At 43.0% G+C, this 135,501-nt stretch overlaps 5 protein-coding genes and 1 long non-coding RNA gene across 12 annotated transcripts; 3 read left to right on the top strand and 3 right to left on the bottom strand.

The window, feature by feature from the left end:
* Nucleotides 1-43,997: 43,997 nt before the first annotated feature.
* Cd320 (CD320 molecule) lies at nucleotides 43,998-60,002 on the bottom strand. Of its 4 annotated transcripts, XM_042267477.2 has the most exons (6): nucleotides 59,868-60,002; nucleotides 57,539-57,664; nucleotides 55,938-56,171; nucleotides 55,496-55,657; nucleotides 45,611-45,692; nucleotides 43,998-44,134 (listed from the first exon to the last, which is right to left on the bottom strand). In XM_042267477.2, exons 1-5 carry the CDS (start codon nucleotides 59,992-59,994, stop codon nucleotides 45,619-45,621), a joined length of 723 nt encoding a protein of 240 aa, XP_042123411.1. In that variant the 5' UTR covers nucleotides 59,995-60,002; the 3' UTR covers nucleotides 43,998-44,134; nucleotides 45,611-45,618. The 4 variants fall into 4 exon arrangements, with proteins under 4 accessions (XP_042123411.1, XP_076415158.1, XP_076415157.1 ...); XM_076559043.1 differs by lacking the exon at nucleotides 45,611-45,692; XM_076559042.1 differs by lacking the exons at nucleotides 43,998-44,134; nucleotides 45,611-45,692 and adding an exon at nucleotides 52,331-52,557.
* On the top strand, nucleotides 47,082-59,870 carry LOC121825169 (uncharacterized). Of its 2 annotated transcripts, none has more exons than XR_013047146.1 (3): nucleotides 47,082-47,548; nucleotides 54,306-54,520; nucleotides 59,419-59,870. It is a non-coding gene; the product is annotated as an uncharacterized LOC121825169 (long non-coding RNA). The 2 variants fall into 2 exon arrangements; XR_006067308.2 differs by lacking the exon at nucleotides 59,419-59,870 and adding an exon at nucleotides 55,912-57,132.
* A 2,911-nt stretch (nucleotides 60,003-62,913) lies between the features above and the next one.
* Nucleotides 62,914-74,196, bottom strand: Ndufa7 (NADH:ubiquinone oxidoreductase subunit A7). Its single transcript, XM_006990852.4, has 4 exons — nucleotides 74,103-74,196; nucleotides 73,253-73,302; nucleotides 68,990-69,139; nucleotides 62,914-63,122 (listed from the first exon to the last, which is right to left on the bottom strand). The coding sequence occupies exons 1-4, from the start codon at nucleotides 74,151-74,153 to the stop codon at nucleotides 63,035-63,037; spliced, it is 339 nt and encodes a 112-aa protein (XP_006990914.1). The 5' UTR covers nucleotides 74,154-74,196; the 3' UTR covers nucleotides 62,914-63,034.
* Nucleotides 74,197-74,212: 16 nt separating this feature from the next.
* On the top strand, nucleotides 74,213-76,200 carry Rps28 (ribosomal protein S28). The gene is made up of 4 exons (XM_016009104.3): nucleotides 74,213-74,351; nucleotides 74,441-74,488; nucleotides 75,918-76,051; nucleotides 76,135-76,200. Exons 1-3 carry the CDS (start codon nucleotides 74,313-74,315, stop codon nucleotides 76,038-76,040), a joined length of 210 nt encoding a protein of 69 aa, XP_015864590.1. The 5' UTR covers nucleotides 74,213-74,312; the 3' UTR covers nucleotides 76,041-76,051; nucleotides 76,135-76,200.
* A 191-nt stretch (nucleotides 76,201-76,391) lies between these two features.
* Kank3 (KN motif and ankyrin repeat domains 3) lies at nucleotides 76,392-96,287 on the bottom strand. Of its 3 annotated transcripts, none has more exons than XM_016009096.3 (11): nucleotides 96,139-96,287; nucleotides 83,540-83,599; nucleotides 81,492-82,754; nucleotides 81,310-81,409; nucleotides 80,925-81,125; nucleotides 80,749-80,833; nucleotides 80,077-80,293; nucleotides 77,602-77,747; nucleotides 77,319-77,519; nucleotides 77,137-77,235; nucleotides 76,392-76,601 (listed from the first exon to the last, which is right to left on the bottom strand). In XM_016009096.3, the coding sequence occupies exons 1-11, from the start codon at nucleotides 96,161-96,163 to the stop codon at nucleotides 76,548-76,550; spliced, it is 2,451 nt and encodes an 816-aa protein (XP_015864582.2). In that variant the 5' UTR covers nucleotides 96,164-96,287; the 3' UTR covers nucleotides 76,392-76,547. The 3 variants fall into 3 exon arrangements, 2 of the variants coding, with proteins under 2 accessions (XP_015864582.2, XP_006990917.2); XM_006990855.4 differs by lacking the exon at nucleotides 96,139-96,287 and adding an exon at nucleotides 90,473-90,571; XR_006067309.2 differs by lacking the exons at nucleotides 77,319-77,519; nucleotides 77,602-77,747 and having other exon boundaries at nucleotides 96,139-96,284.
* A 29,333-nt stretch (nucleotides 96,288-125,620) lies between these two features.
* Angptl4 (angiopoietin like 4) lies at nucleotides 125,621-132,080 on the top strand. Its single transcript, XM_006990856.4, has 7 exons — nucleotides 125,621-126,112; nucleotides 126,306-126,416; nucleotides 126,546-126,663; nucleotides 128,740-128,853; nucleotides 129,879-129,974; nucleotides 130,064-130,345; nucleotides 131,407-132,080. The coding sequence occupies exons 1-7, from the start codon at nucleotides 125,780-125,782 to the stop codon at nucleotides 131,586-131,588; spliced, it is 1,236 nt and encodes a 411-aa protein (XP_006990918.1). The 5' UTR covers nucleotides 125,621-125,779; the 3' UTR covers nucleotides 131,589-132,080.
* Nucleotides 132,081-135,501: the final 3,421 nt, after the last annotated feature.

The raw sequence follows: 135,501 nt of genomic DNA, 5'->3' as shown, positions 1-135,501 counted from the left end.
TCTCTGACAATTAGGGATTTGCAAATCAAAACAATTTTTAGAGTTCACCTTTCCCCAGTCAGAAAGGCAAAAAATGAGGGAGGGGTGTTAGAGAAAGGTAACCCTAATTGACTATTGGTTGGATTGCATAAGTGGTGTAACCACTATGGAATCGGTGTGCAGAACTCTCAAAAAGAATCTACCGTATGATCCCGCTTTATAACTTCTTGGCATATTCCCAAAGGACTCCATGAACCACTCCACAGATACTTGTTTAGCTGTGCTCATTGTTATATTACTCATAATACAAGAAACAGAAACAACATAAATATCCCTCATCTGACAAATGGAAAATAAAAATATGGCATATGTATACTAGGAAATACTATTCAGATTTAAAGGAAAATGAGAACATAAACTTTTCACATAAATGGATGGAACTAGAATAGAATATATTGAGTGATGTAACCTTAACCTAGACCAAGAAAGACAAACATCTCATGTTCTCTTTTATTATAGGTAAAAATTACACATCTTCAATATGAGTAAATATTCTGGAGTAACTCAAAAAAGCACAAAGATAAAGAGATTTCATTGCCAGGTTAGGAGGGATGAAGAACAATAGATGGGGAAATAATAAGGTAAAGTGATCTGATCAGGAAAATGGCAAAAAAAAAAAAAAAAAAGGTTATACTTACTGAGGGGAGAGGGAGATAAATACTAAAGAAGGATGAACAAGGGTAAAATAACAGTAAGGTTGAATGAATTCATTAAAATTAATTATACTATTAAATACATACCTAAAATATAAAATATGTCTATACCTGTTTATGAATATAAATACACACTATAAATGAAATTGCCTCATTTGTGCCAACAATGTTTCTTCCAAGATCCAAACACCACTGTAGCTGGAGTTTTCTCCAGTCAAGGCCGGGCCTGCAGCCACTCAGACCCAAATAAACACACAGAGGCTTATATTAATTAATACTGTATGGCCTAATGGCTCAGGCTTCTTGCTAGCTAGATCTTACATCTTAAATTAACCCATTTCTATAAATCTATACCTTGCCACATAGCTTGTGGCAAGCCAGTATCTATACATCTTGCTTCGTCTGTGTCTGGCTGGTGACTCCTGACTCAGCCTTCCTGTTCCCTGAATTCTCCTCTCTCTTTGTCCTGCCTATACTTCCTGCCTGGTACTGGCCAATCAGCGCTTTATTTATTAAGCAATCAGAGCAACACATTCACAGCATACAGAGTGATATCCACAAAACACCACCTATCAAAATTCTCAAAATTAGGCATGATAAACTCTTTATTGAATTGTTGGTCACAGTTCCCCAAGAGATTCTCAGCACATTATAGGCTTTTGCTATTGCTCTTGGCTGACCCATAGAGGTGGAATGAAAGTCCCTATTTCTGAAGACACTGTATATTTAAGACACAGAATGAGGCCCCTGTCCTGGAACTGACTTCTTCCCTGAGGAGTAGTTTTCATTGAACCACACTGCTCCATGCAAGCTTCCAAAGAAAAAAAACAACCAGCATTCTTAGTTACACAAACTACCTATGAACCATAATAGAGAAGAGCATGTCAAACTAACCTTATTCAGAAAGTGTAGGCATGCATACATTGGTGAGAACCAAGAGCTATCTAGTTGGACATATGACCCACTATACACCAGGGAAATTATGCCTGGTACTGAAAAATTAGCTAACTACCCAGAGTTATTGAACCAAAGATCTTGGGATAAAACATACAACCATGACTCTAAAAAACCAGCATTATCCCCTATTCTCTTTGCAATATATACCATTATAGAAAGCTACAACCAATCAAAATGTGGGGTTGTATAGCCCAGTTTTAATGGCAACATCTACAAAATAACTCTCACCCAAGGCTAAGAAAACATTGTTGAATTGAGGCTGAAACAATGTAAGAGCCAGGGAGGTTGCTATGATGTTGTGTCACCTAGCAATGTCAAATCTATACTCATAAAGTTTCGCCTATATGACTGTCTAAACAGAGCTTAACAAGGACAACAAGTGACAAACTAAAGTGGATGGAAGCATGAACAGAAGTCCTCAATCTTATACAAGGAACAAAAGACAACTAAAGGAATGCTGACAGCTGGAGAAATAATAGTTGGCACAGAAGAGTGCATTGATTAGTTATCAAATACCAAATAGTCAGTCCTGAAAATACACATGCAAGTAACATTACATGGACTAATTAGATTGTACTTAGGAATATATATGTACATATTTATACACATATGCATGAAACAACAATATAAGAAGAGGATATTTGGAGGATAACAAGTAGAATTATATTGGGAATTTTTGAGATTGCAGAGGAAAGGGGGACTCATGCAATTTCATTATAATTTGATAAAATGAAATAAATTTTTCAGTTTAAAAGATCTGACTTCCTGATAAGATGAACTATCATGTCATTATATTAAATTGAATTATTAAAAAAGAAAAATAAAATTAGTGTGGAAATAGAAACAATAAAAGGTAAAACAAAGAAATGGTAAAAAAATAATTAGGATGTATCTCAAAACACATCTAATTTGCATTAATTCCTAAATACTATATTTATATAATATTACATTTTTATTATTACTAATAATGTGAAAAGGAAACATCACTTTTCCATTAAAATTTTACATTCCTACATACGGATTAATCTAAGAAGTCCATAAGGGTTTAGAAAAGATTCATAATCAAATATTAATCCCCAATTTTATGACCGATTAAAAATCATAACAAAAACATAGGCTGAATAAGGAATAAATGATCTAACCATCAAAACATATTTAATATAAACACATCAAGATTAAATAATTGCATAAGAAAGCACAAATAAAACACTGACAGTAATTTTCCTGAATTTATTTTGTAAAATAGAAATATTTTTTCAAATTATTTGATTTTTGTATTTCTTTGGTTGTAATGGATACTATATATTTAAGATATGTAGATACCTTAATTATGGCTACTCTCATTTTTCTAAAACTACAAAATAGATACAATAAAAATTCTGTGAAGGTTGGTTATAAATATTAATCTATAAAACATACTAGATAACAACAAGAAAACTAGTATCAAAATAACTCCTAATATCATTGCACTATACTCATAGATCAGAGCTTTGCTCAATGTTTATCAGAGAAGCTCCCTCATGTAGCAGATGGGAACAAATGTAGAGACTCACAGCCAGGCAATATGTAGAGTGAGACTTTGGAACACACAACCCTCAGCCCTAAATACAATGTGTCCAGAAAAAATGTCTGCTCAGGACCCAGGACACACTGTGTCATAGTATGCAAAAAGAGTGTGAGAGCCAGAAGGGATGATGGACACCATAAAAACAGGCTCTCTAATAAATCAACAGGAATGAAGCATATATAAACATACAGATACTGAGACAAAATTCATAGACTTGTAAAAGTCTATACCACATGGGGTCCTTGAGCTGAATGGACATATACTCTAATCCCAAACCCAGAAGCAATCTACAAATGATAACCACTTGCAAATGAAAATTTGTTTTTTCTCTAATGGATTCTTACTAGGGAAAAAACTATTCTTGAAAGTAAGGTGAATTCCTAGCCATAGACAGCTAACATAAAGCAAACTCAATATCATATTTCAAGTCCCTTTTCTAACAATATCATGTAAGGGCTTTAATTTTTTTGGTTTTCCTCATATTATTATTTTTTTAATACTTATTTTATTTATATGTTCTTATTCTTTCTTTTCACCCAACATGTCCTTCATATATATTTTATGGCTTTCAGTTAAGTACTTTTATGGAATTTCATTTTTTTTTTAAAGATTTATTTTATTTATCATGTACACAGTAATCTGTCTGCATGTATCCCTGCAGGCCAGAAGAGGGCGCCAGATCTCATTACAGATGGTTGTGAGCCACCATGTGGTTGCTGGGAGCTGAACTTAGGACCTCTGGAGGAATGAGTAGTCAGTGCTCTTAACCTCTGAGCCATCTCTCCAGCTCCGTGGAATTTCTAATTGTATAACAACTGTGTCTCTGTAAATATTTGTTTCATTTGGCTTTTCTTGATCTCTTTTCTTTCTGCATTTTTGTTTGTCTTACTAAGATATGTCAGTTTTCATCACATTATATAATATTATGTTATAATATCTTATGTCTTGTTATCCCTTAGAAGCCTGTTCATTTTATTATGAGGAACTTTAAGCAGGTGAAGTTGGATGGGAGAGGAGGTAAGGAGGTACTGAGAGTAGTAGAGAGAGTGGAAACCATAATCAGAATATAGTATGAGAAAAAAATCTGTTTTCAGTGAAAGGAAAAATAAACTATAAATCACACTATTTTGTGAATCTCCACATATAAACAACAGAGATTCTTGGGTGAAGGGGAAGGAGATTCCCCCTTCTCCAATGCAGTGGAACAAAGCAAAATAATTGGGGGAAAGTTCTTTTTCTGCATAAGATGTGATTTTTTTTATTTTTTTATTTTTTTATTTTTATTTTTGGTTTTTCGAGACAGGGTTTCTCTGTGTAGCTTTGCGCCTTTCCTGGGACTCACTTGGTAGTCCAGGCTGGCCTCAAACTCACAGAGATCCACCTGGCTCTGCCTCCCGAGTGCTGGGATTAAAGGTGTGCGCCACCACCGCCCGGCAAGATGTGATATTTTATGCACATCATTTATTCAATTCTTCAAAATAAGTATTATTGACAATAGGAATCCAACAAAACAGAGTGATTTCCAATCCACCACAGCTAGACAATGAAACAGCATATACCAAACTGGGGACAGAGAAGAGAAAATGATGTCTGTATTGGTAGCTATTGTCACAGAGCATCAAATGTAGGTAAATGAGGTCAGTGTCAATACGTTAAGATAAACTGATACACTGGCAAATCTTAACTACTGTGAAAGTGCTTGTCCATGAAAGAAACTAAGTAAACTATAATGTGGACAGATCTGTAAACACCATGAGCTTTATGCTAAGTACAAGCTACATGTATCTGTCACATTCTAGACTCTCACATGTTTATATATTTAGGTTTAGAATCCAAAAGAGTGTGTCATTTATAATTCAACAGTTTGTTGGGAATACATTCCATGTATTTGAATGTACACTTTCAGAAGCCAGTAAAGCAACAGAACCCTCAGATGGAATCCACACCATACATTTGCATTTGCTCTGTTTATATAAAGCCATAAGCTGATCTCTGTAGGAATTGGTTATCACCACATTTCTTTATTCACCTGCCAAAGTGGAAATTTCAATGTTGAACATCACCAGCCCTTTAAGAATATATGATCTGTTAAAAATAAGCTGGGAAGAACAGAATAGAGGGATGAACAGTCCACACTGTGCAGATGATATGCATTTAATGACGCAATCATGACTCTCATAAGAACAAAAGACAAGCAAAGGGCACTGGAAATAAGATCTTTACACAAGACTATAAGAAGCTAGGAAGTGAAAGCGTACAATGTAAATATATATATAACCTTAGTAGACGATTACTCATATCCTCTGAGTAGAGACATACTTACCACAGAAACAGTCATCTCTTTCCCTGACTCTTCTGTTTCTGTCTCTATCTCACTTGAAGATTTGCTTGAAAATTATCACCAAAACCCCATTCACCTGCTACCAGCACACTCACAGTCTCCACAGTTTCAAAAACATGAGACACCTCCTGTCTTCATTATATTGATGCTCAAGATCCTAAGCTTGTATACACAGATGAAAATGTTTATCTCTTCCTGAATTCAGGATGTCTCTGCATTCAAGATCTGCAGTGATAGCCTGGGCTGTTCAACTTGTTCCACCCAACCAACCCAGGCAGAGTAGAAACTGAGAAACAAAAACTGAAGTCAACTGTCAGAAGCCCTTACAGCTAGCTGATCATGATCTTCACCTTAGTTTTATTGGCAATGTTCATTAAGACATTGGGATTGCTACTTAGATAATCAGATGTAAGCTGTGGATGAAGCACAAGTGAAAGCAATTTCAGCAAATGGCACTGGTGTCATAATTGACAACCTGGGCTGAGAAATGTTTGGGAAATATATCTCAGACTGCTTTATGCATTTAAATCATTTGGTGTCAATATCAACCTACAGTAATTTGTGGTTTTGAAGTTTTCAGTAAAGCATATGGATTTTTGGATTCTTCTAATGGAAGAGGAAGAGCTTAAAGCTCAAGCCTAGACATTATTTAATAAGCATGTAGCATATGATCCCAATATGTTTTTGACACACTCTTATGGAATCTTCCTATATATTCTGATGTATCTGAGACGTAGATACCAAGCCTCAAATAATTCCCTTTTTGATTCTTATCATTGGGTACATCTTTTTATTTAAACATAACTGACATAGAAAACCTGAGAATGAAAGATTAAGGACATGGAAACTTGGGCCCAAATAACTTAGAATGAGTTTTCAATATATATTTAGGAGTTTTGCAGAATATCTACACAAGCTTGAGAGGCGCATGGAGATATTTTTATTTGTGTGTCTATTATCTGGTGATCAATTCAGAGTAGTAGCATCTATGACTCTAAGTTTTATCAGGTTTTCTTTATTTATTTCACAATTGCCTAATTATACATATGCATATATTTATATCCATGTATATGTGTGTGTTCAACATCCATTTCATTTGGAATAGAAGATTTCAGAGCATTCACCCTGCTTCTCAGCCTCATGGTTTATCTTCAACCTCTCTTCTATGAAGATATCATTTCCTTATCACATTTAATATTTAATCATCATATTTAATATCATGTAGTAGACCCATTTTTAGTTTTCTGAGGCAATTCCACACTTCTGTCATGCTGCTTTACCAGTGTACAGTCTCAACAAAAATGAATACAGTGATTCCATTTCTTCAGATACACACCAGTATTTGTTATCATTTTTGTTATTTTTTTTGTTTGTCTCACTTATTCTGATATGGGAAGAAATCTGAAAGTATTGTTAATTTACACTTCACCTATTGCTAAGAAATAATGTTAAATATAAAAAACTACTTTCCAGCCATATTTATATCTTTTGAGAATTCTGTTTATGCTAATTACTTTTCCTGACTATTGTGAGTAAACAAGAAGATCCACAGCTGAGATGATATCCTCTTTATTGTTGTTGTTATTGTTGTTGTTATTTATCTTAACCATTATGACTGGGAAAAGAAATTTTAAAATAGGTTTAATTTCTCTGATGGGTAAGAATGCTGAAAATTAAAAAGAAAAGTAATTCTCAGCTATATTTATTTCTTTTTTTTTTTTTTGAGAATTCTTTTCAGTTCCATGGCCGAGTTTTTAATGTCATTATTATCATTATTCTTCCCCAAATTACTATTATTATTATTATTATTATTTTGGTGTTCAGCTTTTTAACTTTTTGTACATTCCAGATCAGTGGCTCTCAATTTGTGAGTCATGACTGCTTTGGCAGTCAAATGATCATTTCACAGGGGTCACATGTTAGATATTCTACATATCAGATATTATATTACAATTCACAATAGTAGCATAATTACAAATATGAAGTAGCAACAACAATAATTTTATGGTTGGGGTCACCACAACTTGAGGAACTGTAATGAAGGGTCACAGCATTAGGAAGGTTGAGAACCACTGTTCTAGACCCTCTGTCAGATGTATTGCTTATATTGGTATTTTCCTAATCTTCATGCTGCCTCTTCACTTGACCTGGAGTGTTCTCTTTTGTATAGAAGGCATTTACTACCATCATGTCTCATTTGTTACTTGTTCGTTTTAAAGTGTTTGCTCTCTGGCCCTGTTCACAAAGTCTTTTCCTGTCCCTATAAGTTGAAGCATATTCTCTGTGTTCCTCTCTAACAGATTCAGTGTATTAGGTCATATGTTATAGATGCTGATATATTTGAAGTTGAGCTTTGTTCAGACATCAGATACATTTGAATCTATTTTTTATGTTTAACTATCAGGCTTGACAAGCAAATTTAATTGAAGTTGTCCTTTATTCTTCTTGCATATTAGGTCACTTTTTTATAAATTAGGTGGCTTTAGTAGTGTGGGCTTATATGTGGACTCCCTACTCTATTCCCTTGAGCCATGGATCTGATGTTTCTCCAGTACAATACAGTTTTTATTGCATATATCTCTAGTATAACCTGAAATCAGGTGTGGTAATACCTCTAGCAGTGTTGCTATCCTTTGGGACTTTTTGAGATATGGTGTCTTTTGTGTTTACTCATGAATTTTAAGATTGTTTTTCAATTTCTACGAAGAATTACATTGCAATATCAAAGGGAATTATATTGAGTCCTTGAATTGCTTTTGGTAGGATAGGTGACCTGGTTATTTTTGTCACCTGACATAAACCTAGGCATATCTAGAAAGTGGGAATTTTAATTCAGAAAAGACCTTGATAATGTTATCCTGTGGGTGAGACTGTGGTGCATATTCTTGATTAATGATTGATGGGGGAGAGCCCAGCTCAATATGGTTGAGTCCACTCTTGGAGAGTTGTTTCTGGGTTGTATCAGAAAGCAGAGTGAGCAAGCCATGAGGAACAGCTAATAAACAGTATTCTATGGCTTCCATTTCAGTTCTTGACCCAGGATTCTTCTTTGAATTCCTCTCATCTCTTATATCAGTGATAGAATCTGATCTCAGAACTGTAACATGAAATAAAGCCATTCCTCCCTAAATTGGTTCTTTTGGGGAGATTTGGTACCACAGCCATAGAAACTCAAACTATGACATTTCCATTTTCAAAATATCAATCATACCAATCCTTGAGCATGGGATGTCTTTCTATCTTCTGATGGTTCTTCAGTTTTTCTCTTCAGGTCTTAAATCTCTTGGTATACAAGTGCTTCTACTCCACATATCTACTTAGATTTATTCTAAGACTTTTTAGGTTTTTGTGAATAAGACTGTTCTGATACTTCTTTATTAGTATTTGTATTGTTAGTATACAACAAAGCTTGATTTTTCATGGTAATTCTGTGTCCTATTACTTTGTTAAATGTGTTTTTCAGGTGTGATTTTTCTCGTGGAATATTTAGGTTGTTTCATTCATAGAATCTTGTCATCTGGAAACAAGGGGATTTTGAATTCCTCCTTCACTATTTGTATCCTCGTTATTCTTCCACTTGCCTTATCACACTAGAAGACTTCAAGCACTATGGACTTCATAGCCAAAGTTAATAATACAACTTGAAGTCACTTTAGACATATGACTACTATTCTCCTATGTACTCAGTCCCTTTGTACAATCTGCCCTTATAATGTAAAAACCAACCATACTTGCCTTGGACTTTCCATGTAATCAACTTTTCTAACCTAAGTTAGTGTACAGCTGTAATATTGTTATCTACTATTCCACAATAAATGTTATATAAAACATAGAGGTATTGCTTGATAGACAAGGGCATTTGTAGTACTCTCTTTCATATAGGTCAGATGGGGTTAGTTTGAGACAATGACTTAATCCCTTGAGAAAATATGTTAAGGATTTCTGAAAAGTATCCCTCATTCCTTCCCCATGTGATGCTTTTTGTGCTGTTCAGTAAGATAAAGAGCAAAGCCCTCTTTTTTAGGGACAAACACATACACAAGACAAGAATAGATTCATAACAGTGTTCAGGGAGGCCCAGATTATATGACAGAAAAGAGAATAGAAAGACATGTGCAGAGTGAAGTAAATAATTCAAATCTGGGGTTGCTCTTGGTCAAATGACATCAAGTGGAAATGATTTGTTGATTTCTGTCCTTAATACAGCACGAATCCTAATTGGTCTTAATAAAAACACAGAGCCAGATATCAGTGTAAATGCTGAAAGATCAGAGAGACAAAGGAACAAGCCACAGCCATCTCTCACCTCACCAACTACTATAGAAGAATTTCTAAGTGGTCTTATTAAATAAAAAGCATGTAGCCAAATACAGGGGTGAAAACCTTAGAGATCAGGGAAATAGGAATAGCCACCAGCTAACCTTATCTCACCACACCATAGCTTCCAAAGTGTAAGCTACTTCCTGTCTACCCACGCCTTTATTGCCCTCCTGCTCTGCCCTCATTGACTCTTAGCCCAGCTACCTCACTTCCTTGTCACTGCCTGTCTATACAGACCTCCAGGTCTCTATGGTTGGTACTGGGATTAAAGGCAGACTTATTTGTGAAGTAGGATGCACACAATGCCTACAGCTAGACCTCACATTCCGTGCAAGTATTCCATGTACCAGATAAACCTGAATTCCATCAGTGTCCTGTCATGACTCAGGATTTTAAATTCTGGAAATTGCTGGTTTTTGGAATTTGGCTGCCCATTCTTCTCAGGTTGTGGATGGCTTCATCTCAGCATTTCATTCTTCTCTGCATCCCATTCTTCTCAGCTTGTGGGTGGCTTCATCTCTTTATTAAATGCCAGTCTACCATTGAGAGATTAGACACTGGGAGAATTCAGGTTTAACTGGTACATGGACTATTCTCACCGAATATGAGGTCGAACTGTAGGCCTTGTGTACATCCTACTTCGCAAATGAGTCTGCCAGATATGCTAAGCCTATAGGCTGAAGATGATGCCCCAACGTTGTGGAGAAACCCCAGGTGACTGTCCAGGAAGCTGGCTGTTTCTGCCAACTCACATTTTTTGGAAGTCACTTGTTTGCATTTCCTGTTTAATTAGGTAATATTATTTCCTTCTTGGTTCTCTGAGGGAGTTGAAGATTAGATGGTTATAATTAGTTAAATAGTAGATAGTTATAGTTAGTTGAAGATTAGATAGTTATAGTTTTCCTTGATAAGAATTTCAGAAAAGAAACTCACTAAAGAGGTGTAAAGTGTATAAATTTTAAAGACATTATAAAATAGTTCTCTGTTAGTAATGTAAATTAGAATAGAAAGTGATTCAAGTACATTTTGGACTTACTAACTTAGGATAGATAACAGAATATTTTCTCTGAGTTTGTCAAATGCAAATTGACTAGACACTGTTAAGGTATTTATTACTTGTATATATTGTATATAGTTATTGTACTTATTGTATATAGTTTTTTTATATTAGCTATAACCTTTTTTCTTTTTCTTTTTATTAGACAAAAAAGTGGATATGTGGTGATATTTTATTTGTGCTAAAATGTGATATTTTATTTGTTGTTAAAAAAAGTTTGCCTGGAAATCAGAAGTCAGGCAGTGGTAGCATACGCCCTTAATCTGATCACATGGCAGGCAGAGTCTCTGTGTAGTCAAGGACACAGCCAAGTGTGGTGACACATGCCTTTAATCCCAGTACCAACCATAGAGGCCTGGAGGTCTATATAGATAGGCAGTGACAGGAAGTGATGTGGCTGGGCTTAGAGCCAATGAGAAGGCAGAACAGGAAGGCAATTAAAGCGCAGGTTAGAAAGGAAGCCCTCTCTCTGGGGAAGCTATGGCATGGTGGCTAGTTGTGGCTATTTGCTATTTCTCTGATCTCTTCGGTTATTACCCCTGTATTTGGCTCTGTGTTTCTTATTTAATAAGACTGTTTAAAAATTCATCCACACAGAACAAAGAAAAAATATTAAGAGCCACAAAGGAAAAAGACCAAGTAACATATAAAGGCAAACCCATCAAAATAACACCAGACTTCTCAATAGAGACTATGAAAGCTAGAAGATCATGGACAAATCTTATGCAGACACTAAGAGACCACGGATACCAACCCAGACTATTATACCCAACAAAACTCTCAATCACCATAGGCGGAGTAAACAAAATATTCCAGGATAAAACCAGATTTAATTAATACCTGTCCACAAACCCAGCCCTACAGAAAGCACTCGAAGGGAAAATCCAACCCAAAGAAGCTAAACACATCCATGAAAAATCAAGCAATAGATAATCCCACACCAACATACACAACAGAAGGACAATACAACACAACCACAAAAAAATAACAGGAATTAACAATCACTGGTCATTAATATCCATCAATATCAATGGTCTCAACTCACCTATAAAAGGACACATGCTAACAGAATGGATAAGAAAACAGGACCCATCCATCTGCTGTTAAGAAACACACCTTAACTTCAAAGACAGACACTACCTCCGAGTAAAGGGCTGGGAAAAGACATTCTAAGCAAATGGACCTAAGAAACAAGCTGGTGTAGCTATCCTAATATCTAATAAAAGAGACTTCAAAGTAAAATCAATCAAAAGAGATCAGGATGGACATTACATATTTATCACAGGAAAAAACCACCAAGATGAAGTCTCGATTCTAAACATTTATGCTCCAAATACAAAAGCACCCACATTCATAAAAGAAACACTATTAAAGTTTAAAATGCACATCAAACCCCACACATTAGTAGTGGGAGATTTTAACACACCACTCTCACCAAAAGACAGATCTACCAGACTGAAACTTAACAAAAAAATAAAGGACCTAACAGATGTTATGACTCAAATGGACTTAATAGATATCTACAGACCATTCCATCCTAACACAAAAGAATATACCTTCTTCTCAGCACCCCATGGAACCTTCTCAAAAATTGACCACATGCTTGGACACAAAACAACTCTCAACAGATACAAAAAAATTAGAATAACCTCCTGTATCTTATCAGACCACCATGCATTAAAGTTAGACCTCAACAACAACAAAAATTATAGAAAACCCACAAACTCATGGAAACTGAATAATGCCCACCTGGAAATATCAAGGGGTCAAGGAAGAAATAAAGAAAGAAATTAAAGATTTCCTAGAATTCAATGAAAATAAAAGCACAACATACCCAAACTTATGAGACACTATAAAAGCAGTGCTAAGAAGAAAATTCATAGCTCTAAATTCACACATAAAGAAGATGGAGCAATCCCATAACAATGAATTAACAGCACAACTGAAAGCTCTAGAACAAAAAGAAACAAACTCACCCAGGAGAAATAAACGCCAGGAAATAATCAAATTGAGGGCTGAAATCAAGGAAATAGAAAACAAGAGAACAATACAAAAAAATCAATGAAACAAAGAGTTGGTTCTTTGAAAAAATCAACAAGATAGACAAACCCCTAGCCAAATTAACCAAAAGGCAAAGAGAGAGCACCCAGATTAACAAAATCAGAAATGAAAAGGGAGACATAACAACAGACAATGAGGAAATCGAGAGAATCATCAGATCATAATTCAAAAAACTGTACTCCACAAAAATGGAAAACCAGGAAGAAATGGACAATTTTCTGGATAAATATCACATACCAAAATTAAATCAAGGCCAGATAAACCATTTAAATAGACCAATAACCCCTAAAGAAATAGAAACAGTCATCAAAAGTCTCCCAACCAAAAAAAGCCCAGGACCAGATGGTTTCAGTGCAGAATTCTACCAGACTTTCAAAGAAAAACTAATACCAATACTCTTCAAAGTGTTCCACACAATAGAAACAGAAGGAACACTACCAAACTCTTTTTATGAGGCTACAATTACCCTGATACCCAAACCACACAAAGATGCAATAAAGAAAGAGAACTACAGACTGATCTCCCTCATGAACATTGATGCAAAAATACTCAACAAAATATTGGCAAACCGAATCCAAGAATACATCAAAACAATTATCCATCACGACCAAGTAGGATTCATCCCAAGGATGCAAGGATGGGTCAACATATGAAAATCAGTCAATGTAATACACCATATAAACAAACTGAAAGAAAAAAACCACATGATCATCTCATTAGATGCTGAAAAAGCCTTTGACAAAAATCCAACACCCTTTCATGATAAAGGTCTTAGAAAGATCAGGAATACAAGGAACATTTCTAAACATAATAAAGGCAATTTATAGCAAGCCAACAGCAAACATCAAATTAAACGGAGAGAAACTCAAAGTGATACCACTACATTCAGGAACAAGACAAGGCTGTCCACTCTCCCCATATTTATTCAATATAGTACTAGAAGTTCTAGCTAGAGCAATAAGACAACAAAAGGAGATCAAAGGGATACGAATTGGCAAGGAAGAAGTTAAACTTTCACTATTTGCAGATGATATGCTAGTATACATAAGTGACCCCAAAAACTCTATCAAGGAACTCCTACAGCTGATAAACTCCTTCAGTAAAGTGGCAGGATACAAGATCAACTCAAAAAAATCAGTAGCCCTCCTATACACAAAGGATAAAAGGGCTGAGAAAGAAGTCAGAGAAACATCACCTTTTACAATAGCCACAAATAATATAAAATACGTTGGGATAACACTAACTAAACAAGTGAAGGACCTTTTTGATAAGAACTTTAAATCTCTAAAGAAAGAAATTGAAGAAGATATCAGAAAATGGAAGGATCTCCCATGCTCATGGATAGGTAGGATTAACATAGGAAAAATGACAGTCTTACCAAAAGCAATCTAGAGATTCAATGCAATCCCCACCAAAATCCCAACACAATTCTTCACAGACTTAGAAAGAAAAATACTCAACTTCATATGGAAAAACAAAAGACCCAGGGTAGCTAAAAGAATCCTATATGATAAAGCAACCTCTGGAGGCATCACCATCCCTGACCTCAAACTCTACTATAGAGCTATAGTAATAAAAACAGCTTGGTACTGGTATAAAAACCAACATACGGACCAATGGAATCGAATTGAAGACCCTGAAATTAATCCATGCACATATGAACACCTGGTTGACAAAGGAGCCAAAACTATACAATGGAAAAAAGAAAGTATCTTCAACAAATGGTGCTGGCATAACTGGATCTCGATATGTAAAAGATTACAAATAGATCCATATCTGTCACCATGCACAAAACTCAAGTCCAAGTGGATCAAAGACCTGAACATAAGTCCAGTTACACTAAACTTAATAGAAAAGAAAGTAGAAAGCACTCTTGAACGCATTGGCACCGGAGACCATTTCCTAAATAAAACACCAACAGCACAGACCCTGAGCACAACAATTAATAAATGGGACCTCTCGAAATTGAGAAGCTTTTGCAGGGCAAAAGACACAGTCAATAAGACAAAAAGACAGAAAACAGAATGGGAAAAGATCTTCACCAGCCCCACATCTGACAAAGGATTGATCTCCACAGTATATAAAGAACTCAAGAAACTAGACATCAAAATACTGAGCAGTCCAATTAAAAAATGGGCTAAAGAGCTAAACAGAGAATTCACAAAACAAGAATCACAAATGGCTGAAAGACATTTAAAGAAATGCTCAACATCTTTAATCATCAGAGAAATGCAAATCAAAACAACTCTGAGATACCACCTTACTCCTGTCAGAATAGCTACGATCAAAAACACCAATGACAGTCAATGTTGGAGAGGATGTGGAGCAAAGGGAACACTCCTCCACTGTTGGTGGGAATGTAAACTTATACAACCACTGTGGAAATCAGTATGGCGGTTTCTCAGAAAATTAGGAATCGAACTACCTCAAGACCCAGCCATCCCACTCTTGGGCATATACCCAAGGAATGCTGATTCATACCATAAAGATACATGATCAGCTATGTTCATAGCAGCACTATATGTAATAGCCAGAACCTGGAAACAACCTAGATGCCCGTGAATGGAAGAATGGATGAAAAAAATGTGGTACATATACACAATGGAGTACTACTCAGCAGAGAAAAACAATGAAAGCATGAAATTTGCAGGCAAATGGATGGAACTAGAAAAAAATCATCCTGAGTGAGATAACCCAAACTCAGAAAGACAGTCATGTTCTATGTACTCACTCATAAGTGGATTCTAGATATAAAATAAAGAATGATCAGACCGCAACCCATAGAACCATGGAGGCTATATATATAGCATGGAGGTCCCTAGGACGACTGTGGCTTATAATAAATTTCGGTTTTACTGAATTATTGAAAAAAAAATAGCCAAACAAATGGAAACACATGAACTATGAACCAAAGGCTGAGGGGCCCCAAGCTGGATCAGGCCCTCTGAATAGGTGAGACAGTTGATTGGCTTGATCTGTTAGGGACACAACTAGGCAGTGGGACTGAGTCCTGTGCTCATTGCATGAGTGGGCTGTTTGAAACCTGGAGCTTATGCAGGGACACTTGGCTCAGTCTGGGAGGAGGGGACTGGACCTGCCTGGACTGAGTCTACCAGGTTGATCACAGTCCTCGGGGGAGGCTTTGCCCTGGAGGAGGTGGGAATGGGGGGTGGGCCTGGGTAAGAGGAGGAGGTGGGAGGGGGGAGAACAGGGGAACCCGTGGCTGATATGTAGAACTGAATGGTATTGTAAAATAAAATAAAAGGAAAAAAAAAAAAAAGAAGAAGCAGGACCTGAAGTACTTAGTAGTGTAGGTGATCTTTGCACTATCTGTATGGCCAGGGTCTCCCCTAAGATCCCACAACAAGGACTGGAGGTGGCTAATAGCCCACATAAATTGAACCCTAAGCTATCTATAAGATGAAGACCACACCAGATCCTCCCCCCAAAGCCCTAGAGAACACAAGTAACCTATCTATTGAACCCATCAGCATGGAAGAAGTGACATGTACTTTAGGATGAATTTTGATGCAGTTATGCCTCCTTCTGCTCATGGGATTTTTTTCTACCTGGTAACCTTTTCCAAATTGCATTGTACTTAAAATATGCCTAAAGTAAACTACCTAGTATCACATTCTAGAAGATCTGAATGTGATCTAACACAAGCTACTGAGTCATGTTGTTTAGGATTTCCTTCTTGCCTCATATGGATCATTAGTATGTCAGCCCTGGTGTTTGCAAAGACTCCCATAATATTTATATTATGATCTCAAAAGCAAAAATTTAAAAAAAAGAATGAATAGAGAGGTTCTCATTATTTGAAATCTTTATAAACTCCTCTCTAGGACTAAAATATCCACTGCATTTAGTAATAATGTATGCTTTATAAAAAGCCAAGATGTTTTAATCAATTATTCCAGGTAATAGGGAAGTGAGCAAAGTCAGGCTTCTGACTCAAAGTTGTTTTCACCTCTATTTTAAATATTAGTTGACCTGGGTTAGGGATCACAGGTCAAGGTAGGTACATCACCAGTCAGTAGAGAAATCCTCCTGGCTTGCTGAGTGCTGTGGTAATATACTGCAAGTGACAACTACTGCTTGACAAGTCGGCCCACCAGATGTATAACTTCCTGATGGGTAGCCCCACCTGGCAAAGCCGAGGAGTCACTGCCTGTGGAAACCAGTTGTTTTATGCCTATAACTTTCTCAGGTGCCACTGCTATGCCTCTCTAATAAGAACAGCTGTGGGGTGTTTTCCACACCCCTTTGGTAGTGTGCAATTCTGATGAACAGAAATATTACCAGAATATTCTTTACTAACACAGGAAAGTAACAGTATTCTCAGTCTCAAAGACAGCCTTTTACACATTTTGTAAAGACCTTAGAACAAATTCAACACAGACTAAACTGCCTCTGCAGAATATATGCAAAGACTAATTCCCAGGTGTTATTGCTAAATCAAGGCCAGACTGTTTATATCAAGACATAGTCCTTGCAGTTGCTCCCTTTCTGCACCTACCCTGACTGCTCAAGGTTCAGCCAATTGTATAATGTCTAGGACCCCTAACCAACTTAGAGCTACATGCATGGGTCAATGTGGCACTACTTGACTAACAGAAACTACATAACTTATCTTCTGTTTTGAGAATAGGGAGGGCCCTGAAAATGTAACTTACAATTGTCCAGAGTTTGGATTGTATGCGTGTGTGTGTGTGTGTGTGTGTGTGTGTTGGATGAGAGATGAAGAAGAAGAAGCATGTGAGAAAATGAGTGGGTGAAAGAGTAAGTAAAGACTGAGTAAATAGGGGCTGGAGAGATAGCTCAGAGGTTAACAGCACTGGCTGTTCTTCCAAAGGTCCTGAGTCCAATTCCCAGCAACCACATGGTGGCTCACAACCATCAATAATGAGATGGTTGACCTCTTCTGGCTTGCAGGCAGAACACTGTATACATAATAAATAAATAAATGTTTTTTTAAAAAAAAAAGTAAGTACTGAAAAAAAAGATTGAGTGAATAATCTAGAAGTATGTGTGTGAGAGAGTATAAGAGAGCTGTGTGAAAGACCTGCTGCTACATAAAGGAGCTGTGCCTAGTGCTGTGGATATCATTCTATATAAATAAAACACTGATGGCCAGTGACCAGACAGGAAGTATAGGCGGGACAAGGAGAGAGGAGAATTGGGGAAGAGACACTGCAGCCACCGCCAGGACAAGCAGCATGTAAAGACACCGGTAAGCCACCAGCCACGTGGCAAGGTATAGATTTATAAAAATGGGTTAATTTAAGATATAAGAACAGTTAGCAAGAAGCCTGCCACGGCCATACAGTTTATAAGTATTATAAGCGTCTGAGTGATTGTGGGACTGCAGGGTTTGGTGGAACCTGGAGAGAAGCATTGTGTTTTCTTATTTCACTAGTCATAGATAGATTAAAACTTGTTCCTAATTACCCTCAGATAAAAAAGTTTCCTATCCCTCACTACTCTGAGGCATTCCTTTTATTACCCTGAGCAGATTGTGGGAGCTGGTCTTTCATGGTCCATGTTACTGGCTGGTCAAGCAGACCACATCAATGAAGGAAATGGAAACTGGTATTTGGTCTGCCTCTAGTACTCCATGGTTTCCTGCATGTCTTCTCTGGCAAAAGACTTGAAGTGAGGCCATTTTGAATCCTGTCCTCTATCTCTGTGTATGGTTTCATGTACAGGGGGTTGTTGTTGCCTTTACATGTAGAATATGATCACAGAGTGAATTTTTAAAAGTTTTCTTAGAAGAGCCTTACAGAAGGAAGAAAAAGATGGCTTACAATTTGTGTTACTGGGGCTAATACTATTTTACTTTTTTAGTTAAACTGCTCTGTATTAATTTCCACCTTGATAGAGGTCATTATTTTCTCTTTAGTAGCAATATCAGCATTGAGGAAACTTAAGAAACCTGTGCAAATCCTACAGCATTTAATGCACAAAAGCACCTTTTTCTTCAGTTAGATTCTTTACTCTCTTGCTTTAGAGAAGGAAAGAAGTCTTGCTGTGGACACTTGTTTTTAGAGAAGATCCTGAAGCAACCCTGTGTTTTATGAGTTTGCATTTGTGTTGCCCACTCAAGGTACAGCATGGTGTATGTTTTTGCTTCTTTGTACATTAAGAGTGAAGGAGAGGGGTTGGGGATTTAGCTCAATGGTAGAGCACTTGCCTAGCAAGCACAAGGCCCTGGGTTCGTTCCTCAGCTGCAGAAAAAAAAAAAAACGGCCATTTTAAGAGTGAAGGAGAATACCTTTCCACTTAAAATAAGTCAAATATTAAAACAATACCACTAACATACTAAATTTTGACAAAACTAAAAAGGAAATCTGTCAGAAAAATACATATAGCCAATCCCCACTGATTTGTGTCAACTGCCAGTATCTAGAAATATTTTCTACCTGGGGCCCACAGTAGCCACACTGGGCTGAGACTCAGGTTATTTTCACTTTCTTATATTACCCCATTATGATCTCTCAAATCTCACTTCAACCCACTGACTGAGCTGCAGAAGTACTCTCTACCAAACAACCCAAAGCCACTACAGTTTTCTGTTTCAGAGAAAAAAAATAAACTAGGAATGTAACACTAACCCAACAAAGGCAAGACCAGATATCAATTCCTAGGATCATTTAATTATAACTCCAGATGCCTAGACATCAACACAAAACCACAAACATTAACACCAAAGACATTATGTCTCCAGCAGAGGGCAATAAGCTACTACAACAGATTCCAAGAAATGTAATACAACTGAAGCATAAAATATGGACTTCAAAATAGCAATTGTGCATATGTTCAAGAACCTTAAAGATAATATCAGCAAATCACTTATAACGTGTGTGAGAACACAAATATATAAGGAAATGAAATGATGGAAAGAGTCCAAGTATAAATAGAAGTAAAAATAGAATTACTAAAGAGAATCAAAACAGATAAAGTGCAAGGGACTCAAGATGATGCTGGGGAAACGTAGAGACAGCCAAACCAAACTAGTGGGAACTCATGAACTGTGGACCAATAACTGTGGAGCCTCCATGGGACTGGAATAGGCCTTCTGCATAGGTGAGACAGTTATGTAGCTTGATCTTAAGGGGTCCCCTGGCAGTGGGATAAGGATCCATCCTTAGGGTATGAGTGGGCTTTTTGGAGCCCACTGCCTATGGTGGGACACCATACACAGCCGTGGTCCATGGGGAGGGGCATGGACCTGACTCAACTGATTGTATCAGGCTCTACTGACTCCCCACGGGAGGTCTTACCTTGGAGAAGGTGGGAATGGGGGGAAAGGCTAGGGGATAGGAGGAGAGAGGGGAGAGGATCTGTGGTTAGTAATATAAAATGAATAGAAAAATTCTTAATAAAAAAGAAAAGAAATGACACTGGTGATGGGGGGGCAATGAAGGGTAGGGGATGGGGGATGAGAACATAAGGGAATAGAATGGTTGAGCTGGAACAGGGACAGAGTGGGAGAGCAATGAAAGAGATACTATGATATATGGAGACATCATGGGATAGGGAGAAACTGGGTGCTAGGGAAGTTCCCAGGAATCCATAAGGATGACCCCAGCTTAGACTACTAGCAATAGTGGAGAGGGTGCTTGAAGTGGCTTACTTCAATAATCAGATTGGTGAATACCCTAACTGTCATCAACGAGCCTTCATCTAATAACTGATGTAAGCAGATACAGAGATCCACAGCCAAGCACCAGGCCAAGCTCCAGGAGTCCAGTCAAAGAGAGAGCAGAGGGATTCTATAAGGAAGGGGCATCAAGATCATGATACGGAAACCTACAGAGACAACCAAACCAAACTAATGGGAACTTATGAACTTTAGACCAACAGCTAAACTGGAGCTTCCATGGGACTGGACTAGGCTATTTGCATGATTAAGACAGTTGTGTAGCTTGATCTGCTTAGGGACCCCCTGGCAGTGGGATCAGGATCCATCCCTGGTGCACGAGCTGGCTTTTTGGAGCTCACTACCTATGGTGAGACCTTGCAGAGCCTGGATGCAAGGGAAGGTGCTTGGACTTGCCCCTACTGAATCAGGCTCTGCTGATTCCCCATGCAAGGCCAAACCTTGTTGGAGAAGGGAATGGGGGGTGAACTGTGGGGGAAAGGCTGGAGGGGTGGAAGGAGGGAAGAGAGGGGGATCTGCGGTTGGTATGTAAAATGAATAAAAATTAGTAAAAAAAAAAAAAGACACAGCTAAAAAAAAGAAAGAAAGAAAGAAAGAAAGAAAGAAAGAAAGAAAGAAAGAAAGAAAGAAAGAAAGAAAGAAAGAAAGAAAGAAAATCAAAACTCAAAACTGAGATAAAAGTGGGAATGAAAAATTTATGAAAACAATACAAGACATGGAAAAGAAAAATTGTAGGTGTTGAAGACAATGGAGAATAAATGGATACCTCAATGAAAGAAAATGTCAGGTCTAAAATAAAATCAAGACATAAATCTTCCAGGATATATGACACATTAGGAAAAGATCAAATCTAATAATAATAGGAACTGAGAAAGGAGAAGAATCCCAGATCAAAGGCATAGAAACTAGTTTTATCAAAACGATAGAAAAAATTACCCTAATCTAAAGAAGGAGGTGCCTATTTTTCTACAGAATGTAAGAAGCATACAGAAAAATAAATGGACCAGATGAGTAATTCCATGTGACACATAGTAATCACAACAATAAATATACAGAAGAAAGAAGGAATATTAAAAGCTATATGGGAAAAGATCAAATAACACGTAACATGAAATGTATGAAAATAATACTTGGGTTGGACAGATATACAACCTATCAAAGAACATAGATGCTCTAGCCCAGAATATTATACCTAACAAAACTATCAATCACCATAGATGGAGGAAGAAAAGCATTCTACAATAAAATCAAATTTAAGTAGGACCTACCAATCCACCTCTACAGAAGGATCTAGAAAAAAAAACCTCAATCACAAGGGGTTGACCACACTGAAGAAAACACAAGGAATAAATAACCCTGTAAATCTGAGAGGGAGAAACCCACACTATAGCATAAAAATAGCAGCAATCAATGAGCACTACTCATTGATAACTCTCAATATCAAATATCTCAATTCCACAATAAAAAAATACAGAGTAACAAAATGGGTTATAAAACAGTAGCCATCTTTCTAGTTCATCTAAGAAACACACCTTACCATCATGGATAGACATCATTTCAGGACAATGGATTAAAAAGTAATTTTGAAGCAAATGCACCTAAGAAGTAAGCAGATGTTGCTATGTAATATCCAAATAAAAGTCATCAATCAAAAAAATAATGAGAAAGGGAAGGAAACTATACATTCATCAATGAAAAAGTCTACTGAGAGAATATTGGAGTTCTAAAATTTATGCAACAAAAATAAGGGCACCCATATCCATAAAAGAAACTATACTACAGTTACAATCAGACATTGTCCCTAACAAAAGAATAGTGGGTGAGTTCAATTTCCTACTCTCACCCATAAACAGGTTATCCAGTCACAAACTAACCAAAACAAAACATGAAGCTAACTGATGCCATAAACTAAATAAGTTGGTTCTTTGAAATGACAAATTCAATTGAAAAGTCTCTAGCCAAACTGTGGCTAAACTGCTCAAATAGTATCTAAAAAACTCCTTCAGGAACTGATTCCCGACCACATTCACGTCCTGAGACAAGAACTGGGCTATGGTCAAAGAATTCGTCTGACCACCCGATGAGTTTCACCCAAGTGACTGGTCGGAATAGCTTGAGCCACCTTTATTTATACTTCAAAAACAAGCATGTTTTTCCCACCTCCCAGCATTAACCTCTGGTAAAAACAAATAAGTCCAATATGTTTTTCCCCAACATTTACATCAAAATATCTTTTAAACCAAAACAATGCTTATCATTTTGCTAGCTTGGCTAGATATCAAGCCAGGCACATCCTGTCCTTCCAAGGTTAAAAGGTGACAGGCATAGGTACACATTCTTAAAAACAACAATGTCATTCAAAACTTAACGAAGCATATTTACAGAAATATGGGCTATCTGCCATAAGCTGCTTGCAATAGTTAGCTTGTATTTTCTCTAACTGTTCCTACAAAAGAGTTCTGCCTGCCCATGCTTCTCTATAAAGGGCAAACTTTGATAAGGCACTCTTTTTCCATTTTACCACACCATTCTTGATGTTCTTTCCCAGAATTGGGAGACAAATCCAATGTTCCCTGTGCCTATTAACTTTATCTGTCTCATGTATAATTGACAAAGTGAAACTAAAAGCCACCAAGAGAATCATCAATATTATGAAAAAAAAAAAAAAGAAAGCATGGAGGCTGTGCAGTCTCAGCAATATTATATGTTGTCTACCGGTTCTTGCCAAGTGAGAGGCCATGGAGACCTGTTGGACAAGCATTCATATGCTGAACCTAAACTAGGCCACACAGCTCTCAACAGTCCTCCAATCTGTCCTCTCCCTAGTGATGTGGTTCACCAGTGGCCTATCTTTCATGGCCCGAACCTCTCAATAGCTAAAGCTTTAGATGTAGATTGAAAACCTTATTGTGCATATAGACCACAGAGTTTTGGTCAGAATACAAATAAATAAACAGGACATTAAAAGAAACTCTTACAAAACTCTCATTAGAGTCCAGTGAAGGGTAGTTAGACCTTCTTCCTTTTCTTTGTTTTGGGCCCACTGCACCCCATATAGGAAGGGATTTGTACCCTATGAGATTGTTTGGAAGACCTCCCAACTGCTTCCTAGGCTCAGACACCAGCATTTGGCAGAACTCTCTAACCATTCATTTCACAAGTTACTAGGGGCAATTCACTGGACTGTCTACGAGACACTGACCACCTCCAAATCCACTACAAGTTTCCCCTGGTTTAAGGCAGTGACACATCTGAGTCAAGTGGGTAGAGGATACTACATCGTGATTGTCTTCACTCCTATGGCAGTGAACATAGCTGGCATTATACCCAGGTCAAGAGAGCAGAAGCCATGGATGAAGATTCCAAATGGACTGTCTCCAGACTATGTACTCATTAAAATTAAGGTTTCATTGGGCCCAAGGCCCTTCCACTCCCTTCTCCTCTACCTCTTCCTGAGTCTTATGTTTGGTATGAATATGGGTTTTGTGCTGAGATTCTTCTTCTATTCCTATTATTCTTAGGTTTGATCTTTTCATGGTGTCCCAGATTTCATGGCTGTTTCGTGTAGGATATTTTTAGATTTAACATTTTCTTTGACCAATGAATCTTTCTTCTATTATATCTTCAATGGCTGAGATTCTCTCTTCCATCTCTTGTATTCTGTTGGTGATACTTGCATCTATAGTTCCTGTTCACTTACCCAGAATTTCCATTTCCTAAATTCCCTCAGTTTATGTTTTCTTTTTTTTTTTTTTAATTCCAGTTGCCCTTCGCTTCTCTTCTCCCCCACCCCACCTCCCCCCATCCCACCCCTCATCCACTCCTCAGAGAGGATAAGGCCTCCCTTGGGGAGTCAATAAAATCTGGCATACTATTGAGGCAGGACCAAGCCCCTCCCCTCTGTGTCAAGGCTGAGCAAGGTATCTCACCCTAGGGAATATGTTCCAAAAAGCCATTTCATGCACCTAGAATAAGTCCTGGTCCCACTACAAGGTGCTCCCCAAACAGATCTAGCCACTGTCACCCACATTCAGAGGGCCTAGTTCAGTTCCATGCATGTTCCCCAGATGACAGGTCAGGGTCCAAGAGCTCCCACCAGATTGGGTCAGCTGTCTGTGGTTTTCCCCATCATGATCTTGACCTCAATTGCTTTATTTTGCTTCTCTTTTGATCTTCATGAGTAGTTTCCTTCACCTGTTCATTTGGTTTTTGTTGTTGTTATTTTGTTTTGTCTTCTTAGCTTCCATGGCATTCTTTTGTTGTTTTTGTTGTTTTGTTGTCGTTTTTTGTTTTTCAAGACAGGATTTGTCTGTGTAGTTTTGGTGCCTATCCTGGAGCTCGCTCTATAAACCAGGCTGGCCTCGAACTCACAGAGATCCACCTGGCCCTGCTTCTTGAGTGCTGGGATTAAAGGCATGTGCCACCACTGCCCAGATTCCATGGAATTCTTTAAGGGATTTGTTGATTTCCTTCAATTCTTTCTTTGTCTTTTCCTCAATTTCTTTAAGGGAGTTTTTCATTTCTTCTTTAAATACCTGTATCATCTTCATAAAGTTGTTTTTAAGGTCCTTTTCTTGTGTTTTGGTTGCACTGGAATGTTCAGGTCTATTGAGGCAGGACCAAGCCCCTCATAGGATAGCTGGCCTTTGGTGGTACCATATTGGCCTGACTATTGTTGATTGTATTTTACATTGGCATTTAGGCATCTGGGTTTGTGATGATTAAATTTAGTCCTTGATTTCTGAGTTTGTTTTTGTTGGATGGGTGTTTTGTTCCTTAGTTTCTGTTTCCTCTTTGATTTTCTAGTCTTTGTGGTATGGATTTCTGGCTATTGGCATGACCTCTGATCTAGTTAAGAGTCTCTGTTCTTGTTGGGAGTTGGCTTTCTGGTGGTTAGCTTGGTTGTTGATGCAGCAGTGGGTCTCTGTTTTACTGATTGGTGTAGCCTGCACCTTTTCTTTTGACTGGTGTGGCCTGCACCTGAGCAGCTGAAGTCTGTTTAAGCTGGTGTGGCTTACACCTGTTCTGACTGATGTTGCTTGCTCTGGTTCTGTCTAGTGTGGCCTGATACTGAATGGTGGAAGTCTGCTGGATTTGGAGGCAGAGCTCAGCAATGGGGCCAGGGATGAGTTAGAATGGAGTGGGCCTGGGCCTCCCCTAGGAGGAAGGATTCTATGGATTCTGTGCCTAGGGACAGAATGCAGGGAGGGGCAAAGTTTCACTAGCAGGTGGATCTCTCACTGGTTCTGGTTGGTGTGACATACTCCTGAGTGGTGGAAGTCTACTGGGGTTAGTGGCAGGTCCCAGCAGTGGGGCCAAGGAGAGAAGCTGTGATGGCATGGGCCTAGGGAAGGACCCCACATCACATAATAAGCCAAATGTTAAACATACAGAACAAAGAAAGAATATTAAAAGCAGAAAGAGAAAAAGGCCAAGTAACATATACAGGCAGACCTTTAAGAATTACACCTGACTTCTCAACAGAGACTCTAAAAACCAGTGGTGCTAAAAAGAAAGTTCATAGCATTAAGTGCCTGTATAAAGAAATTGGAGAACTCTCATACTAGCAACTTAACAGCACACCTGAAAGCTCTAGAACAAAAAGAAGAAAACACACCCAGGAGGAGTAGATACAGGAAATAATCAAACTGAGAACTGAAATCAATAAAATAGAAACAAAGAAAACAATACAAAGAATCAATGAAATGAAGAGTTGATTATTTAAGAAAGTCAACAAAATAGATAAACCCTTATCCAAACTAACTAAAAGACAGAGAGAGAACATCCAAATTAACAAAATCAGAAACAAAAACGGGGACATGACAACAGACTCAGGAAATCCAGAGAATCTTTGGGTCATACTTCAAAAATCTGTACTCTACAAAATTAGAAAATCTAAAAGAAATGGACAAGTTCTTGATACTTAGCACTTACCAAAGTCAAATCAAGATCAGATAAACAATTTAAATAGACCGACAACCCCTAAGGAAACAGAAGCAGCCATTAAAAGTCTCCCAACCAAGAAAAGCCCAGAGCCATATAGTTTTAACAAAGAATTCTATCAGACTTTCAAAGAAGAACGAATACCATACTCTTCAAATTATTTCACAAAAATAGAAAGAGAAGGAACATTGCCAAATTCTTTCTATGAGTCCACAGTCACCCTGATACCAAAACCATGCAAAGATGCAACAAAAGAGAATTACAGACCAATTCTACTCACAGACATAGACATAAAAATACTCAATAAAATACTTGAAGACTAAATTCAAGAATACATCAAAAAGATCACCCACCATGATCAAGTAGGCTTCATCCCAAAGATGCAGGGATGGTTCAACATACAAAAAAATCTGTCAATGTAATCCACCATATAAACAAACTGAAAGAAAAAAGCGATATGATCATCTCATTAGATGCTACAAAATCCTTTGACAATATCCAACAACTCTTCATGATGAAAATCTGGAAGTGATCAGGGATACAAGGCACATACCTAAACATAATAAAAGCAGCATACAGCAAGCCAATTGCCAACAACAAATTAAATGCTGAGATACTCAAAGCAATTCCACTAAAATCAGGAACAAGACAAGGTTGTTCACTCTTTCCATATTTATTCAATATAGTACTTAAAGTTCTAGCTGGACCAATAAGACAACTAACAGAAATAAAGGGACTACAAATCAGAAAGGAAGAAGTAAAAGTATCATTATTCACAGATAATATAATAGTATATATAAGAGATCCCCAAAATTCTACCAGGGAACGCCTACAGCTGATAAACACCTTTAGTAAAGTGGCTGGATACAAGGTTAACTAAAAAAAAAAAAAAAAAAAAAAAAAAAGAAGATCAGTAGCCCTCTTACATACAAATGATAAATGAGCTGAGAAAGAAATCAAGGAATCAACACCTCTTACAATAGCCTCAAATAATATAAAATATCTTGGTGTAACTCTAACCAAACCCTGCTCACCACTTCTGCTCCCTTTCCCTTTGTGGGCTGTTGGCCAATGGCCCCCAAGGAAAAGGAGACCCACAGGCTCAGAGTAAATTGAAGAAAGATTGTTACAGCCAGAGGATGAGGGATTATGCTGTAATATTATGTCTCTTAGTACTGTCAAAAGCTACAACCATAAAGTCTCATCAATATGAATAACTAAACATGAGCTAAATAAGGATGACACCAATGGCTGGAATCATGGAGTTGCCCCAGGGCAGCATTCAGCCATGCAAGCAGGACAGCACTCCCAGCAAAGCAGGTAATGGATCTGGGCATGCAGCAACCATCACTGTCTGCAGCTGTGTTTCCCCCTGGAGCCAGGGTTGCTGTATGTAAGCTGCAGCTTATAGTAATGCGAGGAACTTTGAGCTCCTGGGGTGTGAGGCAGTTGAGAGCCCTCAGGCCTGAGGACTGAGACTGCAAAAGCCAAAATGGAATGGAGCCTACAGCTAAATAAAGTCACTCAGTTTCTGTTTGCTGGCTGCCCAGAAAATGTTTCCAAAGACCTGTAGCTGCTCAATTACTATGGCAGGTACTTAGTCCTGGAGTAAGGTCCCTAGAGAAAGACTGTCATAAAATGTTCCTGTAACTGAAAGTGCCTCTGTGACTGGGAACAAAAGTTTCAGAGATGCTTGAACTAGAATTGTTAACTGAAAAAAGTGTTTGGTTATGGGTTTCTTCATATTTGGAAGACTGGTACCAGAATTCATTTTCTTAATTTTTCATACTTAAGAAATGAGGTGGACAGAAATGATTCCATTACAATGGGACAACTTTGACATTACCTACAGATATAGACTCTATTAACTGTGGTGATTCAAAAACTGTTTTGTGTTAAAAATAGAACTGTTTAAACAGAGAAATTAGGGTGTTTTTTTTTCAAGCTCAAGATGCAGCTTAAAAAATTATAAATGAGGAGTTAATATTCATCAGTCTATTTAATTTTTTAAAAAAATATATTTTGGAGCCGGGCGGTGGTGGCACACGCCTTTAATCCCAGCACTCGGGAGGCAGAGCCAGGTGGATCTCTGTGAGTTCGAGGCCAGCCTGGGCTACCAAGTGAGCTCCAGGAAAGGCGCAAAGCTACACAGAGAAACCCTGTCTTGAAAAAACAAAATATATATATATATTTTGGACCCTCCAAGACTGCAACTATTCCCTGAGACAGAGACCACCAGCCCCAGATTGGACTCAGAAGTGAGTCTTTATCCTCATACAGAAACACCACAGCCCCTAGGCTTTCAGCCCAGGGACACAATACTGCAGTCCCACACCACCACCCATTGCAGTCCCAGTTTCAGGCTAGTCAGCAGGCAGACTTCCTTCAAACAAGTTAAACTAGCACCATCCCCCATGAGACACTGTAACCTACAAGTCCCACCCCTCCCAAACCTACCCACACTCCACCAGTGCAAAGGGTCCTTGAGGCAGAGCTGGCCAGTGCCCAAAAGGACTAAGAGGTCTCTTTGTCTAGTTGGGGCCCAGGGGCACAACCCTGTGCCCACACACCACCACCCAGTGTAGTCCTAGTCTCAGGCCAATAGGCAGGCCTCTTGCAGACAGGTCAGACTACCATCACCCCCCATCAGACTCTGTAACCTACAAGCCCCACCCCTCCCAAACCCATCCACCCTCCGAGACTGCAGCTACTTCTTGAGACTGAGCCCACCAGCACCAACTGGACTAAGAGCTTAAGAGCTGCTCCCTGAGATGAAGAGTCCATCAGCACCAATTAGACCAAGAGCCCCAACTAGACCAAGAGTTCTCACTGGACCAAGAGTATCAATCAGACCAAGAGAGGCTCCCTCAGACATAGACACCACTTGCACCAAGTGGAGAAAGAGAGGGGTAGATGCCAGTACAAAAATACAGTTAGCAACATAAAAACCAATATGGTTCCATCAAAACCTACATCAGCAAGATCTGAACATTCCAACAATGAAGAAACAGAAGAAATTGACCTTAAAAATGACTTTAAGAAGATGACACAGATCTTTAAAGAAAAAATGAAAAATTCCCTTAAAGAAATTGAGGAAAAGTCAAACAAAAAAACTTAGAAGTAATCAGTAAATTGCTTAAAGAAAGCCAAGAGAAAGCAATTAAACAAGTGAGGAAAACAGTTCAAGATTTAAAAAGTGAAATCAGGACAGTAAAGAAGACACAAACTGAGGAAATGCTGGAAGTGGAAAATCTGAGTAAATGAACAGGAACTACATATGCAAGCATAATGAACAGATTGCAAGAGATGGAAGAGCAAATCTCTGGCATTGAAAATCCAAAAGAAGAAATAGAATCATCAGTCAAAGAAAACACTAAATCCAACAAAGTCATAAACCAAATTGTCCAGGAAATTTGGGAAACCATGAAAAGACCAAACCTAAGAATAATAGGGATAGAAGAAGGGGAAGAATACCAACTCAAAGGCACAGAAAATATGTTCAACAAAATCATAGAAGAAAACTTTACCAACCTAAAGAAGGAAATGCCTATAAAGATACAAGAAGCTTACAAAACACCAAATAGACTGGATCAAAACAAAAGTCCCCTCACCACATAATAACAAAACCACTAAACATACAGAATAAAGACAAAATACTAAGAGCTGCAAAGGAAAAAGGCCAAGTAACATATAAAGGCAGACCCATAAGAATAACACCTGACTTCTCAATGGAGACTATAAAAGCCAGAAGGTCCTGTGCAGACGTTATGCAGACACTGCAAGACCATGGATGCCAACCCAGACTATTATACCCAGCAAAACTCTCAATCACAATAGATGGAGTAAACAAAACATTCCATGATAAAACCAGACTTAAACAAGATTTTTCCACAAATCCAGCCCTACAGAAAGCACTAGAAAGAAAAAATTCAACCTAAGGAAGTTAGATACACCCATGAAAACACAGGCAATAGATAATCCCACACCAACAAATACCAAAGAAAGGAAACATACAACACTACAACCAAAAAAATAACAGGAATTAACAATCACTGGTCATGCATATTCATTAACATCGATGGTCTCAATTCTCCTATAAAAAGAAACAGGCTGACAGAATGGATATGAAAACAAGATGCATCCTTCTGCTGTCTACAAGATACACACCTCAACTTCAAAGACAAACACTACCTCAGAGTGAAAGGCTGGGAAAACACTTTCCAATCAAATGGATTTAAGAAGCCAGCTGGTATAGCTATCCTAATATATAATAAAATAGACTTCAAACTAAAATCAATCAAAATATACTGGAAAGGAAATTGCATATTTATCACAGTGAAAATCTAACAAGATGAAGTCTCAATTCTGAATATTTATGCCCCAAATACAAGGGCACCCACATTTGTAAAAGAAACATTACTAAAGCTTAAATCACACATCAAACCCCATACACTAGTAGTGGGAGATTTCAACCCCACTCTCACCAATGAACAGGTCTGCCACACAGAAACTTAACAGAGAAATAAGGGAACTAACACACATTATGACTCAAATAGACTTAATAGACATCTACAGAATATCCCACCCTAACACAAAAAAATATACCTTCTTTTCAGCACCCCATAGAACCTTCTCTAAAATCCAGTGCAGAATTCTACAGATTTTCAAAGAAGAGCTAATACCAATACTCTTCAAATTGTTCCACACAATAGAAACAGAAGGAACATTACCAAATTCTTTTTATGAGGCTACAGTTACCCTGATAAACACAAAAATGCAACAAAGAAAGAGAATTACAGACCAATCTCCCTCATGAACATTGATGCAAAAATACTCAATAAAATACTGTCTAACTGAATCCAGGAACATATCAAAAAAATTATCCACCATGACGAAGTAGGCTTCATTCCAGGGATGCAAGGATGGTTCAACATATGAAAATCTGTCAATGTAATACACCATATAAACAAACTCAAAGAAAAAAACCACACGATCATCTCATTAGATGCTGAAAAAGCCTTTGACAAAATCCAACACCCATTCATGATAAAGGTTCTAGAGAGATCAGGAATACAAGGAACATACCTAAACATAATAAAGGCAATATATAGCAAGCCGACCACCAACATAAAATTAAATGGAGAGAAACTCAAAGTGATTCCACTAAAATCAGGAACAAGACAAGGCTGTTCACTCTTCCCATACTTATTCAATATAGTACTTGAAGTCCTAGCTAGAGCAATAAGACAACAAAAGGAGATCAAGAGGATACAAATAGAAAAGGAAGAAGTCAAACTTTCACTATTTGCAGATGGCATGATAGTATACATAAGTAACCCCAAAAATTCTACCAGGGAATTCCTACAGCTGATAAACTCCTTCAGTAAGGTGGCAGGATACAAGATCAACACAATCTAGCCCTCCTATATACAAATGATAAAGAGACTGAGAAAGAAATCAGAGAAACATCACACTTTACAATAGCCACAAATAGTATAAAATACCTTGGGGTAGCCGGGCGGTGGTGGCGCACGCCTTTAATCCCAGCACTCGGGAGGCAGAGCCAGGCGGATCGCTGTGAGTTCGAGGCCAGCCTGGGCTACCAAGTGAGCTCCAGGAAAGGCGCAAAACTACGCAGAGAAACCCTGTCTCGAAAAACCAAAAAAAAAAAAAAAAATACCTTGGGGTAACTCTAAACAAGTGAAAGACCTGTATGATAAGAATGTTAAGTCTCTGAAGAAAGAAATCAAAGAATAGATCAGAAAATGGAAAGATCTCCCATGCGCATGGATAGGCAGGATTAACATAGTAAAAATGGCAATCTTACCAAAAGCAATCTACAGATTCAATGCAATCCCCATCAAAATCCCAACACAATTCTTCACAGACCCGGAAAGAACAATACTTAACTTCATATGGAAAAACAAAAAAAACTAGGAAAGATAAAAGAATCCTATATAATAAAGCAACCTCTGGAGGCATCACAATCCATGACCTCAAGTTCTACTATAGAGCTATAATAAAAACAGCCTGGTACTGGCATAAAAACTGATATGTGAACCGAATTGAAGACCCTGACATTTATCCACACACCTATGAACATCTGATTTTTGACAAAGAAGCCAAAACTGTACAATGGAAAAAAAGAAAGTATCTTCAACAAATGGTGCTCGCATAACTGGATGTCAACATACAAATAGATCCATATCTATCACCATGCACAAAACTCAAGTCCAAGTACATCAAAGACCTCAACATAAATCCAGTTACACTGAACTTGATAGAAGAGAAAGTAGGAAGTAGTCTTGAAGGCATTGGGGCACAGGAGACCACTTCCTCAATATAACACCAGTAGCACAGAGACTGAGAGCGACAATTAATAAATGGGACCTCCTAAAACTGAGAAGCTTTTGTAGAGCAAAGGACACAGTCAATAAGACAAAACAACAGCCTACAGAATAGGAAAAGATCTTCACCAACCCCACATCTGACAGATGGCTGATCTCCAAAATATATAAAGAACTCAAAAAGCTAGACTTCAAAATACTGAATAATCCAATTTAAAAATGGGCTACAGGGCTTAACAGAGAATTCTCAACAGAAGAATCTTAAATGGCTGAAAGACATTTAAGGAATTGCTCAACATCCTTAGTCATCAGAGAAATGCAAATCAAAACGACTCTGAGATACCATCTTACACCTGTCAGAAGGGCTAAGATCAAAAAATACTGATGACAGCTTATGTTGGAGAGGATGTGGAGCAAGGGGAACACTCCTCCAATGTTGGTGGGAGTGCAAACTTGCATAGCCACTTGGGAAATCAGTATGGTGGTTGCTCAGAAAATTGGGGATAAATCTTCCTCAAGACCCAGCTATACCATTCTTGGGCATGTACCCAAGGAATGCTCAATCTTACCACAAGGACACATGCTCAACTATATCCATAGCAGCATTGTTTATAATAGCCAGAACCTGGAAACAACCTAGATGGCCCTCAACTGAAAAATGGATAAAGAAAATATGGCACATATACACAATGGAATAGCACTCAGCAGTAAAAAAAAAAAAAAAAAAAAAAAAAAAAGAAAGAAATTTGCAGGCAAATGGATGGAACTAAAAAATATCATCCTGAGTGAGGTAACCCAGACTCAGAAGGACAAACATAGCATAAGTGGATACTAGATATAAGGCAAAGGATAACCAGACTACAACCCACAGCTCCAGAGAATCTAGCTAACGAGGGACCCTAAGAGAAACACATAAGACAGCCCAGCAAAGGCGAAATAGATGAGATCTACATGAGCAAATGGGAGTAGGGGGGGGGGGTTAATGGAGGGCAAAGAATGGAGGATGAGAACTTAAATGGGAGGGTCGAGATGGAACAGGGGCAGAATGGGATAGCAAGGAAAGAGATACCATGATAAATGAAGATATCATGGGAATAGGAAGAGGCAGGGTGCTGGGGAAGTGCTCAGGAATCCACAAGGATGACCCCACCTTGGACTACTGGCAATGGTTGAGATGGTGCCTGGACTGATCTACTCTGGTGATCGGTCTAGCGAATACCCTAACTGTCATTATAGAGCCTTCATCCAGTGACTGATGAAAGCAGATGCAGAGATCCAAGGCTGGGCGCCAGGCTAAGCTCTGGGAATCCAATCAATGAGAGAGAGGAGGGATTCTGCGGGCAAGGGATGTCAAGATCATGATGGGAAAACATGCAGAGATGACCAGATACACTAGTGGAAACCCATGAACTGTGGACTAAAAGCTATAGAGCCCACATAGGACTAGACTAGGCCCCCTGGATACAGGAAACAGTTGTTTAGCTTGAACTCTTTGGGGAGCCCCCTTGGTGCATGGGTGGGCTTTTTGTTATGACACCTTGCACAGCCTTTGTGCAGGGAGGAGGGGCTTGGAGCTGCCTCAGCTGAGTGTGCCAGGCTCTGCTGACTCCCCATGGGTGACCTCAATTTGGAAAATGTGGGGCTGGGGTTGGTTTGGGGGTGAAGGCTACAGGGGTCAGAAGAGAAAAGAGGGGGATCTGTGGTTGGTATGTAATGTGAATAGAAAATTTAAATATGCTGGGCGGTGGTGGTGCATGCCTTTAATCCCAGCACTCCAGAGGCAGAGGAGGCAGAGGAGGCAGATCTCTGTGAGTTCCAGGCCAGCCTGGTCTACAGAGTGAGTTCCAGGAAAGGCGCAAAGCTACACAGGGAAACCCTGTCTTGAAAAAAGAAAAAAGAAAAAATTTAATTAAAAAATTTAAAAAAAGAAAAATATATATTTTTTCTTGTTACTTGAGTGGATTAAGTTGTGTTCATGTACCCTGTTTTGTATAGTTCTATTGAGAAATTGCTTTTGGATTTTTGCTGAAGTTTTTAAAGTGTTAATGATTATAGTGAGAGTATTGCTTTTGAATGTAGGTTTGTAGGAATTGTAATTGTGTATAGTAATATTTATGTTCGAGTTATGTTAACCTGTTGATATTGATGGGTCATGATTTGGTGAAGCTAAAGGAGTATTTAAGTTTGATGCAAATGCATCAGAAATTTATCCTATGTTGTGTTAGTAAGAAATGCAAATGTTTCTTGCTTTAAAGTGGATTTTTTTCCTCAAGTTTTTAAAGTGTTAATGGTTCTATTAAGAGTTTAGTTTTAAATGTAAGTTTGAGAGAATTGTAATTATGTATAGCAATACTTATGTTAGAATTATTTTAACCTGTTAATGTTAATGATGAAATGAAGGGAGTCTTTAAGTTTGATGCAGTTGCATCCGGAGTTTATTGATTTATTTGATGTGCTTGAATAAAGAGTTTGTTGATTTAAAAAGGCTTGGTGAAGCTAAGACTTCTGCATCTTAGACCCATTCAGAAGGGATATTCCATCTTTATCATCCTCTACTCCTTTACGGGGTGATGTCGAAGCCCTAGGGAGCAGGAGTAGTGCTGTGGTAATTCCAGCTACTTGCAAGCTCTTCGTGGATTCAGAGCTGCATAGAATTAAGCTCTGTACCCTCACTTGAGTTTTAAAATATCAAGAGGGACCTGTGAGAGCCCACATAGGTTCTCTAGTGAGATCTGAGCTTGCTTTACCCAACAGGACTGCATAAGAGGATGACTGGACCAAGGCTGCATAAGAGGATGACTGGACCAAGGGTCTGGGTATCAGGTGTTTGGAAGGGTCTACACTTGGCTGTATCTAGCAAGGGGAAGGTCTTTTGTTCCTCCCCTTGGCATTGTTATAAAAAGCCTTTTTGAATAAAGTTCTGAGCTGTTGGGTATTGACCCAGGTCCTCCCAAAGCTAACCTGTGTTTCTGTTTTTCCTTTCATTGCCTAGGCCTATTATTCTATCTACAGGGTCCTTATTCCTCTCTCCTCCTCATAGGAGTCCTGTAAAAGGTAGGAGCTAGTCCCCCACAAGTAGCAACTAAGTAATTGTACGGTTGGGGGTCACCACAACATGAAGTACTATATTAAAGGGTTGTAGCATTAGGAAGGTTCAGAGTCAATGCTAGAGTTGCTTCACTAATTTTTACTCACCCATATACTTTTGTACAACAGATGGAATTATGCATGGTTATATACATTGCCTTATATTACCTTCCACCTCTAAACTTACATTTTGATTCACAATACAGTTTTGACAGTGCAGCCTCTAGAAACAGTGTTGATCACTTCATCAGGCACCTCTATTCACAATTTACTACAATTATTTCAACAGGAATTGCAGACATAAGAGAATCCAGTTTATTTTGGCCATATTAGGTCACATTCTAATCTTCCAGAATCTTTGTCTGAGGAAAATTTGAAGGCAGATTCTCTTTTAACCCTGTCTCTTTTCCTAGTAACTAACAACCTAAATGAAGCACAAGAATCTCAAGCATGCTATCATCAAAATGCGTCAGCATTGAAAAAGTGGTTTTCACTAACTAAAGAGCAGGCTCGCTTGATAATTAAGGAGTGCCCTTTATGTGTAAGTGTTAATATCATGTCTCTATCCTCCTACACCATGACTCCCCGAGGATTATTGCCAAATTATATCTGGCACATGGATGTTACTCAGGTCCCGAGTTTGGGAGGCTGAAATATGTTCATGTCATTGTGGACACCTATTCATTGCTCATTTTTGCTGTTATTTTGTTGTTTTCAGGAGAAACAGCTAAGGGTGTTATTGTTTTTACTCATAGCTTTTGGTGCTTTTAGGCCCTGTAAAATACTAAAAACTGGCAATGCTTCTGCATATACTGCCAAGCATTTTCAGGAGTTTTGCAAACAGTATGCTGCAACTCATATCAAGGCATTCCATGAAACCCTCAGCGTCAATCTTCTGTGGAAAGAACTAATAGATAACTTAAATATCATTTAAAAATGGAAGGGGAAGAGAATACTATGGCTACTCCTCACAATATTTTGCCTTCTATTTTATAAACTTTATTTTAATTTGGGCAAGGATGGCCTTACTGCTACAGAACATTTTGGGGACCCTCTGAAAAAATTCAGGGTCATGGTCCTTTGAAGAGGTGTTGTCAGGCCAATGAAATGACACAGATCCAGTAATTCACTGGTGCTGAGGCTATGTTTGTGTTTTTCCTTGGGGTGCTAAAAATCCAGTATGCATACCTGAATAACTGACTTGACCTGTGGAAGACTGACAAAGAAGTTCCAGAGCTATATCTAAAGAAAAGAAAGAAAACTGGGGGACAAAGTCATTGAGCCAAGAACAGAGCCTCCTGACCAACACAGACTCAAATGAAAAAAACTAGTGACTGAGAAGAAAGAGTTGGTGAAATCTCAGGTGAAGGGTAACTGCAGAATTGTAACTGCAGAATTGTTTCTTGCTATATTGCCTCTGTTAAGTGCATCTGTTATTGCTGATCATATGTTTTCCAAAGATGGTCACATGACAACTTAAGCATTGATGTTCAGGCCTTGCATGATGAAATATTAAGTATTCAGCATTCAAATTTAGAGAAATCACCCAACTCCACTGCCATATAAATCCAAGCAAAGATTTTTGGTTGTTATTTTTCTGTCTCTAACTGGACTTCTAAACTGTGGTCCATGGGAATGTCTCTGGAAATTTCCTTCTTGGTTATGTTAGGTAGCATTATACCCTTGAGATTAATTTGCTACTCCATGTCTGCTTTAAAGATGATTTGTGAGAGCCCACAGTACATATGGAGTGGCCACCCCGAAGAGCCTGATGTGTATGGCAGGCGGCTGGGGGTGGCCTGACTACCTCAAATACCATCAGGGCCCAAATCCAGCACTTCAAATAGGTCAATCCAAACATCTACTCCATCTACGAGTTGCTGAACCTCAAAGGGGAGCCAGTGCTGCAGAACCAGATCCAGGAGCATAACATCATCATTATCACCAAAGATGAAAACTTAAAGCATGACTGTGATAAAAGAAGTCTTAGCGATGGTCCAGGATTTATGATGTGTTAGAGACCAGAGGCCTTGAGCCAGGCCAATGACTCATGGCAATCAGTAGCTGCATGTAGAGTTATGTGGGCAAAAAAAATATACTGAGTCATACACTGCAGTTTCCAATGCCACTGTGACAAATGAATTTTTTTTTTCGGTACAGATTTTTTTTATTTTATTTTACAATACTATTCAGTTCTATATAACAGCCACAGATCCCCTTGTTCTCTCCCTTCCTGCCTCCCTCCACTTTCCCCCAGCCCACCCCCCATTCCTACCTCCTCCAGATCAAGGTCTCCCCCGAGGACTGGGATCGACCTGATAGACTCAGTCCAGGCAGGTCCAGTCCCCTCCTCCCAGATTGAGCCAAGCGTCCCTGCATAAGTCCCAGGTTTCAAACAGCTAACTCATGCAACGAGCCCAGGACCTGGTACCACTGCCTAGATGCCTCCCAAACAGATCAAACCAATCAACTGTCTCACCTATTCAGAGGGCCTGATCCAGTTGGGGGCCCCTCAGCCTTTGATTCATAGTTCATGTGTTTCCATTCGTCTGGTTATTTGTCCCTGTGCTTTATCCAACCTTGGTTTCAACAATTCTCGCTCATATAAACCCTCCTCTTTCTCACTAATTAGACTCCCAGTGCTCCACCCGGGGCCTAGCCGTGGATGTCTGCATCCAGATTCCTCAGTCCTTAGATGGGGTTTCTGGCACAACTATTAGGGTGTTTGGCCATCCCATTACCAGAGTAGGTCAGTCCCGGCTGTCTCTCAACCATTGCCAGCAGTCTTTTGTGGGAGTATCTTTGTGGATTTCTGTGGGCCTCTTTAGCTCTTGAATTTTTTTATTTATTTTTTCTATTATCAGCTTGATACAGTACAAATTCTTATCCTAACAGTGAAATGTTTCACTGAGGCTTGCCCAGTAACTGAGTAAAACCAAAATTTATTATAAGTCACAGTCATCCTAGGGTCCCCCTGCTATGTAGCCTCCCTGGTTCTGTGAGTTGCAGTCTGATTGTTCTTTGCTTTATATCTAGTATCCACTTATGAGCAAGTACATACCTTGTTTGTCCTTCTGGGTTTGGGTTACCTCACTCAGGATGGTATTCTCTAGTTCCATCCATTTGCCTACATATTTCATGCTGTCATTGTTTTTCTCTATTGAGTAGCAGTCCATTGTGTATATGTACCACATTTTCTTAATTAACACAAATTAAGTAGCACAAATACTGAGAACAACAATTAATAAATGGGACCTCTTAAAACTGAGAAGCTTTTGCAGAGCAAAGGACACGGTCAATAAGAAAAAAAGACAGCCTACAGAATGGGAAAAGATCTTCACCAACCCCACATCTGACAGAAGACTGATCTCCAAATCATATAAATAACTCAACAAACTAGACATCAAAATACTGAATAATCTAGGAAAGATGTACCCACTAGTGCAATAATAATAGCATGACTGCAATGGGGTAACCAACTGCTCCTCAGGAAGAATTCTGTAACCTGGTCAAAAGCCCATCCCTGGGTGGTTGGAAAGAGCTGAGCGTTGGCTCAGTGGTTCAGATTACATACTGCTCTTACAAAGGACTCAAATTCGCAGCCCCCACCTCCCATCCTGCCCTGGACCTCCCATCTGGACGAAAGGTGAGTGCTGGGCTCATTCCCAGATAGGACTGCCCCTAAGTCCCATTTCTGGGCACCAGCCATTCCGGGGAATAAAGAAAGAAATTAAAGACTTCCTAGAGATCAGCGAAAATGAAGATACCACATACCAAAATTATGGGACACTATGAAAGCAGTGCTAAGAGGAAAATTCATAGCACTAAATGCCCACATAAAGAAGTTGGAAAAACCTCATACCAGTGACTTAATAGCACACCTGAAAGCTCTAGAACAAGAAGAAACAAAGTCTCCCAGGAAGAATAGACGCCAGAAAATTATCAAAGTGAGAGCTGAAATCAATAAAATAGAAACAAGAGAATACAAAAAAATTAATGAAATAAAGACTTGGTTTTTTGAGAAAATCAAGATACAAAAGCCCTTATCCAAACTAACCAAAAGACAGAGAGAGAGCATCCAAATTAACAAAATCAGAAATGAAAAGGGGGACATAACAACAGACAATGAGAAAATCCAGAGAATCATCAGGTCATACTTCAAAAACCTCTACTCCACAAAACTGGAAAATCTAAAAGAAATGGATAATTTCTGGATAAGTACCACATACCTAAGTTAAATCAAGACCAGATAAACTATTTAAATAGTACAATAACCCCTAAGGAAATAGAATCAGTTATTAAAAGTCTCCCAAACAAAAAAAGCCCAGGACCAGATGGTTTCAGCGCAGAATTCTTCCAGATCATCAAAGAAGAGCTAATACCAATACTCTTCAAATTGTTCCACACAATAGAAACAGAAGGAACATTACCGAACTCTTTCTATGAGGCTACAATTACCCTGATTCCTAAACCAAACAAGGATGCAACAAAGAAAGAGAACTACAGACTGATCTCCCTCATGAACATTGATGCAAAAATACTCAATAAAATACGGGCAAACAGACTCCAAGGACACATCAAAACAATTATCCACCATGATCAAGTAGGCTTCATCCCAGGGATGCAAGGGTGGTTCAACATACGAAAGTCCGTCAATGTAATACACCATATAAGCAAACTCAAAGAAAAAAACCACATGATCATCTCACTAGATGCAGAAAAGGCATTTGACAAAATCCAACACCCCTTCATGATAAAGGTCTTGGAGTGATCAGGAATACAGGAAACATACTTAAACATAATAAAGGCAATTTACAGCAAGCCAACAGCCAACATCAAATTAAATGGAGAGAAATTCAAAGTGATTCCACTAAAATCAGGAACAAGGCAAGGCTGTCCGCTCTCCCCATACTTATTCAATATAGTACTTGAAGTTCTAGCCAGAGCAATAAGACAACATAAGGAGATTAAGGGGATACAAATGGGAAAGGAAGAAGTCAAGCTTTCCCTATTTGCAGATGACATGATAGTATACTTGAGTGACCCCAAAGATTCAACCAAGGAACTGATACAGCTTATAAACACCTTCAGCAACATAGCAGGATACAAAATCAACTCAAAAAAATCAGTAGCCCTCCTATATACAATTGACAAACAGGCTGAGAAGGAAATCAGAGATACATCACCCTTTACAATAGCCACAAATGATATAAAATACCTTGGGGTAACACAAACCAAGCAAGTGAAGGACCTATATGACAAGAACTTTAAGTCCCTAAAAAAAGAAATTGAAGATGTCAGAAATTGGAAAGATCTCCCAGGCTCATGGATAGGTAGGATTAACATAGTAAAAATGGCAATCTTACCAAAAGCAATCCCCATCAAAATACCAACACAATTCTTCACATACCTAGAAAGAATAATACTCAACTTCATATGGAAAAACAAAAAACCCAGGATAGCCAAAAGAATCCTGTACAATGAAACAACTTCTGGAGGCATCACAACCCCTGACCTCAAGCTCTACCATAAGAGCTACAGTAATAAAAACAGCTTGGTACTGGCATGAAAACCGACATGTGGACCAATGGAATTGAACTGAAGACCCTAACATTAATCCACACACCTATGAACATATAATTTTTGACAAAGAAGCCCAAACTGTACAATGGAAAAAAAGAAAGCATCTTCAACAAATGGGGCTGGCACAACTGGATATCAACGTGTGGAAGGCCACAAATAGATCCATATCTGTCACCGTGCACAAAACTTAAGTCCAAGTGGATCAAAGACCTCAACATAAATCCAGCTACTCTGAACCTGCTAGAAGAGAAAGTAGGAAGCAGTCTTGAACGCAGTGGCATAGGAGATTACTGCCTAAATATACCACCAGTAGCACAGACACTGAGAGAAACAGTCAATCAATGGGACCTCTTGAAACTGAGAAGCTTTTATAGAGCAAAGGATACGGTCAACAAGGCAAAGCAACAGCCTACAGAATGGGAAAAGGTCTTCACCAACCCCACATCTGACAGAGGACTGATATCCAGAATATATAAAGAACTCAAGAAATTAGTCATCAAAATGCCCAACAGTCCAATTACGAAATGGGCTATATAGCTAAACAGAGAATACTCAACAGAGGAAACTCAAATGGCTGAAAGACATCTAAGGAATTGCTCAACATCCCTAATCATCAGGGAAATGCAAATCAAAACAACTCTGAGATACCACCTTAAGCCTGTCAGATTGGCTAAGATCAAAAACACTGAAGACACCTTATGCTGGAGAGGATGTGGAGCCAGGGGAATTCTCCTCCACTGCTGGTGGGAATGCAAGCTTGTACAACCACTTTGGAAATAAATATGGTGCTTTCTTAGAAAACTGGGAATCCATCTCCCCCAAGATCCAGCTATACCACTCTTGGGCATATACCTAAGGAATGCTCAATCATACCACAAGGGCACTTGCTCAGCTAAGTTCATATCAGCATTGTTTGTAATAGCCAGAACCTGGAAACAACCTAGATGCCCTTCAACTGAAGAATGGATAAATAAAATGTGGTACATATACACAATGGAATACTACTCAGCAGAGAAAAACAATGACATCATGAGGTTTGCAGGCAAATGGATGGATCTAGAAAAAATCATCCTGAGTGAGGTAACCCAAACTCAGAAAGGCAAACATGGTATGTACTCACTCATAGGAGGATACTAGATGTAAAACAAAGATGACTAGACTCATACTCACAACTCCAGGGAGGCTACCTAGAAAACAGGACCCCAAGAAAGACACAGGGATTGCCCAAGGACAGAGAAATGGATGAGATCTACATGAACAACCTGGACATGAGTGGGGGTAATAAAGGGCAAGGGTCGAGGGAAAGAGAGCTTAGGGGAGCAGGAGATCCCAGCTGGATCAAGAACAGAGAGGGAGAACAAGGATTAAGAGACCATGGTAAATGAAGACCACATGAGAATAGGAAGAAGCAAAGTGCTAGAGAGGTCCACAGAAATCCACAAAGATACCCCCACAATAAACTACTGGCAATGGTCAAGAGAAAGCCCGAACAGACCTACTCTGGTGATAGGATGGCCAAACACCCTAATTGTCCTGCTAGAAACACCATCCAATGACTGAGGGAACCAGATGCAGAGATCCACGGCCAGGCCCCAGGTGGAGCTCTAGGAGTCCAACTGGTATGAGCGAGAATTGTTGAGACCAAAATTGAAAAAAGCACAGGGACAATTAGCCAAACGAATGGAAACATATGAACTATGAACCAATAGCTGAGGAGCCCCCAACTGGATCAGGCCCTCTGAATAAGTGAGACAGTTGATTAGCTTGATCTGTTTGGGAGGCATCCAGGCACTGGGACTGGTACCTGTCCTCAGTGCATGAGCTGGCTGTTTGGAACCTGAGACACTTGGCTCAGCCTGGGAGGAGGGAACTGGACCTGCCTGTACTGAATCTACCAGGTTGAACTCAATCCCCAGGGGAGTCTTTGCCCTGGAGGAGATGAAAATGGGGGGGTGGGCTGGGGGGAAGGGGGGGGGGACAAGGGAATCCGTGACTGATATGTAAAATTAAATTAAATTATAAAATTTACAAAAAGTTAAAAAATAAAAAAATAGAAAAGATGAAAAGACGGGGAAAAAAAAAGGACTCATTCAGCTGGAGGTTATGGCACACAACTTTAATCCCAGCACTCAGAAGGCAGAAGTAGCCCAGGGTTACATAGTGAGACAAAAGAAAAGAAGAAAGAAAGGAGGAGGAAGGAGAAGAAATAAGAAAAGAAGAAGAAAGAAGAGAAGAAAGAACAACTATCCAAGCTCAGTTCCCAGCAATATCAGGCAGCTCACAACTGCCTAAAATTCCAACTCCAGAACCTTCTTATACCTTCATACAAACCTGTACACAAATACATAGACATACACATAATTAACACAAAACAAATAGTCAAGCATGGTGAATGTCTTTAATCCCAACACTTGGAAGGCAGAGGTAGGCAGATCTCTTTGAGTTCAAGGCCAGCCTAATCTACATAGTGAGCTCAGGACAACCCAGGGCTACACAGTAGCATAGAAAGAGCAGGTCTGCAAACAAAAAAACAAAAAAAATTAATATTTTTTTTAACACCACGACTTGGAAGGTCATATTATTATGGAGGGTTTTTGTTTTATTTGCTAAATAAACATAGTGTCAACATTTCTAAATATTTACATTTATGTCTAGATTTATGCTGCTCTCAATCTTTGTCAGAAAAGCTTCTTTTGGATGTGAGAGCAGTTAATAGAGATTCATGGCTGTTCAGTGTGATGAAAATAAGTGACTGTTGAATGCTCAGCCTAAATGAGAAATCTGTATCAACCTTTCGAAGGACTCTAAAAACATCATGGAAAAGGAGGTAGGAAGAATATAATAGCCAGAAGATGTGGATGGGTGATATAAAATGCTTTCTTCTGGGGACTACAAAGATGATTCAGTGGTTAAGAGCACTGACTGCTCTTGCAGAAGACCTAGGTTCAATTTGCAGAACCCATGTGGCAGCTTACAATTATCTATGATTCCAGTTCCAGGAAATTAAATGCCTTCTTCTGGCCTCTGGGGGCACTTAATGCACATGGTACAGATACATACATGCAGATAAACACTCATTATTTTAAGGTGTGTTACTTTTGTTCATGCTGCATTTGTTTAACTCTGTAAAGCTGTGGTTCTTTTCCTGTCTAAAACAACTGACAGTCTAATAAAGGACTGAACAGCCAATAGCAAGGCAGGAGAAAGGATAGGCAGGGCTGTCAGACAGAATATCTAGAAAGGGAAATCTGGGGAAAAAAGGAGAAAGAAAACAAGGAGAGGAGGATGCCAGGAGCCAGCCATGAAGTAAGAGTCAAAGTAAGATTACAGAAGTAAGAAAAGGAAAAAAGCACAGCACTGTTAATTGCCACAATTTAAATAAACCAACCCACACTCATGCTCATGCAAACAATTCTAATTAAACTAAGGATCATTATAGTTGGTAGTAGTGATACACACCTTTAATCTAAGCACTTGGGAAGCAGGGGCAGGTGGATCTCTGTGAGATTAAGGCCAACCTGGCCTACATACTGAGTTCCAGAACAGCCAGGGCTAAATGGGTCACACACACACAAAGACAGGCTGATGAAATGGTTCATTTGGTAAAGGTGCTCATTGCCATGCCTTAACAACCTGAGTTCAATCCCTGTTACCCACATTGAAGAAGCGAACTGATACCAGCAAGTTGTCCTTTGACCTTCATACAAGTGCTGTGGCATTCATATCCACACATATGCATACACTTCACAAAATAAATCAATTAAATGTAATCTTGTTTAAAAGATAAGTGAAAGTAAGGAAGATGACTTGTTATCAGGAAGAAAGAAAGGGTTTCAATGGAAGTATGAGTGAATGAGAGATAGTTTAGGAGGTAAAGAGGACCAAAATATGTTAAATACATGTACAAAACTGTCAAAGAATAATTAACAAAAACAGTAAATTAATAAAGCAAAGATAAAACCAGTAGGGGAGCCACGTGTAATTGTGCACACCTTTAATCTCAGTATTTGGGAGGTGAGGCCAGCCTGGTCAACATAGGGATTTCCAGGACAGCCAGAGCTACACAGTGCAACCCTGATGGGGGGAGGGGGTAGAAAAAACAAGTGAAAATAAATTTTGGCAAGTGTACACTATTACAGGCATTATTCAGTGTGGAGTTTTCTCAAGAAAATTAAAGAATGCTATCATATGACCCAGCTATACTTTTCCTATGGAAGGGCTCTCAACAGAGAAACTTGCACAACTGTGTTTTCATTGCTGCTCTACTCACAACAGTCTCAATGTTCATTGGTAGATGAACAGATGATGAAAATATGGTTCACAATGGAATTTTATTCAGCTGTAAAGAAAAATGAAATTATGAACCAGCACCCATTGCTGCAGCCTCAGCAACAGAGAAGCCAGTTTCAGCATGCTGGCTGGCACAGGCAATCTTCAGTCCACCTTGATGGCTCCTCTCTATCTAATACCTACAAAAGCTGCAACGTGAGGGAATTTCTGCCTCAAAATGAATTTCCTGTCTCCTACTGCCCCCTCTGCATCCATCACAGCCACTCACTGATGCCCAGCCACAACCAGTTCACAGCTGTAGCTGGAACTATATTTACCACTAGCCACCCCCTTCACTGCTGTATTAATTACTTTTTTAATTCTGTGATAAAACAAGATCACCAAGTAAACTTATAAGAGAAAAGAATCTGGGCTTATGGTTCCAATGGGTATGGTCCCAGCGGGTCAGAGTTCATGATAGTAGAGAGAAGGCATGACAGCTTACATCTATAACAGCAAGTAGAAGGCATAGAGAAACTAAAGTCTTTTGAAGCCTCAAAGCCTGCCCCCAGTGACTGGCTTCCTCCAGCAAGACCACACCTACTTAATTCTTCCCAAACAGTTCCAACTGGGCACCAAACATTCAAATGTATAAGCCTGTAGGAGTCATTCTCATTTAAGCCACCAAAATTGCAGAAGCCAACACGGAACCCCACTAGACTCATCAGCAGATGTCTCCATGACTAGTGTACCCCTGATAATCTTGAAGTGAACCCTCTGCTATAGAAAAACAAATACTGGATGAAGTCCTCAGCAGGGTAACTACCAAGAATAGGGCTACAAAGCTACAACTAATGGGCTGCAGAGATGAGTCAGAGTAAAGAGCACTTCCTGTTCAGGACCAAGTTTGGTTCCCAGAACCCACATCAGGTGGCTTACAACCTCCTGTGACTCTAGCTAAGGGGACCCAATACCTTCTTCTGGCCTCCAAAGACACGTGCACATACATGGCATGCATTCACACATACATGTAAATAAAAAAATAAAATAAATAATGAAAAAAGCTGAGACTAGGAAACCTGGGTGTGAATCTGCCAGACAGAAAAACAACTCAGCTTCTCCATGGGCCTACCTGGAATCACAAGTATGTAAATGCTGCATTGTGATCTCATGGAATCTCTGGTGTCACTAGGCAATAGTAAACTCTTTCAGTGCTAGGGATGGTACTCAGGCCTCCTGCTGGTCACTGTAATTGTTCTGTGACTGAATCACCAGCTAGCCCTTTTGATGGCTAATCTTGGTTGTCAGCTTGACTGCAATCAAGCTGGAATCCAAGCTGCTAAGCACTCCAGTGAGGAATTTTTTGATTACATTATTTGAAGCAGAAGGCACTTTCTGATGCCAGCCCAGACAAAAGAACATAGAAAAAGGAAACTGCTTTTTACCTGCTTGCCCTCAGTCTTACTGTGAAGTCCATTTATCCTGTTGCTGAGGCATTACTTGAACACATTAGAACCAACGTCTTTGGATTCCAAAGTAGATTGACATCTTCAGCTTTCCATGAATTCTCCAGACTTTCAATGCCAGGTAGAGACTGCTAAAACATCCAGCCTCATGGACTGTGCAACTACTGGGTTGTTGGACTACTCAGACCACATCCTGTAAGGACAATCTAATAACCCCCTATATATACATTCTCCCAGTCCTGTTTCTCTAGAGAACACTGACTGATATACCTTCTACCATATCCTCTTTTTTTCTTGGTTTTTGTTTGTATGTTTTTTGTTTTTGTTGGGATTTTGTTTTGTTTTGTTTTTCTTTTTTCTTTTTTCTTTTTTCTTTTTTTTTCTTTTTTTTTTGGTGGTGGTTGGTCAATTGGTTTTGTTTTGGAAACAGAGGTCCCTGTATCCTACACTGGCCTCAAACTTGTTACATACCCTAGAATGATCCTGACCTCCTGATCCTCCTGCCTCCATCTCCCCAGTGCTGGGATCATAAATGTATGCTAACATTCATAGTTTTATGAAGTGCTGAGAACTGAATCCAGAGCTTTCAGCATCCTAGGCAAGCACTCTATCAACTGAGCCACATCCTCAGCCTCATTACACATGTTATCCCACATCTATGCAGTCACACACTGAAAACAATGTCTCTATATAATACATTACTGCATGATACTTATGTATATGTCTATTCTACAATAAAAAAAAAAAAAGCACAAAGCTGAAAAATCTTGTCAGAAACAGGTGAAAAGGATTAAATCAACAAATGCATAAAGCTGGTGGGGAGGGGTGGCCAAATAGGCCAAGTGGACAAACTGAACCAAAAGGCAACTGACACCCTAAAAGAGTCAGACAAGGGGAAAGAGTGCCATCTAGCTTTGTCTTGCTGTATTCCACTGTGTTCTTAAGAGGGGTAGGGTAAATATCCTCCTGCTACTATGGAAACCAATTATTCCTCAACTATGGGTCATGCTAGTTGGACTTTTTTTTTTTTTGGTTTTTCGAGACAGGGTTTCTCTGTGTAGCTTTGCGCCTTTCCTGGAACTCACTTGGTAGTCCAGGCTGGCCTCGAACTCACAGAGATCCGCCTGGCTCTGCCTCCCGAGTGCTGGGATTAAAGGCGTGCGCCACCACCGCCCGGCGCTAGTTGGACTTTTAGTGGCAGTTGCAGAAATTCTCATAATTCCATTGTTCTTTACACATGAATAAAATTCCATTGTATATGCATACCCCCTCTTGATTATCCATTCATATGCTGCTGGATATCTATACTTTGAGGTTAAATTCACATTTAAAACAAAGCAACATCCAACAGTTTCAAGGATGTCCTTCTATCCAAGCAAAACTAAGCCTTCTCCTCCAGCTTCCACCATCTTGCCTGGCAAGGAAAAACAATTCTCTTCTAGATGGTTGCCACCAGCACCCAAATGTGAAGATTCAACTTCCAGCCCTGACATTTGAATTTCAACAGTGCAATATAAGCCATGCTTAAAAACTTAACAAAGTGCCTGGCGGTGGTGGCACATGCCTTTAATCCCAGCACTCAGGAGGCAGAGGCAGGTGGATCTCTGTGAGTTCGAGGCCAACCTGGGCTACAGAGTGAGTTCCAGGAAAGGCACCAAAGCCACGCAAAGAAACCCTATCTGGGAAAAAAAAAAAAAAAAAAAAAAACCTTAACAAAGTGACATGATTCACAACTGTAAGGAAATGGAACCAGTGTAGATGTCCATCAGCAAAGGAAAGGACAATAAAAATTTGGTGGAGTATGGTGGCAAAAGCCTTTAATTCTAGCTGAAGCAAGCAGAGCTCTGTTGAGTTCAAGGCCACTCTGGTCTACATAGCAAGTTCCATGACAACCAGGGCTATATAGTGAAACCCTGCATCAAAAAAGAAAATAAACAAATAAATAAATAATAGAAAAATAAATTAGTGATATAAAATACACAATGGATTTTACTCAGCTGTAAAGAAAAAGGAAATTATGAAATGTGCAGGGGAACTCATTGTTCTAGACAAAATTAAGCAAAGTAACTCAAACTCAGAAAAACAAAATTCACCTGTCTCATGCATAAAACCAAACTTATATATGTCCACATTAGTGAGGCTTAATATGTGCACAGAGGCTATGAAACTAGAAAAGAGATCACAACAGGGAGAAAGAAACATTGAGGCATTAGGAAGGGCAACAGGCAGGGCAATAGGCCACCTGTGACATGACATCAGAAAGATGGCTGTGAGGATAAGAGGGCACATTCAGGGCTTAGGACAATTAAAAAAGAGAGGTGAAAAGAAACAAATTTTGTTTGAAATGTCATAATGAAACTATGCTAATTTAAATTATGCTAATTTAAATTATGCTAATTTAAATTATGCTAATTTAAATTATTAAACCAAAAAATAAATTAAAATTTTGAAACTAAGCAAAGCAAGCTAAGGTGTAGCTCTGTTAGTAGAGCATTTGCCCAAAAATGCACAAAGTCCTGAGCTTCATCCCCAGCACCATATAAACCAAGTGTGGTGGTGTATCCTGCAATCTCAGCACTGGACAAGTAGAGACAGAAGGATCAGGAGTTCAAGGTTATATTCTGCTGTGAGACTTTGTATCAACAAGGTCAGGACATCCTGTCTCAACCTGGCCACTACCTGAGACATAAGGTATTAGCCATGTGTACTGTGGGTTTTGAGGGCTCTACCCAGTCTCACAGGGGTACAGTTATCCAGATTGCCATGAGTGGACTACTCAGTTTCAAACCCTAGTTTAGAGCTGGGTGAGATAGCAAATGCCTGAAATCCTTTCACTTAGGAGGCTGAGGCAGGAGAATCACAAGTTCCAGGCCAGTGCAGGTTGTAGCAAAAGACTCAGTCAAATAAAAAGGCCTGGAGCTGGAGGGATGGCTCAGAAGTTAAGAGCACTAGCTGCTCTTCCAAAAATCCAAGTTTGATTCCTATTACCTATGTGGCAGCTCATAACCATTTGCAACTCCTGTCCCAGGAAATCTGTTGCCATCTTCTGTCCTCCATGAGCACCAGTCATACATATGGTACACAGACATACATGCAGACAAAACATAAATACACGTTTCTAAAGAAAGGCTGGAAGATGGCTCAGTTGCAAGTATTTATAAGCCTGTAGACCTGAGTTCCATCCCCAGAACTCACATAAAAAAAAAAGCCAGGCATGATAGCACACTTGTAATTCCAGAAACTCAGGCCTCTATCTCAAATATAAGGTGGAATGCACCTGAGGAATGACACCACGCCCAAAGTTGTCCTCTGGCTTCCACAGATACATGCACAAACATCCATCAAACACACAAACTAGCTAAAACTCGTGACATGCATAAAATACCAGAACTTGAGAAGGTAAAGAAGACTGTTGAAAGTTCAGGACCAGCATAGGCTAAACAGTGAATTCTAGGTCCACACAGGCATGATGGAATAATACCCTGAATCAAAAGAGATCTAGATACAGATATATAAATCTCAGCTCAGATATTATGTGGTCCATGTAGCTTAATTTCTGCCACCTATAAAAATGAACACAGCCAATGGAAATAGCCCTACTGCCTAGCAACTGAAAAATGAATAAACAAGAGGTCATTAGCCTACACATTGGGTTATTGCTGAGCTATAAAACAGAACAAAGCAGTGGCACACACTGTAGCTCAATGACCTTGGAAAACACTGTGTTCACAAAAAGGCCAACCACAAATATCAAATATACAGTGATGTGTGGCCCCTCACTCTTGTACTCCCAGCACTTGGGAAGCTGAGGCAGGACTACTCCAGGTTCCAAGCACAGGTTACAGTGAATCCAAACCACTTGGCAATAGTATGTGACTACATCTAAAGAAAAAGAAAAAAAAAAAAATCACTTCAGGTGTGGTTCTGCATGCCTTTAATCCTAGCATTCAGGAGACAGAAACAAGAGGAATCAGGAGTTTAAGTAACTCTCAGGAAAACAGGGATTCAAAGCCACCCTGTCACATTAAATCCTGCCAAAAAAAAAAAAAAAAAAAAAAAAAAAAAGATCCAGAAATATGTTTCATCAGGTAAAGGTGCTTGCCTCCACGCCTGGCAACCTGAATTTGACTCTTGGGATCCAAATAGTAAAAAAGGAGAACCAATTCTTGCAAGTTGTCCTTTGATCTCCACACAGCCACTATGGCATGCAAGCAAACACATTCCCACACATAAACTACACAAATAAATACAAAAAAATGCATATGCAGAGAAACACATGGGGGTGGGGGTGGGGGTGACTTGTGCATCTATTTGTGTGAAAACTCCAGATCAGGGAGATCCATAGGGTCAGAAAGTGATTAGTGTTGCTGGGGGGAGGGATGGAAGAATGGGAGAGTAAATGCTAATGGAAACAGGATTTTTTTTTTTTTTTTTTTTTTTTTTTTTTTTTTTTGGATTTTTCGAGACAGGGTTTCTCTGTAGCTTTGGAGCCTGTTCTGGACTAGCTCTGTAGACCAGGCTGGCCTCAAACTCACAGAGATCCACCTGCCTCTGCCTCCCGAGCGCTGGGATTACAGGCCTGCGCCACCACCGCCCAGTGGGAACAGGATTTCTTAACTTACATTTTGGTAGTGGCGGCTGTTGTTGAGGAGACAGGGTGTATGTAGTAGACCAGGCTAAACACAAACTTGTGATTATCCAGCCTCATCTTCCCCAGTGCTGGGACTGCAGGAGTGCACCACCAAGTCCCATGGGATTGGAGTTTCTTTGAGATGATGTAAGTCTCTCAGAACCAGAACACACAACATTGTGAATATGCCAAATGCACTGGACTGTGAGCTTTGAGATAGTTAATGGTTAATTTTAAGTTATGTGAATTTTCCTCTTCGACAAAGAGAAGGAAAAAATGGTCAGAATTGGACAAGGATACTCAAAAGCCCTCCCTGCCCTCCCCATCTTCCCACACAAGGCCCTGGCATACCCCTTCCTGGCTACCTTGATACCACTTAGAATGTATTGAGCCTTCACTTACCATATGCCCAAACCTGTGCCCACACAAACAACATCAGTCTCTACATGGGCTACATAGCATTCCCCCCATGTCCTTATCCTTACCCCATGTCCAAGTCCATGACTGGGGTAGGAATGGCACTCCAGTTGCCTAGGAATCCTTCCTGTTTGCCAAAGTAGGGCCACCCTTTCCCCTAAGTAAAACAGTAAGGGTAAAGGAGAAAAAAAGATGTGACAAGGGACGTAGCTCAGTAAAGTGTCTACATAAACAAAGTGTAATCTGTATTGAAACCTGAGGTAATCCCCCTGCCTCAACTCACTCTTGTAATCTCACCACTTGTAACACTTGGGATTACAAAAAAGAACCATCACACATGGCTGTAGGCAGACACCTGGCATACACAAAGCCTTGAGTTCCATCCCTAGCACTCCACAAAAGCCAGGCATGGTAGTACATGCTTATAATCCTAGCACTGAGGAGAGCAAGGCAAGCAGAAACAAGAGTTCAGTCATCTTCAGCTATATGAGGAGTTCAAGACCACCATGAGTTACATGAGACCCTATTTCCAAGTGAGAGATCCTAACTGGGCAACCTCTGCTTTACACCTTAGGACTCCCAATGCCTTAACAGCCACTTAAATCCAGTAGGCACATGAAGGAGCCCAACCCTCACATACAGACAAAAGATATCCACACATGTTGATATGTGTTACAGAAGTGCTTTTCTCCCAGTTGGAAATGGCCTGCTGTGGCTCTCTCTGCAACATTTTGTTGGTCAAACTGGGGATCCAAGTGTCAGCATAAAGGGCCAAGGAATGCCTTGTTCCCTACCTACCTCCAAGAGGCTCTACCATCAGTTAATGCATCCCCATTCTGGCTAAAGCATCAACTGCTATTTCAAAAACCCAGCCCCAACACACTGCCCAAATCCAGATTCTGCTTCATCCACCTTCCCCTGTAAGGGACTGGGAGAGCAGGGTTCCAGAGCCAAAGCAGTTCCCACTTTCAGGAAGCCCTCCTGGTGCACATTCCCTCCCTCTGCATTCAGCATCTTTATCAGTAGCCAATCACTGCCTACCAGGAACCAGGCATCAGAGCTCCATGAATTCCTTTTGTTGAGATTTTTGTTGGGGCGGGGGGAGCTCAAAAGAGTGTGTGTATGTGCAGGCGCATATGTACAAGTATATATGTATATACATGTATATTGAAACCCAAGGTTAAAAAATGTGAGTGTATGGGGGAGCGTGCATGTATGCCTATGTGTGCGCTCATATTAAAGAGTCCACATGTATGTCTATGCATGCATGTATATGTGAACACCTGACATTGATGACAGGAATCATCCTGGATTATTCTTCCATGATATTCAATGAGGCAGGATCTCACTAGCTAGCTTGCTCTGGGGATCCTGTCCCTGCCTCAAGGCTAAAATTACAGGCAGGCCAAGAAACCCACCCCACATTTACATGGTTTTTGGGGATCCAAACTATGTTTCCATGCTTGTGCAACAAGTGCTTTAAACACTGAAACATATCCCGAGTCCCTCCTCTTTATTGAGACAAGATTTCTCACTGAATCTCAAGCTCTCAGGCTAGACTATCTGGCCAGCAAGTCTCTGGCATCCTCCTGTCTTCATACCCACCCTCAGCAAAAAGATGACAGGCAAATCCAGCTTTCTACATGGGTTTTGGGGATCTGAACTCAGGTCCTCTTGCTTGCACAGCCTCAGAATTCCGATACTCATCATGAGACCCCAGGTTAACAGGCACCACCAAAGATGCCGAGAGGTACCTCCTCTGCCAGTCGGGGGGACTCCAACAGTCCCCACCACTTTACTTACGAATTTATGGGCTAAGAGTCTGAGAAGAGCTTTGCCTTGTTACTCAGAAGTCAAGTTGTACATTAACTGCATTTTCTTGTTTTCTGTATTATTCATGCTCAGGTATCTGGGACCTCGGTTATCACCTCGGGACAGTCCCTCCCTCCCAGGGCTAACTCACCACTAGACAGTAAACAACCTGCTATCCTAGAACAAAACTATTTCACAAAACATCAACCAACTGGGGAAGAGAGGAAACAAGGTTGCCCTGAATAGCCTGGACATTCCTTGAAGTCCAGATCTTCACGCCTTAACCTCCCCAGTAGCTAGGATTACAGGTATGTACCATCAAGCCTATTACTTCTAATTCTCCTACCTCGCCTTCCCAAGTGCTGTGATTATGGCCTTACAACAACAGGGAATAGCCAAGTTCAAATCAGGATTGCCCAGCTTCCATGTCACAGAAGAAGCCATGACAAAGGACTCTCAAACGAGGGGACACCACCTCAGCTCTCCCCCTCTTCTGTTAAGCCCACTGTTAACACAGGTGGACTCAACACCCAACCTGACTTTCTGCAGAAGGCCGAGTAGCAGAGGACATGTCCAGAACACCGTCCCATGTTCTCTTGGCTGAAGGCTCCCTTAGAAGGTGAAAGGGGATCCAGAAGAGACCCCAGGCTGCCCAGGCCAAGGGAAACAGAGGCTAGAGGCAGGCAGAGGAGGTAAAGAAACTTTAATCACCACCCATCAATATGAGCAGCAGGAGTGTCTAAGCCAGGGTGGCCCCATTTCTTGGGAGCAACCTGGGGCCGGCCCCTCAGTCCTGGCTATGGCAGTTCTCCATCCAAGCTCCCCACATACAAGGGGAATATCTGAGGACCCCTAATCTCTAGGACCACATCTGTAGAAGCTTAAAATCAAAGTTCTCTGTGGCCAAGAGCCCAGGTCTCGAGAAGCCAGCAGCTGCCTGCATGTCCCACTGTGGCTTTGCCCCGGTCTGACTGCACTCAGGGCCAGGTGGTGACCACGTATCCTCAGATCAGTGAGGTTTTCCTTTCTGACAGCAGCAGAGACTCCTTCACAGCCACCAACAGCCCTGGTGGGGGCAGGTAACCCTGACCTCGGAGTCGTAACAATATGAGGAGAGTGGCAGAAACCAGGATGGCACTCAACACCCCTGTGGGGGACAGACAGATGGTCAGAGGAGTGGGGCAAGGAAGGAGGGCAGAAACTATCAACACTAATATGTAGGCAGTCTACTATATGTCCCCTCCAGTCACCCCAAGCTCCTCACAAGGGAAGGCCTATCTTACCAGCAGCTGCAATAACCCCATAGGCATTTGGGTTTCGGGAAGGGTTCCCAGCAGAGGCAACTGTTGCATTCCTGAGAGAGGTCTCATTCTCCAGGGTCATAGGAGTCCTTGTAGTTGTGGCATTCTCCTCCTGGAAGATCTTGTCAGTTTCTATGTTGGTGTCTGCAATAAGCCCAGGCATCAGTAGAGAGGCTTAGCAGTGGGGTGCATAAGGGTTCCAGGTGCCAACTCTTAGAACTCATCCTGATCTAAGATTGAGCAGAACTGGTGAGAAATCACTATTCCTGATGATGTCTTATCCTCTACCACAGAGATGAAGGCCTGGGAATATGCATGTGTTCACATCCTCAATCTAGTCACACATGGGAAGATAACTAATGTCCTTCAGTAACTGTCAGCCCTCCCCACCCACACAGGTATACCAAGATCCCAGGGCACGTACCACAGCTGAGCTCATCACTGGAGTCGGGACAGTCTGGGTGGCCATCACAGCGCCATGTGTGTGGGATACAGACATCGCCCAACACGCAACGCAGCTCACCCTCCTGACAGGGCTGGCGGCTGCAGTTGAGAAGGTTCTTGTCAGAGCCAGCAGGGCAACCACTGATGTTGTCACAGGAGCAAGGAAGGGTAGCCAGTGGTTGGCACTGCCCTTTCTGAGCACATGGCTCAATTCCTGAAACATACGGTCAATCAGGTTCCAAACATCCACACAAGAAAGCCCAGTATTATGGGCATGATGGTGCACACCTTTAATCCCAGAACTCAGGAGGCAGAGGAGGGTGGATCTCTGAGTTTGAGGCTAGTCTAGTCTACATAATGAGTTCTATGAGAACCAGGGCTATGTAGGAAAACCCTGTCACAAAAAAAAAAAAAAAAAAGACCCAGTACTTCATTAGCTGCCCAATTCCCTCTAAATCTTAGCTTCTAAAAGCAACTAACTGAGCTGGGAGTGGTGTCTCACTACTTTAATCCCAGCACTTGGGAGGCAGAGCAGGTGGATCTCTGTGACTTTGAAGCTAGCCTAGTATACATTAAGAGTTTCAGAAGCCGGGCGTTGGTGGCGCACGCCTTTAATCCCAGCACTCGGGAGGCAGAGCCAGGCGGATCTCTGTGAGTTCGAGGCCAGCCTGGGCTACCAAGTGAGCTCCAGGAAAGGCGCAAAGCTACACAGAGAAACCCTGTCTCGAAAAACCAAAAAAAAAAAAAAAAAGAGTTTCAGGCCAGCCACGGATATATAAAATAAAATTTGAAAAAAGTTTCCCCAGGGCTAAGTAGATAACTCAATGGGTAGATACTTGCTGAACAAGCATGTGGACTGAGTTTGATCCCCAGTACCCATGTAAATGCCAGGTACAGCAACTCGCATACCTCATCACAATGCTAAGAGTGCAGAGAAACAGGTGGATCCTAGGGGATCTTGGGCCAGCCAGTCTAGCTGAAACTGGAAACCCCAATTTTAGTGAAAGATGATCTCAAAAAGTAAGGTGGAGAGCAACAGAATAAGACACCCAGTGTCAACCTCTGGCCTCCATGCACACACAACATGCTGGCAAATATACTTGCACACACATGTACCCAAACACACACTAAATAAAATAAAAAACAGCTGACTCTGTGTATAAAGGCTTACCCTATGTAAAGCTTCTACCTGCTGTTCTTGTCAATCTCACCTTCCAACATCTAGTCTTCCTACAGTTCCCTCTCTAATTTGTTCAACCTCCCTACCCGCCTGCCTTAAATTCCAACTTTTTGTTTTTTATTTTATTTTTGATTTCAGACGAGGTCTCACTATGTAGCTCTGGCTGGCCTGGAACTCTCTGTACAACAATTGGCCTCAAACTTCAAGACACCTACCTGCCTCTGCCTCCAGAGTGCTGGGATTAAAGGCAAGCCCAACAGTCTAGTCCCATAGACTCCACCTTGTCCTACTTTGCCATTGCCACTCACCCAGCCCTATAACCACAGCCATAATGCCACGCCCCTAACTGAAACCAGTCCAAACTTCCATTCTGAAATCCCTCTCCAGGGATGGTCACTTACTACACTCCTCCTCATCACTGCCATCAGAGCAGTCTGGGTCCCCATCACAGCGCCAGGAGAGGGGCACACAGTAGCCATTGGTAATACACTGGAAGTTGTCTGTCGGGCACGAGCCAGCTCGGGGGCCTGAGAGATAAAGATAAATAAGGCCTGGGGGAGGGGTTGTCCAAATCTATAACATATTCCAAGACAATGGTTATGAGCTGCAATCTGTTGGAGACAAGCCATGTCCCAGGGTGCAGAAACTACACTGGCAGTCATCCTCTGCAGAGTACTGTGTATGTGTTGTTTGGGCCCCAGAAGTTCATGCATGCTGCTAGGTCAACAGTGCTCACCTCTTAACTAGACCCCTAGTACCTCATCTCCACCAGGACAGAGCATCAGAGTCCTCTCAAGTACCCACTTTTATTACCCACTATCCCCTGGCACCCAGGCCCTCCCACAACCAAATCTAAATCCCTTCTTTCTTCAACACACTCCCTCTCCCTCTACCCTGGCCTCCTTCTCAGTTCATCTAAGAGATCTGGCTTCTTTCCCTCCCTTTCTACCACTCTGTATTCTGGGGAGGGTGGGAGAATATCTAGACCCTTTTGCATGCTAGGCAAACATTCTACCACTCAGCTATATCCCAGCTACTCCCCACCTGATCCTTCCACTCTACATCTGAGATTCTTCTGCAGCCTTCACATCTCAACTTACACCTGGGGCAGTGTCTCATGAACTCCAGGAAGCTCTGCTTCCCACAAAGAACAGCCCCTAACTACTAACATCCATCTTCCTATTGACATGGCCTCTGATCCTGCACAGGTCAGTGCCTGACAGTGTGTGGACAAGAGGTCATATAAGGGTCCACATTGGGTCCAAATGAAATATAAGCCTTTCCTGGACTCTGAACAGGGAGGCTAGGGCTGTTTGTTGATCTAGAGGGGCAGGCAGTGAAGGGACCTGGTACTTGAACCAGCAGGAAGGAAGGGGAGGGCTTTAGAGCTTCCCACCTCACACACAGGGCCAGAGCTTTCAAGACCCCTCTCTCTCCATGCAGTCAAATGCAATTACACTTGTATACCACATACTCTGTGGAGTTGGAGAACTGGAGAATAAACCCTGGCCACCTTCCTTTCCTGCCTCAGGCACAGCCTCCTCTCCATACCTAACAACTCACAATCCTAACCTCTCCCTGACTTTCTGGATTTCCTTTGAGTGGGCCCAGAGCAGGGCAGACCCTGCCTCATGAGGCAATTTATCAGACAGGAGTCAGGATGATTCATGATTTCTCCTCCTAGCCTGTTTCCTCATCTGTAAAAGAGGAATACTAAAGCCAGGCATAATGATGCTCATCTGTAACCCCTGCTCTTGGAAAGCTGGGACAAGAGGACTACTTGTCGCTACAGACTAACCAAAAGTGGAAGGAAGTACTCTACAGACCCATACAACTCTTATCAGATGAAGTGGCCCAATAACCCTTGTGCTGGGGAGACTAAGGCAGGAGGCACAAGCTGCAGTCTAGCCTATGTTACACAGTGAGACCCTGTCTCAAAAATAAGAGCCAGTGCCTGACTTTAATCCCAGCATTCTGGAGGCAAAGCCAAGCTGATCTCTAGGAGTTAAAGCCCAGCCTGGTCTACATGGCAAGTCCCAGGTCAGCAGGGCTACAATGTGAGAACCTGTCTCAAAAAAAAAAACTCAAAACATAATAAAATAAATAAATAAATAAATAAAAACCTTAAAAAAAAAAAAAAAACACTCAAAGCAGTAAAGCCTATTTTTCTATAGATTGGACGGTCCTATATAGAACGAACATCCTGTTCCTGCCCAGGACAGTTGCCTGATGTCTGGGGTTTACCAAGTGAAATACACTCCATTTGTGAAATACATTCCAGGGCTCCTTCTTCCGTTATGTGAGGCAGGAATTCAAAGAGAAAGAGAAACTCTGGATTCTCAAAGAACAGCCACAGAACTTCAGGCTCAGGGCCGAGGGTTTCACAAAGGCATACCTGCTGCAGGAAGGTGCCAGGTGACCAGCACTGCGAGGTAAGAGGTCAAACAAAATCAGAAACGTTAAGTCTTCCAGCCCACGCTGGGCTGAAGGACGACTTGGAGGTGACATGGGGACAGAGCGGGAAGGAGGAGGCAGCTGGGCACGGGGCAGCAGAAGACAGCAGACACCCACGTGGAGGTCCCTGCAGCAGACATATCAGGGCTGGCTCTACCCACGCTAAATCCAAACCCGCGTGCTGGAGGAGTGTCTGAGACGGATGGGCGATACAGCCAATAGTGAGGCGATGTCAGGGGGTGGGACGAAAGCAGTGTAGGGACGGGGGTCACTCACCAGAGACCTGGACTTGGGTCGGGGCCACGGCCGGGGCCGGAGCAGCCTCTAGGCCGAGTCCAAGCAAAAGCAGCAGCCGCAGCGCCAGGCCCAGGGCCGCTGCCCGCCCCGCTCCGCCCCGCGCCATCCAACCGCTAGCCGTACTGCGCTCCAGCCGCGGCTACACGCAGTCTGAGAAAGCCGTTCTGACTCTCGCGCACGCGCACATAAAGGCAGTGGGAGTGGCACCTGCGAGCCTGGACCGTAAGTACCAGAATACAAGGGAACCAAGAACTTACATCTCTTCCAGGCTTTTTCCCAGCAGCAGTCTGATGGATTTGGTAACCTGGGCCTGTACTCCCAGCTATTATACAGGAAGCTACTCTTCCTCTTAAGAGGATCACAGGGCCAACTTAAGCAATTTAAGGAGACCCTACCTCAGAATAAAAGTCACCCAAAACACGTCAGGAACAAGGGGAATAACTGAGGTAGAGCACTCGCCTAAGTAATCAGGAGGCTCTAGGTTTAAACTCCAGGACCAAGAAAATAACAACCTCATCAACTTGAAATAGTAAACTTACAGGTCTATAAATAAACTTACCAATTTTGACCTAAACTTCACATGCAAACTACTGCAAATATAACTGCCCAATGGTCCCAATGAACATGGCAGCCACACCCTGTGAACACTCCCCAGCAGGTACCTCCTCCAGCCTCTCTGGTGCCACCTACAGATTTGATGATTTATTTACTTTATTTCACCTTATTGTCTAATTACCCACTAGAATGCCAGCTGCAGGTGGGTCAGTATGTTGGGTTGCTGACTGTTGTGCCCTTGATGTCTGGCACATGCCGTGAAGGAATGATGGAATAAACAAATGAATGAAGGTAATTACTGGCTTTCAACCTGAGCCGTCCCATCCACTTGGATTCCATGCCAATCTCATTACCTCTAATTCTCACAGACTTGAGAGACACTTTATTCTGACACCCTCATCCTTGGGCAGTCGGGGATAGATACAGATTGGAGGCCTTTGGGTTTTCTCATCCCACTTGTATACAGTGGGTGCATTAACTCTGCTATCCAGTATGACTAGTGATTTGTGGTGGTAGTGTTCTGTTGGTCTGAGATAGTTTCTCAAGGCGTAACGCAAGCTGGCCCAAAACTGATCATCCTGCTGTGGACTCCTAAGTGTTAAGGATACAGTCATGTACCACCCAGTTTAGTGTTTTTTTCTTCACACTGTTTCCCAAAGTTCTACCTTCAGAATCTATGCCACTACCTCTCAGCAGGGCTGGAGACAAGTCACTGTCCCTCAGTGGACAAGTTTTCTAAAATGTAGCCTTCAAGTCCAGACTTTCACACAAAGGTTCTACTTGCAGATGGATGGTATCTCACCACTGTAAAATGTTGGAAGTTATAACTGCTTTTGGTGTGCACTGTCCCACCAATTTCCAGAAGACAGAAAAACAATATACAATGGTGTTCAGATGCAGAGAGATGCAAACAGGGTAAATGGAACAGCCCAGGAAAGGGAGAGAAGCATCATGCTTTTGAGGATCAGGATCTTGGTGGAGGTATCATCTAGGGTATTGGGCAGATCCTGGATTTGCAAAGAGCAGTGCAATGTACTTATGAATTGCCCAGTGTTCACAGCCAGTTCTCAAAGAGCCTAAAAGAGTGCTTAGTCTCTCCAAGATGACCTCCCAGAACTGCTCAAAGACCAGCCAAATCACAGACAAAGAGATGATGCCACACCGGGTGGTTGTGGTGTACACCTTTAATCCCAGCACTTGGGAGGCAGAGCCAGGTGGATCTCTGTGAGTTCGAGGCCAGCCTGATCTACAGAGTGAGGCCCAGGACAGGCACCAAAACTACAACAGAGAAACCCTGTTTCGGAAAAGGGGTGGGGGGGGTGCAGTTCGGTCTATAGAGTTCCAGGGTTACACAGAGAAACTGTCCTGAAAAAATGGGAAAAAAAAAAAAAAGACAGAGACCAGTATGAACTGCCCCTGGTCCAGGAATGAGTATAAGTCATTCAAGACAGTTTCTAGCCCCAGAAAGAACCCAGACCTCTTTCCCACACAACTCTTGCACAAAATTTCGTCATTAAAATTACACAGAAATTTTCAATGCCACATATTGCCTGGGGCCTCTAGGAGCCCTCTGGTTGCCTTCCCAGTGGCCTCTGACAGTGACCACTGTTCCTTTCCCTTTTGACCTTCTTTCTGAATCTAGCTTGTCCTTTTCCCCAAACCAAGTCCAACATCCTCAATGAAGCCAGCAGCTGTAGCATCTGTAACTCATTCTGGGGAACTGACACCTGGTCAGGATTGTGACCTTTCTCCCCTTGCTCTCAGCTTCCAAAGGGCTCCAGTCCCAACATTCTATCAGCACTTTCTTGTGGTGGCAGTGTTCTGTTTGTTAGTCTGAAATAGGTTCTCAATCTATAACCCAAGCTGGCCTCAAACTGGCAATCCTCCTGCCTCAGTCTCCTAAGTACTGGGGTTAGAGTCATGCACCACCACACTCAATTCAGTGTTTTATTCACACGTATTCCATGGTTCTGCCTTCAGGATCCACAGACCTACTTAAGGGTTACAGCTGATCCACAGAACAGCAATGATATTCACCTACTAGCTTACAAAGTGCAAAGACTATAGGCATAGACCAACAATACCCACAAAGACCTCATCTAAAAAAAGAAAAAGGGTGGGCTGGCAAGATGGCTCACAAGTATAAGTACGAGCTTAAAAGGATCACACTGGAGTTCCATCCTCAGAACTCAAAAAAAGACATGCAGTGGCTCAAATCTGTAATCCTATCACTACTACAGCAGGATTGGAGGAACAGACAGCAGGCATCACCCAGAAACTCTTGGCCAGCTAGCCTGAATTACATAGCATGGCAAAATCAAAAGACCTTGCCTTAGCAAGGTGGAAGGAGAAAACCAATTCCCAAAGGTGTCCTCTCACCTCCAAACATGCTGCAGCATGTATTCACATACCCTACAAAGACAATAATAACAGATCAAATCAAATCAATAAATACTAAGACAAGACAGAATAGAAGTAATGTGAGCTCTATGTATTTGTTATAAATTAGGTCATGCTCTCCCCAGAGGAAATCCAAGGAGGAAAAGTAATCAGGTGGCCCTGGGGACCCGGCAAAGTAGCCTGGGGCAGTGTCACAGATATGGCTGGTCCTTGGACAGCTCCCACATCTTTATTGGAGGAGCAGGCGTCACTGCCTTCTTAGTGGCTGCCACAGCTGAGCTGCAAGAAAAAAAAAAAAAAACTCCACTTAGAGGGGGTCTGCAAAGAACACAGGAGAAGGATCTTTCTGTTTATTTGTTGTTGTTTTAATTTTTTATTGAAAATAAATTTTTCTATGCAATATATTCTGAGCAGTTTTCTCTCTCATCTCCTCCTAGAATCTCTCCACCTCCCCCACCCATCCAACTTCATGCCTTCCCTCTCTTTATAAAACAAGCTGGCAAATAAAGAAAAACAATAAAACCAAAAAAAAAAAAAAAAAAACCCACATGTACACACACAATAGCACACATAAAACACAAAATCGGAAACCATAATACATAAGCAAAAGACCTGTAAGGTTACAAAATACCCAAACAAAGCATTATGAGACAAAAATCTCCAAAAATACCACTGTTTGTTTTGTGTTGGCCATCTACCACTGTGCGTGCGGATTGCCCTAAATGTAGTTCTTAGGCCCAGTGAGACTCCACTGGAGAAAACTGATTTTTCCTTTGCAAGCAGTTGTCACCTGGAAACAAGTTCTGGGTTAAGAATGGGGCCTCATATCCAGTTCCCCTCTCAGTGCCTGGACCCCATCTGGCTTGAACCTGTTCTGGCCTTGTGCACTCTGCCACAGTCTCTGTGAGGTCATATGTACGTCAGTCCTGCTGTGTCTGTAAAACACTGTTTCCTTGATGTCTTGCATGTCCACTGGCTCTTTCAATCTTTCAGCCTCCCCTTCTGCACAGTTCCCTGAGCCCTGGGTGTAGGGGGGTGGGAAATTTGATGATAGCACCCCAAATAGGAATGAGTGTTCCACTCAATAACACTGTCTGGTTGTGGTCTCTGTATTAGCAATGGGGAAGGACCTTAAGCGCTGAAGTTACTTGGCCTTTCTAACCCATATTTCCCTCGTTAGTAAGATGGTCATGCCCACCCCAGTACAAACACACCCACTGAGGTTTCTGGATATGGAGTGCAGAGGGCAGGTATCTCAGAATGCCCAATCCTTCCCCAATGAATACATGCTGGGAGCTGGCATGGGCCATGAGAAGCTTCCGTCAGCCTGCCCTGACACCAGCCAGAACCTAGCCTGGGATAGCTCGAACCCTCCCTTTCTACTTGTACTCCAGTGTGGACAGACTCCAGAGCTCCAGTGTGAACAGACTCCAGAGCAGGATGCTGTGTGTTAGGTCCCACAGAAACCTGGCATGGATAGCTGAGGTACCTATTAACATATCAAAGCCCACATTGGAGCCAGGCTCCCTGGGCTCTTCTCAGCATTTCTACCCTAAACCTCTCTAGCCCCTAAGCTTCACCTCCCTTCTCCCAGTTTTCCTTTCCTATATAACCCAGCCAGTTCCACAAGTGCACTCATGGCTCGACTCTAGGTTCTCCTCTCTTTCCTGGTCTTCTTTCTTCTCCTCTCTCACTCTCTCCTCTTATGGCCTGGTCTATTCTGGCCATGTTTTGTCTGTACCTTTCCAGATGCCTCTGGTTGAATTCTCACTCATATCTATAATAAAAAACCTTCTCCTCAACCATATCTAGGAGCAGTCATGTCCTCATGTTTATTCACTGGGTAATGGTTGTCACTGTCCTTCCTCAGGTAGTGAGTACCACACAAATACTCAATGGCAGGTGCACACAGGCACAGTACTAGTGACTTAAGGCCAACCCTTGAGCTGGCGGAGCAGAGTATAAAATGTAAAAAGACAACACTAACACTTAAGCCCAGACTGGGCTACATGGGGGGGTGGTGCTTAAGTGGCATGCACCTATAGTACTTTAAAAAAAAATCTAAAGCAAGCAACTAGATCCCCTGAGTCCGAGAGTTCAAGGACAGCCAAGGCAAAATAGTAATGTATGTCATTACTATCTAGCTCTTAAAAATATAAAGACAAGGCTGGGCATGGAGACACATACTGTGATGGCTATTCTTGGTTGTCAACTTCACTATATATGGAATTAACTAAATCCAAAATGACTGGGCACACCTGTGAGGGATTTCTCTAAATTAAATTATTTCAAGTGGGAAGACCCACTTCTAACCTGAATCTTTGAGGTAGGAAGATAAACCTTTGGGTGGGACAATCCACCTTTAATCTGGACCACACCTTCTGCTGACAGCCTATATAAGGACATGGAAAAAAGAAACCCTCTCCCCTCTACTCCCCTCTCCCCTCTCCTGTCTCTCTCTGTCTCTCTGCCTGCCTACTTGCCTGCCTGCCTACCTGCTTGCTTGCTTGCTCTCTCATTAGAAAGTCTGGCATTAGAGCCTACTTTGGGATTCCAGACTATAATGAAGAGGAGCTGAGACATCCAGCCTCATGGACTTAACAACTACAGTGTTTATCTAGCATACCAAAAAGCCCTGGGTTCAACCCCGAGTATCACAAAAAAAAAAAAAAACAAGTGTGATAGCACATTCCTGTCAGTACTTAGGAGTTGGAGGTAAAGGAATTATGAGTTAAGTTCTCAGCTACATAGTAAATAGAAAGTCAACTCTGTCTCAAAAAATAAAATAATAAACAGGCTGATGGCTGGGTAGATGGCTTAGTGGGTAAAAGTGCTTGCTATGCAAGCCTGACAAACTAAATTTGATCCCTAGGACCCACTTAAAAAGCTGTACGTGGTGGTGTGCATCTGTAACCCCAACACTCCTACAAAGAGATAGGAGGCAGAGCCAGCTCGTGGGCCAACCAGCCTTTAGCACACAGCACAGCAAGAGAAACAAACAAAACCTTGCCTGAACAAGGTAAAAAGAGAACCAACTCCCAAAAACTGTGCTCTGACCTCCACACACTCTATAATATGCACACCTATTCACTCTATCTCTATCACTGTCTCCTCTCTTCTCCTTCCCCTCATACACATACACACACCACACACAAAATAAACGTTTTCTGTTTGTTTGTTTGTTTTTTTGAGACAGGGTTTCTCTGTGCAGCCCTAGCTGTCCTGGAACTTACTCTGTAGACCAAGTTAGACTCAAACTCACAAGATCTGCCTGCATCTGCCTCCTGAGTGCTGAGATTAAAAGCATGCATCACCACAACTGGAAAAAACTTTTTTTTTTTTTTAATGTAGGGCTGGAGAGATGGATCAGCAGTAATCCAGCTTACTATCCTTACAGAAGACCCAAGTTCAGTTCCCAACACACACACACACACACACACACACACACACACACACACACACACACACACACATCAGATGGCTCACAAGAACCTGTAACTCTGAAGGGAGATCTAATGCCTCTGGTCTCCGAGGGCACATGCACTCACAGACCTATACACATGTTATTAAAAATAATAAAAAATAAATCTTGGGGCTAGAGAGATGGCTCAGCATGGGCTGTTCTTCCAGAAGACCCAGGTTCAGTTTTCAGCACTCACATGGCAGCTCACAAATGACTGTAATTCCATTTCAGTTTCAGGAGACCAGATGCCCTCTTTTGGCCTCTGCAGTTGCCAGGTATGTATGTGATGCAAAGACCTATTTGCAGGCAAAACATCCATATACATAAAATAAAAGTAAATTTTTTTTTAAGTAATCTTAATTTTTTTGTTTTTCCAGACAAGATTTCTCTGTGTAGGCCTGGCTGTTCTGGAACTTGCCCTCTAGACCAGGCTGGCCTCGAACTCAAGAGATTGCCTATCTCTGCCTCTCAAGTGCTGGGATTAAAGGCATGTGACACCATAACCAGTATAAAAAAAAGAAAAAAAAAAAACTTAAATAAAGAGAAAAAGCTGCGGAGTATCCTGGAACCTCACAGTAAATTGGCTGTTATGGCCTAGGCTATTGAACTCTCTGGGCATCAATTCTGTTCTGCAAGAGTTATCAGAAATCAAGTATGGTATGAACTCTATTCATCAGCTCATTAAGGAAAAGCTATGGTCAAAAGACAAAAGTACAACAAACATACTCTATCTTTAATTGGCTTTTCTTTGTGACCAATTCTTGGTCAGTCTCTCATTCTGTGTGTGCATGCTTCTATGTGTGGCTGTGTCGATGTGTGTGTCTGCGCGCACGCGTGAGCACATGCATGTGGAAGTCAGAGGTCAGAGGAAAACCTCAAGTGTCATTCATCAAGCAACATCCACCCTTTCCTTGAGCCAGGAACTCTGTTTGGTCTGAAATTCTCCTAGGCTCGGTGGCCAGCAGGCCCAGGGATCTACCTATCTCTGCCACCACAATGCTGAGATTACAAATGTACATCTTTTAATCAGCTTTTTTTTTCCCCCAGATTCTGGGGATCAAAACCAGGTTCTGCAAGAACTTCACCAACTGAGCCATCACCTCAGCATCTTTTTTGTAAAAAGTAACATGTAAGGAGTGTGGGGAGGGGTGCTGTACGTGAGTACATAACACTTATGGAATCCAGTAGAGGGCACTGAATCCCCTAAAGCTGGAGTTACAGATTGTAAGCCCATCTACACAGGTATCTTGAGAACAGAACTCTGTTCCTCTGCAAGAGCATTACACAATCTTAACCACTGGGCCATCTCTCCAGCCCTTTTTTACTGGGTCTGTTGGTTTGTTTGCTTGCTTGTTTGCTTGCTTACTTGCTTGTTTGTTTGAGACAGGGTCTTACTATGTACACCAGGCTGGCCTCCAACTTGTAGCCATCCTCAAGCTCTGCCTTTTGAGTACTGGGATGCAAGATGTGTGCCACTGCATCTGGCCTCAGCATCTCATTCTACTTTTTTTGCCTGTGTCTCTGTGTGTGTGTGTGTGTGTGTGTGTGTGTGTGTGTGTGTGTGTGTGTGTACACCACTTGCATGTTTGGTACCTGCAGAGCCAGAAAAGGGCATCAGATCCCCTGGAACTGGAGTTTAGGAAAGTTATGAGCTGCCATGGGAACCCTACCATGTCCTCCGCAAGATCAACAAGTGCTCTTAAATGCTGCAATATCACCAGCCCTTTCGCCTCAAACAAAAATTGATAGAGAAGAGGTTGGCTTTATAGACACAAAAGAGCTGAAGGAAACAGAAGCCAAACAAAAAGATTGGTCAGTTCAAAGTTACCTTCCTTACAAAGGCTAAACTACTGGGGACTTCTTTATCATGCCAACTAAAACTGGTTTGCCAGGGAACTGACTGCGATCTTTCACCTGATTTCTCAGAAGGCTGGATAAACAACTAATCTTCACTTAAGTGTCTGTTCTGTCTTGGTCTACTGGATCTAGTACAGAAACTCATTCCAGACTATGGCCTCCTATGAACCTGGTGTAATACTACCGTCATCCTCGTTTAATATAAGGCACCTGAGGACAGGAACCAAATACAATTTTTTCTCTTGGGTTCCTTTGGAGTTCTTTTAGCATCATCATTACTTTTGGATTAATTTATTGGGGCTAAGGGCATACCATAGCACGTATATATAAGGCAGAAGACAATTTGCAGGTCTCTGCTTCCAGCACATGGATCCAGGGGATCAATCTCAGGTCATCAAGTTTGGCAGCAAGTACTCTTACCCACTTAGCCATGTTACCTGCCCCAACTTGTTTTAAGACTGCCCCTAACTATAATCACCTGGAACTTGCAAGCTTCCTGCCTCAGCCTATCTTCACCTTCCCAACACTGGAATTATAAATGTACTACCAGGCCTGGCTTTTTCTAATGTGAGTTCTGGGGATCAAACTCAGGTCTCTGTGCTTAAAAGGCAAGTAGCTTACTAAGTGAGCTATATTCTCAGCCCTGGCCTGAACTCTTGATTCTCTTGCCACAGCCTCCTGAGTATAGGGATCACAGGCCTGTCCAAACACACCTAGCTGATAAAATGGGATTGTGGAAAGCACCCTTCCACCTACAGGGAAGGAAAGGCCGATGGCAGAAGGGACTGTTGCAGAGTTCTGGGCAGGGAACATTGAGGATCCTCACCTCTCAACTGTCTTGCCCGACACTAGGGCCTTCTGTGAAGACATGATGATTGAAGGAGGCACAACTTCCCGACGGCCATCACGGGTGCAGTAGTAATTGTTGGACAGCTTGTGACTGGGGCCCACAGGGAGCTTAGGAGGTGGCTGGGTCCTGAGGAAAAAGATATTGGTATTGAAACAAACCTACAGAAGCTCTCACTGCCACAACTCATTTACAATACTAAGGATCAGGACCTACAAAGAGAGCTGTAGGCCAGAGGCATGCCTTAGTACACTACCACACTACATGCATAGGTCTGGGACCAGAAAGCAAGTAGTAGACACTGATCTATATTAAAAAAGTCTTCAAAGCCAGGCTGAGGAAGTATGCTCCAGCCTAGTTACCCTAAGTCACTATAAAGGACCCTTCCTGAAGTTCCCAAGACAAGGAGAAACCTAGACATGATCCTATCCCCAACCCAAAGCTAAGCTTAGCAGCAGCCTTCCCTCCACCTAAATGTGTTCAGGAAATTAGGCCAGAATGCCAAGCTGTGACCACCCCTTATCCAGCAATTACAATCCATAACACTGAGCCACTGCCCCAGATTATCCGACTGAAGTGGCTTCTCCCAGCTCCCACCCCCCGAAAGGCCAGGTTATGGAACTTGTGAGTTCCCTATTATCTCAGGAACCCTTTGAAGAGCCCTGCTGGAATAAAGGCTTACTACTCAAAGAACACCTTGCCCTGGGAACCTGTCCAACTCTCTGTACTTCCTGCTACTGTCTGGTCTGCTGCCAAAATTCCCTGTAGAGGGAAGTGGAAGAGTTATGTGGAACAAAGCTCAGTCCAGTCTTGGGTTAAACTCTGGGTTTACCAAGAAATCTAAAGCCGTGAAAGGAAAACACTGAGCTTCAAACAAAAGAGGAATTGCCTGGGACAGAGTGGATGACAGTAAAAAGTTTTGGGATTTATTTGTTTATTTGGCCACACTGTCAAACAACATTTTCTATGGCAATTTTAAGTTCTCAAAAATTTGAAAGCCATTTTATTTCTTAAATAAAAAATATGTCAGTGTTGAGAGGTAGAAGCAAGAAAATCAGTTCAAAGTCATGCTAAGCAACATGAATTCCAAGTCAGCACAAGCTACATGAGACTGTCTCAAAAATACAAAAAAAAAAAAAAAAAAAAACAACTAGAGAGTGGCTCAGCCGTTAAGAGTGACTGCTATACAATCATAAGGAACAGAGTGCAGATCCCAGCACACACATAACAAGCAGAGCCTTCTCCTGGGCTCTGCATGCACACATGCACATCTCCATTTACATGCCTGGACACATATACACATAAATAAATAAAATCTTTTTTTAATTTTATGTTTTGTTTGTTTTTTCCTTAAGATAGGTTTTCTGGCTGTCCTGAAATTCTATGTAGACCAAGACTGCTGGCCTCAAATTCTGATCCACCAGCTCTGTGTCCCAGCCCTAGGATTAAAGGCCTGCACCACTACGCCAAGCTTAAAATTCCCTAAGATTAGCCTGGAATGGTGGCACATGCCTTTTATCCCAGTACTTAGGAGGCAGAGGAGGGCAAATCTTTGAGTTCAAGACCATACTAGTCTACAAAGCAAGTTCCAGGATAGCCAGGGATATACAGAGAAACCCTGTCTCAAAGGAAAGGAAAAAAAAAACATTTTTTTGTTTGTTTTTCAAGATAGGGTTTCTCTGTGTGACAGTCCTAGCTATCCTAGAACTCACTATGTAGACCAGGGAGGCCTTGAACTCAGAGATTTGACTGCCTCTGCCTCCTGAGTGCTGAATTAAAGGCATGCACCACCACTGCCCAGCCCAAAAAAAAAAAAAAAAATTCTTTTTTTTTTTAATTTTTTATTATTTTTTTTAAGATTTATTTATTTTTAATATGTGTACAGTGTTCTGCCTGCAGGCCAGAAAAGGGCGCCAGATCTCATTATAGATGGTTGTGAGCCACCATGTGGTTGCTGGGAATTGAACTCAGGACCTCTGGAAGAGCAGCCAGCGTTCTTAACCTCTGAACCATCTCTCCAGCCCCCCCAAAAAAAAATTCTTAAAATTACAAAAGTAGAAAAGATAGGATAAAATGAGAAACATAGCTGGACACTGGGTACACCACTGTAGTCTCAGTACTCAAAAGACCAAAGTAGGAGGGAGGTCCAGACCTGAAGAATAGCCTGGCCAAATAGTAAGTTCCAGGACAGCCTAAGCTACATAGCGATACCCTGTCTTTTGAAGAAAACAATGGGGGCTGGAGACATGGCACAATGGTTAGTACTTCTTCATGCAGAAGACCCAATACTCATATAGTGGCTCACAACCATTCGAAACTCTAATTCCAAGGGATCCAATGCCTCCTAGCCTCCAGGATATTGCATGCATGTGGTGCACAGCCATACATACACACAAAACACCCACACCAAAATAATAAAATAAAATTTTTTTTTTTAAAAAGGAAAACAATTCAGGCAGTGGTGGTGCACGCCTTTAATCCCAACACTCGAGAGGCAGAGGCAGGCGGATCTCTGTGAGTTAGAAGCCAGCCAGGACTAGAGTGAGTTCCAGGAAGGGCTTCAAAGCTACACAGAGAAACCCTGTATCAGAAAACAAACAAACAAATAAGAGGAAAAACAAAGTAATGGCCAACAAGATGGCTCACTGGGCAAAAACCTGACTACCTAAATTCAATCTCCAGGACTCAAATGGCAGAGAAAGAAGAACTATTCCCACAAGTTTTCCTCTGACCTACACACAAACACAAACACACACACACAAATGCAGTAATTTTAGAAAGAAAAAAATGACAATTATAAAGTTCTAAAAGGACAGACAATATGTGAAACTTAGAATTTGCCTAAAAAACGTATATGCTAAGCCATAGCTTTCATCATCTGTACACAGCAAAGTAAAAAAGAACCAGTCATCTAATGCCAAGACCCACATGAGTCACTAGAGGGCGCCCTCATCCTAAAGAAGCTGCTAGTTCTTGGCCTGTAAGCCAGTACCTCAGTGTAACCTGCTGAACCATCTCCCCTAGAGGATCTCATTGAGTTCAAGGGCAACCTGAGCCATATAACAGTGATCCAAGCCCAATCAGGAATACAGTGTAAGACTCTGCCTCTGGACAGGCGTTGCAACATATGCCCAGTCAACCCAGCACATGGCAGGCAGATCAGAGTGAGAGACCAGCTCAGGCTAACTACATTCAAAGACCTCTCTCAATAAAATATAAATAAGCCAGGTGGTGGTGGCACACACCTTTAATCCCAGTACTGGGGAGGCAGAGGCAGGAGGATCTCTGTGAGTTCGAGACCAGCCTGGGCTACAGAGTGAGTTCCAGGAAAGGTGCAAAGCTACACAGAGAAACCCTGTCTCAAAAAGCCAATATATATATATATATATATATCATATATATATATCTCATATATATATCTCATATATATATATATATATGTGTGTGTGTGTGTGTGTGTGTGTGTATGTACATACATGCTGTATTTATTTCTCTGCAATGTTTCTCCCTCCTAGACAACATCCACATAAGAAGTAAGGATAGGAAGCTGTTGAGATGGCTCACTGTTGCTCTTGCAGAGAACCAGGATTTGATTCCCACATGGTAGCTCATAACCATCTGTATAACTCTAGCTCCGGGAGATCTCATGCTATCTTCTGAACTCCACAGGCACCAGGCACACACATGATACATATAAACTCATGCAGGCACAACACTTACACATGTAAAAATAAATCTAAAAATATTTTTAAGGAAAAAAGACAAGTATAAGAATTTCAGGCATAGTTAAATTTATGTGATTAACATTCATGAAGCTGTCCCCAGCACCACATAAACCTGGTACGGTGGTACACTCCTGGAATCCCCGCACTTGAAGCAGAATCATGAGTGTGAGGGCATACTCTGGACTACACGACAAATTTGGGGCCAGGTTGGGTGCTCTGTTTCAGATGCTCCACTTGGCTTCTGCTGAATTTTCACAGAGAAGCTCATTCTAAACCCAGCAAAAGCCAAGAGGTTGTTTTTTCATTTGTTTTTCAGTCTCTCACTATGTAGCCCTGGTTGGCCTGGAACTCACCACGTAAATCAAGTAGGCCTTGAATTCACAGTAATCACCCTGCCTCTGTCTCCTGAGTGCTGAGAGTAAAGGTTATACCACTATGACCAGCCTCAGATTTAGGGTTGGTGGAAGAACGGCAGGATGAGTTGGGGGGGGGGGGGCAGCAAGCAAGGCCTGCTCACCGCTTGGCGATCTCCTGATAACGCAGCTGCAGCTTCGCCTGCAGGTCTTGCTGTGGGAGAAGGAGAGAAGAGGTCAGACTGTTGGGAACCCCAGGATTGAGTTAGTGAACAGGTGTGGTCAGTCAAGATATGGATATAGGCCCTGCAAATGAAGAAAGCTGGGGCAGTGGCTTACAGAACTTTACCAAGTTTTTGAGCCTTTCCAAGATTTAACTTTAAAAGGCTCCCTCTTTTCCTTCTCCCTTTATCTTCTTTAGATATGGGTCAATATACTAAACAAGCTTGCCCTAACATGGAAATTCTCACTTTCTCTGAAGATCCACACACCTGAACATTTGCTTGCTGACCTGCTGTGCTGAATATGCCTTTCTTGGACCCAAACATAAATGGCATGGCTACCTCTCTTCCTCTTATACATCTCCAACCAGGAGCGGCCGAAATCTGCAACTTCCCTGGCCTTTTAGTTTTCTTGCGAAACCTAAATACTCTTCCTCGACTTTCCAAAACATGAGAAAACTACGGCCATAAGATTCAAAGCTACGATACGGGGACTAGGGAACTCCGGAACTGAGTGGGACATGGGAGACAAGTGAGGCGGGGAGAGAAGGGCGGGAGAGGAGGAGGGGCAGGAAGAAGCTAAAGCTAGGCAATCTAAAGCCGAGGTATGGAGACAAGGGAATCCCGGTAACCCGACCAGATAACACTTAGGACCTTGAGTCCCGGACTAATGGAGTCACAAATTGAGGAATCCTGGACTCTCCACTGAACTAATGAGATGTGACGCGGTAGAAGATTCGGAGGAGCACAGAACCTAAATCCTTCCCGACCACAATCGGACCGGAACACTCACTCCAGACGCCCAGTTCCGCAGCCGCTGGATAACGCGAGTAGCGGAAGCCATGTTTCTTCCGTTCCGAAGGACGCTGGTGACGACTCTGCCCCCGCAGACTGCTGGGTAGCGCGAGCGCTCTCGCGAGAGCGGGAGTCGAGCGTGGTCAAGAGCGTGTTATAAAAGCGCTTCCCTGCTCACGTGACCCCTCTCCGCCAGATCGCCGCCATCATGGACACGAGTCGCGTGCAACCCATCAAGCTGGCTAGGGTGAGGTGACTGCAGGTGTTTAGAAGCCTGGATAAGGAGAAAGAAGAAAGCTGGGTCTGTCGGATCTAACTGTCCCTTCTTTCCTGCAGGTAACCAAAGTGCTGGGCAGGACCGGCTCGCAGGGACAGTGCACGCAGGTGAGCGGGTGGGGACACCCGGACTACTTCCTGGGGTCTGAGCCCTCCTAAATATTCAGTTACTGCTGGACTTGGTGGCCTTTAATCCTAACTGCTAGGCTTACTAAGGATAGGACTTAGTAGCCAACCTGAATACCTTGAGACAGTTTGAACGTTTTATTTTTAAAAAGGTGGAGTGGGCTGGAGCTGTGTGTCGGTAGTAGACTGGCTTGGCATATGCAGAACCCAAAGACGGGATACTGCACTCATACTAAAATTTCAGATGCTAGCCCACGCCAGTAATTCAGGGAACCTAAGACAGGCAGATACCTGGGAGATTCAGGCAGGCTTAGGCTACAGAATGAGTGAGATCTAGTCCGGAAGAAAGCTTGACACTTGGCTAGCATGCAGGACTTTGGGTCCCCTGCACCACATAAAGCAAGAATGGTGGGGTATGCCTTATATCTTCTTAGGAGACCAGCCTGGGCTAGAGATGCCTTGACTACTCCTGGGGGAAAAAAATAATCTGGTTTATACCCAAGTCTCCTATCGTAGGTTACTGAAAAGACTGAGGTAGGAGAATTCCGTATTTCTGGGCCATCCTGGCCTAGTCTTAAGCGGGAGGCCCAAAGATAGAAGCCTAAACACTGGAGGTGGGGAAGAGGTATTTTGGGGTGGTGGAGCAATTCCAGAAGGATCAGGAATTCAAGGTAAGCCTGGGCTACAGGGTGAGACCCTGCCTTGGCTTGGGTCTCTTTGATCTCAGCACAGAGGAAGGCTGAGTTAAAGGCTAGCCAGGGCTACAGAGTGAGACCCTGACTTTAAAAAAAAAAAAAAAGTTACGCCAGGCCTTTAGTCCCAGCACTCAGAAGGCAGAGCCAGGCAGATCTCTGAGTTCAAGGCCAGCATGGTCTTCAGAGTGAGATCCAGGACAGGCACCAAAACTACAGAGAAACCCTGTCATGGGTGGGGCGGAATAAATTAGGTGTGCTGTTGCATGCCTGTCATCCTAGCAATTGAGGTAGAGGCAGGCATTGGAGCCATTCTGAGATATGAAAGACCTTATTTTTGGAGAAGGAAAAAGACACATCCCTTTTGTGCTCCGGTTACCCAGGATCTCACAGGATTTCTTGGGTTCTGATATAAACCCTTTAATTGTCCCAGATTTTTGGTGGTGGGGAATTTGTTTCCACTTTATGTGTCTGCCACTTGATAATGTCCAGAGATTAGAAGAGGGGGATCAGATTTCCCCTGGAGCTGGACTTAACAGGCCAGTAGCAAGCTGTGGGTGCTGGGAAATGAAGCCAGATTCTCTGATAGATCAAAAAAGCTCATAACTGCTGAGCCATCTCACCAGCCCCTACCCCAAGCTCTATTGTTCTCTGGATCCATATCACCTTTCCACCCCACTAGTAAGTAGCAGCACTTAATTCTTCTAATGGGTCCATAGGTGCGCGTGGAATTTATGGATGACACCAGCCGCTCTATCATCCGAAACGTCAAAGGCCCCGTCCGAGAGGGTGATGTGCTCACCCTATTGGAATCAGAAAGAGAGGCTCGGAGGTTGCGCTGACCTTGCTGCTGGTGGGTATATGGCAACCCCTGGGAACTGCCGTTTGCTGGGAGTGGGAAAAGGTTCTCTATTTAATACTTGGGTCTGTTCACAGGGTCCTGGATATCCAACACTTGGCCCATGATGACCTGCAACTATTAAATAAAGCATTTGTATTGTTTTAACTCGTCTTTTTTTTCCTCTTGAAGCCTAGGCTGGTCTAGAACTTGGAATCTTTCTAATAAGGTTTCTCAGGGTAGTGTCTTTGCTTTATAGCCCCAGTGATCATTTTACTCTGAAAACCCTTTCATAGGTATATCTTTGCACATGGGATAAAGTGTATGTGTTACTGCCACCCACACAGAATACAAGTTCAGTAGAAATGCTTTATTAGGAAAGGTGTTTCATGAAGTGAATGGGTTGGGAGTTCCAGTACAAGGCACCCTGCTGTGATTGGGAAGTTCAGGCATAAGAGGAAGGTGTCTCCTATAGTCCAGGTGTAGATAGCAGCTCACAAACCTTCATTTGTCACTGCATCGCTTCACTGGGTGTGCCTGTGGGAGACCTTGGGGGTGGCTGGCCCTAGAACAAAGAAAGGGGTTCTGTAGAAAGTGTTTCCGGCCACCATGAAGGAGGGGTTGTTAAGGATGTGGGAATAGTTAACATTCCATTCCTGTAGAGCCAGGCTGCCTGAATTGATTCCATTTAGACCTCCATTCCTACTGTATATCAGGGTAAGTGTGGGCCTAGTTGGGTGAATTAGTCAAAAAAAGGCCAAGAATAAACCCAGTACTTGGTGTCCAATGCTCAACCCATAGGGTGTGTTCTCCCAGGCACACTTCCTGCTGGAGCAAACTTTTACCAAGCCTCTAGGCTTCTAGCTCTTCCTACAGCAAAGGGCTCCTTTAACAGGAAAATCTTCCTACAACAGGTAGCTAGGGTATGCCTTTCATGTGTGCGATTCTAACCTAAAGTTGTGTTTACCACTGGTTTTGCTAGTTAAGCATCAAATGCTTTACAGTAGAATTCAGGCAGAGGTTCTCCAATCTTTGTTCTTCAGGAAAGGAGGCTTCTGAAGGTTGTTAGCATCTGTCTGTTTCTTGGGGACTACACTTACCTGGAAGCTATGGTGGTTTGATGTCAGGTGAGCATGGAGTAGTGCAGCCACTTCATCCTGTTCAGCCTCCAGCGCAATGGCCAGGGCACTTGTTCCCTCCTGAGAAATAATAGGCCATTAGGTCCCTGGGCTACAGTGCAACACAACACCACTACTCTAGGCCCTACTAGTGAGTAGCTCACATTGTCTAAGATGGTTAGGTCACAGCTTGGTTGGGCCAACAGCAACTGAACTGTATCAAGGCGTCCATACTCGCTGGCACACATCAGTGCTGTAGCCCCATCGGCATCCTGTACATTAACATCAGCCCCACATTCCAGTAGGGCAGCCACCATGTCCTGATGGCCGTGGCTGATGGCCAGCATGAGGGCTGTCTGTCCAGTCTGGAAAAAGAGGTCTGAGGGTTTGAAAGTAGAAAATGACACCACCTTACCCACCCATTGTGAGTGGTAGTGTACTATGCACCTGGCTAGCCTTGGCATTGACATCACCCGTGCCAAAAAGTCTCTTGACCACAGCCATGTCTTCTTCCTCCTGCCCTACAGAAGTGAGTGCAGCCAACATGAGTGCAGAATAGCCGGCTCTATTCTGATGATTGACATCACAGACCCCTGGGAAGAAGAAAGAGATCACTTCATACAAGCCTCAAATGCTGATTGGTTGGGGAGAGGGGGACAGGGTTTAGTCTCCTGCATCACAGATGGAATGAGCATCTGTTGCCAGCCATCTTTTAAAACAGCATCTTGGCCAGGCAGTGGTGGTGCACGCCTTTAATCCCAGCACTCAGGAGGCAGAGCCAGGTGGATCTCTGTGAGTTCAAAGCCAGCCTGGGCTACCAAGTGGGTTCCAGGAAAGGCACAAAGCTACACAAGCCCTGTCTCGAAAAAACAAAGAAAGAAAGAAAGTAAAGAAACAGCTTCTCATATAGCCTAGGCTGGCCACAGACAAGGATGGGTCATGAACTTATAGTGCTGCCTCCATTTCGCCAGCACTGAAACTCCTGGGCAAAAACTCCACTAGCTAAGCTACACCTCTATTTCCTCAGCCAATTTCGTATGTGCACTTGTGTGATTGGCAGACAGTAAGGCCTTGCAGTCTGTCAACCACCCACAGCCCCAGAGATACAGACATAAGCGGGGGCTTACATGGGCACTGGATATCCGAACTCCTGTACTCTTGCAATGCAGGTATTCTTTCCTGTGTTCCTCTTGTTTTTATTTGCTAATAGTCTCTGCTCCCGTGCACTCAATAGCTGTTCACTCACAAATGCTTTACAAGAGTAAGGACATAGACTTTTAAACTGGAGAATTTGCTGGGTGTATAATCACAGCACTTAAAAGATAGGAGCCAGGCGGTGTAGGCACACGCCTTTAATCCCAGCACTTGGGAGGCAGAGGCAGACAAATCTCTGTGAGTTCAAGGCCAGCCTGCTCTACCAAGTGAGTTACAGGAAAGGCTCAAAGCTACACAGAGAAACCCTGTCTGGGGGGGGGGGGGGGGCAGTGGTGGCACACACCTTTAATCCCAGCACTCAGGAGGCAGAGCCAGGCGATCTCTGTGAGTTTGAGGCCAGCCTGGTCTACAGAGTGAGTTCCAGGATAGGCTCCAAAAGCTACAAACAGAAACCCTCTCTCAAAAAAAACAAAAAAAAAAGAGAGACAGGAGGATGGCCACAAGTTCAAAGCCAGCCTGAGCAACATAGTTCCAGGCCTATACAGTGAGCCTTGTCTCAAAAAACAAGAATTTTTAAAAAATTTATTGGCCAGGTAGTGGTGGCGTGCACAACTTTAATCCCAGCACTCACAAAGCTGAGGCAGGCAGATCTGAGTTTTAGGCCAGCCTGGTCTACAGAGCAAGTTCCAGAATAGCCAGAGCTCTACAGTGAGACCCTGCCTCAAAACAAAAATAATTTTTTTTTTTACTGTGTGTCATGCTGATGTGAAGGTGAAATGGGACTAGCAACTGAGCAATCAGGATTGAAGGTCCCAACAAAGAAAATAATTAAGTTAGTAACAGGATAGTGGTTAGTCTATGGCTCACTGTCCTATGTTGTTTAATAGACAATGAAATTGTTGCCTTGAGCCCGTACCCACTAGATTTGATGAAATTACCATGTCCAGGTGTGTGTATTTGCTTCAGTGAGGGGATAAGATGAGGCAGGGTTGAACAAGCAGAAGGCAAGTGAACAGTAGTTCAACAGCTTGGTGGTAGTGAGAAACCTAAGCAGTGAATAACCCCCCACCCCTTGAGGATAGACAGTGGAAGCCAAGAACTCAGGAAGCAGTCAGGCATGGTGACACATGCTTTTAATCCCAGCAGAAACAAGTGGATCTTTTTTGAGTTCCAGGACAGCCAGAGCTACCTGTCTCAGGGGGGGGAAAAAAAGTGCCAGGCCAGGAGATTGAGGAATACAATATACCCAGGGAGGGGGTTGCTAAAGTGAGGTCTCTGATCTCAAAGCTGGGTGTTACTGGGGGTGGGGGGTGGGAGTTGATTCAGGACAGCTGAAGATACAGTGAGGCCAAAAGGTCTTTGTACCCCTGGGAGATGGGCAAGAAGGTCACAAATTTGAGTCCAGGCAAGGGCTACATAGCAAGGCCTCAGGTCTAGATATTCAGAGGTTAGAGCACTAACTGCCAGCCTGAGGACCTGTCCCCTAGCACCCTCATAACGTTAAGCGCCATGGCACATGTCTGTAACCCCCAAGGCTGCTAGGGAGATGGAAACAGGTGGGACTTGCTGGCCAAACAGCTCCAGGTTCAATGGGAAGTTGTTTCAGAAAACAAAGTAGGGAGTCATAGCGGAAAACACCCAGTGTTGATTTCTGGCCAAGTAAACAGCAATCCACCCACCCTCTGCCACTCAGCATTTTTCTGTGCCCCTCAACAACCCCAGCCTTCACCCAACCTGGCCCTCTTCTCCACAACCCAATTCCCTGACCTGTATCCAGTAGCAGGCTGGAAATGGCCAGATTTCCATGAGACACGCTGTAATGCAGGGCCGTGTTTCCATTGCCATCTGCCAGGTTCACCACATGAGCCAGCAGCTCAGGCCCCAGGCTCTTCACCCCTCGAAGCACCTCTGCCACAGGCTCAGCCTGCGAGCGCTTTTGGCTGGACACTCGAAACCATTCCTGGGCCACAAGGCGTGCGGCACTCTGGCAGGACAGGGCCAAAAAAGGCATCAATGCAAATACAAAATGAGAGGAGCCAAAATTATGTGTGTGGAAGCCCCCTTTGGTGATCCTGGCAAGCAAGCAAGGCCAATTTCTAAGTAAAGAGAGCTTGAACCACACCCTCTTAAAAAAGGAAGTACAGTCAGGTTCCTAGGCTCAAAAAATAAGACTACGTTATAGGAAAATAGAGGACCAAGAGTGAGTGTGGCAGTGAGTACCCACTTGTTCTTTCAGTGTCATGGAATGGGCCTGGGGCTGTGGGTGAGCAGGCCAAGAAAAGGTCAGAGCTCTATCCTAGGGGCTACTATCTCTTTAGAGCTTAGGATCAAGGAAGGTCTCTAGTAAGGGAGAGTACCAAACTTAGTACTCCTGCTCTAGGAAACCCTGCTCTCTTAACTAAGAGGATGTAAGGGAGGAGACATAGGACCCACACTCACGCCGTCTCTGGTGACTCCACGAGACCTGATCAGCTGCCGATTCAGAGCAATGCATGCCTCCCTCAAACGCGGGCTCAGTTCACACCTGCCAGGGAGGTCAATCTATACTCAGGATCCTGGGCAACGATGACCAGGAAATAAAGTTTCTGCACTGCAGACCTTTGGAGAACGCTCACCTCCCTTCTGTCTCTGCCTTCAGCTCTAGCTGTGCCTCACATTCAGAGTCCCCAGCGTCTTGGTCGTTGGGGGGGCCAGGAGTTCCAGCATCAGATCCCCCACTATCATCTCCTGACACGGAAGAGCTACTCCTGGGGAGTTCAGCAACACCATCTTCACTGTCACTGTCGCTGGCATCCTCGCTGGAGGAGCTCTCATACCTGGGAACAGGATGGGAGGTGTCTGCTGAGCCTCCCCTGTGGGCTCATTCAAGAGGATTGTGAGGGGAGAGTGGCCTTTTAAAGAGGAAACTGGACTGCAAAGCCAGACTATGAGCAGAGGGGCAGAGCTGGGATTAATAGCCTGTGTCCCTGTGGCTGTTATCAGGAAAGGGTTTGTGCTCACTCTCCGTTGAGGACCCCAACGAACTGCAGGCTCTTGGGTCCCTGACTGGATTGGGCACCTGGAGTACCGTCTTTTTTCTTCATGATGGATTTGAGGATGCCTGGCAGGGAATTACATAAGGGCACTGAGTTTTGACTTCAGCCACCTGGCAGGCCAGGGTTCAACCAGGAGTGGAAACTCACCAGCAGGGGCTACCTCCTTGTCTCCAGCCATGGGTCTGGGCTGGTTCTCCACTGGGAGCTCGGTCTGCGTGGTCTTCTCAGTGCAACCCAATTCGGTCTGGGTGGCCACCTCACGAGATTGAGGCCTGGCCATTGCAGCCTCGTGGGCCTCCTTCAGCTCCCTCAACTGGCCCCGCAGGAGTTCGCTCACTCCACGCTGATGCTCCAAGCTCGTGTGGAGCAGCTCCAGCTCACGCTCTGCAGCCTCGGGCAGCCCCAGCAGCGCCTCGGTCACCCACGTGTCCACCTCAACGGTGTGAGGGGCCACCTCCACTCCAGCCTCCCTAGTATCAGGTACTGCCTGGGCATCTGCCTCTCGGGTCTCGGGCACGACTTCGGTGCCCGCCTCCCGAGTCTGGGGTTCCCCATCGGGTGTCCCAGACGCCGGGTCGAGGACCTGCAGCGCGCCTTCGCTGCGCCTGGCAGCCAACCCGTCGGGATCGTCAGCCCCAGGGCTGGCCCTGGAGCGGACTCCGCGATCGGAGGTGGCCAAACGTTCAGTGAGGCGGCGAAGCTGGGAGAGTTTGTCTGGGCGCGCTTCAAAGGCCTCCGCTTCTTGCTCCGGCTGCACGCGCCCGGCCAGTAGCCGCGCCTTCTCGGCGCGCAGCGCGCGCACCTGCTCTTGCAGCTTGGGCAGAGCGCGCGCCTGGTCCTCGAGTTCGCGCAGGCGCCGCAGCGCCACGGCCATCTGCTCTCTCACCAGCTGCAGCTGGGCAGGGCCGGGTGAAGCAAGGGCGGGATTGGGGGCAGGGCTGCTGCGGCCCGATCCGCGCGGGCTACGCGTGACCGCACGGACCGGGCTGAGCGCGCGCTCCCCGGCCTGCGCCTGAGCCTGCTCTAGTCGTCGGCTGGTCTCCAGGAGCGTGTGCTCCACGCGCGGGTTGCGCGAGAAGGAACGCGGCGACAGCGGAGGTAGCAAGAGTCCCGGGAACGCCCCGGGAGAGAGTGCGCCCGACGCTCCGCCGTCGTCACTGGCCAGGGATTCACTGGAAGTCCAAGCCCCTGGGCTCCGCGCCCCGGCAAGGCCCGTCCGGGGCGCCCGCGGGCGTCGAGTGTGAGGGGGTCCTGGGGCTCGGCGGGAGGCAGGACCGCGCTCGAGTTCCTCCACATACTTGAGGAAGTCCAGGTCTAGGTGGAAGCCATAGGGCGTCTCCACCGAGTAGGGAGAGCTAGGGCTGCGAGCACTCCCAGTGGAGCCTGGGTAGAGGCGAGGGCCGCCCAGGTCTGTGGTGTAACAAGGATGTGGAGAGGAAAGAGGGTGTCAAACCAAGAAGCACCCAAAGAGAATGAACAAATGTGTTCCCCGCCCCTTTGCCCCTGTTATTGGTTATTTGCCCCTGTACATTGGTTATGAGCAATATCTGCACACAAATGGGCATGCAATCATGTTTCTTGAGCACCCACTAAGTGCCAAACACAAACTTGGGACATTATAGTAAGACAATATCCGAGCCCTCCTGTTAGCCATAAATAGACACAATCATTTCAAATGACTTTCAAGACAATAATACATGGTGAAATACAGAGCCACTGCAGGAGCCAACTTTGGCTCTCATGTCAGGAAAGATTTCCTGTGGTGGGAACTTAAAAGGGATTGAGCCCTTCATAACAAGGAGGAAGCAGCTGCAAGGGCAGAAGGTTCCAAGAAGAAAAAAGGCCCATGGAAGACACGGGAAGGGAGGGGTGCTGTAAGAGTGACAGTCCAATGGAAGTCAGGTGTCTCCAGGATGGTGAAAGGAGGAAGGGAGAGACGAGCTAAAGGATAGGCAGAGGGCACACTGTGGGGGTCCTCTAGGCCATCACGGGGAGTGGACATTATTTATGGGAGTGGAGGTGCCATGAATGGGTTTTAAATAAAGCCATGACATTGGCTAATAGGCTTTTAGGAAAGGCCATGTGGCCACCATGTTAATAAAAATAAAAAGGAACTGCTGAGTTATGTCCATATATACACACAATCACCCAATGTGGATCTGTGTAAACACATATACCTCATTTTGTACACTCACCAGGCAGGTTCTGATTCAGGACGAACTTGGCCATATTTCTTAGAGTAGCCACCAGACAGCCTGAAAAAGGCCCCCAGAGAAGTAAGTGTGAAACCCCAGTCCTGTCCCTTGGTCTGAACCTGATGTTTGCTCCACCACCATTGAAACTTTGAGAAACAGGCCCAAGAGCATTTTTCCACCTCACCCATCCCCAGGCTCTCTCCTCCTCCCTTCAGGAACCTTGGAAATGCTAATGCTACAGATGGGACCCAAGACTTTTTTCATTCTACATAAGTATCTCTTACCACTTTTGCTTTGAGACAAGGTCTTGCTATGTGGCTAAGGCTAGCCTCAAAATCATAATACTGCCTCAACCTCCCAAGTTCTGGGATGACAATTGTGTGCCACCATGTTTAGCTGAAATTTGAAGTGAATGAAGTAGGAACACCCAAGTTGCAAACCTGGGAAAAGGAAGCAAGACAGACATCAAGCAGAGAAAAATAAGAAAGTGGAAGTATTTCAGACAGAAATCTCAGTACCTTACTTAGGAAACTGAGACTAGAGGATCCCAAGTACAAGCCAAGCATAATGGTGCATGCCTTTAATCCCATCACTTGGCAGGTGGATCTCTTTGAGTTTGAGGCCAGCCTAGGGTCTACAAAGTGAGTTCCAGGACAGCCAGAGCTACATAATGTGACCCTGTCTTTAAGGGGGCAGGAGGGAGTACAAGATTAGCCTAGACAACACCCTAGACAGATGTTATCTGTCTAGACAGATCCTGTCTCAAAAAGTGAAAACAGAGCTGAGGATATAGTTCAATGGCCAAATGCTCGCTTAGCATTCTCCAGGTACTAGGTTCAATCCTCAGTAACACATACTCACACACACACACACACACACACACACACACACACACACACACACACACACTCCTTGCATTTTTCTTAGAGAAATGGTAAGATTTAAGTGAGCATTGGAAATTTAAGCAAGGTTACTTGCAAAACTCTTCTATAAATGATAGATGGAAAGTATAAGTCTAGATAGCTCAATGATGCAACTGAGGAAAGCCTGTCTCTCTGGAATGTCTCTAGTACGATGCTACAAGGCTCTGTTCTTGACTTATGGGGCTTTATAATGGAAATGCAAGCATCTAAGGAAACAAAGCTATGATTATCCATGAGTTCAGGGAGTATGAATCTTCAAATGACACAATGGAGGCTAAGTAGGTAAGGGTCTGGAAGCAAAGATGTGACTCAGTGGCACTTGCCTAGCATACACAAGGACATGAATTTGATTGGAGCAGCACCAATAAAATGAATGAATGAATGAACGAACGAACAAACAAACGAATGAATGAATCCTGGGCTGGAGATGTATTTCTCTAGGTAGAAAACTTATTTAGCATAAATGAAACCCTGGGTTACTGACTAGTGATGCAAACCTGTCACGACAACACTTAGGAGGTAGACACAGGAGAATCAGGAGTTCAGGTCATCCTCAGTTACATAGAGCCTGAGGCCAGCCTGGAATACATGAGACCCTATCTCAGAAAAGTGGGTTAGAGAGAGATATCTCAGCAGTTCAGAGCACTTGCTATTCTTGCAACTGACAGAGATTCAGAACCCAGCACTGGAGAGCTTACAACCTCCTGTAATTCCAGTTTCAGGGGATCCAACAGTCTTCTGGCCACTGAGGACACTTGTATACTCTTGGTCCACATAGGAACACTCAGGTACTTACACATATAACAAAAACTGTTTAAGGGAAGAAAGAAAGGGGCTGAAGAGTTAAGAATGATTGTTACTCTTCCAGAGGACCTAAGTTTGGTTCCCAACACTCACATGGTGGCTCACAATTTCCTATAACTCCAGTTCTGGTGGATCCAATGCCCTCTTCTAGCCTCCTCAGGCATCAGGCACATATGTGGACTACACACATAAATATAGGCAAACACTCATATGCATAAAATAAAATTTTGAGGAAGGGAGCAACGAAGAAGAAAAGGAAAGGAAAGAAAGCCAGGCATGGTGGTACACACTGGAATACTTCCACTCAGGAGGCTAAAATAACAAGACCATGAAATCAGTCTGGGCTACAAGCAAGGCTGAGGCCAGCCTAAGCTGAAAAATACTGAAAAACTACATCAGAAAGAGGAAAAGTGGATAGAGTGAGAAGAAAGAATCAAATCACATGTAATGGGATAGTTAATAAGATCAAACATTAAATCCAGAACTTTAATCCCAGAACCCAGAAGCAGAAGCAGGAAGATATCTGTGAGTTCTAGAACAACCAGAGCTACTTAGAGAGACCCTGTCTCAGGGGGGTGGGGAGGAACAGCTTAGGATGGAGACAGGGTGTGGCTTCAAGGCACTGCACTGGCCTCAAACACAGAAGGACCTGGGCTCAATCCTCAGCGCGCGCGCGCGCGCGCACACACACACACACACACACACACACACACACACACACACACACACACGGACAAGGGAATGATGGGATGATGGGACTTCAGGGAACACACATGAAAAGCCTCCAGAGAGCCAGAAAGTGGCTCAAATTGACTGCCTACTGAATACTCTCCCTAATAAACCCCCATAGAATTCTGCAACATAAATTACTGTTCACATTTTACAGAGCAGATGATTGGGTCTCTTTGAGTTCCAGGCCAGCCTGGTCTACAGAGCTAGTTCAGGACAGCCAAGGCCACACAAGACAAACCCTGTCTTTGCAAACAAACAAACAAAAAAAGGCAAGAAGACATTTTACAGAGCAATTAAGTCCACTGCCAATGGGAAAACCTTTCAGATAAGGCTCTGTCCACCTTCTGGGGACCCCGTCCTTGTAGTGCCAAGTCAAGCTCTAGTCTGAGAAGCTTTTCACCAGGTAGACCCAACCCACCTTCTGGCTTACCATCCCTCTGCTCCAAGCAACTAAGAACCCAGCCACTCTTTCCCGCTTCTACGATTCTGGAGGGTCACTGAGTGCCAAACATTACTGGCTATTCAGCACCCATCAGCATGCCTAACACATCCCCCTCTCCACTGCTTCAAGGGTCCCTTTCTGCTCTCTGAGTCCCCTCTCCCCATCCTCCTCATCCAACCTGAGGCTCCGAAGTCTCCCTCCCTATCCCAAGCAGCTGTTTCCTGTCCCCTAACACCGGCTGCAAGGGGCAGGCCGGCAGGTCACCATGGAGGACAGCCAGTGCCTTTCACGGCTTGTTTTCAGGAAATTGCCAGGGAAGAACTTGGTTTTGGAAAAAGCCTGGACCAGGGCTCAAGGGTCTGAAACTGCCTCTCACACAGTTGGAGTGTGATTCTGTACGGTACGGTCTGTCCCCTCCACCAGTTACCTGAACATATCAAAATCCAAAGCTATGGGACAGAGAAAATAGCTGCAGGTCATTTCTAAGACCCAGACCAGCTGGAACAGCCAGGTCCAGAGGCTGTACTGAGATGTAGGGTTGTAACACGAATCTTAAAGGATCTTGTTAATAAAAACAAACCCAGGGGCTTGGGGATTTAGCTCAGTGGTAGAGCGCTTGCAGGCCCTGGGTTCGGTCCTCAGCTCAAAAAAAAAAAAAAAACCCGCGGTGCCAGGTATTGGGGTGAACGCTGAGAGATCAGAACAAGCCACATCCAACCTCACCTTGCCAATTTCTCAGCTGATCTTGTTTCCTCAAACTGGAAACCTCTGAGTCCTCATCCGAATGGATCTCTGCTGAACTGCTGCTAAAAACCCAAAAGCTTAAAAACCTAAAAAGCCTCTAGTTCCTTTGTCCTCATGCCTTATATACCGTTCTGTGTCCAGCCATCACTTCCTGGGATTAAAGGCATGTGTCTTTCCCAAGCAAGACATGAGATCTCAAGTGCTGGGATTAAAGATGTGTGCCACCATGCCTGGCTTCTATGTCTGTCTAGTGGTTGTTCTGTTCTCTGGCCCCAAATAAGTTTATTAGGGTGCACAATATATCAACCACATAGGGTGGGCATTAGTAGGAGGGGTAAATAACAGTAAGATTATTGATGATTCTTTTCAATTTGGGTTTTTTTTTCAGACTTTTTAAAATTTGTGTCTGTGTGTCTATGTTTGAGTATTTGCCCATGAAGGCCAAAAGCTATAGATACCCTGGAGCTGGAGTCACAGGTATGAGTAGTACTCACTCTTAACCACCGAGCCATCTCCCCAACCCACTTGTTTTTGGTTTGGTTTGGTTTGGTTTGGTTTGGTTTGGTTTGGTTTTTGAAGACAGGATCTCAGGAAGCCGAGGCTGGCTTCCAACTCCCTAGGTAGTTGAGGGTGACTGTGAACTCCACCCTCCTACCTCTACCTCCTGAGTGCTGGGATGTGCTTTACCACACCTGGGTTGTGCAATCCTGGAGATGGAACACAAGACTCCATGCATGCTAAGCAAACACTCTCATAACTGAGCCACAGCCACAGCCTCATTTCTTTCCTTTTTTCCCTCAGCTTCTAAGTAAGTAGCTTGTGCACATCAGCTTGAGCCTTCTACAGTTGGTCTTCATATTATCACTAACCCCTACCCACTGTACAGATGGAGAAACAGAGGCACAGAGAGCAATTAAGCTATATATGCATGGGCAGAAGCAGGGTTGAATGCTTGTAGCTTGTTCAGATCCCTGTATTGGCCACTATGCTTGACTTTCTTGTTTTATTTATTTTTACACTGGTTTTTCAGAGGACAGGTCACATGCACGCCTCAACACACATATGAAGGCTGGAGAGCAACTATAAGAGGTAGCTCTCTTGACCATGTGGGTCCTGAGGGACTAACTCAGACTTACTGGCAAGTGTCATCTCACCAACCCATTTCATTTCTTGTTTGTTTTGGAAGTTTTCGGGTTTTGTGGTTGCTAGGGGTTTTGGACTTTTTTGTTCTATTTTGTTTGTGTTTGAGACAAGGTCTCACTATGTAGCTAGACCAGGCTGGCCTTGAACTCACAGAGCTTGTCCTGTCCCTTCTGAGTACTGCCCTGTTTGTTTTTTGTTTATTTTATGTATTTATTTAAGACAGGGTCTTACTATGCAGTACTAGCTGACCTGGAACTTGCTATGTAAACCAGGATGGCCTCAAACTAACAGAGTCTCCTGCCTGTGCTTCTGGAGTGCTAGGGATTTCAAGCATGTACCACCACCACTCTTGGGGGCCTGTATTTATGTATGTATTTATTTATTTATGTATGTATTACGACTCCAACTTTTCTTTTTTTTTTTTTTTTTTTTTTGGTTTTTCGAGACAGGGTTTCTCTGTGTAGCTTTGCGCCTTTCCCGGAACTCACTTGGTAGCCCAGGCTGGCCTCGAACTCACAGAGATCCACCTGCCTCTGCCTCCCGAGTGCTGGGATTAAAGGCATGCGCCACCACCGCCCGGCTGACTCCAACTTTTCATGCTTCAGCCTCCCACATGCTGGGATTTCAGGCATGCACCGCCACACCCAAAGGAATGTCCTTTTTTTTTTTTTCTTTCTCATTCCCTCCTGGCCCCTAACCCCTCCAATCCCTCCTTCCTGTGCTGAGGATGAAACTGGAGTCTCAAACATGTTAAGTGAGTTCTCTACCACTGAGCTACACCACTAGCCCTTTTCGCCTTAATTACATTTTATTTATTTTATGTGGGAGGTGGGTGGGTCCAAACATGCCACGGGGTGAGAGTGGAGGTCAGAGGGCAACTTTGTGGAGTTACTTCTCTCCTTCTCCCAGGGATGCAACTCAGGAATGTCAGGGATGGCATCAAGCACCTTTACTGGCCAATCCATCTTGCTGATCCCTAAACCCCTTTACTAAGTTGCCCGTGCAGGCCTTGAACTCATTCTGTAGCTCCCAGGCAGGCTTTCAACTTTCAATCCTCCTATGTCAACCTCTCCCGTAACTGGGGTTATAGGCAATTTTGGAAGGATTCCCCTCCTCTCTCCTCCCCTCCCTCCCCTTCCCTCCCCTCCCCAGAAATTGCAGGGAACCTGGGCCACTTATCACTCACCCTCCCAGCCAGCATCAGTAGGGCCCAGCATGGGTCCTTGATTGGAAAGTAGGGACTGTGGTGGAGCAAGCCCACACCTAGACTGCTCCACAAGCCAATGTCTCCTAAAGGGGGGCGTGTAGCTGTCCTCTTCTCTCCCACACTGCTTGGCTGTCAAAGCTAAATCCAGATCCCCGCCTGAGACCCCTTCATTAGGCTGTCAGAGCTGAAGCCACACACCCCCACACCCGCCCCTGGAGCTATTTCGGGACACTGAGCTGTATCCGGAAACCTGAAGGATGGGGGACAAAGCACTCAGTGCGCACCGAGGTCCTGAAGAGGGTATATCTTCCTGACCTAAAGCCCTAGATGGTGGCACCCTTAACGTTGGGATTGGATTCTCAGATTCATGACATGTTGGGGGGTTAGATGATGGAAGGACTGGGGGTCCTTGGTTCATCACACACACCCCTCCCCAAACATACACAACCAGGTCAGCTTCGAAAAGACAGGGCAGTTTCCTACAGGAAAAGCCGCTGGGCGGTTCCATCCGTTACTATTGTCTATGGGTCCGGGGGGCCATCCGTCCCTCCCTCCAACACTGTTTCCGTATCACCCGCCCCCTCCACCCCCCTGCAAGAAGCCCATCCCGAAAGAACCAGTCGCAGGTCCCCAAGCCAACTCTGGGGAAGGAAGGGTCCATTAGGCATCTGGGAGATTACAGTACGCACAAGCTCCCCGGTTCGGTCCTGGACGGCTATAAGGCGGAGATCTGCTCAATCTAGCGCTCCCCTCCTGGCTTGGCTAACCCAACTGGGGCTCCCAGTGTCAGAAGAGTCACCTTACAGGACAGTGTGTCCACCCCGTCGCAGCGCACAGAGCCCATAGAAGGGGCTGAATGAACCGCGCCCCTCCCGGACACTTGTGTCCTCAGTTTCCCCTAGGGTCCCCCTGGGTGTCCCGGCAAGTTTGGACTTTACCTGAATGCGAAGCCCCGGCCGCGCCCGCACTGCACCCGGGCCCGCACCCTCGAAGCTCGGGACCGGTTATCAAGGCTTTTGCCCCTAACTGATGGCCATTTCAGCCAACCAGAACTTGAATCTGACAGAACTATCCAATAGTAAGGCTGAGTGGGCGGGGACGGGGTGGAGACGAGCCCAGGGCGGTGCCTACAGTAGCGATCTGGAGAGATGATAGCTGTGGAGTTGCATGCTTCTCCAGCCACAGCTGAATCCTGCCTGGTCCATGACTTAAGAAGGTGGTGTTTCATTCACAGGACACTAGGGGGCAGGCTACAGGAGGAATCTAAGCAAACTATTCCAGTGGGATTTATGTGATTTTAATTCCTAGGGTCTGGTTTAAGTCCTAAGACCCTGGATCTTGCCCTCCGCAGGACCTTTGCACATATTGTGCCACTTCCCAGAAATATTCTCTGCATGCGATACTTTTCCCTACTTCCAGGTGCTCAATCTATGTGTACCTGTAAATCTATGTATCCACCTACCTATCTATCTATCTATCTCTACCTACCTACTATGGTAATGAGTATTTAATCTAGTATGTATGCATGCTAGACAACTGCTCTACCACATGCTAGACAAGTGCTCTAGAACTGGGTTATATATTCCCAGCAGAGCAGACATTTATTAAATACCTATAGATAGGTGATTGATAGGTAGATGATAGATAAATAGATAAAAAAAATTGTCACAGCAATGAATTAAAACTATATTTAAGGCCAGTGAGATGGCTCAGCATGTAAAGGTGCTTGCTGCATCCGGGCGGTGGTGGTGCATGCCTTTAATCCCAGCACTCGGGAGGCAGAGGCAGGTGGATCTCTGTGAGTTCGAAGCCAGCCTGGGCTACAGTGTGAGTTCCAGGACAGGCTCCAAAACTACACAGAGAAACCCTGTCTCGAAAAAAAAAAATAAATGAAAAATAAAAGGTGCTTGCTGCCAAACCTGACTATCTGAGTTTGATCCCTGGGACCAAGTAATGGAGAGAATCAACTCCCACAAGTTGTCTTCAGACATTCAAATTGTGCCATGCATCTATCCACATGAATTCATACACAATAAATTAATAAAACGTTTTAAAAGTACATTTAACTCTAACCTATTTGGAGTATGTTATGATTGAAAGCTACTATAGATTTTGTTTCCTGTTAATGTAGTGTTGACTAATTGTGTGCCAGGCTAGTGAATCTCTTAGGGGGCAGGATCTCTGCTGTCCTGTGCCTTTCAAACCACGGCTCCTGTGAAGGGGTAATGGGTACTCTGTGGAAGAGAAAAAGAGATGCAGAGCCCTCATCTGCAATGAACCGAGAATTCAGGGTTTAGGGGAAAGGATCTGAAAAGCAGCTTTCAAGGTGACCCTTAAAGGAGGACCCTTAAAGGAGGATCCAGGCAAGGATAAGAAGTATAAAGCCCTCCTTAGGGACCTTGAACTGGGCATGTCAGCAAGAAATGAGTTGGTGGGAGAACAAGGGTTTTTGTTTGCTCCAGGTTTTGGGCAAGGGTTTGGGTTTGTTTATTTCAGTTTTTGTTGTTGTTGTTATACTTTTCTGGGTTTTTGTTTTGTTTTGTGCTTTGACTTTGTTGTTTTCAGGGATGACCTTGAACTTCTACTCCTTCCACTTCCACCTCCCAATTTTTGAAAACGAGGTCTCACTACAGTTTGAAAGATTTAATCTAGCAGTGCCAGCTGTGTCTGTGGTGGTACAAGCCTGTAATCCCAGCGTTTAGGAGACTGGAGACAGGAGGAGTTCAAAAGCAGCCTAAGCTACATGATTCTTCAGTCTTTCCCAGTTTCTTTGTTTTAATTACAAAACCTGTAACAGTGCTACAGTCAGATTGTACAGTAATATATTTATACAATTGTGTGTGTGTGTGTGTGTGTGTGTGTGTGTGTGTTGCTTTGTATGTGTGTAGTGTGAATATGTACATGATAGTCCATGTGGATGCTGGCAGGTCTTTTACCTTGAGGGCTCTCCGTTTTTACGTTTTTGAGATAGGGTCTGTCACTGAAGCTCTCCAGTTTGCCTAGCCTGACTGGCTAATGATCTTCAGGAACCCACCTGTCTCTGTCACCCTATTTTTTACCCTAAAGCTGGTGTTACAGCCACATGCCACTACACCTGGCTATATTCCCAAACCCTGGTTCTTACCATTTACAAAAAACTTGATTTATTTTCATTGGTTGATCAGCTGAAGAAATATGCCCAAGTTTGCCATGGAAATTCTGGAGTTGTAAAAATATTTTTATTGCATAATAAGTAGATCACATATCTAACATATACAAACCCTGGTACAGTCTCCAAAACCAAAACCAAAAATGTTTAACTGAAAAATGAAATGATGCGCCAAGTGGTGGTGGTGTACACCTTTAATCTCAGCTTTCAGGAGGCTGGCAGATCTCTGTAAGTTTGAGGCCAGCCTGGGCTACAGAGTGAGTTCCATGAAAGGCACCAAAGCTACACAAGAGAAACCCTGTCTTGAAAAAACAAAAGCAAAACAAAACAAAAAGATGCACAAGAGAAAAAGAGAGAGATGGAGAGACAGAGAGACAGAGACAGACAGAGACACAGATCAGTAAGACAAATGTGTAACTAAGGAGGAGGTTTTAACTTTTCAACCAGGGCCTTAACTTTTCAACAAGGGCGGTTTTGCTACTTAGGAACACTTTGAAATATTTAAAGACTTATTTCCCTCAATGGTGGATGGTAGAACACTGAGCCAATCCCCATTCCAAGAAACACTTGTGTGTGTGTGTGTGTGTGTGTGTGTGTGTGTGGTTGTTTTAGAGACACGGTCTCACTATGTAGCACAGGATGACTTAGAATGTGTGATGATTCTCCTGCCTAAGGCTTGGGAGAGCCTACGAATACCTTTAATTGTTGTGACTTGGGGAAGAGTATATTTTCTAGTCACTGTTCTATTGCCATAACAGGACACCACAACCAAGGCAATTCTTTTTTTTTTTTTTTTAAGCATTTAATTGGAGGCTTGCTTACAGTTTCAGAGGGTTAGTCCATGACAGGCATGGTACTCGAACAGTTTTATAGTCTGGTCCACAGGCAGCAGGAAGAGAGAGACACTGGGACTAGTCAGGGCTTTTGAAACCTCAAAGTTCACCTCCTCACCCAGTGGTGATACACCTCTGACAAGGCCACACCCCATAATCTTTCCCAGACAGTTCACCAAGTGGGGACTAAGCACACAGATTTATAAGCCTATGAGGGCCATTCTCATTCAAACTACCACAGTGTATTTTGGCCATTTAGTGAGTAGAACCCAGAGATGCAGAAAGACATTCTACATTGCACAAGGCAGCTCTCCCATAACCAAGAATAAACTAGCCAGAACTGGAACCATGCTGATCATTAGAAATCTAGCTGTGGGGGCTTGGGAGATGGCTCTGTGGAAAAAGTGCTTGTTGTGCAAGCACATGGACCTGAATTTGGATCCCCACATCAGGCATTGGGCAAGACACATTTATAATCCAAGTTCTGGGGAGCAGAGTCAAGAGGGTTCCTGGAAACAAGCTTAGCCAAATCAGCAGAGAGATGCTGTATCAAAAAATAAGTTGGAGAGCAATGAGGAAGACACTTGCTGTCTCTCTGCCCTTCCACCACAGTTTTGTGGTTTTTGTTTTTGTTATGAAAGAAACATAGCGGGCTGGAGAGATGGCTCAGAGGTTAAGAGCACTGACTGTTCTTCCAGAGGTTCTGAGTTCAATTCCCATGGTGGCTTACAACAATCTGTAATGAGATCTGGTGCCCTCTTCTGGCCTGCAGTCATACATGCTGTATACATAATAAATAAATAAATCTTTTTTTAAAAAAAAAAAAAAAAAAAGGAAAGAAAGAAACATAGCTATATTTTGAAACGCCAGGGAATTGTTTGGGTTTTTGTTTGTTTGTTTGTTTGTTTCTTTTTGTTATTGTTTTTGAGACAGGGTCTTACAATATATCCCTGGCTGTCCTAGAACTTGCTATATAGACCAGACTTGTCTCAAATTCACAGAGGCCTGCCTCTGCCTCCCAGGTGCTGGGATTGAAGACATGTGCCACCATTGTTGTGGAATATTATTTGAACTGTGTAAAGATGTGTTACAATTGTTTATTTTGTGGACTATTACTTTAACTATGTAAAAGTGTGTCACATTTGTTTATGCTGCATTTATTTATTATGTTAAAGATGTGTTGCTGTTTTACCTTGCTTGCCTAAGACACCTGATTGAGCTAATAAAAAATTGAACAGCCAATAGCTAGGCAGTATCAGGATAGGCAGAGCTGGAGGGCAGAGAGAAAAAATAGGAGGAGGAATATAGGTGAGAGAGAGAGAGACAGAGAGAGACAGAGAGAGACAGAGACAGAGAATGAGAAGAGAAAGAGGGGGGAAAGAGAGGGGAGATGCCCAGGGCCAGCCAGTCAGACAGCCACCAGTCAGATACAGAGTAGGACATACAGAATGAAAGGTAAAAATCCCCAAGGCATTTGTAGAGGAAGAGAAACAGATTAATTTAAGTTATAAGAGCTAGTGGGACAAGCATAAAATAAAGCCAGGCATTCGTAACTAATAAGAAGTCTCCATGTCCAAGAACTTAGTCCTACCTCAACTTGATATGCCATGCTTTATTGACACCCATGGGAGGCCTGCCCCTTTCTGAACAGAAACAGAGGAGGAGTCGGGAGGGAACGGGAGGAAAGGAGGGAAGGGAAACATTGGTCGGGACATAAAATAAATGAGAAAATTTAATTAAAAAAAAAAAAGAGTCTCCGTGTAATGATTTGGGAGCTGGTTGGTGACCCAAAAGAAAGCCTGTTACACACCATATTGGACTAAGAAATCTAGCTGTAAAGCAACTACTATTATTCCCACATCCCCTACAAAAAAACATCACATTGCTAGTTCCACAGAACAACTTCCTTGATGGTATCCCAAACTCAGCAGGTCCCTTACTCCCCAGGTGAGCAGTGTCGTGACTTGGAGGTGTTTTAGTTTGTATATATTTGGTTTTGATTGTTTTGTTTTTTAATTTTAGTTTGTTTCTTTAATGTTTAGAATTGCTGTTGGGTTTTGTTTGTTTCTACATTTATTTAATAGGAGCAGGGCACACACATGCCTTGATCAGAGATCAGAGGACAATTTATAGAAATTTCTTCTTTCTTTCTAGCATGTAGGTTCCAGGAATCGAACTTAGAAAAACAAGCTTGTCAGCCAGTGCCTTAACCTGCTAAGTCTCCTTGTCTACCCTGCCCTCATTTTGTTTCTGGGATAAGGTTTCATGTAGCCCAGGCTGGCATCCCACCTTAAACTCCTGACCCTCCTGTCTCCACCTCCTGGATGCTGGGATGGCAGTACCAAAATCATCCTTAGCTACATAATGAGTTAGAGGCTAGTCTGGGGCAACATGAAACCTTGTCTCAAAACACCAGCAAACAAAAATAAAACTTAGTACAAATTGTCTTAAACCGTCTGTTTGCGTGTGTGTGTGTGTGTGTGTGTGTGTGTGTGTGTGTGTGTGTGTGTGTGTGTGTTGTTATATGTATTCTCTCTCTCCATCTTCCCCCTCACCCACCCACCACCTGTTTCTTTCTTTTTGTGATTGGGTTTCATGTAACCCAGGCTGGCCTCAAACTTACCAAGATATCTCACCGATGCAGTCATTGTTCTGTTTCATAGCCTTTACAGCTGTGTATATATCTGTCAATTGTTCCTCTGCCTTGCCACCTTACATAGCACCTCCAGATGCTCTGTGAGCCAGTCCTTCCAGGTCAGTTCCAGCTTGATGGCTGCCTGAACAGACAAGTATAATGACATCAGTTGACATGCCAATATGGACAAAGGAAATTCTACAGGGCCCCACTGCTAAATGAAGAACTACAAGTGGCCAATGGCTGCTGAGAGAGGAAGAATCCATTTTCTCAAGGGATGAGCTCCTAAACAGGATGTCCAATCCCAAGTGGACAGCCATGGACACATATACATACAAACAATGATAAATAAACTTAGTGGGTTTATTTATATATAATATATTATATGTGTGTGTTATGTATATTCTAACTGCATAGGTATATACAAATCAATAATAATTAAAGAAAAGACCATGTATTTGGGAGAGGATATGAAAGGAGTTTAGGGGGAGGGACAGGTAGAAATGATGTAACTAGAGTGTTTATGTACAAAGTACTCAAAAAATTATTTAAAAAATGGACTAGAGACATGGCTTAGCTGGAATGGCACATGCCTGGCATGTGTGAAGTCCTGGGTTCAATCCCCCATTTTGTAAAAATTAAAAATATCCCAGCCTAGCAGATTGTTGGGAAACAGAACCTGGAGAAGGAACTTTGTGTAAAAGTGGGAAGCTGAGGATGTACCTCAATTGGTACAGTGCTGTTTCATGTGCAGAGAGCCCTGGCTTTAATCCTCAGCACCCCACAGAACCTAGTATAGTGGCACATGCCTTTCATCTCAGCAATTGGAGAGTAGAGGCAGGAGAATCAATTCTAGGTCATCCTTGGCTACACAGTGAGTTCAAGGCCAACCTGGAATATATGTCTAGGAGGAGAGGGTAGGAGTTCTAGGGCAGACACATAGAGACCATGTCCGGGGGAGAGAGAGAGAGAGAGAGAGAGAGAGAGAGAGAGAGAGAGAGAGAGAGAGAGAGAGAGAGAGAGAGAGAATAAATATGATTATAAAGAAGGGGACTAAAAAGGCGACTCCACAGTTAAGAGTCCTTGCTGCTCTTGTAGGGGATCAACTTCCCATTCCCAGCACCCACGTGGTAGTTCATTACCATCTGTAACTCCAGTTCCAAAGGATCCCATACCCTCTTCACCAGGCATGCATGTGTTGCCCACACATACATGCAGGAAAAACACATAAAATTAATTAAGTCTAATTTAAAAACTGAAAAAGCTTCTGAGAAAGCTGCAATAATCTTAGAGTTCATTAACGACCCCTCCCACACACCTCATTGCTCACACCCTTCATGTTCATGGTAGAATATGTGACCCTTTTCTGTTCTGAGCTATGTCAGGCCAACAATGGAGTCTCCAGAAAGAAGTGGGGAGAGGGGGGAGAAGCCAAATTTCAGCCATTCCAAAGTATACATGAAGCCCTTAGAAGCTACTTTGGGTTTCTTTGCCATTTCAAGGACCTCCTAAACACATGCCAGAGTACTCTTCACCCTGTCTGGAATGCAACAGCTCTACAGGGGCTATGACTAACTCTCAACACAAACACCCCCAGCGTCTGGGCTGAGGACACAGATGGGGTTTTCAAAGGACATGGCCACCCATTCAAACTCCAGATTCATCCTGCACCTCATCCAGCTGTTTCCCTCCCCCATAGAGTTCTGGAATTTATCCCTCTCCTACCTGTGGGGGTGGAGGAACACATCATTCCTCGCATCATCCCCACTGCTCTCCTGCTCCCTTCCCTAGCTTTGAGCAAGTTCAGTTATTGTACAGTAGGATTCTTTATATCTTTTTTTGTTTGTTTTTTTTTTTGTTTTGTTTTTTTTTTGTTTTTCGAGACAGGGTTTCTCTGCGTAGCTTTGCGCCTTTCCTGGAACTCACTTGGTAGCCCAGGTTGGCCTCGAACTCACAGAGATCTGCCTGGCTCTGCCTCCCGAGTGCTGGGATTAAAGGCATGCGCCACCACCGCCCGGCGGGTTCTTTATATCTTAATGATTTGCTAAAGTGGGATGTCCTTGAGTTTAACAGAAGCTTCCTAGCCCCAGGTGCACTTTAAATCAGGAGTTAGGGTGATAATGGACTTACATGGTCACACAAAATTTCCACTGAGTCAGTAGCAGCCAGGTTCTTTTCTCAGGAATTCAAAGAATGAAATTCACATACAACAGGATGTCTTCGGACATGAATTTTATTATAGGTTTTATAGAAAGTGCTCAAGAGAAAGAAATGGGAGGGCACGTTGGCTCAGTAGGTGAGAGCATTTGCTCCCAAACTTGGGGACTTGAGTTCGATCCCTGGAACCCACATAGCAGAAGAAGAGAACCAGCCTGATTTAGGACCTGAGTTCCAATCTTCCGAACTTTTTTTTTTCCTAAATGGATATGGTGGCAAGTGATTACAATTTCAACACTGGGACACAGACACAGGAAGATTACTGGGGCTCTCTGGCTGGCCAGACTAGTAAACTTGACAAGTTTCAGGCCCCTGGGAGATCCTGAGTCAAAAAGAGGAATGATACCTGAGGAACAATGTCCAAGGTTGTCCTCTGGTCTTCACATACATACACAAACCCCCACAACACACCTTCATCTGTGAAAATACACACATAAACACAAAATAAACAAAGAAATGAGCTGGGTGGTGATGTTGCATGCCTTTAATCCTAGCATTTGGGAGGCAGAGGCAGGAGGATCTATGTGAGTTCAAGGCCAGCCTGGTCTACGGAGCAAGTTCCAGGATAGCCAGGACTGTTTCACAGAGAAACCCTGTCTCAGGGTTGGGGATTTAGCTCAGTGGTAGAGCACTTATCTAGAAAGCACAAGGCCCTGGGTTCAGTCCTCAGCTCTGAAAAAAAAGAGAGAGAGAAACCCTGTCTCAAAAAAACAAAAAAAAAGAAAGAAAGGAAGGAAAGGAGGGAAGGAGGGAGGGAGGGAGAAGAAAGAAAGAAAAGAAAGAAAGAAAGAAAGAAAGAAAGAAAGAAAGAAAGAAAGAAAGAAAGAAAGAAAGAAAGAAAGAAAGAAAGAAAGAAAGAAAACTATTAAAGGTAGTCAATCGGCCAGACATAATAGTTCATGCCTGGAATCCCAGTACTCAGGAGGCTGAGGCAGGAGGATCACCATGAGTTTGAAGCAAGCCTGAGCTTCATAATGAGCTCCAGATGTCATGATTTTTTAAATACAATTTATTTATTTTATTTCACGTACACTCATGTTTCACCTGCATATATGTCTAAATAATGTATGTTCAGGATACCCTGAAACTGGAGTTACAGGCAGTTATGAACTACCATGTGGGTGCTGAGAATTGAACCTGGATCCTCTGGAAGAGCAGCCAGTGCTCTTAACCAATGAGACATATCTCCACCCCACCCCTGCCCCGCCCCATTTTGGGATTTTAGAGTAAGAGATTCTATCTAGCTATAAACCAACCAACAAACAAACAAAGCCATTCTGAGTAATTGATTCAGGCAAGACCCCACAGTAAAGCAAGTGGAAGAAAATTCCAGAAGAAATGGAACACTTTCGTAGCCTCAATGTGTGAGCCCTTAAGATAGACAGCAATTACAAAAGAGAATAACTGTCAACTCACAGAAAAGAAAGTGACAGAAATCTCCTTTCACCAAATGGTTATAGTTAAAACTACCATCTGAAGGGATGGCTCAGTGAGTAAGAGCACTGGCTCCTCTTTCAGGTGCTGGTTCAATTCCCAGCACCCATATGGCTGCTCACACTTGTCTGTAATTCCAATTCCAGGGGAACCAATACCCTCTTCTAGCCTGCTTGGGCATGCTTATGGTGCACACATATGCAGGCAAAACATCAAAATTCATTAGTAAAAAACAAAAACTGACCATACTACTGTGATATTTGTAAGATATGACACATGATCCTAATCACAAATAAAAAAGCACCTTACAAAGGACTGAATAGAGCTTTCAAACACATGTGGGTGTCATCCCAGAAGTTGGGTGGTGGAGGCAGAAGATCAAAAGTCACAGTCTCCCCTGTTACATAACTAGTTTAGGGCAGGGAGGTATGGATATGAAACAAAAAACAAGCTAGGCTATTCCCCATATGACCACTAGGGAGAGTCCTTTATTTCAAACTTTATTTAAACCGGGAGCAGGGAGGCTGGTAAGATGTCTCACCAAGGGGAAGCAACCTGAGTTCAAACCCCAAGACTCAAGGAGAGGAAAGAATAACTTCCACAAGTTGTTCTCTGACCTCCACTCCTGCACTGTAGCATACACAGCCCCACACTCAAACACAGGCACACACATGCACTCAAAAATCAATAAATATGTAATTAAAAAAAATTTTTTTTTTTCGAGACAGGGTTTCTCTTGTGTAGCTTTGTGCCTTTCCTGGAACTCACTTAGTAGCCCAGGCTGGCCTCGAACTCACAGAGATCCGCCTGGCTCTGCCTCCCGAGTGCTGGGATTAAAGGCGTGCGACACCACGGCCCCGCTTAATTTAAAAATTTTTATGTGATAGATTTGCCTACATGTAAACATGTGCCATATATGTGCAAAGTGACCAAACAGGCCAAAAAAGGGTGTGAGATCCCCTGGAACTGGAATTACAGATGGTGTGACTCACCATGTGGGTGCTGGGAATTGAACACACATCTTCTGAAAGAATACCCAGTGCTCCTAACTGCTGAGCCATTTCTCCAGGCACAGTAAAAATGTAATTTAAAAAAAAAAAAAAAAAAAAAAAAGAGGATCAGCTCAATATTATCCTCGATGTTATCCTCAGTTATATAGCAAAATGTGAGGTCAGCCCAGCCTACAAGAGAACTCTCAAAAAGAAAAGAGAGGGAAAAAAAAAAAAACAGAGGCCAATGACTCCATGAGCAAAGGCAAGGTCACAAAGGCTTGCTGCATAAGCCTTAGGACCAGAGATCTCCAGGATCCACACGTTGAATGAGGGAGCCAACTCTAGAATGGTATCCTCTAATCTCCTCATGCTTGGCATGGTGTGTAAGTGCCCATACTCAAATACACACACACACACACACACACACACACACACACACACACACACAAATTAATCAGTTAATCAATATAATAGAAAAATGTCTGTGTGATAAAAGATAAAAAAAGAGAAAGCAGGAAGTGCAGTTCAGAGTAGAGAACACATCAAGTATATGTCAGACTCTAGGTTCCATCCTTGGTAGAGGAGGAAGTAGGAATGTTCCAAACTAAAGGTAGACTGATAGATAGGACATGAAAATAATCATAAATGCCACTGGATTGGACCAGGGTCTCAATATATAGCTCTAGCTGTCCTGGTACTCACTCTGCAGACCAAGTTGGCCTTGAACTTCACAGAGATCTGTCTGCCTCTGCCTCTCAAGTGCTGCAATTAAGGATTACTGCACCCAGCTAGAAAAAAAAATTTAAATGCTTTAAGGGGTGGGGGCATCTGTTGCTTTGCAATTTAATTTAAAATATTAAAACGGCAGCCAGGCATAGTGGTGCTTGCCTTTAGTCCCAGCACTTGGGAGGCAGTGGCAGGAAGAGCTCTCTGCGTTCAAAGCCAGCCTGGTCCAGGATTTTCAAGGCTACATAGAGAGACCCTGTCTCAAAATAAATAAAATATTAAAATGTGCAGTGTCTCAATTAATAGCTACCTTATCCTCCTTGATATCCAAGCCATCAGCATCAAGACAAGATCACTTGGAGTCCTCTGTTTTTCTCTCCTCACTGTTCAAATGGTGTTTGTTTTTGAGACAAGTTTTTATGTAACCCAAACCAGCCTGGAACTCTCTAGGTGGTCAAAGATGATCTTGATCGTGTGTGTGTGTGTGTGTGTGTGTGTGTGTGTGTGTGTGTGTGTGTGTGTGTGTGTGTGTTTATATATTTGGCACTGGAGATAAAACCCTGGACCCCATGAATACTAAGTAAGCATCTTACCAACTGAGCTAGAGCCCTAACCATTATTGAACCTCATATTCCAATGAATCAGCAAATCATAAACACTTCATTTTCAAATGTATCCAGTATCCAGCCATGTCTCGCCACCATTGAGTTTTCTGCCTGGTCCAGCCTGGGCTAAGGAAGTCATCATCTCATCATTTCAGTTCTATGTGTGAGCCCACAGACCAGCTGGAAGGAGGCTCTTAATGCCTAAGTCTTGTCAGCTCTTTGCATAAAGTCCTATACATGACTTACACATTAATAAAAAGTCAAGTCCCATAGCTGGGTGTGGTGGTGCACACTTTGATCCCAGCACTAGGGAGGCAGAGGCAGGTGGATCTCTGTGTTCAAGGCCAACCTGGTCTACAAAGTTCCAGGAGAATCAGGGCTACACAGAGAAACCCTGTTTTGAAAACAAACAAACAAAAAGATCAAGTCCTTTCCCAGTGACCTTTAAAGATCTGCCCTTGTTTTCCTGCTTTGATTATCCCCCTTTTAAAATGTTTTACTTATTTTACTAATTTAATACGCATATGTATGTGCATGTATATGGATTCACACAAATGGAGGACAGAGAACCTACAAAAGTCAATTCGCTCCCTCCATCACACAGGTCCCAAGGACTGAACTCAGGTCCACAGGCTTGGTGGCAAGTGCCTTTACCCACTAAGCCATCTTGCCAGGTGACTTTTTCCCTCTCTACCGCTCACTCCTCTGGGCCTCCTTCCTGTTTATTCAATGATCATACACTACACATCTGCCTCAGGACCTTTGAATTGGCAATTTGCTCTTTCTGGAATGTTATTACACCAGATAACTCACTTAGCTTGCTCTTTCACATCCTTACTTCCCTGCTCTTTCTCACTGAGTCCATTTGTGACCACTCTAATTAAAATGGTTAATATCCCTCCCCCATTCTGTATGTTTTTTATCTTCTTTGATTGTTTTTTTTCCTACTTAGATCTATCTATATGCTTTCTCCTTTCCTAACTTGTCTTGTTAATTATTTCTTTACTGAACAGTAATGATAATGTTTGCTATATTAACGATCTTTGGAACAAGTGCTCAAAACAGAATGTTGTGTGCAGCAGGTGACCCACAAATGTTTGAAGAATAAATAGATAAATGAATTGGGAGCTGGTGATAGGGCTCAGTGGGTAAAGGCACTTGCCACCAAGCCTAAGGACCCAAGTTAAATCCCCGGGACCCACAGGATAGAAGGTGAGAACTGACTACATATGCACTGTGCTGAACACACACACCCCACACATGCATACTTAATTTTTTTGTTTGTTTGTTTTTTTCAAGACAGGGTTTCTCTGTGTTGTTTTGGTGCCTGTCCTGGATCTCACTCTATAGACCAGGCTGGCCTCAAACTCACAGAGATCCATCTGGCTCTGCCTCCCGAGTGCTGGGATTAAAGGTGCGCCACCACTGCCCGGCGCATACTCAATTTTTTAATTAATCAATGAAATAGCCTGAAAAGGGGGAAAAAAAGGAAAATTAAGGGAGGAAAAACTTACTAGTCATCACTTACATAAGTCCCCTTTGGACAGATTCTCTGGACATGTTAATCATATTCCTCCTGGCGTTAGCAAGGGCGGCTCATAGATGAGCCAACAGGGGGTGCTAGAACCTTGAGAACCTTCGACCAGATTAATGGCTGCAGGAAGTTTTCCTCCAAGAAGAAACACAACAAAAATCTTGTGCAGCAGCTTTGCTTTATTGTCATAAAAACTATTTCTGAACTTCTGAAATCATCCACAGAGAGGATTAAGAAACTGTAAAGCATCTGGACAAGGTGACTCACACCTGTATGTAACCCTACCACTTCAGAGGATCAGCATTTCAAAGTCATCGTTGGCTAAGTAGTGAGTCTGAGACCAGTCTGGACTACGAGACCCTGGTTTGTTTGTTTGTTTTAAAGCAGAAGGCCATGAGATTGCTCAGCAGGTGAAAATGCTTGCTACCAAGCCATAACAATTTATAGTGGAAGGAGAGAACTCCTACAGCTTGTCTTCTGATATCCACACACATGCTATGGCATGTGCATGCCCCCCCCCAATAAATAAATAAAACATAATGAAAAATATAAAAATTATTATGTTGTTTGGGGCTGAAGAAACAGTTAAGATCATTTGCCACTGTGCACAGGACCTGAGTGTAGTTGGAAGTTTTCCTGTGTCTTGGCCGGCCAGTGGTCAGGACAAATTGCTCCCACTTGCATTCCCCAAGGAACCACACAGAGGCTTATATTAATTATAATTGCTCAGCCATTAGCTCAGGCTTATTACTGACTAGCTCTTACGCTTCAAATTAACCCATAATTCTTATCTATGTTTGGCCACATGGCTTGGTACCTTTTCTCAGTTCTGCCTTGTCATCTTGCTTCCTCTGTGTCTGGCCAGTGACTCCTGACTCAGCCCTTCCTCTTCCCAGAATTCTCCTCGTCTGCTTGCTCTGCCTATACCTCCTATCTGGCTACTGGCCAATCAGTGTTTTATTTATCAACCAATCAGAACAACACATATTCACAGCATACAGAAAACCATCCCACAGCACCTGAGTTCCCAGTTCCAGCACCCAATAATCTGATGCCTTCTTCTGACTTCTGTGGGCTCCTAAACACATGCAGTGCACGTATATTCACTCAGACATACATACACATAAAATAAAAATACTTTTAAAAGAAAGAATGGGCAATTATTTGAGTATCTTGTATTATTATATTCCAACTTATTATAATAATATATAATGTTAATATATTCCTACTTAGTGCTATTAAATCATTTTTGTTGTTTAGAAATCCAATGTGCTGTCCATTGTGCCATGGAGCCCAAAATTAAGCCTTTTTTAAAAAATTTTGTTTATTTTGTGTGCTCATGTGTGTATGCAAGTGTATATGTGAACTTGAGAGAGAGAGTATGTACTGTGATGCATGTGTGAACACAAGAGGAGAATGTGTAGGAGTCAGTCCTTTCCTTCTACAATGTGGGTCACAGAATCAATCCTGGCAGCAAGAGCCTTTATCCACTGAACCACATTGCCAGTCCCTTCAATCTTATTTTTGGGGAAAGGGACAAAACAATATGAAGAACATAAAAATGACTATTAAGTATTTGGAAAGATGATTTGTATTCAGATGAAAATGGAAACTGTGTGAGATGTCATTTTCTACCTATCAGATTAGCAAATGACCAAAAAAATTAATGAAATAACAATAGCAGGGGGAAATATGTGAACAATTATATAATGTTGGCATATGATACCCCAGTTCCCATGGAGAATGGTTTGCTAACATCTACCTGAGCATAAACCTGTGTCCCCTTTGACCTAGCATTCCAGTTTGAAGAATTTACCCCACAGGTAGAAATAGGTATAATTGTATATGTACAAGTTAACAACCTGAAAGACTATTCATTCTTTGTTTGAGATTCCAGCATTTGGGAGTCACAGGCAGGAAGATCTGGAATTTGAGGTTAGCCTAGAATGCATAGTGAGAGTCTGTGTTTAAAGAAGGAGGAGGAGGAGGAGGATGGTGGTGGAGCATGCCTTTAACCCCATCACTTGGGAGGCAGAGGTAGGTAGATTGTTGAGTTCAAGGCCAGGTGGTCTACATAGGGAGTTCCAGGCCATCCAGGGCTATACAAAGAAACTCTTGTCTCAAAAAGCAAAACAAAAAACAAACATACAAACAAAAAGAGTGGGCCAGCAAAATGGCTCAAAGGGCATCCTCGTTTGGTATCTGTTGCTGTGGTAAACAATGCCAAAAGTAGCTGACAGAGGAAAGGGTTTATTTGGTTTACAAGTTACATCTGTCATCAAGCCATGGCAGGAGCTAAAGTAGAGCCCATGGGGGAACTCTACTTACTGCCTTGCTCCCCCTAGCTTGCTCAATTGCTTACTTGTTTGCTTTTTTCCTTCCTTCCTTCCTTCCTTCCTTCCTTCCTTCCTTCCTTCCTCTTCCTTCCTTCTTTCCTTCCTTTCTTCCTGAATTTTTTTTCAAGGCAGGGTTTCTCTTTGTAGCCCTAGCTGGGCTAAACTCAGAGATACACCTATGTCTGCCTCCAAGTGCTTGGATTAAAGTGTGTGCCACCAGCCCCACTCTTCTGTCCTCTGAGGGTACCAGTTATGCAAGAGGAAGCCTGCCTGGGCCATATATTAGATGCTTTCTCAGAAAGAAAAAAGAAAGAAAGAAAGAAAGAAAGAGAGAAAGAAAGAAAGAAAGAAAGAAAGAAAGAAAGAAAGAAAGAAAGAAGGAAAGAAAGAGAGAAGGAAAGAAAGAAAGAGAGAGAGAGAAAGAAAGAAAGAGAGAGAGAGAAAGAAAGAAAGAAAGAAAGAAAGAAAGAAAGAAAGAAAGAAAGAAAGAAAGAAAGAAAGAAAGAGAAAAAAGGAACCAGACACAGTGTCCCAAGTATGCCATCCCAACATTTGGGATTCTGAGGCAAGAGGATTGCTCGCATTAGAGGCCACCTGGACTACATAGTGAGGTCCAAAGCACTCTGAGCTAAAGCTTGGGAGCCTGTCTCAGAAGAAAAGAAAGGAGGGAGATAGGAGGCAAGGCAGTACATTCTTGTAATCCCAACACACAAGAGACAGAAGCAGAAATATCAGAAGTGTGAGGTCATCCTTAGCTAGCTCTTTAGTGAGTTCCAGGTTACTCTGGACCAAAGGAGACCCTGCTTCAAAACAAAGAAACAAATAAAAAAGGGCTCAATGGGGCTCACCTCTCTAAGGATATTAATAGTTGCTACAGGTAAAGAGAGGTGTTTTGTTCAGCGGTACAGACACTGTAAATTGCCCATCCTCCAATAAATGGCTCTTCATCTATGATCCTCTAAGCATACCTAATTAAACTCAGTGAGGGAGGAGGGAAGACATGAGTAAAGGATATATAGGTTAGAGAAGAGCTTTGCCTTCTATTCTGGAGGCTCTAGATTCAAACTCCACTCCTGCAAAACAAACAAAAGCTCAAACATTTGTGGCAGTGATATGATTTGGTGGGAGATGTCACTTGCCACCCAGCCTGATGACCTGATTTTAATCCCCAGGACTCCCAGGTAAAAAGAGGGAGAACTGACTCACAGAAGTTGTCCTCTGATATGAACATAATGGGTGTGGTGTTGTGTTCCCCATAAATAAACAAAATTTTGAAGCAGCATCTCTATATGTAGCCCTGGCTGTCCTGAAACTCGCTATATATAGACCAGGCTGGCCTGGAATTTACAGAAATCCTCCAGCCTCTACCTCCCAAGTGCTAGGATTAAAGATGTGTACCATTATGCTTCATGGGGGGGGAAAGTGTTTTTTAAGGCCTGAAAGTAGAAGAGAGACAACCTGGAAAGAGAAAGGGATCAGTGAGAGTGAGAGGAGGCATGATAGAGCAATGGGGTGAATATGATCATACACATATATGAACATGCCATAGTCAAGCCCATTTATGGTCTGCATAGTGAGTTACAGGCAACCAAGGCTATATAATAGATCATATCTCAGACAGAGAAGATTGAGGAGAACGTGTTTGAGGATGTGTTGCCATATCTATAATTCTAGCACTTAAAAGGCTAGGGCATAAGGATCAGGAGTTCAAAGCCAGTCTGGGCTTCATGAGACTTTGTCTCAGGATCCTTTAAAAATGGGCTGGAGAGATGGGTCAGGGATTTGTAGCAGGCTTTCTTGAACCTCCAGCCCCTAAAACATGACAAAGAGACTTATTAATTATGAATGCTCGGCCTTACTTAGGCTTGTTTCTGTAGCTAGCTCATTTTTTTCTTTACTTAAATTAACTCGTTTCTATTAATCTATGTGCTGCTCTGAGGCTTGTTTACCTTATCCTGCATTCCTGCTTCCTCTGTGGCTGGTGGGCTAGCTCCCCTTTTGCTCTGCCTGCCAGCCCCACCTATCCCTCCTCTGCCTAGTTATTGGCCATTCAGCTTTTTATTAGACCAATCAGTTGCCTCAGGCAGGCAAGGTGAAACAGTAACACATCTTTACATAGTTAAACAAATGCACCATTAACAAATGCAATACATCTTTACATAATTAAGCAAATGCATCATAAACAAATGCAACACATCTTTACATAGTTAAACAATTATTCTATTCCACAACAGTGATTAAGACCACTATTGCTCTTTCAGAGGACCTGACTTCCTGCATCCATAAGCAGGTGGCTCACAACTACCTGTAACTCCAGTTACAAATCCAGATACAGTTAACTGTAGGCAAATCACCTAGTCTACAGAGTGAGGTCCAGGACAGCCAGGGTTACACAGAGAAATCCTGTCCCAAATAACCAAAACAAAACAAAACTTGTTTTCAGTATCAGCAATTTTTAAAAAATGAACTATTGATGCACCTGACAACAAGAATGAATTACAGAATTGAAAGACCCCCGGCTGAGATCTTTCTCCGGGAGAGACCCCAAACCCAAGGAACACACCGAAACCACAGATCAGATGCAAAAGCAAGAGGGTTTATTTAGACCAGGTACCTGGGGCGAAGTCTCTTGGAGGACTTGCGCGCCTTCCTAGGGCAAGGGGGACTTTTTATGGGATCCCAGGGGCAGAGGCGCGGTTACAGAAGCGAGAAGCATAGTTACAGGGTCCCTATTGGTTGTTTTAAAGAAGGCCAGGGTGAACTTGGGGTCGTATGTGTGTGGCTGATTTGGCCTTGTCCAGGCCAGCTGCTTATTCCTCAAGGCCAGGGGGCCAGCCATAAAATATCCTGATTTGACTTAACTGTCTTTCTCTCAAGGCCGCCGACCACAGTTATCTCTCTCAAGGCTGGCCATAGCTATCTCTGTCAAGGCTGGGTGGCTGGCTATGGCTGTGAACTCCTGTTTTTCTGATTCCATTAGAATGGCGTTTCTTAGGCTAAGTTATAGGGGGGGGGAGCATTTTATTGGCCCAAAGCCCCATGTCCTCATAATGGAGCGGGGGTCTTTCAGAATAATCATGCTGAGTGAACGAAACCAGCCAAAAACAGAATATATCCTATGTGATTTCATTTTTAGAACATTCTAGGAATGCAAACTACAGAGATAGATAGTATGCAATCATTTGAAGTACAGAAAGGAAGGAACCAGTGGCACTGGTTCCCAAGCAACAAGAAAAACTTTTGGGTGTAGTTGATATATCTATTATCTTAATTATGATAATGATTTCAAAAGGAATACATGCATCAACACTTATTAAGTTCTAAGCTAGAAATACCCATGGATTATGGTATGTATATTATGCTTCAATAAACCTGTCCCAAAAGTTTTCTCCCTATCTGTAAAATGAAAATGTTTACACATATAAAAATACTTTGAGGGGGCTGGAGAGATGGCTCTGTGGTTAAGAGCACTGGCTGCTCTTCCAGAGGACCTGAGTTAAATTCCCAGCACCCACATGGTGGCTCACAACTGCCTATAGTGGGGTCTGATGCCCCCTTCTGGCATAAAGTCACACATGCAGATAAGGTACTCACATATATAAGATAAATAAATGTTTAAAAAAAAATACTTTGAAGGGTGGCCTGAAGAGATGGCTCTGTGGTTAAGAACACTGGCTGCTTTTCCAGAGGACCTGACTTCAGTTCACATCAGCTACATAACAGCTCACAACCAGCTATAATTCCATTCCCAGGGGATCTGACACCTTCTGGATTTCATAGTCACAAGGCATGCATGTGGTGCACATACATACATGCAGGCAAAACACCCATACAAGCCAGGAATGGTGAATCATGCTTTATTCTCAACACTCCAGAGGCAGAGGCAGGCAGAGCTCTGTGTATTCAAGGCCAGCCTTGGCTATATAGCAAGTTTCAGGTCAGATACTGTTTCAAAAATAAAAAATTAAACCACCCATACACATGAAATAAATAAAACAACAGCTTCAATGTGATCACAAATAAATATTTTTAAATCTTAATTTATTTTATATGTATGAGTATTTTGTCTGCCTGTATGTCTGTGCACCATATGCGTGCCAGTTGCCCACTGATGCCAGATGACTGCATTGGATCGCCTGGAACTGGAGTTACAGATGGTTGTAAGCTGCCATGTGGGTGCTGCCCACCAAACTTAGGTCCTCTGGAAGAGCAGCCAGTACTCTTAACTACTATTCCAGCTCTCCAGCTCCAAGAGTAAATCTTTTCTAAATACAGAATCATGAAGCCTCTTGGGGTTACAGGGATATGCCACCATGCCTGGTTTTATAAAATTCTGGGGATTAAAACCAGGGCTTTGTGCATACCAGGCAAGAATTTTACCAATTGAGCTACATCTTCAAGCCAAAATATTCTTGAATAATTTTCTATAGACATATTATCAGAAAATCAACTCTTTATAAGTTATGCATTTTATACGCTAGGGTTTTGTGATATGTAAACCTATTCTTCATGCAAAGCTATATCTCACAAAACAACAGGCATTATTTAGTTTTAATCCTTTTTTTTTTTTTTTTTTTTTTGCTTTCAAAACAGGGATTCTCTGTGTTGCCCTGGCTGTCCTGGAACTCACTCTGTAGATCAGACTGGCATCAAACTCAGATCCACCTGCCTCTGCCTCCTCAATGCTGAGATTAAAGGCATTAGCTGCTTTTAACTGTTTAATCACATATATTTATTTTGTGTATGCCACTGTGTGCATGTGAAAGTCCTAGGATAACCGGTGTAAGTCAGTTCCCTCCTTCCACCATGTGGGTTCTGAGGACCAATTCAGGCCATCATGCTTAGCAGCATGTGACTTTATCCACTGAGCCTCTTCACCAGACCATGACACTCATAAAAACAAACAAACAAACAAACCCTCAGTGGCCATAACTGGAAAGTATGAGGTTCAAATCTTGGTTTTTGAAAGCTGTGTAATTCTGCTTAAGTGCTCACAAAAATGCTCCTTATTATAGGAGCATGGGTGATTCAAAGGCAGCTGCATCACTTAAAAGCCCACCCTAGTATGGGTGACAACTCACAAAAGCTACACACCTAGAGGTCCCTACAAAGTTTGCAGGCAGTTCTGTTGGTCAGGGAGATTCTGCTCTTCAGCAACTGTTAGTGTTGTACAGCCTTTCCTAAATATAACCTTGTCCAGCAAACTTACAGATTTTATAAGTTTCAAGAGCTTCTTGAGATTTGTGAGTTTTGTTTACTTCTTGAGCTTTGTTGTTTATTTTACTTCAGGAATTTAGAAAGCCTCCTTCCAAGAGGAAACTTCAATTCACAGCAAATAGCTATACAACATCTGGTTCACCTGTTTCCCTCAGTTCCTTCACCTAGTTATCTCTCAGGAATGCAACAATCTTTGAGGTCTCTTCTCCAGGAAACCTTACATGGTGGGTTGGATATGTTTTCTTTCTTTTCTTTTCTTTTTGTTTGTTTATTTGTTGTTTTGTTTTTTGAGACAGGTTTCTCTGTGTAGCTCTCCCTGCCCTGGAATTTGCTCTGTAGACCAGGCTGGCCTCTCCTGGGATTAAAGACATGCACCACCACTGTCCAGCTTGCTTTTTCTTTTTTTTAAAAAAAATTATTTCTTTTTTTTCTTTCTTTTTTTTAGGATTTATTTATTTATTATGTATACAGCTTGCTTTTTCTAATGCATTTCTTCTGTGATATCTTTCTTCATCCAGGATTCAACTTATGTACTTTAAAAAAAAATCCTAGTTTGGGGCTAAGGATATAGCTAAATGAGTAAAGTACTTGGTGCACAGGCACAAAGTCCCAAGTTCCAATCCCAAGCATCCACATAAAAAGACACATCAGAGCTGGGGAGGAAGAAACAAGAGGATCCCTGGGACTGGCTGGCCAGCCAGGCTCTCCAAATCAGTGACCTCCAGGATTGAGTAAAAGAGCCTATCTCAAAAAAAGAAGGTGGAGAGTTCCTGCAAGCAACACCCAAGATTGACCTGTGGCCTCTACCTGCACACACACACACACACACACACACACACACACACACACACACACACACACGTACACAAGCTTTGTAGGTACCTTTAGGTATGTGGCTTTTGTGAGTTGTTACCCACACTAGGGTGGGCTTTTGAGTGATGCTGCTGCCTTTGAATCATCCATGCTTCTATAAGTAACCCAATAAATTCAAATTCACTAACTCAAATTTGCTATGTACCAAAGGGTGCCCTTGAATTTATCATCCTCCCTCCTCCATCTAGAGTGCTGGAATTACACTCATGCACATACTTGTACCCACACATACATAAACGTGCGTGAACACATACACATAACATCTTTTATATTTAAAAATAAAAGATTCATTGTTAATGGTGCCAATAGGAGCAAAGGGCCATCATAACGCCTCCTAATATCAGCCACTGAGAAGGATGTGGTATCATTTCCAAAAATTAATCACAAAAACTGCAAGGGAAGAACCATCAAAAATACGTACAGCAACAGATGTTCTCCAAATGACTGGTGTGCATCTGCCAAAACCGTCAACACTTGAAGGACAATGGAGGTGCAAAGGGCATGACCGAAAAACTCAGCTCATGCTCCGTAGGATGGGCTCCCCATGAGACAAAACTTACAGTTACAAAGGATATGACTGGACCATGGATGAAAATGGAATATGGACTGTAGATTAGATAACAGGACTAGGTCAGGGTTACACTTCCTGCATCTGCTGACCGTAAGGTAATTACATTAAGAACAGTCCTGGGGGTTGGGGATTTAGCTCAGTGGTAGAACACTTGCCTAGCAAGCGCAAGGCCCTGAGTTCAGTCCTCAGCTCTGAAAAAACAAAAACAACAATAACAAAAAAAAACAGTCCTGTTCTTAGGAAAGGCCAAGGGAAAGAAGGAACACATTCTGTATGTAACATGCCTTCAAGTAGTTTAGAACAAAATGTGAATGGCAAATTGACAGTATCATGATGAGCATAGCTGCCCTCCAGAACAGAATGTGCATATGTGAAAAAGTATACTTTGTCTCTCTCCACCTGTGTGGTATATGTGTGTGCCTGGGAGGGTGGGAGTATGAACTGAACGTAAGGCCTTGTGCTTAGGAAAGCACATACCACCCAGCCCATTTCCATATCTCTTTGTATTTTGTACATGTATATGTGTATGTGTATTTGTACAGCCTGTGATGTGTATTTCTTTGAACATATAGCTCTTTCCATATAAATGTGTGTGTTGTATATATGGGTATACTAGTAATATATATATTTATATATAGTTATCCTTTTGTTAGTGTGTAGGGAAACAGTTTTTTTTTTTTTCATTTATGCCTATATGTAAGCATTTCATTGTTTTGGTTTTATAATTCATTTTAAGATTTGTTTGGGGTTTTTGTTGTTGTTGATTTGTTTGTTTGTTTGTTTGTTTGTTTGAGGCAATATCTCATTATGCAGCTCTGGCTTTCCGGGAGCTCACTACATAGACCAGGCTGGCCTCAAACTCACAGAGATCTCCCTGCCTCTGCCTCCCACATGGTGATTAAAGGCATGTGCCATGATGCCTGGCATTAAGATTTATTTTTAATTACATGTATGTGTTAATGGTAGATATGTGCACATACAGGTGCCTTCAAAGACCAGAAGAGGGTATCCAGTCCCCTGGACTTGGAGTTACAGGAGTTGTGAGCCACCTAATATGAATGCTGCAAACCAAACTCAGGTTCCCTTCAAGAACAGTGTGTACTCATAACTACTCAGACATCCCTTCAGCCCTGATTTGTTTATTTTATTTGAGACAGGATCTCATGTAACCCAAACTGGACTCAAGCTTGCTATGTAACTGAGGATGGCCTTGAATTTCTGATCCTCCTCCTGCCTCTACCTCAAAAGTGCTGGAATTACAAGTACACCACCATATCCAGTTTATGCAGTGCTGGTGATCAAACTCTACCCACTGAGCTACATACAATGATCTGTTTTACACATTTGTGTGAATATTACATATTTATATGTTTGTATATGCCTTTATATATAAATGTGTTTTTTTAATCAATCACTGTATCCATTTGGCCACACAGTTGGTTAAATGTGGTTCTTTCTATATGCATATGTGTATGTATTATGTGCAGATGTCTCTGTGTATTAATGGCTATACATGTGTGTGTGTGTTATATGCATATGTATTTCTATATTTGTTTGTATGTCTTGTCATGTATTATACTTATCTACATACAGATATACATATAGTGTATATGTAAATATACATATATAATGTAGAGGCAAGAGGATCAGGGGTTCAAAGCCATTCTATGCTACATAGAGAGCTGAAGGCCACCCTGTAGTACATGAAAGCAATGTACACATCTTAAATGTGTTTGTGTTTATATACCAACTCTCTCTATTTGTGTATGTTATATATACATAGGAAACTCAGGGTTTTGTGCATAATAGACAAGTATTTTCCAAACTATTGGTAAAGCCCATGCCTGACTTTCGTAAACTATTTGTTTATTTGGGGGATTGAGTATTGAGCCTTGAGCCTCAGGACTGGTAAACAACCACTATACTACTGAGCTACATTCCCAGACCACTTTTTTGTTTTGAGACAGGATCTAAGTTGCTATGCTGTTTTGAATATGAATAGCCCCCATTGGCTCATATAATTGAATACTTAGTCACCAGGGAGTAGAAATCTTTGAAAGGATTAGAAAATTTAGGAGGTGTGGTCTTGCTGAAGGAAGTGTGCCACTGGGAGTGGGTTTTGAGGTTTCAAAAGCCCAGGCCCACACCCTCCCCTCTGTTTGTGGATCAAGATGTAGTTCCCAGCTACCTCTCCAGCACCTTGGCTTCTGCCATGCGCCCTGCCATGATGATAATGGACTAAGCATCTGAAACTGTAATCAAGTCCCCAGTTAAACTCTTTCTTTGAGTTGTCCATGGTATCTCTTCACAGCAATAAAACAGTGACTAAGATAGTTGCCCAGGCTGGCCATAACTTACTCTGTATGCTGGGCAGAACTTGCATTTATTTTATGGTCACCCTACCTCAGACTTTCAGACTGCTAGGGAATGCTGGAGCCAGCTTGGCCACCTATGAACTTTTTAAAAAAGACTTACAGCACTGGTTGTCCTGAAACTCTCTGTAGACCAAACTGACCTTGAACTCATAGAGGTTCTCTTGCCTCTGTCTCCTGAGTGCTGTGATTAAAGGCATGTGCCACCATGGCTACTCCTTTTTTTATTTTTATTTTTCTTATTTTTTGCCATAACAACTTTAAAGTACAATTTTGTTTTGTTTTTGTTTTTTTAACCTACTTACAATGGAGTCATATCCTGAGAAATCTATTGCTGCGGCTGGAAAGTGGCTTGAGTGTGTCCCCAAGGGTTCATGTGTTGAAGTTAATTCTCATAATAGTAATACTGAGGTGTTGACCAAAAAACTTTTTTTCTTGAGACAAGATCTTATGTAGTAGAGGCTGATCTTAAATTTGCTGTGTGTTTGAGGATGACCTTGGACTCCTGATCTTCCTACTTCACCTCCTGAGTTCTGGGACAACAGGCATGTAATACTGCACCTGGTTTTACGCAGTGCTGGCAATCAAACCCAAGGCTTTGTGCATGCTACTCAAGCACTCTACTAGCAGAGCCATAGCCCCACTCCTGAGTGTAGACATGTAAACCAATCTCAGCATGGAGAGATGAGGCCTCTGCGGGGGGTGATTAGGATTAGATAAGGCCATCGGGTAGAATCCTCGTGGCTGGTAACTTGTGACTGAGAAGTAAGACCAAAGGATGTGTACACCTATGCATGCTACCTTCTCTTACACAAATCCTTGAGGCAGGCAAGGAGGCTGTGGTCAGATACGTGCCCTCCATCTTGGACCAGAACCCTGAGTCAAAATAAATTTCTTTATAAAGGCCGAAAATGCAGCCTCTGATGTTATTTATAGTAGTGTAAAATATGCATATCCTGAACTGAAAGTAAGTTAAATGAAACATGAAGGGCTGAAAAGATGGCTCAGTAAAGGAATTTGGCACCAAGCCTCACAGCATGAGTTTGATTCCCAAGATCCACACAGTAGAAGGACAGAATCAACTCCCTTAGGTTGTTTTCTGATCTTCACAGGACACACAAACACACAAAATAAATAAATAAATGTAATTTTAAAATGTTTTCATTTTTTTATGTGTATGGATGATTTCCCTGCATGTATGTCTGTATATCATATGCCTGGAACCCAGGAAGGCCAGAAGAGGGTGTTGGATCCCCTGGAATTTTAGTTAAACACGGTTGTGAGCCATCATATGAGTGCTGGGAATTGAATTTGGGACATCTGGAAGAACAGCCAGTGCTCTTAACATCTGAGCCATCTCTCCAGCCCCAAATGTAAATTTTTTAAAAGAATATATTGAAGAGCTAGCAAGATAGCTTAGCAGTTAAAGGTAATTGCCATCTGAATACCGAAAACCAACTCCCACATGTTACTCTCTGACCTCCACTCTTAGGATGCAGCACATGAACATTGTTGCCACACTCACAAAGTAAGCATAAAAATTTTTAATGAATTTAAGAGACTGGGGATGTGGCTTAGTTAGCAGAATATTCACTTAGCAAGCACAAAGTCCTGGGTTCAGTCCCCAGCACTACATAAAGCCAGGTGCTGGATTGCGTGCCAGCCATCCCAGCACTCTGAAGGTGAAGGCAGGAAGATCAAGAGTTAAAGGTCATCCTCAGCTATAAAGCAAGTCAAAGGCCAGCTTAGACTACATGATAATATCCTTTGAAAATACAGTTAAAGGGCTGGAGAAATACTCAAAGGTTAAGAACACTGGGTACTCTTCCAGATGATTTGGGTTCACTTTCCAGCACCTACATGATAGTCTGTAACTCCAATTCCAGGTGATCCATTGCTCTCTCCTGGCCTCCAAGGGCACTATGTGCATGTGCACAGATATGTGCAGGCTAAATGCACATACACATAAAATAAACTAATAAAATTTTAAAAATATATTTAATACTCCCAATACATTCATCAAAAAGTAAAAGTAGCTAAGTGGTGGTGGCACACGCCTTTAATCCCAGCACTCGGGAGGCAGAGGCAGGCGGATCTCTGTGAGTTCGAGGCTAGCCTGGTCTACAAAGTGAGTTCCAGAAAAAAAAAAAAAAGGCACAAAGCTACACAGAGAAACCCTGTCTCGAAAAACCAAAAAAAAAAAAAAAAAAAAGTAAAAGTAAAACTTAATGCCCTTTAAGTTGGACCATTATAGAGTGAAGACTGTCTGTATATAATTAAGCAGCAGTAAATACATCCACTAGTTGTGTAATTTTTTTCAAAGAGTCCAAAGCAAAACCCTGAGCAGGCACTTCTCATTCACCTTTTAAGAGTTCATTGTGAGAGCAGAAGAAATGGTCATTGGTAGCACGAGAGCCAGGTATTGGGGTGAACTCTGTAAGATCAGAGAAGCAGAACAAGCCATAGCTAACCTCACCTCGCAAACTTCTCAGCTGATCCTGTTTCCTCAAACTGGAAGCCTCTGAGTCCTCATCTGGAATGAACTGAACTGCTGCTGAACTGCTGCTAAAAGCCTAAAAGCTTAACAAGCCTAGTTCCTGGTCCTCACACCTTACATACCTTCCTGCTTCCTACCCTCACTTCCTGAGATTAAAGGTATGTGTCACCATGCCTGGCTGTTTCCAGTGTGGCTTTGAACTCACAGAGATCCGGATGGATTTCTGCCTCTGAAATGCTAGGACTAAAGGTGTGTGTGCCACCATTTTCTGGCCTCTGTGTCTGTCTAGTGGCTGTTCTGTTCTTTGACCCCAGATAAGTGTATTAGGGTGCACAATATATTGGGAGACATAATATCACCACAGTCATTGATTAAAAGCACTGCCTGCTCTCACAGAAGATCCAGGTTTGGCTCCCAGCATTCACATGGCAGCTCACAACTGTCTTAACTTTAGTTCCAAAGGATCCAACCTCTCTTCTGGCCTCAGTAGACACTGGACACACACATGGTGCACATACATCCATACATGGAAATACTCTTACACATAAAAATAAAAACAAATCCATAAAAATTTCATTGTGGCAAAAAAAAAAAAAAAAAAAGAATGGGAGGTTTGAGATAGGACCTCATGTAGCCCAGCCTAAACTCCATATAGCTAAGGATGACCTTTAACTCCTGACAGGTCTGCCACCACCTCTCAAGTGCTGGGATTTCAGGAGTGCACCACGACACCGAGTAGTTGTTTTTTTTTTTTTTCTTTTCTTTCCTTCTTTTTTTTTTTTTTTTTTTTTTTTTATGAAGTGCTGGGGACTGAACTCATCATTTTGTGCATGCTTGGCAAGCATTCTGCCAATCAAGAATTAAGGAAGAATGGGCTTATATAGGTTCATGTGAGAAAATCAAGACAGGGATTTGAAGCAGTCAGTCACATCCACAGTTAAAAAGCTCATAGTTCAATGGTCAAGAGGAGAGGAAAAAATGAGTAGATAAATGTGTGGCTGTTCAGCTCATTTCTCCATTTTTTTTTATTTCATTGGATTATTTTTGTTGCTGTTTTAAGACAGAGTCTTACTGTGTATCCTTGACTCTTCTAAAACTCCCTATGTAGGCCAGGCTGACCCAGAGTTCATAGAGATCTGCTCTGCCTCCCAAATATAAGGATCAAAAAAAGCAAGTACCACCACACCTGGTTTATGTTCTTGACTCTTATACAGCCCAAGATTTCCCACCTAGGGACTGGGGCCACCCTCAGTGGGCTGTTTCTTCCCACAGCGATTAGCATAATCAAGACAATCTCCCACAGACATGCCCACAGACCAACCTGACCTACATCTAGACAATTTCTCATAGAGACTTTCTACCCAGGTGATTCTAGATTGTACCAAGTTGACGATAAAAATTAACCTCAGAAAGCCACACATCTCATCATTTCTGAAATGTCCTATTGGTTATCTCATAGAAGGGATTCAATTAGGATGTAAATATCAGGAAATGAGAACCACTACTTATAATTGGTATTTTTGCAGTACTGGGGATGAAACCCAGAGTCTTACATGTGCTAGGCAAGTAGACTACCCCTGAGCTCCACTCCCAGCTTGAATTATGTGTATTTAGTAATGGCAACTTATTGTGGCTGCTAATAGCACAGCTGTGAGTCAGACAGCCAGACTTCAAATCCTAGCTCTGTCTAGACAATTGTGTGAAGCTGGACAGATACACAGCCTCTCTTTCATCCTGTTGTCATCTATAAAGTCAAATAATTACAACAGCTGCCTCCCATGGAGCCGTTGCTAGGATAAAATGAATATATAATCACTTGAGTATATGAAATACACAGCAGGTCTTGGCTGCTGTTTTGTTATAAACATCCCTTGCACCAGAAGTTCAGTCCATTTCTTCCTAACCTTTCCTCCAAAAGTTGCCGTGATCAGAGGTGGAAAAACAGCATTCATGACACCATGTTCTTTCTAGGGCTGACATCTTTTGAAGGCTGGAATTATTCTTCCTTCTGTTACTACATTCTAGCAACAAAAGACACTTACCTGTTTCCTTTCCTGATGACAGATCAGTCTCTGGGCTTTTCTTTTCTCTTTCCCTCCCTCTTTCCCTCCCTCCCTCCTTCCTGTTAGTGTTGGAAATAAAACCTAGGGTCTTGTGCATGGCAAAGAAATGCTCTACCGTTGAACTTTATCTCCAACTTTTTTTTTTAAATCTCTTATTTTTTTTTTTTGGTTGTGAACCTAGCCTTTAATGGCTGAGCCATCTCTCCAGCCCATTTGTTTTTTTAATCTCACACAGCTCAGACTGGCCTCAAACTGACCATGTAGCTATGGATGACTTCAAACTCCTGATACTCATGACTATATAACTTAAGTGCCAGGATCATAGGCATGCACCACGATGCCCAGTTTATCTGGTACTAGGAATGGAATCCAGGGCTTCATATATAATGAGTTTCTATCAACTGAGCTCCATCCTCAGACCACCTATGTTTTTTGTTTGTTTGTTTTCTTTTCTTTTTTCTTTTTTTTTTTTTTTACCCTCCATCCCCTCCTCCTGCTTCACCCATGTCTTGTTGTTTTCTTTTTTTTGCATTTGGCGGAGGGGTTGTGTGTGTGTGTGTGTGTGTGTGTGTGTGTGTGTGTGTGTGTGTGTTTAAAACATTAATTTAATGTTGTTTTGTGTGTCTCTGTGTCTGTGTCTGTGTTTGTGTCTGTGTGTATCTGTATGTATCTCTGTGTGTGTATGCATGTGTCCTTGTGTGTGTATTCGAGTGTATGTGTGTGTGTGTGTTTGTGTGTGTGTGTGAGTGAGAGAGAGAGAGACAGACAGACAGACAGAGGGTAGGGAGTATCCATGCCATTATCTATGTGTGGAGGCCAAAGGACAGCCTTGTGGAGTAAATTATTGTCTTTCCATTTTACACAGGGCACTGGGATCAAAATCAGGTTGCCAGGCTTATGAGGCAAGTACTTTCACCAGCCTGACCTTGAATTCCTGATCCTGCTGCTTCCATCTCCCAAGTGATAGGGTTACAGGTTGTAGCACTTTGTGTGTATGTGTTTGAATGTGTGTGGCTGCCAGTGTTTGTATGGGGTGAGTGTATGTGTGTGTACATGCTTGTGGAGGCCAAAGGAAGTTGTTGGATATCTTTCTAGCTCTTCCTCCACGTTGCATCTTGAGGCAGGGCCTCTCAATTGGACTTAGAGCTAGTCAATTAGGCTAGTCTAACTAGTTAGCTTGCTCTGCGGATCCTCTGTCTCTGCCTCTTGAGAGCCAGGTTACAAGCAGGGCACATGCCAGCTCTGCATTTACTTGGGTGCTGGGGTTCCAAACTTTGATCCGTATACTTGTGTGGCAAGTGCTTTACCTACTGACTCATCTCCTCAGGCCTTGGTTTGTTTTGTTTTAAACAGGCTCCCATATGTCAACCAAATATAAGTTGGCCTTATACCTAACTATGTAACCTAGGCCAGTCTTGAATTTGCGATCCTCTTGCCTAAACCTCCTAAATTCTGGGCTTACAGTGTCTTAGTTTTTTGGTTTTGTTTTTGTTTTTATGATGAAAGAAACTTAAGGGAGAAAGGATTTATTTCAACTCAAGTTTAAGGTTGAAGTCCATCATCTTGGGGGAAATCACAACATCAGGCAGCTAGTCATACACTGTCCTCATCAAAGAAGCAAAGAAGCAGAGAGCAAGGGATGAAGCATGCTAGTGATGATCCTATTTTCTCCACTCTTCTATTTTTTTAGATTTTTAGATTTATTTTATTAATGTACAAGTATTCATGTATGTATGTATGTATGTATGTATATGTATCATGTGCATGCCTGGTGCCCAAGTAAATCAGAAAAGGGTGTCAAATCCCCTATAATTGGAGTTAAAGATGATTGTGAGCTGCCATGTAGTTGCTAGGAACTGAACCCTGTCCCTCTACAGGAGCAACAAGTGTTCTTACCTGTTGAGCCATCTCTCCAGCCTCCTTCTCCACTCTTACACGGTCCAGGATTCCCTGTCTAGGGGATGTGCCCACCCTACAGTGGATGGGACTTCCTCTTCCTACCTTAACATAATCAAGATAACTACTCCCATCACTTCACAGATAATTCTAACTTTTGTCAAGCTGACAACTAATACTAATCATCACAACTAGTCTGTGCCACCTTTCTACAGCTATTGGTTGATTGGTTGCAGTACTATAGGTAAACCTCGGGTCTCATGCATGCTAGGCAAGTGCTCTACCACTAAGCTATGTCCCCAGTCCAAATATAGATGCCACATTTTTTTTAAGTGCTAGGCCTCACACATGTTAGGTAAGGGCACTAACAAGAGCTGTATACTCAGCTCAAAGCCCAGAAACAAAGCTGGGAGTGTATGAAGACCAGGACGCGCACAATGACATGGCCCTAGCACACTGCCAGCACATAATAGGTGCTTACAGAGTGACTGCAATGGCTTGGTAAGAGGGAACATTCCAGAAAGAATTTTTCAGGATAAAAGCCAGAGCTAGCTCTAGGTCCCAAGAGGACAGGAGTCTTTTGTAATGGTTGTACCCATCAGGTGCCTCCAAGAGTCTTCAGAGTGCTGTGCTCTCTGAAGCATGGTACTGAAGAAGTCCATGAAAAGTACATGGAGAAAAGACTATGGGATCAGAAGCTGAAGAGATGGCTCAGTGGATAAAGTACTTGTCCCACAAGTGCAAGGAATGAATTGATTCCCAGAACCTACATAAAAGCTGGGCAGACATGGTAATCTCAACACACGGAAGACAGTAATGGGAGATCCCTAGGGCAAGCTGGTGAGCTTCAGGTCCAAGAAGAAATCATGCCTTAATAAATAGAGAGCAATGAAGAAAACACCATCAGCTTCATTCTTCTATACACATGTACACGCAAGGGCATGCTCACCTGCACATATGCGTGCCCATACATATGTTAACTTGAACACACACACACCACACAAAAAGACTGTCAGGTTAACAAAGTAGTTGCTTGTTTCCTTGATTTTTAAAAATATTTTATTTTTAAAGTTTTAAGATTTATTTTGTTTTATATGTATTAGTTTTTTTGTTTGCATGTATGTATGTGTTCTGTGTGTGTGCTTGGTGTCCCTGGAGTTCTAAGAAGAGAGCACTGGATCCCCTGGAACTGGAGTTGCACATGGACGTGAGTCATCATGGGCTTGCTAGGACCCAAATCCAAGTCCTCTATCTACAAGAATGGCAAATTCTGTTCTAAGGTGCTGAGCTATCTCTCTAGCCCCCAAGATTTTATTTTATTTTTAATTATGTGTTATGTGTGTGTCTGTGTTTGGTTATGTGCACATGTGTGTAGGTGCCTGAGGCCAGAAGATGGCATGGGGTCTTCTGAAACTGAAGTCTCAGATAGCTATGAGCCCAATGTGTGTGTTAGGAAGCAAACTCATCCTCTGCTAGGGCAGTGCATACTCTTAACCTCTAAGCCATCTCTGCAGTCCCTGTTTCTCCCCATCCCCGATCTCTCTCTCTCTCTCTCTCTCTCTCTGTCTCTCTCTCCCTTTCCTTCTTTCTCTTTCTCTCTCCCTCTCTCTTTCTCCATTCTTTTACTTATATTGTGTATGCACATGCTGCAGAAAACTTGGTGAGGTCAGAGGGTAATTCTTTTCTGTCTTTTTTTTTTTTTTCAGTTGTTTAAGACAGGGTTTCTCTGTATAACAGCTCTAGCTGTCCTGGCTAGCTCTGTAGATAAGACTGGCCTTGAACTCACAGAGATCTGCCTGCCTCTGCCTCCAGAGGGCTGGGATTAAAGGTGTGCACCCAGCCAGAGGATAACTTCCAACATGTGGGTTCCAGGGACTGAACTCAGGTCATCAGACTTAGAGGCAAGCATCTTTGCCCACTGAGTCATATGACCAGCTCCAGTTTTGTTTCTTGGGACAGAGTTCTCCTCATGTAGTTTAGGTGGACCTGAAATCCTGACCCTCTTGCTACTGTCCTCTACGTGCTGACAGACATGCACCACCACACCCAGGTTGGTGATTTTTCTCTTTATGAGCTGGCATGGAATAGCTATGTCCTGCACCCAAAGGATGCCTGAGGTGGACAGATAGTAGGCATGTGAATTCATTCCTTGCTGAGGATTTTCTGCCTGCTCTTTCTGTCTGCCTGCCACTGCTGCTGCGATCAGTCACCCTGGCAAATGGCCCAGCTGGTCAAGTGTACAAGCAGTGGCCTGCACGTCAGCCTTGGGGCATGCAGTTTCAGATTCCAGAGGTTTGTTGCTGGCTCCCAGCCCTGCTGACTCAACTTGGGGGTTTTTCAGTCAGGCTGCCCTAAGGGTCTTCCTGGCAGGCAAGTTTTCTATGCCAGGTTCCTCTTCCTAGCAGACTAGAGGAGAACTGGCAGGGAAGGAGCCGCCCATACAAACTTGTTGAATGAAAACGTAGCCATGCAGCAGGGAAAGGTATCAACCTCACCCAGGCCCTCCTTTGTCTCAACCTTGTGCCCCTCTCCCCTGCTCGGTGCTAGGGTTTATCCACAAACTAAGGAACTCAGTGCAGGGCCTAGGCTGTGTGGAATGAGTGAATGAATGGATGGGTGTGGAAGGGAAGTCTTTCCTTTTGATGCTCCCTAGGTTACTTGCTTTTTAATTTTTGTGTGTGTGTGACAATTTTTTAAATTGTGTGTGTGTAAGTGCTCAACGAGGTCTGACTTGGGTCCTCTGCAAGAGCCAGACACGGTCTTAATTGCTAAGGCAGCTCTCTGGCTCCTCTTTGCTTTTTGGTTTTATTTATTTATTTATTTTATTTTGTTGTTGTTGTTGTTCTGTGACAAGGTCCTCCTTGCTGGCCTGGTACTTCTGTGTAGACCAGGCTGGCTTCAAACTCACAGAGCTCCTTCCAACTGCTTCTGCTTCTGGGGTGCTGGGATTAAAAGTATGCACCACTGCGAATTGTTTTTTGTTTTGGTTTGGTTTTTTGGTTTTTCGAGACAGGGTTTCTCTGTGTAGTTTTGGTGCCTGTCCTCTGCCTCCCGAGTACTGGGATTAAAGGCGTGCCCTGCCACCACCCCAGCTTGTTTTGTTTTTTTGAAACAAGATCTTGCTGTTCCAACCTTGACTGGTCTGGAACTTACTAAGCAGGCTAGCTTCTAGTTTACACTATTTTCCTGACTCTGTCTCCTGAGTGCTGGGATTACAGATGAGTGCCACCGATTTTGTTGATACTGTTGTTGTTTGGAGACCTGGTTCAGAGTAGCCCAGACTGACTTCAAACTCACTGTGTAGTTTAAGATGAATTGCACATCCTTCTGCTCCATGTCCCAGAGCTGGAATGACAGGCCTGTCCTCAGGCACGGTTCCTGCCTTAATGCAGTAAATTCCAGGACCCCTCTCGGTGGAGGGCAGGCAACAGCAGAAGGCGTAGAGTTGTAATCTGTACGATGTAGGTAGAAATCCCAGCAATAACAGCACTGACAATTTGGCTAGGAAGTGACAACTAATTGAACAAGGGCGTTAGTGACCCTCACAAAGACGTCTGCAACGACGAATCCTTGAGCCAGCCAGAGAGAGAGTTGGAGCACAGAGAGGTCTCTGGTGGAAGAGAGAGTGGGGGGCAGGGGTTCCAGCCTCGTCTGGAGATTGTAGATCTCAGGAAGCCTCCAAGCGGTGGGGGCAAGGTTCTGTAACTTCCCCCACTTGCCATCTGAATTCACCCGACCAGGGAGAAACCTTTCTGCCGCGTAACTCTGCCCTACTCCGCTTCTGACTTGGGAAGGGATCAGTCAAGACGGTATCTACGTCCTGAATGACTTGTATACCCTTTCATCCATTGAAACGGGCGGGGAGCGGGATGCGGGGCTAGGGCTTGGAATTTCCGGGCTTAAGAGTGAACCATGCAGTTCAGGGACAGTCACGTCGCTCACGGGGTCGCGGGGAAAGGTCAAGCAGGCATCCCCAAGGATTCTTCACCCGGACACGCACACACCTCATAACTACCAAGCCTGTGGCTCCCAGCACCCCAACACTTGTCCGCTTGCCCCGCCCTCGGCACTCCCCGGGCCCCGCCTCCGAGGCTCTCCCTCCCACTCCCACACCGCTTTATAAAATGGGGCGTTGGGTGCAACCGGGAAAAGCTGATCCACTGGGAGCTCCAGGACTTCTGCAACCGAGCAAGTCTAAGCCTAAATCGGCTTCCCCAGAACTCCAGCTACTGGGTCTCGAACCCCTGTGTTCCGGAGTCCTAGCGTCGCCGAACCCAAGGCCACCCCCGGGGAATCATGCGCAGCGCTCCGACTGTAAGCGCAGCCTTGGTGCTCTGCGCAACTACTGCGGGGCTGCTGAGCGTTCAGGGCCGCCCTGCACAGCCCGAGCCGCCGCGCTTCGCGTCCTGGGACGAGATGAACTTGCTGGCTCACGGGCTGCTGCAGCTCGGCCACGGGTTGCGCGAACACGTGGAGCGCACCCGTGGGCAGCTAGGAGCACTGGAACGCCGCATGGCTGCATGCGGTAATGCTTGTCAGGGACCGCAGGGGAAAGACGCACTTTCCAAAGACCCTGAGAGCAGAGTCCCTGACAGCGAGGCGGCTCCTGAGACTCTGCAGAGTTTGCAGGTAGGCGCACCCAGTAGGAGGCTGGCTCCTTAGATTCCTTTTGGGTCTCCCCTACAGACAGCGCATTCGCATGCACAGGAATCGGGCGGGGAGGGGCCTCAAAGTACCAACGTGTGAAAAGATGGAAGGGAGAGTGAGTAAGGGGAGGTTGCAGACATAAAGCCAGGTCTTCACCGGTCTTACATGTCTCCAGACACAGCTCAAGGCTCAGAACAGCAAGATCCAGCAACTGTTCCAGAAGGTGGCCCAGCAGCAGAAACACCTAGCCAAGCAGAATCTGAGAATACAAAACCTTCAGAGCCAGGTACTCACCCCAGGGCTTGGCCCAAGTCCGAAAGAGACAAAACGAGGGACCAGTAGTGGTGGAATGTGACTAACAGCTGCTATAGCATGAGCCAAGAGACCCGACCAACCTTTTCTTATCCTGTCTCAGATTGGCCTCCTGGACCCCACACACCTAGACAACGCAGTGGCCAAGACTTCAAGGGGAAAGAGGCTTCCCAAGATGGCCCACCTCATCGGCCTGACTCCCAATGCTACCCACTTACACAGTGAGTGTCTCTGGTGTTGGATGTCACCCGGCAACTCCCAACCCCTCCACCTGCCATTCCCATCCTTACCCCTCTTGCCAAGTCCACCTTAATAAGAAAGAAAGAGACTCTGAACTTGGATGCCTGTGGGCTCACTAGGCTGTAGTCAAGGGCTTTTAGATGTACTACCCTCCCCACTTCTGATCTTGGTTGGCCAGGCCACCCCACCCTTCTTCCCCAGAAAGACGCTCCCCAAAATCTTATTAGCTACTAACCAGAACAAAGGGAGACAGACAATAAGGAGCTGAAGTTTCAGGGGTGCTGGGAGATAGTGATGTAGCTCAGGTACATCATCCTGAGGGGCCCAGGTATGTGTGTGTGTGTGTGTGTGTGTGTGTGTGTGTGTGTGTGTGTGTGTGTGTGTGTTGTGTTGTGTTGTGTTTTGAGGTTTGGAACCTGCCAAGGTCTCTTGGTAGATATAAAAGGGAGCAGCAAGGTAAGGACACCTCCTACTCCAGCTCCCAGAAGGAACACATATTCTTACATCTTACAAATCCTTTGTACCTCTTCTGTCCTCAAAGCCCCCATCCGATCATGCATGCATATAGACCCTACAGTTTTTGCAATCACAATTTCTAGGTCCTATATTGTGCATGCCCAATACTTAGTTTCAAATTTCAGTGTGTGTGTGTGTGGGGGGGGTGCACACATGTGTGACAGAGACAGCGAGAGGTTCCCAGGTCCAACCCTGAGTTCTCAGCCATTCTCTCACCCTGCTTGACATCTGTGGCTGTTCACAGCCAACTGGGTGAAAGTTTGGATATCCCCCTTCACACCCCAGGGGTAGTTGCTGGCTTCTAGCCTTTAGACTTGTTTCCTTCCCTGGATTTTACCCAGGTATGTACTTGGGCATGGTGAGGGTCATGGGGGAGCTTTCTGGGATCGACAGACACAGGTTCTGGCTAGGTGATGTGGCGGAAGAGAAGGGCAGAAGGAGTGGTTTTGTGGGTTTGGGACTCCTAGACTCAGCCTAGCCAAGTAGGGGAAAGTTCAGAGCCGGGAGAGACAAACAGCTGGTCCTAATGGAGACCATATGCGTGGCTTGGCAGTGTGCCTGTCCTGATTGGATGAGAGGAAAGTAGGGGAAAGGGAGCTGCCCAAGGGATTGGAAAGTGTCCTTCCCATCTTTCTGGGCCTGCCCCCACTCCTGGCAGTGTGAACTGGGCTGGCTGGCAGAAAGTTCCTGCATGCCCCTCCCCACAGTGACCTTTCTCCTACTTTTCCTGGCTGGGCTGGGGGTTGTTCTTCCTGAGTTTAGAGGCCTTGTGAAGGCCAAGTTCCTTCTCTCCTCCTCTCTTTTCCTTCTCTCTTCATTCCTGTCCCCCTTCTTCTGGTAGCAGAGACAGCCATATCCCACCCCAACCCCCAGCCTCAGTCTCCCCCTGTCCCATTTAGGCACTGTCAGCATCCCCTACTAACTAAACCAGAGTAGCCTTTCGCTCAGTCAGCTCTTCTCTTGCCTTACCCCAGATCCATCCCATCAACTGTTTTAAGTCTTTATTGAAACACCGGCAGTGGACAAGGCTTTAGATGCATTCAGGTTCCTGTTGTGGACAGAGCTCCTCCTTGTCCCTGGCCTTGAGAAGCCCCCACTCAATGGGAAGAGTAATGACACTCCACCAGATGACTTCTCCCCGATGGGAAGACTTCTGAGTTCTGGGGAGTCTAAGTGGGTTTCAGAGAGTGGAAAGGCATACTTTTAGAAGCTCAGGCCCAGAGAAAGGAATGGGAAAAGAGAATCCCTGGCATCAGGACCATGTGCCAAATCCCTGTGGGAGAAAAGTGTGATACAAGAAAGAAAGGCTTTATGACCAGAGAGGACGGACTAGCAGTGTGGGGAGAGGGAGGATTGGCCAAGTGGCTGGTCCTCAGTGTGCCTTATAGACTATACTGGAGAATGCAACAAGGAGCCAGGAACAAGTTTAGGCAGATGGCCCTGGGGCTCATCCCCTACCACCCAGCCCTCATGCATACCTGTCTCCTGAAATCTCTGGGGGCTTCTCTCCTGCTTCAGTCTCTCCTTTTGTCTATTTTCAGGACCTCCCCGGGACTGCCAGGAACTCTTCCAAGAAGGGGAGCGGCATAGTGGACTTTTCCAGATCCAGCCTCAGGGATCCCCGCCGTTTTTAGTCAACTGTGAGATGACTTCAGGTAAGATGTGCTGGCCCATCAAGGAGCCTATTTACCATGCACAGCCTTTGTGTCATAACATCCAGCCATGTGTAACTCAATGATAAAGTACTTGCCTAGCCTTCCACAGCAAACACACACACACACACACACACACACACACACACACACACACACACACACACACACACACATGCACCATATATATATATACATATATATATATATATATTTCCACCCTAAAATGTAGACTTTTTTCCCTATTGACATGCATCTCAGGCTCACTGATGGGTTTCTGTGGTTAAGATATGCAGCCGTCCAGGTCTAGTGGTCTACAGAGTGAGCTCAATACTAGCCCAGTGACTAAGTATAACTCTGTCACAAAATAATGAAATATAAACGAGCTGGGGGCATAGCTCAATGGGAGAGTGTTTGCCTAGGATGTATAAGACCCTAAATTCATTCCTCAGAATCACAGCTGGATATGGTGATGTGTGCCTGTATTTATAATTCCAGTACTTGGGAGGTTGAGGCAGGAGTATTGTTGAAAGTTCAAGGACAGCCTCGTCTTCATTTAATAAACATGGGCTGGGACTATAGCTCAATTGGTAAAGTGCTTCCCTAGAATGTTTGAAGCCCTGGGTTCCACCTCCAACACTGCATAAACTGGGTGCGGTAGTGCAAGTCTGCCATCCCAACACTCAGGAGGTGGAAGCAGGAGAGTCAGATTTTGAGGTCATCCATGGTTATATAGTGAGTTCAAGAACAGCTTGGGCTGTATATAGGTCATCCTTGGCTACAAAAGCATGATCTAGGCCAGTCTAAGATAGAGACCATTTCAAAAATTAACAAAATACAGCTGCAGCTAGTTCCTGCAAGTTCTTGGGACAGAAGTCTCTTCTGATCCCACCCTCTGAGAGAAAAATGATGAGTGTGTTGTTTTTCCTGGGGTTGTGTGGAGCATGGCATCAGGCTTGGGAACTAAGTAGGACTGTCAGTTTCCCTGTGAGGAGGGCTTCTGGTGACGTTTTTGTCTTCCTGGCCAGATGGAGGCTGGACAGTGGTTCAGAGACGCCTAAACGGCTCTGTGGACTTCAATCAGCCCTGGGAAGCCTACAAGGATGGCTTCGGAGATCCCCAAGGTCAGTGTTTCTTGGGAAGCCAGAGTTAAGGAAGGAGGAACGGGCAGAAAAGCTGGGCCCACCTTATGAGATAACTTCTCTTGATGCAGGTGAATTCTGGCTGGGCCTGGAGAAGATGCACAGCATCACAGGGGACCGAGGCAGCCAGATGGCTGTGCAGCTGCAGGACTGGGATGGCAATGCCAAATTGCTCCAGTTTCCCATCCACCTGGGGGGTGAGGATACAGCTTACAGTCTGCAGCTCACGGAGCCCACAGCTAGTGAGCTGGGCGCCACCAACGTCTCCCCCAATGGCCTTTCCTTGCCCTTCTCTACCTGGGACCAAGACCATGACCTTCGAGGGGACCTCAACTGTGCCAAGACCCTCTCTGGTAAGCAGGTTTTACTCCCACTGTAGCCTACATTCAGACCCAAAGCACATCCATGCCCTGGCCCCCTTTTCTCCTTGCCTGCTGTGTGTCCTTCGTCCAGTCACTGAATTAATCTCTCCTTTTTTCAGTTTTCCCGTATTTAAAGTAGTCATAATCATAGTGCCCACTTTACAGGGTTATTTTGAAAAGTCACTGAGAATACTTGCAGGGGGCTAGCTGGTGTTAGGCAAAGCCAAGACAAACCTTTGTCTTGTTCTTTTTGAAATCTGAGGTATAGAGTCTTGTGCATGTTAGCCAAACATTCTTCCAGAGCTACACCCCAGCCCCTGGTGTTTTTGTTTTAATTGTCTGTTTGACACAGGATCTCATATAGCTCTGGCTGGCTTTGAACTTGTTATATAGTCAAAGATGACCTTAAAAGGTCAGCCTTTACCTCCCGAGTGCTGGGGTAGCAGACATGTGCCAGTATGCTCCTTCCTGTGGTGCTGGAGATCAGTCCCACTATTTCATGCATGTCAGGCAAGCACTGTAACAACTGAGCTACAACCCTAGCCCTCCTTATGTTTCATTTGTAAAGTCAGGCTCAAACTATGTAGAGCAGGGAGGGCTCAAACTTCCTATCATCCTGCCTGAGCCTCCTGAGTGTTGTGATTACAATGTTGTACCAGCAATCCCTGCTCCATAGTGTAGCCCACTTGGTAGAGAGCATATTGAACATGAATGAAGGCCCAGGTTCCATCCCTGATGGATAGTTATACACCATATAAACCAGGTATGGTGGTACACAGTGGTAAAGTAAAGGTGTTTGCCTCCAAGCCTGATGACTTAAGTTTGATCTCTAAGACCCACATGGTAGAAGGATAGAACCAACTCCCACAAGTTGTTCTCTGACCTTTACACCACTGTGGCACATGCACACCCACACACATATTCACATGCACACAGAATAAATAAATGTAATAAATTCTAAAGGTGTAAAATCCAAAGTTCATCTTGTCTCCAACTATGTCAGTATGGAAACACAAGACCTTGACCACGTCTTCTGTTCTCTAACCCTGTAGGTGGCTGGTGGTTTGGCACCTGCAGCCACTCCAATCTCAATGGACAGTACTTCCACTCCATCCCACAGCAACGGCAGCAGCGTAAAAAGGGGATCTTCTGGAAAACATGGAAGGGCCGCTACTACCCACTTCAGGCTACCACCCTACTGATCCAGCCCATGGAGGCAACAGCAGCCTCCTAGCCTCCTCACTGGAGCCTGGTCCCAGGCCTAAGAAGACAGTGACTTTGGTTGTGGCCCTAAGATATGGCCACTCTCTGCTGGTGACAAGAGCTCCAAGTGGGGCTATCTGGAGTCTCGTGGATAGAGAAGATGCCCATGACTGGAGACTGGAGGACCCCTTTTCCGTGTTGGGGGTCTGCAGGCATTGTTGTCTGTAACAGTCAGAGCAACCAAAAACAAATGACCCAGACCCAAGAAGCATGGGCTTGAGGGGCATTGAGTCTCACTTCTTGCCTGCCAGAGAAGTTGGGGATGCAGAGGGACCACTTGGGTCCAACTAGCTGGGCCCTTAGTGGCAGACTCAGTCATATTGACTGGCTGGGAGACAGGGTTCTCAGGAGCTCTGTATACACTCATGGTGCTGTTGTGGGTGCTGTAGATGAATGGGTGCCAACTGTGGTTACAAGGCACAGCTCACAGCATTCTTGGAGTAAATACAACCTCAGAACACTTTGTTCTCTGTTGTTTCATTTGATTTTTAATCGAATAGTTTCAAAGCTGGCATAAACATGTTCCTTGGGTGGAGACTGTATTGCCAGATCTCTTTAAGGACAGGACTGGTTTATTGTTTCTTCCACCTCTGGCAAGTGATTTCAGCTTCATTCTTTTAGTATTTCATGATATGGGTGTTGTTTTATTTCAAAATCTCAAAACAGAGCCGAGGAGATGACTCAGTGATTAAGAACACTTTTCTTGCAGAGGACTTGGCTTTGGTTCCCAGCACCCACATGGCAGCTAACAACTGTCTGTAACTCTAGTTCCAGATATTCAGTGCCTCTTCTGATCTCCACAGGATCCTGCACATATGTGATACACATGCACACACTCAGGCACACACATAAAAAAATAAATATTTAAAAAAAATCAGAGCTGGGGAGATGGCTTAGTGGGTCAAGACACTTGCTGCCTAAGCCTAATAATGACTGAGTTGAAGTCCCCAAACTTAAATAAAGGTGGAAGGACAGAATGGATAACCACAAAGTTGTCCTTTGACCATGTCATGGCATGTGGGCTGGAACACAAATGTTATACCCACAATAATGCAGGGTTTTTTTTAATTTTTTAAAATTAAAAATCATAAAACTTATGTAGTTCAATCATTAAGGAAGCAGGTAATAGAGAAAATTAAAACCACTTTCTGAGAGCACCACATGGGATACACACATATCCCCAGCACCCAGGAAGTGGAGACAGGAATATTGCCAAGTTCTAAGTCAGGCTAAACAATACAATAAAACTGTCACAAAAGGGGATGATGCTGAAGATGTAGCTCAACTGGTCATACTTGGCATGCACAGGTCCTGGGTTCCATCCCCAGCATCTCTGCATAAATAGGGCATAGTAGTAGGTAACCTCTAATGCCAGTCTTTGGGAGGTGGAGGCATGAGGATTAGAACTTTGAGGTAACCTGGGTGTACTGGCTGGTTATGTGTGCCAACTTGACACATGCTAGAGTCATCAGAGAGAAAGGAGCCTCAACTGAGGAAATGCCTCCATGAGACCCAGCTGTAAGGCATTTTTCTCAATTAATGATCAATGCGTGAGGGCCCAGCCCATGGTGGATGGTGCCATCCCTGGGCTGATAGTTCTAGGTTCTATAAGAAAGCAAGCTGAACAAGCCAGGGGAAACAAGCTAGTAAGCAGCACCCCTCCATGGCCTCTGCATCAATTCCTGCCTCCAGGATCCTATCCTGTTTGAGTTCCTGTCCCTGACTTCCTTTAATAATGAAAGGCAATATGGAAGTGTAAGCCAAATAAACCTTTTCCTCCCGAATTTGCTTTTTGGTCATGGTGTTTCTTCACAGCAACAGAAACCTTAACTAAGACACTGGGCTACAGTAAAGAAAAGTAAGAGAGAAAAGCAAAAAAAGATGAAGTTAGTTTTAGAAATCTCTAAACCTGATGTCCTAACTCACACTTGTAATTTCAGCACTTGGGAAGCTGAGGCAGGAGAATCAGAATCGCCATGAATTTGAGCCCAACTTAGGCTACACAGTAAGACCCTGTCTCAGAAAAACAAAAACTTGGTTTTTTTTCACATTTTTATTCATTTATTTATATGTGTGTGGACAAGCTTCTGCCATGATGCCTATATAGAGTTCAGTGGGCAAACTTCTGCTATAATGCCTATATGGAGTTCAAAGGACAACTTGCAGGAACTGGTCCTTCATGTACGTCTCAGGAATCTTCAGACTTGGCAGCAACTTCCTTCACCTGTGGAGCCATCTTGCCTGTGCCACAAAAATACTTCCTACGTGGAGTTGAACATGTGGTTCAGTGATACAGTGTATTCCTCACGTGTATGAGGCCATGAGTCTGATTCCCTAGCAACACACACACACACACACACACACACACACACACACACACACACACACACTTTTTTATTGAATCCATTATATTACTATTTAAATATACAATCAATATTTTAAGAGTTTTTGCATTTTGAAATAGGTTCTCCTGTAGCTTAAGCTGGCCTCTAACTCAGTATGTAGCTGAGGCCTACCTTGATCCTCCTGTCTCCACTTTCTGACTGCTTCAGTGACCAGGTAGACCCACTATTACAGCTTATACTGTTCTTTAATTTCTTCTAAATCATTCAACTCTTGTGTGTATTACCTGCTCGTGGCACTTCTCAATTTGGACCAGCTGTGCCACACAGACTTAATACACATGAGCCACTGGCCAGTGGCTGCCATATGGGATAGCATATTGGTGACATAAATACTAACACAAGGATTTTGGTAAATTCTTAACATTTTTGGTCATACCTAAAGCATTGTTCCATATCGCTAAAACACATTTGGGTCTGGTGAGATGGCTTACCAGGTTAAAGAGCTGCCCAGCATGGGTGCTGTGAATCAAACATGGGTCCTCTGCAAGAACAACAAATACTTTCGATTTCAGAGCCATTTCTCCATCTCTATTTTTAGTATTTTGAGAAATCTCCATGATGATTTCTATACAGGTCGGACAAGTTTGCATTCTTACCAGCCCTGTATATGGATTCCCTTCTGTCTTCATTCTCACCAGGATTAGTTATTACTTGCTTGCTTGCTTTTTGCTGTTTTTGTTGTTGTTGTTGTTTGTTTGTTTGTTTGTTTTTTGAAACAAGGTTCCACTGTCTAGCCCTAGCTGGTCTGGAACTCACTATGTATATCAGGTTATTTGGTTTTTTTGTTTTGGTTTGGTTTTTGTCTTTTTTTTTTTTTTTTTTTGAGACAGGGTCTTCCTATATAGCTCTGGCTGACATTGAACTCACAGAGACCCACTTGCCTCTGCCTCTCAAGTGGAAAAATTAAAGGCATACGCGCTGCCACACCAGGTCAAATTATTTGTTTTTCTTAATGATTGCCTTTCTGACTGGTGTAAGATGTAGGGTTTATTTGTGATTTGTTTTGTTTTAATATTTAAGAGCTGGAGTTACAAGTGGTTGTGAGTTGCCTGATGTTGGTGTTGGGAACAAATTTGGGTCAAAGAATAGTACAGGCTCTTAATAGCTGAGCCGTCTCTCCAGCTTCTCAATGTAGTTTTGATTTACACTTCTCTGATGGCTAGTGAGGTTGGATTTTTACCATGTTTGTTGGCCATTTATACTCCATCCTCTCAGTACTGCCTGCTTATTTCCTCACCCACTTTAATGATTGGGTAGTTTGGTTTTGTTATTGTTTGACCTATTTATTGAGCAAATAAACATGCCAAGTCCTATGCCAGGCATCTGGCATACTCTACTGGACAGAAAGATCTCTGCCTTTCCTCAGCTAGCCGCTCTTCAAAGCATCTCCCATGGGAACATGTTGATGTTTAACCGGAGATCTAAACTGGAACACTATTGAGATTAAAATGTGTTGCTGTCAATAATTAAGCTACATAA

This window comes from Peromyscus maniculatus, chromosome 22 (genome assembly GCF_049852395.1).
Source record: "Peromyscus maniculatus bairdii isolate BWxNUB_F1_BW_parent chromosome 22, HU_Pman_BW_mat_3.1, whole genome shotgun sequence".
In the NCBI taxonomy this organism is placed as follows: Eukaryota; Metazoa; Chordata; class Mammalia; order Rodentia; family Cricetidae; genus Peromyscus; species Peromyscus maniculatus.
This window is presented reverse-complemented; position numbering and strand designations above follow the sequence as displayed.

Coding starts and splice junctions, on each gene's coding strand:
- Cd320 (XM_076559042.1), bottom strand. CDS start 59,994: ATGGCGCGGGGCGGAGCGGGGCGGGCAGCGGCCCTGGGCCTGGCGCTG. Junction 56,172..57,538: donor CAGTGATGAGGAGGAGTGTA/GTAAGTGACCAT, acceptor CGTATGTTTCAG/GAATTGAGCCATGTGCTCAG. Junction 55,658..55,937: donor CAGTGATGAGCTCAGCTGTG/GTACGTGCCCTG, acceptor GGCTTATTGCAG/ACACCAACATAGAAACTGAC.
- Ndufa7 (XM_006990852.4), bottom strand. CDS start 74,153: ATGGCTTCCGCTACTCGCGTTATCCAGCGGCTGCGGAACTGGGCGTCT. Junction 73,303..74,102: donor TGCGGAACTGGGCGTCTGGA/GTGAGTGTTCCG, acceptor CTTCTCCCACAG/CAAGACCTGCAGGCGAAGCT. Junction 63,123..68,989: donor TCGGGCAAGACAGTTGAGAG/GTGAGGATCCTC, acceptor TTTTTCTTGCAG/CTCAGCTGTGGCAGCCACTA.
- Rps28 (XM_016009104.3), top strand. CDS start 74,313: ATGGACACGAGTCGCGTGCAACCCATCAAGCTGGCTAGG. Junction 74,352..74,440: donor AACCCATCAAGCTGGCTAGG/GTGAGGTGACTG, acceptor TCTTTCCTGCAG/GTAACCAAAGTGCTGGGCAG. Junction 74,489..75,917: donor CGCAGGGACAGTGCACGCAG/GTGAGCGGGTGG, acceptor ATGGGTCCATAG/GTGCGCGTGGAATTTATGGA.
- Kank3 (XM_016009096.3), bottom strand. CDS start 96,163: ATGACTGCATCGGTGAGATATCTTG. Junction 83,600..96,138: donor TGCATCGGTGAGATATCTTG/GTAAGTTTGAGG, acceptor GGCCTTTTTCAG/GCTGTCTGGTGGCTACTCTA. Junction 81,126..81,309: donor GTTGGGGTCCTCAACGGAGA/GTGAGCACAAAC, acceptor TCCTGTTCCCAG/GTATGAGAGCTCCTCCAGCG.
- Angptl4 (XM_006990856.4), top strand. CDS start 125,780: ATGCGCAGCGCTCCGACTGTAAGCGCAGCCTTGGTGCTCTGCGCAACT. Junction 126,113..126,305: donor AGACTCTGCAGAGTTTGCAG/GTAGGCGCACCC, acceptor ACATGTCTCCAG/ACACAGCTCAAGGCTCAGAA. Junction 126,664..128,739: donor CAATGCTACCCACTTACACA/GTGAGTGTCTCT, acceptor GTCTATTTTCAG/GACCTCCCCGGGACTGCCAG.